Below are 140,609 nucleotides of genomic sequence, written 5' to 3' on the forward strand. Positions count from 1 at the left end.
GCCTTCATCGATTTTGAGTTTCCAGTTTCCAAATCGATGCAAGTGATGGAAGGAATCAATACTTCAATCAGCATTTCTTTGCCGGCACGATTTAGTGAGCCTCCCTATGTACAAATTTGATAAGAAACATGCTGCACTTTCATTAATCTACTATGGCTGCATCTAGGATCTGTTTGTTTTCTAGTTTAAAAAATATTTTTGGAAAGGATTGAATTTTTTTACTTTTAATTAATAATTTTTTAGTATTTTTATATTATTTTAATGTACTACTATTAAAAATAATTTTTAAAAATAAAAAATATTAATTTGAGTGCTGGAAAAATATCTGTGAACATGTCTACTGCATCAACTTTCTCAAATGAGAGAGTAGCAAAAGTGTGCTTGGTTTTGGTTTTGTTAAGGTGGCTTTTCAAGATTTTAAAATAGAAGGGCTTAATTTTCAAATGATGTGATTTTACTGTCTTTATCAAAATTTTAAAAAAACTCAATTCAACAACTTTTTCTTCCCATGTCAAAAAGCATCACCAAAAAAATTTGTCTTTATCGTAAACTCGAATCAAATTTTATATATTGTTATAAAATCTGACAAAACTAGACAAGTTAATTTGATAATCTACCAACTTGAAACTTGATTCGGGCTAGATTTTATATCAAATTAGGTTAGGAGTTGACCCAATCAAACCTGATCGACCCAACAAGTCAATCTACAATTCAATTAACTTGGCTAAAACTCAGTTGGATTTTTTAAAAAACTTAAAATGATATTGTAGTGAAATTCATGTCATTTCGGGTAGACCCGACTAACATTTGATCCAAACCTTGAAACTAGAATTATAACTATGCTTTTTTTATACTCTATCCATTCCTCAAGCTCATAAAAAGCATATTGTTGATTCCAAAATTAGAGATTTTATAATGATTTTACTGTTTATCATAAGACTTGAGATCGATCATGATTTTGTAATTACGACTCATAAAGAAGAATAGATCAATAATTAATTATTAGACTAGTGATTGATTGCTACAGCATGGTAACCAAAATTCAAAAGGTGTGTGGTGTATATTAACTAACAAAGAAAGTGATTGTCTAGTGGGGTTGCAATGAACTTTGTTGGGATATTTCATTTGATAATTCTTGAGATCTTTTCATGAACTTGAACAAATTAAGAATTTCACAAATTTAAGGATAATTCTTTAAACTCGAGTTCAGAAAATTAGGTTATTTTTCTCAATTTGGTATATTTTCTATGTAAAAGCTTTAAATTTAAGGATATATTTTATAAAATTAAAAATCGAGGACTAAAATGGATGCCATATCTCCAGACATCAATTAGTTCTGTCCCATCCTCAACTTTTCTCATTTCTAACTCCGAGAATTTTATTTATTTTTAAGTGGGAAGGATTTAAAAGAAAATGAGAGATGGAAGATACCATTTTAGATCAATCAACGACTTTTATGATATTTGGAGAAAAATGGAGCAGAAGGGAAAGAAAGTTTATTTATTTATTTTTTTCTGTAAAAGATCTCGAGGTATATATTCGGATTCATTGGTTCCTAAAATTGTAAAATTATCTCGAATACAATTCCTCGTTTTTTTATTTAGAGAAAGCAATTCATCTTTTTATAATGGAGAGAAAAGTTGCTCTTCTAGTAGGTTAATAAGATGCTGAAGTGCTTCTTTCTATGTAGTGTAAAGGTTGTTTGGTGTTGCAGCTACATTGTTATTTTATTATTTTTTGAATTATTTTATTTTAAATTAATATTTTTGATATTTTTATATTATTTTGATGTATTAATATAAAAAAATTAAATAAATTTAAAAATATTATTTTAATATATTTTCAAATAAAAAAAAAATTTAAAACACAATCTCTACTATACTCCTAAACATGTATTAAAAACGATGCATTTTCAAGGCTTGAAGTAGGAGAGAAGGGGAAATAATATCATCATTTTTATTCTATATAATACAAAAATGAATGAATGACTCATTCTATCAACTATATATAAGAATCGAACAAGGAAAAATATTAAAAATACTCATATATATATATATAGTTAATTAATATATATTATTGTCAAAGAACCAATTCAACTCAAAAGCTTAAGCTATTAGGTGAGATCCCAATATATGATTTATATTATTTTCTAACACATTCCCTCTAGTGAAAACTCTCTGGGCTTGAAACTTGTACAGACTCACATTACCTTGTGTTTAATTTTAATCAAATAAATAGAGATGGTGAAATTCAAACTTGTGACCGCTTGATCATCAAGACTCTAATATCATATCAAATAACTAATTAAATCCAAAAGCCTAAACTATTAAGTAAGATTATATTATTTTCTAATAACTAATTTTCCAAAAGCCAAAAGCCTAAGATTATATATGATTTATATTATTTTCTAACCATTATAATTATATAATTTTACATGTTTCTCGATAAAATAACGAAAAAGCTATAGCTTATTCTTAACCTAACTTATCAAAATACAAAAGCTAATAGCCCACATGATTGAACATGACAAAATCATATCCCAATATGTGAGTGAATTGCTGTATTCCAAAACCCCACGTTCATGAGCTATCATAGGCTTGAAGCATGGTACTTTGCTGCAAGTGAGACAGATTCCATTCTGAAATACTCTTACAGGGCACTAGCGAACATCATTTGTCAAAAAGGGGATGAGGAGACCTCGCATGTAATTGGCTCTCGGCACCATTTATTCACCAAGAATAATCATAAGTGCTCTGTACAAGAGGGAAAAAGACGAGTTAGATCTGATTTTCAACAATGGCAGCCATTCTTTTTTGGAGCAAATCTATATCAAATTCACGTGTTCAAGTTCTCTGTACCTGTAACTATTCCCTCACTTTGCTTTTTTGACTAATTACTCCCACTAACCCAACTACTTTTGTCTCGAATCGATTATTACATGACAGGAGGGTATAATCAAGAAACTTGACTCATCGACAACTAGTTTTGTCTCACTCATCGACAACTAGTTTTGTCTCAACGTGTTCTCTTTTAATGGTCTTGTTATTCTCAAACAAGTTATTAAACCTTAAAATTATATTTTTATGTATTTGTACATGATATTAAAAGTATTTATTAAACTCTGTTTCTTTCGATTCAAAATATAAACTCGGAGTTATAAGAGTATATAATATTAAAGAACAATCTTAATTTTTTTTAATATATTTCTTTAAATAAAATCTTTTTAGGCTTGAAATTTGCACATGCTCATTTTATTTTGTGCTTAATTTTTATCAAATAAATAGGGATGATGAGATTCGAACTCGTGACCGCTTGGTCATCAAGGTTCTGATACCTTGTAAAAGAACCATTTCAATCTAAAAGCTTAAGCTGTTAGGTGAGATCTTAGGATATGATTTATATTATTCTCTAATATGTAGTAGCTTGGATTAGGTTTTTTTTTATTATCGCATAGTTTTACACACTGACTTATTCAAGCTCCGACCCGGTTGATTTCATGAAACTTGAATCAGGTTTGGTGGGATCAATTTTAAAGATTTTTTTTAGTGGTTATATTATTTTGGGATTGACTCGATGATTCACGGGTTGATTCATCAATTCAATAACCCGAGCCCCGAACAAGTTCATGGTTTTAAACAAGTTATTGTTCACATAATGATTATTTCTTGCTAAAATGAAACGCTAAATAGCATAGAAACTCATTATGAGAAACAAAATCAGTGACCATCTGGAACAATATTCAGCAACAATATAGCTCGATGCTTCATAATTGGCTTGCCAAAACTAATCTCATATACAGAAGTATCAATAATTCTTCTCGTGTTGGAGAATTAATATGCATATATATACCCATTAATATTCATTAATGTATATATATTATTGAGTTCCTATGCTCTATTATATATATATATAGCTCATTTAATTAATGTATAAAGATATAAAAGACAAAACAGTAGAAACATAAAGTTATTTGTCTTTGTTGTTTTGAAAAATAAAAATTTAATTTAAAATTTATCTAGAAGTAGATTTATCTTTATACGTTCGTTTCGTCTCTTTACACTTAAAACATCTAATTAGAGAAGGGTTTTTTTTTTTTTCCCCATCACCGAGAAGTAGGAATGTTAATCTAAGCTTTAAAAACTAATAATTTGTTAAACAAAGGCACGAATTTTTTCACTAAAGCAACTTTGAAGAGAGTTTATATACTATGAATGCAATGCCTAATATAAAGCAAACCAATTAAATGCCATTTTTAGTTCAAAATCTAATATTTCATTAAGTTTTCATGCTATTTTATGCTTAGTTTGAAAACCTTAGCCAAGAGTTAACTCGTGATAAAACTTAGATCCCAGATTAAGAGGGTTAACAAGAACATTAACTTCAAATTATTTTTTTTAAAAAATAAAAATCACTATGTTTTGACCAAGTTTTCAAAAAAAAAACCAATATGTTGATGGCCGGGTTAGGCCTGGGTTGAGCAAATCAACCTAGGTTTTTGACCGGATTAACTATATTTTTTTTATTTTTTTTTTAACTTAAATCATTTCAGATTTTCTGATAAGTCGGGTTCGGTTAACCCAACATGCCAATGTAGGCTATAAAATCCCTTGATTGATTGGGTTCCAGATTCACCTACCATGCCAATCTGGAATATAAAATAATAATTCGATGATGAAGACCCAAATTTTACATGCATCTATAATATTTTTCTTTTCATTTTCTACCGTTGTTTAATTTACTCGTATCAGTTTCCTCCATGCTGTGAAAACAAAAAATTATCGGTCCACGAATTCTGTGGCCTTTGAATTTGAAGACGAGAAATTGAAGAGTAAAAAGTGGGTTTTCTTTTTGAAAAACAAATAAATAAATTCAATAAAGCTGTCCCTTGCATACTGATGAATGATGACACTAACAGCTGCATGCATAATTTCATAATTACATGATGCCCAGGCAAGAAAAGTCCCATCGCCATTGTTAAGTTTTTCAAAGTCTCAAACTTCGAAGTGTGTGGACTTCATGCAGAGGGCAAGGCCCCAGCTAGCTAGCATGCATGCTTTTCATTGTTCTGCTCTCATCATGCTTTTCATCCCTTGCCAAAGACAGGCATGCATGTTTTTCATTGTATACTCACTCTATTTCACATTGACCCCTCTGCAGTACTTTAATTTACTGTTACAAAGTTTCTGTTTAATTTTTTATTTTTTTGTCTTTTTAGAATCTAATGTACACAACTACTTTGTCTTAGTGTCTTAAAAGTATTTTAAAAAAGATTTGAATTTTTTTATTTTATTTTAAATTAAATTTTTTTAGTATTTTTATGTTTTTTTAATGTGTTGATGTCAAAAATATATTTCCAAGCGAAAAACACTTTGAAAAACAACTGTTATTATAATATCAAACGAGCTCTTATAAAACCCGACTAGTTTTGGTAGGTCAACTCAAGGCTTGGCCCGAGCCTTTCAAATAATTTTTTTCACCAAAATAACATCATTTTAAGTTTTTTAAAGAATGAAACTATATTATTTCAAGGTTTTTTTTTTTAAAAAAAAGCATTGTTGATGATGATGAATTCACCCTATTTATGCATCTTACAATTGAATTCAATACTAATTATTCCATTTAAAGACTAATCCAAATTAATCTAAAATAGCATCATTTTAAGATTTTTTTTGGAAAGAGTTAAACATTATTTCATTTTATTTTTTTAAAATAAATCAAATCTTGACCGATCAACTTAATTTTCATATAATGTTATTTAAAACTCGACTCGAATCTAACCTGTTGATATGGATAACCTTATAAAATGCAATCCCATAAGAGAAAGGTTAGGAAGCAAATAGTGGGATTGATAATTAAATGCTAACTCTTTAATGAGATTGGATTTAGTGGCACTATTTAGTCATGCAATTGAATATATTTTATTGGTTAACTACAAACCTAATTGAAGAACCCTAGTCTCCAATGTAGGCATAGAGTGAAAGAAACATCCAAAATTCTTCCTTCTATTGCCTCTCCATTGACTCCATAGTTTCCATTGATCCCATCAAAATCACCCCAATTATCCCATTTCCAAAACTGTAGCAATCTATCATGTAGGCCTCACTTTTTGTCCCAAGAAAATCCAAAATCTTTCAAAGTTAATTATAACTTAGTCCCTGTAATTTATTAGTTTTATTAGTCTTCGAGATTTTAAAAACTATGTCTTCAACCCTCATGTGTTTTTTTTACTGTCTAGAGATTTAAGGAGCTAATTATGGTGGAACACAAATCTAAAACTATTTTAGGAGTGTTTTAAATTGTGATAATGGTTGTTTTTTAAAGTGTTTTTTTTCTCGGAAATGCATTAAAATAATATTTTTTAAAAATTATTTTTGATATCAATACATCAAAATAATCTGAAAACACCAAAAATATTAATTTGAAGCAAATAAAAAAAATTAATTTTTTTAAAAATACTTTTAAAACATAAAAACAAGCACACCCTAATTATTTTAGGTTTGGATCATGTTAGGATTTTGAGCGGAAAGCACCGGACCCATGACCCTAATTTTTCAAACGAAGTTAGGTCGGGGTCATGTTTGCCACCTTCGCTATGGACTATTTAACTATTTGTAATAATATAAGGACTGTTTCATTTGATTTGATAAACTTTAGGGACTGATCTTATAGTTTACTCCATCTTCCCCCTTCAAAACCCAAATCTCTCAAAGACTCAAACCTCAACACTTTCCCATTTTCCCTCTCTTTCTCTCTCTAAAATAACAAAGGGCAAGACATGTTTTTCTACCTTTCCGTTCTCTTTCTCTCTCTACTCTTCACATCCCACTCACTGAACCAGGACGGCCTGTTTCTCCAGCGAGTCAAACTCGGTCTCTCCGACCCAGCTCATTCCCTCTCTTCTTGGAACGACAGGGACGACACTCCCTGCAACTGGTATGGTATCACATGCGACAACTCGACTCACCGAGTCAGTTCAGTGGACCTTTCCAGCTCGGAGCTCATGGGACCCTTCCCTTACTTCCTTTGCCGCCTCCCCTTTTTGACGTCGATCAATCTGTTGAACAATTCCATCAACTCATCTCTCACCGATGACATTGCCACCTGTCAGAATCTCGAGAGCCTTGACCTGAGTGACAATCTCTTGGTGGGCTCCATTCCCGCGTCACTGTCCGAGTTGAGAAACCTCAAGCTACTCAATTTGGAGTCGAACAACTTTTCCGGTGTTATTCCGGCGAAGTTCGGTCTGTTCCAGAAACTGGAGTGGATTTCACTTGCTGGGAACCTGCTCACTGGGTCCATACCGAGTGAGCTTGGTAACATTTCCACTCTCCAGCATCTTCTAGTGGGTTATAACCCTTTTGCACCGAGTAGGATACCGAGTCAGTTCGGTAACTTGAGTAACCTGGTGGAGCTCTGGCTAGCTAATTGTAACCTTGTGGGTCCGATTCCTGAGAGTTTAAGCAAGCTAACTCGGTTGACCAATCTTGATTTCTCACTGAATCGACTAACTGGGTCGATACCGAGCTGGCTTACTGGATTGAAGAGCATTGAGCAAATTGAGCTCTATAACAACTCCTTATCAGGTGGATTGCCTCTGGGATTTTCGAATTTGACCATGCTGAGAAGATTTGATGCCTCAACGAACCAGTTAACTGGGACAATCCCTACTCAGTTGACTCAGTTGGAGCTCGAGTCCCTGAACTTGTTTGAGAACAGACTTGTAGGGACTCTGCCAGAGAGCATAGCAAACTCACCAAATTTGTATGAACTCAAATTGTTCAATAATGAACTTACCGGTGAGTTACCAAGTCAGCTCGGGCTTAACTCACCATTGAAGTGGTTAGATGTTTCGTACAATAAATTCTCCGGTAACATTCCGGGGAATTTGTGTGCAAAAGGTGAGTTGGAGGACTTGATTTTGATTTACAATTCGTTTTCCGGTAAAATCCCGGAGAGTCTGGGAAAATGTGATAGTTTAGGCCGGGTTCGGTTAAGGAATAATGGGTTTACAGGCGCTGTGCCTGAGGAATTCTGGGGGCTGCCGCAAGTTTACTTGTTTGAACTTGAAGAGAATTCATTCTCCGGGAAAGTCTCTAATAGGATTGCCTCTGCTTATAATCTATCTGTGTTGAAGATTTCGAAAAATAAGTTCTCGGGTAATTTACCAATGGAGATTGGTTTTCTAGGCAAGTTGATTGACTTTTCGGCGAGTGATAACATGTTTACAGGTCCAATTCCGGAGAGTATGGTTAATTTGAGTACCCTGAGTATGCTTGTGCTTGGTGACAATGAATTGTCTGGTGGGCTTCCGGGTGGGATTCAGGGTTGGAAGAGCTTGAATGAGCTTAATTTGGCGAATAACAAGCTTTCTGGCCCGATCCCGGATGAGATTGGGAGCTTGCAAGTGCTTAATTATCTTGATCTGTCCGGAAATTACTTTTCGGGGAAGATTCCGGTACAATTGGAGGATTTGAATCTCAATCTGTTGAACTTGTCGAACAATATGCTTTCGGGGGCGCTCCCTCCACTTTATGCTAAAGAGATGTATAGGAGTAGCTTTGTGGGAAATCCAGGTTTGTGTGGTGATTTGAAGGATCTTTGTCTGCAGGAGGGTGATTCGAAGAAGCAGAGTTACTTGTGGATTCTTCGGTCGACTTTTATACTTGCTGTGGTAGTGTTTGTTGTTGGTGTTGTTTGGTTCTACTTCAAGTACCAGGATTTCAAGAAAGAAAAGGAGGTTGTTACTATATCGAAGTGGAGATCGTTCCATAAGATTGGTTTTAGTGAATTTGAGATCCTTGATTTTCTTAGAGAAGATAATGTGATTGGAAGTGGAGCTTCTGGGAAAGTCTACAAGGCAGTGCTTAGCAATGGCGAGACCGTGGCAGTGAAGAAGCTAGGTGGAGAGAGCAAGAAAGACAATACAAATGGCAGCTCTGAAAAAGACGAATTCGAAGCAGAAGTTGAGACTTTGGGGAGGATTAGGCACAAAAACATTGTCAGATTGTGGTGTTGTTGCAATACCGGAGATTGCAAGCTTCTGGTATACGAATATATGCCAAATGGGAGCTTGGGGGACTTGTTGCATGGCAGCAAGGGAGGCTCGTTGGATTGGCCTACAAGGTACAGGATAGCTTTGGATGCAGCTGAGGGCTTGTCTTATTTGCATCATGATTGTGTTCCTCCGATTGTTCATCGGGATGTAAAATCGAACAACATATTGTTAGATGCAGAATTTGGTGCCAGGGTTGCCGACTTTGGAGTTGCCAAAGTTGTTCAAGGAGTCAACAAAGGAATGGAATCAATGTCTGTTATTGCAGGCTCCTGCGGCTATATTGCACCAGGTATTTCACTTGTGTCCAACTGAATTGTTAATATGAAGTGATTTGATCAAATTAAGCTTAGTTTTCGCCTGCTTTAGCTAATCGTTTAGGCTCCAAGTCATTACTGTAATTGAATATGTCTGAACTTGATTCGATGCAGAATATGCATATACTCTCAGAGTGAACGAGAAGAGCGACATCTATAGTTTCGGGGTGGTCATATTAGAGTTGGTGACAGGCAGACTCCCCGTAGATCCAGAGTTCGGAGAGAAAGACTTGGTGAAATGGGTTTGCACCACCTTAGACCAGAATGGGATGGATCATGTAATCGACCCCGAGCTCGATTCACGTTACAAGGATGAGATTTCCAAGGTTCTCGATATCGGTCTCCGATGCACAAGCTCATTTCCCATCAGCCGCCCCTCAATGCGAAGGGTGGTGAAAATGTTGCAGGAAGCTGGCATGGGAGAGAAGCCTACAGCCGACAAGAATGATGAGAAGCCAACTCCTTATTACCATGAAGAAGTCTCTGATCAGGGAAGTTTAGTTCAAGAATTTTGAGTTCAGACTTGACTGAAGTAGTAGCTAGAGAGCACCTCTACTGAATCTCCATCCATGGCCTCATGGTGTTTGATTTCTAGGGGCAGAGGGAAAGTGATTGACGTAACTATATGAGGTAGATTCCACATGCCCTAGTTGAAAAGTATAGCTATGTTAAGACCACAGATTAAGATGTCAGAAAGATTGTACCTGTCTAGTACTATTTTAGTTGGTGCTATCCTCTTTGGTTAGGTAATTGTAACATGTAGGGCATGTTTGTGAAAATGTGATAAATGAAGTTTTTTTTTAAAAAATAGATTAAAATAATAGATATTATAACATCAAAACAATTTTAAAATATTAAAAAAAATTAATTTAAAATAAAAAATTATTTTCACGAAAAGCAAGACAAATCTTAATACCTAACACCCCCCATGAAAATCAGCCTTGTCAAATTTGAAACATCTTTTCATTAGTAACAGCTGTTCTGCAATTGTACAGATTCGAGGAGATTCAATCTTTTTGTCTCCCATTGGATCTTCCTTCCCTCTATTTGTTACTTGCTACTTCGGATTGGATTTGTCCATGTCGAGACTGGAATCAAACTTCGAATTTTTTTTTTAATTTATCTAAAATAACTTGAAATAATATTATTTTGAAATAAATTCAGTTGAGTTGATCGACTCGTAACCCAGAACAGATTTGATAACTAAAGATAAAAGAGGATGCAAAAGACTGAGAAAAAGAGGATGCAAGTTGAATTACGTTCTCAGTCTTGCTAGGCAGGCCAATTCTCGAGCTTCTCTGATACCATATCATTTATTTGCTAGCTAGCTAGCTAGGTAAACCCAGAAGGCTGCCGATTGACATAACTGAAATATTCCAAGCAGCAAGAGACAACTTTGGTAGTTTAATGGAGATAGCTGAGTGAAGGTGCTTGTCATGGCCGTTCCTCATTTAAGAGAAATGGGCCTCTTCTCCATTAAAGCAAAGCATTGTAGGTGGGGGGTGGTGAAAGACCGACGACTGTGCTTCTCGGGAAAATGACAACACTGATTCCTCAAGTTCTTTTTTCAACAGGTATTAAATGATGGACCGTGTTTGCACTGCAATGATGCCTTTCTATTATAAATTTATTAATCTTGTAACTTTAAAACGATTTAATTTTAAATTAAATTGGATTAAATAATTTTAATTTTTAATTGATTTTTTTTAATATTTTTTTTGATGCAGCATAGTTTAGAGTCTATTTGATATTGTATTAGTATTTGCTTTTTAAAGCCCTTTTTTTTAGAAATATATTGAAATAATTTTTTTTAATTTATTTTTGATATCAGCATATAACAATGATATAAAAACATAAAAAAATTAATTTTAAATATATTTTTTTAAAAAAAACTTTCTAACTACAAAAACAAATGGCCCCTAGTCTTCTTTTTCTATACCCATCATTATATATACTAGCTTTGATACCCGCGTGATGCCGCGAGTTATTTTTTTTACATAAAAAATATTAAAAAAAATAAAAATTTAAAAATCTTGGGTTTTTCTGCAAAGTTATACCCAAGAATCTTGGGTTTGGCTGCAATGCCTGACCTAAGAGTAATATTTATAATATTAATAATAAAATTAAACTTGCATGACCCAAGTTTAAGTGAGTCTGGCTGTAACACCGGACCCAAGAATACTAGATGTGGGTCTGGCTATAAGGTCGTGTCATAAAAGTGTGATAATTAAATAGATTAATTAAAAAAACAAAGAAAAAAAATCAACAGGAAGGAAAAAACTAATGAAGAAAAAGAAAAAAAAAACATTGAATTAATTGGGTCAACTTTTTAAACCAGGTTATCCCGTAAAACCTGAGATTTGCGTCATGAAAGTTTGATAACTAAATAGAAAAAGAAATGACGGGTTTACCTAGAATTAACCGGGTTAACCCATCAAACCAAGTTAACCCGTCAAGCCCAGGATACGTGTCATGAAAGTATGAAAGTCTGATAATTAAATAGAAAGAAAATTAACTTTAACAAACTAAACTAAATGAAAAAAACTAACTCGTGAAATCAGGTTAACCCATCAAACTCGAGATTCGTATCATGAAAATATGATAACTAAAAAAAAAAATTTAACATTAACAAACTAAATCAAACAAAAAAAAATTCATTAAAAAAAATAAAAAGAAAAAACAAAAGAAAAAAACAGTTATATAATATAATACAATATAATAATAATAATAATTATAATTATAATGAAAAAACATGGGGAAAATTTAAAAAAATGAAAAAAAAAAGTGGGGAAAGCTAAAGCTAAAGCTAAATTCTCAACCAACTCAATATTGAAAAAATAAATTTAACAAAGATAATTTTAAAGAAAAAACATGTGGGGAAAACACTGTAGCCAAATAAAAACAATGTAAGGGAAACACTGTAGTAATTCATAGTATTTTTTTTTTAAAAAAAAAAGCTACAAAGCTAATCTCTCAACCATCTCAATATATAAAAAAAACCGACAAAGGCTATCTAAAAAAAAAGAAGTCAATTTTGGGTAAAAGAAATGAAAAACAAATGTACAAAAAAGGAAACAAAAGCGAAAAAAAAACACGTGGGGAAAGCCACAGTGTTTTAAAGAAAAAGACAAAAAAACTAAATTTTCAACCAGCTCGATAGTAAAAAAATAAAATCAACAAAAATAATTCTGAAAAAAACAAAACAAAAAAAAAAGAAAATATGTAAAAAATGACAATTTTGGAAAACAAAATAAAAAAAAACATATGGGGAAAGCTAAAGCTAGATTATCAGCCAGCTCAATATTGAAAAAATAAATTTGATAAAGATAATTTTTTAAAAAAATATATGGGGAAACACTGCAGCAAAACAAAAACTATGTAGGGGAAACACTGTAGCAATCCATATTATTTTTTTAAAAAAAAACTATAAAGCTAAATTCTCAACCAACTTAATATAAAAAAAATAAAATCTACGAAGACCATTTTGAAAAAAAAAGAATAAAGAAATCATAAAAAAAAAAACAATGTATGAGAATATTATATCAATCCACAATGTTTTAAAGAAAAAAACTACATAGTTAAATTTTCAACCAGCTCAATATTTAAAAAAATTAGCAAAGATAATTTTGAAACAAAAAAAATTAAAAAAAAAAGAAACAAAAAAAAGAAGAAGAAATCAATTTTGGGTAAAAAAAAAAGCAAAAAAAAACATGTAAAAAAAAACAAAAGCAAAAAAAAAAAAAACCCTACTACAGTGAATATCTCACGCGTTTTAGAGTTCTTTAACTTGCTTTGATACCCGCGCGATGCCGCGGGTCATTTTTTTTTGCATAAAAAATATTAAAAAAATAAAAATTTAAAAATCTTGGGTTTTTCTGCAAAGTTATACCCAAGAATCTTGGGTTTGGCTGCAACGCCTGACTTAAGAGTAATATTTATAATATTAATAATAAAATTAAACTTGCATGACCCAAGTTTAAGTGAGTCTGGCTGTAACACCGGACCCAAGAATACTGGATGTGGGTCTGGCTATAAGGTCGTGTCATAAAAGTGTGATAATTAAATAGATTAATTAAAAAAAACAAAGAAAAAAATCAACAAGAAGGAAAAAATTAATGAAGAAAAAGAAAAAAAAAACATTGAATTAATTGGGTCAACTTTTTAAACCAGGTTATCCCATAAAACCTGAGATTTGCGTCATGAAAGTTTGATAATTAAATACAAAAAAAAAATGACGGGTTTACCTAGAATTAACCGGGTTAACCTATCAAACCAAGTTAACCCGTCAAGCCCAGGATACGTGTCATGAAAGTATGAAAGTCTGATAATTAAATAGAAAAAAAATTAACTTTAACAAACTAAACTAAATGAAAAAAACTAACTCGTCAAATCAGGTTAACCCATCAAATCCGAGATTCGTATCATGAAAATCTAATAACTAAATAAAAAAAAAATTAACATTAACAAACTAAATCAAACAAAAAAAATTCATTAAAAAAATAAAAAGAAAAAAACAGTTATATAATATAATACAATATAATAATAATTATAATTATAATTATAATGAAAAAACGTGGGGAAAATTTAAAAAAATGAAAAAAAAAAGTTGGTAAAGCTAAAGCTAAAGCTAAATTCTCAACCAACTAAATATTGAAAAAATAAATTTAACAAAGATAATTTAAAAAAAAAACATGTGGGGGGAACACTGTAGCCAAACAAAAACCATGTAAGGGAAACAGTAGTGTAATCCATAGTATTTTTGTTTTTTTTTAAAAGCTACAAAGCTAATATCTCAACCAGCTCAATATATAAAAAAAACCGACAAAGACTGTTTAAAAAAAAAAGAAGTCAATTTTGGGTAAAAGAAATGAAAAAAAAATGTACAAAAAAGGAAACAAAAGCGAAAAAAAAAACACGTAGGGAAAGCTACAATGTTTTAAAGAAAAAGACAAAAAAACTAAAATTTCAACCAGCTCAATAGTAAAAAAATAAAATAAAAAAATAATTCTAAAAAAAACAAAACAAAAAAAAGAAAATATGTAAAAAATGACAATTTTGATAAAAAAGAAAAATAAAAAAAATAAAAAAAACATATGGGGAAAGCTAAAGCTAGATTATTAGCCAACTCAATATTGAAAAAATAAATTCGATAAAGATAATTTTTTTAAAAAATATATGGGGAAACACTGCAGCAAAACAAAAACTATGTAGGGGAAACACTGTAGCAATCCATATTGTTTTTTTTTTTAAAACTACAAAACTAAATTCTCAACCAACTTAATATAAAAAAAATAAAATCTACAAAACCATTTTGAAAAAAATAAAAATAAAAAAATCATAAAAAAAAGAAAACAATGTATGAGAATATTATAACAATCCACAATGTTTTAAAGAAAAAAATTACATAGTTAAATTTTCAACCAGCTCAATATTTAAAAAAATTAGCAAAGATAATTTTGAAACAAAATAATTTAAAAAAAAAAGAAAAAAAAAGAAGAAGAAATCAATTTTGGGTAAAAAAAAAAAGCAAAAAAAAAAAACATGTAAAAAAAAAAACAAAAACAAAAGAAAAAAAAACATAATTTTTTTAAAAAATATATGGGGAAACACTGCAGCAAAACAAAAACTATGTAGGGGAAACACTGTAGCAATCCATATTGTTTTTTTTTTAAAACTACAAAGCTAAATTCTCAACCAACTTAATATAAAAAAAAATCTACAAAGACCATTTTGAAAAAAAATAAAAATAAAGAAATCATAAAAAAAAGAAAACAATGTATGAGAATATTATAGCAATTCACAATGTTTTAAAGAAAAAAATTACATAGTTAAATTTTTAACCAGCTCAATATTTAAAAAAATTAACAAAGATAATTTTAAAACAAAAAAATTTAAAAAAAAAGAAAAAAAAAGAAGAAGAAATCAATTTGGGTAAAAAAAAAACAAAAAAAAAACATGTAAAAAAAAATAACAAAAACAAAAGAAAAAAAACCCTGCTACAGTGAATATCCCACAAGTTTTAAAGTTCTTTAATATATATATATATATATATATATATATATATATATATATATATATATATATATATATATTGCTTTTATAGTTTTCAAAAACTTTTAGGATGGTCCCTATTTTTAAATAATTAACAAAAACTAACATTAGGTTCCTTAAAAGCGCACAAGTAATTTGTTTTTGTAGGCATCTCTAGCCCATTTTAGCCCAGCTCTTTTTGTTCATAAGCCCATGTCAATTGTGAAAATCCCAATTTTCTTTAAAGTTTCCAGTAACTTCTTCATTAAATCTTGTTTGACAAGACATATACTGTATTTTTATGAAAAAAAAAATTTATTTTAAATTTATTTTTTTTATTTTTAAATTATTTTGATGTGTTAATATTAAAAATAAATTTTAAAAATATTATTTTAATAACCACACCTATATTACCAAAAACTAGCTAGGTACAAGCTAAATATGATGACTACTGGAAGATTATATAGTCGTTAACTTCAGGACCCGTATGATTAGTTGAGATACATACAAGTTGATCCAAATACCCCGTTAATAAAAAAAAAACCTAGCCAAGTACACAACTACTATACCAAACACGCCTGTACAGAAGGAAAAAAAAAACACATGCTTGACTCTTTTATCTTTCTTTTATTCTTTATTCCAGGCGAACTTAAAAAATGACCATGACGTAGAACACTGACATAATCCAGGATCGTTTGTACGGACAACATTTGATTTTACTAATTAAGCTACCTAACTACAACAATTATATATGATAATTATGGGATGACATGTTTATAAGCACAACCTTAACCAAATGTAGCATATATATGTTCTTTTTAGTGAGAAGTTTCATTAATCCATACACTTACCACTTTTCTCAACAATTTAGTTTTCAAATCCTACTAGTTACCCCCCTTTCTTTCATCATATCTCAAATAGAACACCGCATTCCTAAAAAATTTAATTTTTTTTGTTAAAATTTAATATGGTTTGTACGTTTTGGATCGTTTTGATGTGCTGATGTCAAAAATAATTTTAAAAAAATAAAAAATATCATTGGCATGCATTTCGGCACAAAAAGTTATTTGAAAAGCAACCGCTACCACACTGCCAAACACCCTCTTAATTTGGTTTCTTATTTTTCAAATTAATTATATAATTTTTTTTTATACAAATTAAGAATAAAAAAATTAAATGTTCGTTTACTATATCAAGATATATAAAATGAAAATAATTATCTCTTTATATTTTCTATTTTGAAAATAAAAAAATTCACTCAAAAATTATTCCAGAGACATTTATATATACTATGTATTTGACTCTGTCTCTTCAATCAAACATGTTTATGCTTTTATTATATCTATTTGTTTTTTTGTTATGAAACATTAATTAAATGCAACCCAACAAATGCAACCCAAGAAACTGAAAGATTCATAATTATTTTTTTAATTTCTCATCAGTAATTAACTTATGACTTGAATATTGATTTATCAAGATTCAAACCTTAATCTAAGTGAAATTCCATGGTTAGACTAACCCCTTCAAATTAAATAAATAAAGCATCAACTCAAAGTAATTAATTAATTTAGCAAAAGAACTCACAAAGAGTGGGGCAGATGATACCTTGATACTTGGACTAGGAATATTCAAAGAAGAAAATATTGATGTATATATTTGTACTTAATTATGCACATCTCTTTCACTTTATGTTGTAAGCTGGCAATAGACAACACAAGAATGGTCTTTATGCTTTGATTTTCTTTTCTCACAAGAAGGTAGATATTGGCTTTTAACCGAAATGAATATTGCTTGAGCTAGAGAATACATCAAGTATCGTAAAGGGCACCCCAAATTCTTACAGCCTCGTGATGCACGTTTTGTTCTTCAAAATCTAGGGGAAATTCATTAATTGAAGGTCGGATCTGTAGGTAGAATTTCCCTTTTCTTTTTAATGGAATTTGATGAAAGACACTGTAGCAATAATTTAAAAGGAAATTAAGTAAGTTCACGGTTTTTGATGGGTTTTTCCCGAGTTGATTGGATCGCAGATTAACCTGAGTTTTTAAACGGATTACATCAATTAAATTTTTGTTTATTTTTATTGAAATTTAGTCTAATCTAAATCCCGGGTTATTTAATCCGTCGAATAATCAAGTAAGGTTATAAAAAAAATATAATAAAAGACAATAAAGGCTAACTATTTGTGTGGGAAGCAGACAATTCCGATGGTGTAAGAAATTTGTGTTGTCATTTTTTATTTATTAAATTGCTCTCTTTTTTTACAGGAATGTTATAATACAAGGACATATAATTCAGCTCAATAAATCTTTTGGCTTTAATTTATTTTTCTTGGAACAAGGGGCTGTACCAAGTATGGAGCACTGTGCATGTGTCATGCATGTAGGCAAGGGGCAAAAAAACTAAGGAATTTAGCTGAGAAAGAGGTTGTCAATTTACTGTGATAGATAGGTTCCTTGCTTTACATGAGAAGTCTACGTGAAGAAATGGAATTATATATTTGGTTGGACATTGGCTCTCTTAATATTTATTAATTATTATTCCATTTTATCCTGTGATATTAAACCTAACTCCTCTTGAATAATCGGGTTGAATTGATATTTAATTAACTTGATATATCAAGTATCAAAACTTAATTTGATATTTTTAAAAATAATATTGTTTTGATTTTTTTTAAATATTGATTTAGATTAATTTTTATAATTTGAATCATAGTTAGATAAATTTTGAGTTAGGTTTTATAATTATTATTTTATTAGTTTCTTTCTTATTTATGTTTTTCAATATTAAGGAGTTTATACATTAGCTTTGTTCACACTCTAGGTTGACATTGGAGCTGAAATATCTCTCTCTATGAGGTGGTGAAATAGCTCTCACGCATCAGATTGCCCCATCTCCACTCAACCCTAACTAGCCATGATTAATATTTTATTTCTTTTTTTTTTAATTTTTTTAATCTTTAAAACTTATTTCAAGCAGAAAAACATGCCTTTAGACGGAGTAAAAAGGACCCTAAAACTACATTTATTGTCCTACAAGTTTTCATAAGCATCCCATTTACATAAGCACACCACCAAACTTAAGATCCAAGCAACCCTAAAATTTTCCTTTCTTTGCAACATACTACTACTACTGCATTTTTGGAAATTACACCATATTTTGATTTTTTAGGTATACCTTTCTCTCTCTCTCTCTCTCTCTCCCACTCTCTCGAGAAAGGACAAAGAGGTGGTAGGGGGGAGGGGAGAGGAGAGGAGAGGAGAGTGTGCATGTTGTCTCATGCAAAAGTGGAGGAGAATTTAATTCCTTCCCTACCCTAAAGATCAAGAGCTATCTATGTCTTGAAGAAAGACAATACATGCTTTAGAAGGAGACAAATTGCTTTTCCTTCTTTTCTTTTAAGCCCTTCGTGTCTCTCTTCCACACACACACACGCATCATACATAGTCTTTGTCTATTTTGGAGTAGCAGTTGTCGAGGGAGAGAGCAAGAAAGAAAGGTGTGCAATATATGGGCATAAGAGGAAACCAAAGGAAATGACTTGGTGCAATGACTGCAACGATGTGCAAACAATTGAAAGAAGCTCACCTCCACCTTGTAATGCAAGTGTTATTGCTCAAAGACACAAAGAATGCTTGATTCGAAGTTGCCCTTCATGTGGGCACCAAATCAAATGCCAAGACCAGGTTTTTAATTTGTTTTTAAATAATTTCTTTACATGTAGTTTTGTACGTATAATACTTGGTTGGTGATGTATATACTCTTTGCAGGCAAGAATCCATGACTTGCCAGGGCTACCGGCCGGAGTGAAGTTTGATCCGACTGATCAAGAGCTGCTTGAGCATTTGGAGGGGAAGGTGAAGTCTGATACCCGCAAGGTCCACCCTCTAATTGATGAGTTCATCCCTACAATCGATGGAGAGAATGGGATTTGCTATACACACCCAGAAAAGTTACCAGGTGAACATTCCTTCAGGAATACAACATTTTTTAGCTAGCTCGATCGTTCATGATGAGATCCAACTTGATTGACATGCTATCTTGAGTGCTTGCATGCAACATGAGAGATAAGGTCAATTATCATTAGCTAGGTCCTCTGTTGTTTCAGAGCCTATCCCGTCAGGCAAGCTAGAGGAGGAAAATCATGATATAAATTTAACTACACAACAATACTCCATTACTGAAAATTCTTGAATCATAGTAGAGTAGTTAACCTGTTCTTCTCTTTTGAGGCACCCACCAAAACTAAACGTTAGTGCTGTATAGATTTATTTTCCATGAGATCGTAGAAGAAACCCACCACCTAACCCTTGTACGTATATTTGTTAGCATTTGGTATTAGACATGAAGAAACCTCCCAACCAACCCTAGAAATACAAGCTATATATATATAATTCCTAGAAGGATATTAGCTTCCCAATAATGGAACGTCATAGCTTGATTAGGTGCAACCAAGTACATTTTCCTCACGCATGCATGTTAATTATATTGATGATATTGGTCTTTTGTCACCATGCAGGGGTGAGCAAAGATGGGCTAATTCGCCACTTCTTCCATCGGCCATCAAAAGCATACACGACTGGAACAAGAAAGAGAAGAAAGGTGCACACGGACACAGAAGGTGGTGAGACGAGATGGCACAAAACAGGCAAGACTAGACCGGTTCTTGTTGGTGGAAAAGTGAAAGGGTACAAGAAGATACTAGTGCTTTATACCAACTATGGGAAGCAAAGGAAGCCAGAGAAAACAAATTGGGTGATGCATCAATACCATCTTGGAAACAATGAAGAAGAGAAAGATGGAGAGCTTGTGGTTTCTAAAGTTTTCTACCAAACACAACCTAGACAATGTGGTTCTCTCATCAAGGATTCTGTTTCTGTTCCTTCAAAATTAAAGGTACAAAGTAGTGGGCATGAGGGCTCTAACCTTAAGAATAGTACCACTCTTGTTGAGTACTATCACCCTTCTTCTTTTATATCCTTTGACCAAAGTGGACAGAATAGATCAACAAACCCTAACCCTCCTCAACAGCTACTCTCCCATTTTGCAGTTCATGACGGATCTTCTTTTATCCCCTGAAAAATAAAGCAATGGGAGTCTCTATGGCTGCATGATATGGTGGCCTATGTAGCAAAATATATAGAGCTTCCAAGTTCCAATCTTTGAGCATTGGTGAAATAAATTAATATATATATATATATATATATATATATATATATATATATATATATATATATATATATATATATATGAACTTAGGAGAGGCCAAAAGCCAGAATAGATTGAGAAGAATAAATATCTTTGGCAAAGAACTAGGAGCCAGATTCTTGAGGGTTAGAGAATTGAAGAATATTTCGGCAATATTAATTCCTTTCTTCTTCTTTTTCACTTTCTTTATTAATTCATGCTTTGTACAGTGTGACAAAGATGTAAATTTCACATGGGTTCTAACCCTTTTTCTACGAGAGAATGTTAACTTTGGACCTGTACAAAGATGATGATTCTTAAACTATAAATATTCTGACAGGATTTGTTTCGTACTTTGTTCTGTAAAACCTCTATAATGATTACTCCTCATCTAAGAATGTAGCTCTCTTTCTCTCCCATGTTGCCTCGTGAAGTATTTGTTTATTATGCCTTCACAAATTTTGAGCAAACTGTAAAATCTGGAGCTAGTCTGATCATGTTAACACATTGAACACAGCTAGCTCAATTTTAATGCAGAACTCATGGTCCCTTTCGTTTTTTGATATTTACAAACAGTGAGGTATTCATGGATCCTTTTGATATAACATGGGATTCGCGATCACATGGTCCTTTGATTGACAAGAATTAATCCATCTTTTTTTGGGAAAAAGCTTCATGTTTGATGGGCCATAGAAATCATTTTACACAAACCATCCGAGGTGACTTGAATCCAGAGCCTCCCCAGATTTCGAAGTCCTTACCAGTTACCACTAATGTGTGAGCATTTTGATGTAGAATAAAAAAATCATGTTACTGTTTTCCATTTCCATGGCCATAGCATCCTTAAGCAAGCTAGTCTCGTGCATCAAAGCCTGGCCTAGTCTTATGCATAACATGTCACCATCGTTTTTTAGCAAAGAGAGTTATGGAAAATTTGACCTAATCGATCTCTGTAGCAATCAAGTGGCCTAAGTTGATAAAATTGATGAACTTGCCTGGCTCTCGAAGGGATCGAAGTTCCAATTTCATTGCACTAGCAATGGGAGCTTTAGGTAAGAAAAGCCCACAACTGTGTGATTACAGTATTAACAGACAACATGTCAAAGGACTTCACTGGTCCAACTTCAAGCGAAATTAATAAGTCCTTCTAACTTCCTCTATACAGATAAGAACCATTCTTTTAGTCAAAACCCAAAAAAAATGTTACTTCTTCAGGACAAGTCTTTTGTATAGAGCATAGACATCTTTCTTCTTGGAGCTCTTCAGCTCAAGCAAATCTCCACCAAAACCAAGTTCAGTGAGCTCCTGCTGCATCTTCAGAACGGTTAACCTAACATAGGACCTTGAACCAGCCTTTCGATCTTCACTGTCTTCATTAGCCTTGACATCAGAATTCTCAACTTCTGTTGTCGTGCATTTTTGCAGGGCCATTTTTGGTTTTTTTGATTCCCTTGCTATTTCTTCATCAATATCCATATCCTGGACAGAATCCTGACCCGCACTCAGAACTTTCAGCCTTGAACGTTTCCCCCAAGCAATGGTTTTCATCTCAGAACCCAATGCAGTTTCGTTTGAATGGTCAGGAGATAACTCCACCTGTGGTGAAACTAGTTTTCTCTGCTGCAGTTCCGCATGTAAAGAAGGCCCATTTGCCATTATATTTTCCCCTAGCACTGAGCTTAATCTTTGTTCGCATTTCATTTTCAATGCCTCTAACTCTTGATCTCTCTCTTTAACCATAGCTTCTAGTAAAGCGACCCTAGATATAGCATTGACTTCTGATATACGCAACCTGTCAACTTCACTGGTAAGATCCACCTTTTGTCTCTCTAAGTCTTCAATCTGCTTTTGTGCAGTTTCCATCTGGGCAAGTCTTTCTATTGCAATCTGAGAAGCATCCCACTTAGAATTTTGAGCAGCCAGTACATCTGATTGTGCTGTTTCAACAAACTTATTTGCCACCTTAACTTCCTCTGCTGTGACTTTACACCTTTCATTAGCTTCCTCAAACCTTTTTGACTCAGTGAGGTACTTTTGCTCCATTTGGGTTCTGTCCTGTACCAGTATCTGAGCTTGCATCTCCAATGCATGAGCAACAGTTTTGACAGACTCGTACTTATCACTCAAGTTCTTGAGTTGAAGCTTCAGAGCTGATAATTCCAACTCATATTTGTCCATCTTTTCTTGAGCACCCTGCATATGCAAATGAAGCATCCAAAATACATGTGAAAAGATTAAAAACAAATATACTGTTTTCTCCAAGCTTCTTGAATTTGAAGGCTACTATATGATAGCGATCAGCAAATGATTAAGGTTTTAGAGCAGACCTTCAAGTCCAAATTCAAAGTGGTTATTTTCTGCTCAGCCTCCTCAAGCTTTGCTATCTTGACCTTAATTTCATTGTCCTGCTGTTTTAAAACTCAAGGAAAGTTGTAAAGGTTTGTAAATAATGTATCAGCAAAATAAGCAAAAGCATTGTTGGAAAAGTAATCCCTATAAAAACTTTCAAATATCCAAAATATCATCTTGTCTTTTCAGTCTTTTCAGTTGAATTCAAGTTTTACAGTTACAATCCTCTAAATTCTAAGGCTAAGCCCAAGTATTATCCTATCTTTAGGACAAGTGTCTGTCGTTCTCTGGCTTCTTCTCTCTTTCATCTTCTGTAGTTTTACAGGACATTAGTTGTGTGTATTTAAGAGCAGATGGTCTATGTTATGTAGTGTAAAAATTACAATATAGCTCGCATGCAATGCAAATTCATAAACAGCTGCTAAATATGAAATAAAAGCTAGCAGATACACACAGATAGACTACTATTTCTACAACCAATATGGCTGGAGGGCCATTCTTTTCTTTATCAGCTTAAGAGGATGCTGTATTCCCAAACCAATCAAGATGTGGATGCAGCGTTTCCTCTTGTCTATATGGATAGATTTAATATGGATATACTTGTATATATCGTACTAATACAAAAACATATATATTTGTGAGTGGAGAGAGGGAGAGCATCACCTTTTCTGCCAAGCTATCGCATGACTCAGCACTCAGAGCTTCTTCTCTGCAGTTTACATCCTCAATTGGATATTCCAGCAGTACATTTTCCTTCTCTATGTTAGCCTTGAATTCATTAACTGCAATAACATACTTCTCTTTCCATTCATCGGCCTTTTTCCATGCTAACTGAGTTTGTCCATGAGAAGCAGCAAGTCTTGCTTCTGCTTCATGAGCCCCCGACATGGTTCCCACCTTAACCTGGTCTTTAACTGCCTTCTTATTCCATGTCTCTTCATATTTTCTCCTCCATTCCAAGGATTCCTGCTTTGCAGAATCCAGCATTTCAAGTGAACTAGAATACCTCTCCTCCAATGAGCTGCATTTCCTCTCCAGATCAGTTATACGGCTCTTGTAACATTCAGAGACCTTATTCAAGTCATTTATAGCATCTTCATAACTCTTTCGATATTCTGTTTTGAATTTCTCACTTGCTTCCAACTTCTTATGAAGCATTTGCATCTTATCTTCCATTGAGCTGCATTTCAAGATAAGGACATTTTTGTCTGATGAAGCTTCATCAATCAACTTCTTAGCATGATGGAGAATAGGACCCTGCAAACTGAATAACAACTCCAGACATAAGCTGGGACACATGAAAATGTTCTGCAAGAGGTTTCATAGTTTAGAAAAAAGGTTGGCATATGCCAGAGCCTTTGGATAACTAGATAGCTTATAAATATGGAAGACAAAATCCTCGAGGCTAAAGATTAGCAGCTAGATTAATTACATCAACTTATATAGTGAAGGAATGGGTGCAAATTGCATTTCAAATAGAGAGTTCACCATGTCCCAAACATCTCATGCAAGGGTGATGATATTCGACCATCCTTTTTTATCCCTTCCTTTAGAGGATTATGGAAACCATTATTTGTTGAGCCTGGATAAGACCTCAGGTCACAACACTACATTCAATTCACAGGGGTATTTGGCAAGGTAATCATCCCGTACAGGGAATTTTACTCACAAGAGTAAATGGGCAAGATTATAAGCATTGGTGTAGTACTTGCTGAAAAGTGAAAATCAACATAAACAAACCTCTGTTGTAAGAAGGATGACAACTTCTGCCATTTTGCTGGACCATGAACTGATGCTTCATACTCAGATAGAAGACTATCAAGAACCTAAGCAATATAATCACTCTGGTTATTATTCATATATATAATTCATATAAATCTACTCACTGCCACCTATAACGTATTTAGATTAAGAATTTGCATAGTCAAAACAAACAACTTCACAAACAGCAAATAAGGGGAACTCATAGATTGATAAAAGAAATGCGTTGCAGCGCTTTTGAAGTACAAAGAATCATTATTCCCTTATTATGCAATTACCAGTAATTGAAGGAATCTTGTACTGCACAAATGAAAACACTGGTTCCAGAAAAAAGGATTTCTTTCTGCCTATCTTCCTTTGTTTATTTTCTATAGTTTGTCAGGAAGGTGAAAAGCACCTGAATCATGTATCTAACCCCTGTCTGTCAGTTTAAATTGGAAATTTTTGTCATGGGCAAAGCACACGAAATACTTAAAACTTACACTAACCATGATAACACAAAACACAGAAGAAACCCTTAAGATATTTCCAATGCCTTGGGGACTTGTAGAAATTGAAGAACTTTAGTTAAGTGAACAGAATGCAGGAATTATATGAGAACTTCAAAATAAATAAATAAATAAATGCAGAAGACTGCACATACTATGACAACTCTTTCAATTTGTGCATCATCAACTTGACAAGCTGCTTTCAGCTTCCGTTCCATGTTTTGTATAGCATTTAAACATTGTATATCTGCCTCTATAAATGCATTTCTTTTATAATCCTGCATCAATAGCACCACAATCAGATTTCATCTGGCTTGTAACCACAAGGATAGGCAGTGCCATAACAATAGCAAACTAAGATTCTGCACTTTTAGTGGAGCAGCTATGCATTTGAAAGTAAGTTATTTTTATCCCATTGAGCCATTTAGAGTACAAACTAGAGAGCAGCATCATAAACTTCCCATCCTCAAAGAAGACCGGAGGCATATAGATCTGACATGAGGGTTATCAACAAGGTATACCTGGCTGACTGCTCTTGTTAAACAAAAGGCATAAGGCAATATTATTTCCCCTGGATGGATCCTTCTGTAAGTAAAGATGTTTGAGAAAAATTAACTATTTTGGATTCTATTATTAGCTTTTCGATCCTAGTACAGCAAAATTTTTATTAAACATTTTGTTTAGGTTTTTCTTTTTTATGCCTAGTTTGCATGTCCTTTTCTCATTTGAATTTAGTGACATTGAAAACATTCTCTTGGTTCTTGTGCGATTAGGCTTTTAGAAGTCTGGAAAACCTTTGTAACTACAATAGGATGGGGACCATTGCTTGGTCCAGTGGTAAAAGTTTTGGATCTGGATAAGGTCGCAAGGAGGCATGAGAGAGTTCTATGCATTTCTCATTGATTTTTAAGGAAGTTCAATACACACCTCAAATGCCTTTTTACAGAAATTCTGAAGAAGCACTTCATATTTTTGTCTAGCAGAACCAACTCCGACAGCACTAGCATTATACACAGAAATTGACTTCTGAACTGCTTCATCATGCACTTCTTGTAGGGAAACCTAAAGTTAATGAATTAAAAAGAAATCATAACAACAATAAATGAGCGATAATAAAATCAAATTTTTTTTCCTTACTTCATCAGCAGGCTTTGTGCGATCAAAAGCAGACATATAAACTTCAATGGCTGTATCGAATGCCTTTTGGCATTCTGATTCTTCTACATTCTGAAAAGGAAATTAAAATATTAAAAAGCAAGGACTATAGCTTTTGATTAAAGGAGTGCCAATGTGCACAAAAGGACAGGTGTAGTTACTGAAATAAACTTGGAGAAAATGTTGAACTGAGTTTTGTTTTTTAACTATAACCACTACGGCATTGTTTTTAGAGTTAATCCAATTTTCCATCAACCTAAAACAATATAATAACATCTGCTCCAAGAAGACCTTTCTTCCAATTTTCAAGCTATTCACTCATCAAGTGTATATTGAGTTGAGCTGGTCCTTCCATTTCGTGGAAAAAATTAGTTAGTAGAATCTTAACCTAGGTATATGTTTTAAAAGTCAAGTTAGCATAGAACTGATAAACCATGTTTAGAAAAATACCATCCTTGATAGTTGCAAAATGACACTTTGTTAAGTATTCCGCATCTGGTATAAAGTCATCTAGTATACTAGATGGTTTAAACTAGATAGAGAGACAAAGCTGTCCTTGTGTCTTATTGACTAGGCCCCACTTGTTCTTGCCTACAATTTTTAAATTTAAACCCTTCCAAACAATTTTTACTCAAGGCAAAAATCACCACGTCTCCTTCCACCACATGACAGACAAATAAGCTGAATTTTTAATCATCTGGTTCACACCATTTGGTATACCGGACGATCAACTCTGCATATTTTGAGTTTGCCTTCCATTTTGCTCTCAACAGCTAGTTTTATCCTTCCACCATAAAAAGGCAACTCTTACACCTTTAAATGATGACGCAGTCCTAACCTTTCTATAATTTGAATCCACTTTGAGCTAATTCTCTTACACCTTTCATTGATTGAATTTTCACATTTCCTTAAGAATTGGATCATCCTTAACTAAAGACTTGGGCTTTTAACTTAAACATTCTCTTGAGCGTTTGTGAGTTTGAGAACTTGTTTTTCTTGAGTGAAAATTTTGTTAAAATGTAAGTGGCACTTAAAACCATTGGGGATTTGGTTGACAGATTTCGGAAGAGCTAGAGAATGAGAGGTTTAAATCTTTAGCCTTGTAAAAATATTTGGTATTGTAAAAGGGGGTGTCACCCTTGAAGGAGGCTAATTGAGTGATAGTAAAAGCACCAGCTTACTACTTGAGGAGTGGAGGCAGTTAGTGCCAAAATACTATAAATATTCGAGTAACCTCTCTTGCTCTACTCTTTTCATAATTACTTGTTACTTCTGTTGTGATTGAATATTTGGTTGAAATAAGCTAGTTTGTTTTTTGTTGTGATTAATCCAAAAAGATATGAAAACTAGCTTTAGTTTAGAACACCTAATTTATCCCCTCACCCCACAAAATATATAGAAATAGAATCTAAACCAGTCACTAACCTGCCACGAGGAAGATATTGTAGGAACAGCCCCTCTGTTAAGAGCATCCAGAAAGGATTTTGTAATACCAGCAAGAATAGGTCCTGTCATAACAGTGCCTCCAACTTGCTTAGGCTTAGTTCTTTCAAAAACAAATTTTGCCAACATATTGAGCCCCGATAGAAATTCTGGCCTAAACTTGTCCAGCTAGACATGAAACATGTTAAGGTATCAGATGATAAAAAAGGATAGGCTCATCAAGTTCTTAATCTTCACACAGGAATATAAAAATAGATCAAAAAGTTACACTAACCAAAACTCGATCAAGATGTTGCAGGTCAGCTTCATTGTTCAAAGGGCTGACAAGAGTAAAGCACTCTCGATTTGGAAAAAGAGCTCGAATAGACTCGCGAATCTGGAATTATTACCCATACAAATCAGCAAATCTGTGGGCATAAAAAACCAATCCAATTGCTCAAATGAAATGAAAAAACATCAAAGATGAACATCCTAGAGCTAATTAATTCCACAAAGTATGCTTGGTTTCTTTACCATATTGGATTTAGCTTCAAATGAACAAACAGTTTGGATTTAAAAGGAAAAAGGTATGGAAAATGTATTGGTTCAGCATAAGGGTACAAATAATTTTGAAAAAAAAAGATCCACGAGACCAATTCTGCAGCATAAATCATTAGGACTTGTAATTATCATTAGCAACTTTTCAGGTTCAATATACTTAATGAGATTGTTGCAACAGAAAACAAATGGATTTGCTATAATCAGTGTTTGTCAAGGTGAAACAAAGAGAGGGATTCCAAAAGGTGGTGCACAATTGAGGCATGCCTTTTTCCAGCCAAAAAGAGAGCAGGTCCGTGTCATAAGTTGTGTCCAGTGCCCAAGTTCCCAAAGGTATTAGCACATCATCCATTAATGTTTCTTTGCAACAAACTAATTAATTCTACCTGGCAACTTATTTTTATATTATACGTAATACTTTGTTCCAAGTGTTTGAGCAAGCAGTGACAACAACTCATTACAATTTGCTATTGTATCCAAGTTCCCAGATTGTTGCTTTTTAAAGAGTTCTAGTCATCTCAAACTACAGTAAGATCAAGCCATGCAAATACCTTGTTTCTAGCAGCTACATCCTTTCCACTACCCAGCACTGGTCTCAAGGCCAGCTCTAGGTAGTTGCAGGGTGTTATTTTTGTATTATCCTCTTTCAAATCCAAGTAGAAGTCCTGAAAGTAGCATTTCAAAAGGCTGGTTAAATTAAACGTAATGCAAAAAATAATGTTTTTAGGCTTCCAAGGTAAGGGAAACTTATGGTCGATGAATTCAAAATATATAATTCAGGATCATTCATGGAACTATTCACAAGAAATGCATAAAATTTAAATATGATGTCTAAAAGATCACCCTCAAAAGCCAAACAAAGACAGGGGAGAAGTGCCCAAGATCAGGGACAGTGTCTTTTTCTCCAGAAGCTTTGACATGAATATGCTTGGTCATTTCAGAGACCAGAGAGAGACAATCGAGTGCAGCTTCATCTATAACCCCCATCTGAAAATAATAATAAAATGATGGACCAAAATAAGCAGGATATCTACAGTTGGGAATAGATGGCACAGAAAACATGCAAAAGGTTAACCACACACTAGCAGTAGTTACTGCAAACCAAGTTAACAAGGCCTTCGGTTCAAATATCCTAACCTGGTTGTAAACAAACAAACTTGATAAGAGGATGGCCAAGGAGAATATCTGGGCGCTGTACGTCCCCTGTCAAAAGGAAGCGATTGGAAAAAAAATAACATTACTATAACAATCACCAAAAATATTTGGTTGAGAAGTGGGGGTGGGATAGTGATACAGATAACATATTATTAACCAGCTTATTTGCCAATACTAAGACAACCACAACTGGCTGATGATGTACGCAATGCATCACTTCATTTGCATACAATCCACATCAACCAAGTGAGATGAAAATTATGATTGATGCATCTGCCGAAACATAAAATTACAAGCCAAAGAGAAACTTAACTGTTTGATCATAAGCATCAATCCCTTCACAGTCCAGCAGTACAAGACTGTATTCAGTTCCATCCAATGCAGCTCTCTTCAAAGGTTCACTCCATATCCAAATCCCTTTAGTGCAAGGTCGATGGGTTGACCCAACTTGAAATCCAGTGCTCGTACCAAGAAGCTACAGCAAGTTCCCGCAAGTTACACATTTGAGAATTACGTTCAGTTCACATTCTTCACAGATGATATTCAATATAACAGAAATGCCTTCACCAAAACTCCAAAAAAAATCCAAACATCTGTTTCATTTATTGCAATATAATACAAGGAACCATAAAGGAAAACACTGAAATGGCTTTTACACCAAAAAGAAAAAAAAATCAATTGCAAGCATCCATCTTTCCTTTCCCTAACATAGTAGTACTTCATCCCCACCACCCAAGAAATGCCTAAAATCATGATCACCTCCTACAAGTACATGATCATCACCACCAAACAAGCCCAAAACTCTCCTAACCCCAAAAATCTACAAAAAAACAGAACATCAAGTGTTATACTAGCAATACTCAAGAACCCCACAAGTCTTACATTATCCCATACACAACATGAAAAAACCCCAAAACAAAAAACATAAAAAAAACAAACTTTACAAAAACCGAGTAGCCAAAAGTAGTACTTTTGATGAATTTCTTAGTCATTTTTCCTTTTGGACTAGAACAACAGATGACCATGAAAGTTTCCATTTTGGGTTTAATTTACCTGGTTCAAAAGGAAGCTTTTACCCTGCCTTGCACGCCCACAAACAGAAACAACACCAATGGGTCCTTTAATTTGCATAAGAGCATCAACGGCATCTGGGTGCACTTTAAACTTGCCACTTTCATCATAGTAAATGAACTTTATTGGTCTTCCTGCATTGCTTGGCTCTGCATTGTTGGTGTTGTTGCTATCCTTTTCTGGGAAAGAGACCGGGTTTGTCATCTTTTGCATCATTCTCTTGCAGTGTTTTTTGTTCTACAAATGTTGTTGTGGGTTTTTCAGCAGTGGGTTTCGGTCATTGATGGTGGTTTGTTTATTTGGTGGGTTTTAAAGAGAGTGAGAGCTTTAAAATATAGAGAGATGCTGACAGGCCCATCTGCTTCTACTAGTTTTCTTAATTTGCAAGAAAGGTTTTTCTGAAAAATATTTTTTTTACATTTTTTATATTTATTGCCTTTTCTAACTTGAGAACATATTTCTTGAACCCGTCAAGGTTCTCAACTTGGTTATGACAAAGTTAATATCCTAATTATTTTAATTATAAACTCGGTTCATATTAAATTTCTAGATCAAATCATCATATTATATTATATCGTGTTTGTTCATCGTGTTTAAGAAGATTGATCAAAAACAGAGAAATTTTACACTAATATTTGAGTTAGTCACACACTCTACCTATGAGATGAAAGTCGTTGTAATGATTCAAGTATCTCCATGAAAACTAGTGTTTGGTTGTCGCGGGATGTTGAACATGATGCTCAAAGAGAATAGGCATAGTCATGCGCTTCCTCATGCAACACATACACCAATAAGTATTTATTTTCAATTAATATTTTATGTTTATTAAAAAACTAAAATACTCATGTTCCAACCTGATTATAACAAAAAAAAAACATAATAAAAATACAAAAAAAATTAGACAAAAATTATAGAAAATTTGGCTTCTAAGATATTTATGTCATTTTACTATGTTTTTAAAAAGGAAAATCAAAACAACCCTAGATCTCAGTTCAATATTTATTGTTTTCATGAATAAATTGGTCATTTTACTGTACAATTTTTTTTTCAAAGACTGTAGTATTACCCTTAATAGCCATGCCAATTGTTTTTGTAGAGATAAGCAAAATCATCATTTTATTGTTTTAATTCACAGTACCAATAACTCTAGAGCTAGAATAGATTTGCTACAAGAATTCATTAACTACTTTCAGTTTCTTTTAATTTGCAAGAAAGGTTTTTTTGAATTTTTTTTTTCATTTCTATATTTATTGCTTGTTACAACTTGAGAATATATTTGTTAGATCTATAATTTTAAAACTCGACCCGTGACAAGACCTAGATTATAGGTCATTTATGATATTTTTTTAAAAAAATTAAAACGATACCATTATGACATAAAACTTCAAAAAAAAATTGGGTTAATAACCAGGTTTTAATCGAGTCAGACCCGGGTTACCAAGTCAAACTAGATTTTTGACCAGGCCAATCAAGTTTTTTCTTTTATTTTTTCTTCAATTCAGATCAGTCCAAGTTTCACATCGACCTACTAGGTTAGTTCAATTTTTAAAACAATGGTTAGATCCTGCCCAAGGCATGAATTTATCAAGGTTTTGGATTATTAGATCACTTATTAACCTATCAAGTGAGTGGATTGGTTTAACACATTAATTACCTTAATAAATTTATTTTTCTATCCTTTGAAACTATGGGCGTTGGAATTAAATTAACATCATGTTTGAAAACTCATCCATTTAGATGAGTTCGGGTTAATATATCCCTGCTAGAAAGATGACTGCATCAATACCTAAAAAGCAAAATTTTTCCTTCTTGGGAAGAAGCTATCTTTTGCAACATGACTATAGTAGTCGAAGTACCAGGGCATGGTTTTAACCCTATAAAAAAAGCTAGAAGTAAATGAAGAGATAGTCTTAACGTCTCAAGTTTAGACTCCAATTTGTAATGGAGCTGTACCATTGACTACTTCACAAAATCTCCTATGTTTTGCTAAGTGAAATTGGATGTGTCGGCCCTATCACTTGCTCAAAGAAGAAGCTATGCCATGGACCATTGAAGAGATCAATTTCTAGAGATTGTAAAGAGCATGAATTCATATCATACATGATGACCAGCTAGAGGATTTAGCATGCATGAACTCGTTCAATGCAGAATTATTCAAGAAGAAACTTTGATAGATTAATACTAGTGAGGCTATCATAGATCAGTCAAGAGATCAATCTGTTTTTCTAGCAGCTACAGTTCGTATTGATCTGTTGAACAAAGTATAGACAAGAACCTTCTACCAATTAGAGACCACCATTCCCCACAATAGCAGGAGCAGCTATATATTGGGCTAATTTTGGCCCATCAATTTTGACGCTAAGATCAAAATGCCAATCCGTACTTGCTGCACCCTATAAAAGGGCACTCGAAGATTATCCTTTCTATCCACGTCTTGAGTTCTAAATTTCTAATCTTCAGAAACACCGAAAGACATGAATTCCCATTTACACCACCAGTCACAAAGCCAAGGCAACCGACCTCTCAAACCCAGAAAGAAAAGGCTTGCTAGAGACCAGCTTAACCTCCTGGAAACAAGTTTCAATGCTAACCAGAAGCTCAAAGCAGAGCACAAGACTGAGCTTGCCCGCCAACTAGGCGTGCCACCAAAACAAGTTGCAATATGGTATCAAAATAGAAGAGCCAGGCACAAAAATGATGCCATAGAGCATGACTACATGAACATCCAGCTAGAGCTAGGTAATGTATTGGCAGAAAACATCAGGCTCGAGAAACAAGTCAGCATGCTTAAATTTGAGCTGAACAAGGTTCAACAAATGATACTTTTTGGACCAACCTCATCTGCTGCAACTCTCCCTTCAGTGTCAGGATCTAGTGATGAGCAGGCAAACTCAAGTTCTCCTGGAAACATGATCTGTAATTGGGGAGACGCTGGAAATGATGACATGTTTCCTGTAGAAGAGCTATATACTTGTTTGATAGGCTCTGACACTCAGTTATGGCCTCTTAACTGAACCAGCGAATCCTCAATCATGAAACAAGTGATGACAGCAGAATGTAGAACTTCTGAAGTTTTTCCAACAACATTAGGTTGTTTGTATTTTATGGTCAAGTCAAGAAATTTTATTCAATGTTCAATCTTAAAGCAAGTAGAATATCAGTAAGAAAATATAAAATTTGATATTGTTCCACTAGCAGTTACAGTTCAACTCCAACCATGCACTTTTTACTCCATTTCCTAACCAGAGAGCAAACAGAGCTGAGACTTGTGCAGAAATAACCTGGCTGTTCAGATGAGAGCAAGTAGAAATATTTTAATTTTACAAAATTAAGAATGCAAGCTTAAGATTTCACAACACATCACAGATTACAACTCAAGACGAAATCTTCAAGCTTAAATGAAAGTTCAAGTAGAAATACCTGCTCTCTTCAGCTAATTGTAAAAATATACCTACTTCTGTCATTATCAGTTGTGGGGCTAGTTTCCTTCATGATAAAATTTGGGTATATGCATGCACTTCACACTCTGATGACCCATTTCTAGTTCTTGAAATTTGAAAAACTTGGCCAGCTGGTGGTACCCATGATGCTTGGTTGTCCCTGAGTCAAATAGGGTCCCACTTAATTTAGTTTCTTCCTTCAGCACTTGTATACAGACATGACAAAGTCCAATCAGTTTGACATAAGCTGTGCAAAACTTCTCAACTTGCTTCACACTGCGGCAAGTTGTTCTGCTATTTGTGTAAGAAATTAAGTTGCATTGCCAATAAAAAAGCAAATTTGACTACCAATAAGAAGCTAGATTCAGCTCAAACATAATGTAATCTGACCCAAATACGGCTAATCTAACTCAAACTTCAGAAAGGTGTAGAAGACCACAAAAGCATTGCGCAGAGATAATAGAAAAAATTACTGAAATTCTTAAATTTAAAGGTATAGTTAGAGGTAGGCCTACTTCTGAGGAAGAAACAGATTACATATGACAAACAATCATTTATGACTCCTATTTCATGCTATTACAAAAAAGATAACCATAGACCAGAGGCATGAACCCTGAACTAAAAACAAAAACACGTCCCAATTCCCAGACCAGAAGGGAACTAGACAAGACTAGTTGAAACCATCGGGTGAACCACCAAAGCCAGTTATCCTACTCTATTGCTAAATAATTGATATATGCAGGAATCACAAATTAATTTGCATGATCATCAATAAGCGACAGAAAGAAAATATTGTAACAGCTTTTGGCATTACTTGTAGACACACAATTCTCCTGTTACTTTAGAAGCACAAGATTTCAAGATACAGGATGTTGTTCAGGAAAAGGATCATAACATACCAAAGCAAGAACCCTGAACAGAAAACAGCACATATCCTGATTTTCCGACAAGAAGGGAACTTGAAAAGATTGATTGATATCACCTGGATGAATGCTATATTATCCTACCGTAGCAGTAAATAATAAAATATAAGCGTGAATCAAAATAACATACCAAAGGATCATAACATACCAAAGGCAAGAACCCTGAACAGAAAACAGCACATATCCTGATTTTCCGACAAGAAGGGAACTTGAAAAGACTGGTTGATATCACCTGGATGAATGCTATATTATCCTACCGTAGCAGTAAATAATAAAATATAAGCGTGAATCAAAATAATTAGCAATGACCATCCATAAAGACTGTCAACAAAATAATATAATTTGGTCCACAGCGGTTGGCGTTGCTTGTGAGAACACAATTCTCCAGTTAGATTAGAAGTTCAAGCAAGAGATAGCTCAAGTAGCACATCATTCACCAATTTGAATGATTTGATATTAATAATAGTCAGATATGTCTGATAACTTTTCATACAAAGAAAAAAAAAACTCTATAATGAATGATTCTAACATTTGCAATGATGAACACAGATCGTCCATGTGTGTTGTATTCACAACATTCACAATATTTTCTTATATTAATCAGAGTGTGGGGAACAATAAGTCATCTTGCAATTAATGCTCCTAGTTTTTTATAGTTTCTCAAGTTTCTTGAAAAATTAAATTTGTTTTAATTATGCTTCAGAATTCTAACTTTGGAAACCAAGTACCGATTTGCTACAATCTAATCAACTCAGAACACATATCATACAAGAACAATGAATATCCTGCACAGTAATGAAAGAACTAAGCTCTTAATAATTGAGATAGCTTTTTCAGGGTGATCCTGATGCTAATTGTGAACTGCAAATTCACATAACGGGCATGCTTGCATCTGCACTAATAATATTGTTGAAAAGACCCATTAAGAGTTTTATCCCAGCTAGGGAATTAAAAACTTATTCTTTCCAACTCAGATCAAGCTTATACTATAGAAGCACCAAGCTTTTATTCACAATTTGAGAGTTGGTTAAATCACAAAAGCAACATGCTTTAACATGCAAATTGTCTGCTATAAACACAACTTCTTATACCTCCATAATCCAACAATCCAAACACAAAACAACTACGGCCTCAATAAAAAATACAGAAACTTTCAATTCAAGAAAACAAAGTTTACATATTACATTCTGTTACGAGAGGAAGGTAGTAAGGAGGCTCGGCAATCAAGGAAGAAGAGATCAATAACAGCCTGTGACAATTAAGAAGAAAATATGCTGAATTAGCTAAAGAGGCAGTGTTAGTTAGTAATTGTCATAACTGTAAATAAGAAAAGAGCATGTGATGAAAGTTAGTTAGTTGCAGTGTTTAGTTGCTTAGAGTTGTTGATTGTTAGTTAGATAGTCAGTTGAGATACTAGAGTTCATTGTATATAAATCATTGTGTCAAGAACTTGTGAGGCAGGTAATGAAGGAATAAGAATTCTGCAGTTGCAATGCTTCTCTCTCTCTTTTAGTTATCTCCTTTCTTCTTCTTCTTCTTCTTCTAATTCTCTCTTCAATTCTTAAGTTCTTTAGCTTTGTTAGGGGAGAGCTTTGTTAGCCTTATAACAACCTTAACACATTCCTACTTTAAAGTGTCAAGCCAGCAAAAAATCAAACCTGAAAATTGATTTTATACGGAACAGAAAATAAAGGAAAATAAAAACCAATCCTTTTCCATCATAAAGGAGGGTTAAAGAAGTCAAAATACAATTAAGCAATAAACTTCTAAGAGAACCAAACATTATACATGTTCCAAGAACATTAAATCAGTCCAAAAATAGTTACAAAGCAGGAATAAATTGTACTGGTCCTCGGTACTAAACTAAAGCAAACCTCTGGGAAAAAACTCTATATGGATGCCTGTTCTTGACTTCTATTTTCTCTGGGGAAAAAAGAATGTTACAGTTTAACACCGACCTGTAGATGTGATGCCTATAAAGGACCAAAAATGCCCCTTGACATCAGAAATTGACTAAATACAGAGCTCCACTATGAATAAGAGGGATAACGACGAGCGATTGTAAAGCCTTTAAACTTGTAGCAACTAATCTTTTGAAAGGTCTGCCACCAATCAACAAGTCCCAGACCAGACCATGGGAAAAACATGAAAGAGGAAGAGAGAGGTTGTTAGACTCATTATTTTTTCTCTTTAAACTTACATCACCTAATTTGCATTATTAATTATGCTGCTTAGGCACTGAATTTTAAATTTCCTTGCTAGGCAGCCAAACACCAGAGAGAGATGATGGAACAATTACTAATATGACTTAAGATGGAGCAACTGATCCTCAGACTTTCTAAACTAAGGGTAAACAATATGTAGCTGTGCTTAGAGATCAAACATATTTTATGAAGCATAGTCCACTTTGACACTTCCCAAATCTCAGAAAGTGAAAATAAAACTTCGGTGCAATAATCTACCCTAAACACTAGACTCAAATCTAGGAGTAGTCACTCCTCAACCATTCTGGCCTAGCTGTTGATTAAGAGTGATCCACCTCCACTAGAAAGTTCTAAATTCATCTCCCTTGAGAACTGAACTATAGTGTGCTAACATCCAATACAGTGATGCTATAATACACACCCTCACTTCTCTCCGAGCAATTATGTTATCATTCATATGCCCTCCAACATTACACATCCAAAATTGCACACAAGTATCGAAACATTTAGTTCAAGATACAAACTTTACAAAGTAGCTATATAGTTTCAAACCTTATCAAGCATGAACTAGAATGCAAGAAAGTAACCGCCAAAACCCCCACTCTCTCCACTTGCCATTACTAAGACCTTTCCCAATTTCAGCATATAAAGAAATCAAACTCAAAACATACACACAAAATGTACTTAAGAGAGCTTATACTTCAAGCATCATCAACCATCAAAATTAAACTCAAAGAAAATAAAATGCAATACGATAACACCCAAATACTCATTTTCTTCGATCACCATTACTCACATTAAGAACCCAATTCATAGCAATACATTACAATCACAAAAACACCAAAACATAACCACGACTGAAAAGAAAGGAAAAAACCTCATAAATTCTTCTTCTTTTTCCTGAATATAAACACATCAGTCTCCTCATAACAATACTCAGGATGCAAATCCTCTTTCGGAACTTTCTCAATCACAAAAGCCTCTCCACAAATCTCCCAAAACAACTTATCCGCCTCCGGTGATCTCAGTTGATACCCCAACAAAACAACCCCATCATCTTTCACCAACATTTCCATGGCCTTCACCAATGCCCCCACACTCTCTTCAATATAGACAACATCCGCCGCGATTACATAATCAAAGGGGGGATTAACCCCATTAATTTGATCCTCATTACTCCAATAAAGAATCGCTGTCTTCAACATCTTGCCAAGAACTTGTTTGTTTCGCTTTAAGTTGTGTTTCAAAGCAGGCATCACAGGGTGGATGTCAGTAAGGACAATGTCAGTGAGTCCAAGAAGGTAAAGGGCCATGCCAGTGACGCCACAGCCGGTGCCTAGCTCGATGGCACGGCGGTTGTGGAAGTCGAGGAGGGTGGAGTAACGGTTTGGGGTGGTGGTGGGGTTCGTGGACAGTGGGGTCCACCGGTCGAGAAATTTGGAGAGGACTAAAGAACCTGACCAAACTGAAGTTCCCACATGGAAGGAACTGTTGTCTTCTTGGAGAGACAGAGTTTTGTCTTTGATCTTGAGGTCTATTCCAGGCGAGCCTGTGAATTTCATGTTTCTGTTTTGTGCTTTTGCTGTTTCTTGATTTCTTCAAAAAAAAAGTTTAAGGTTTCAGAGGAGGAGGAGTTGAAGTGGAGGTAGGGTTCAAGGTGGTTGTTTTTTTGGGAAACATCAAGTTTAGTCCCTAATGTATATATTTATTTTTAACTGAACCTCAAATCTAAAACTTGTTGTCAATTTGGTTCCAAACGTTTTTTTATCAAAACTAAACTGAGGCTTAGTTTATAATCCTTTTCGTTTGGTACAAAAAAACTGAAAATGTTACCAAATACTGAAAAAAGGACCCAATTGAAAAATGTGGCAAACTATTGGAATCTAATTGATAAACTTTATAGGCTATGGATGCAATTTAGAATGAGCATATATATTAAGGATTAAATTGAGGTTTTCCATTGTGTTTTTCGCTGCGCTTGAGTGCTGACGACGATGGAATATCATTATGGGCTTTGAGTTGACAGGGCAGTTGGTCTGGGCTGTGCAAACTGCAAACTGCTACAAACATATTTCATCGTTGCATAGGTATTAAGTTGAATTTTATTTTTGTGTTTTAAAAATGTTTTTTAAAAAATTAAATTTTATTTTTATTTTTTATTAATATATTTTTAATGTTTTTAAATTATTTTGACGTGCTGATATAAAAAAAAATTAAAAATAAAAAAAATATTATTTTGATATTTTTTTCTGAGTGAAAAGTACTTTGAAAAACAACCGCTATCATATTCCTAAACAAGCTTTATTTGCCTGCGTCCAACATATTAATCCGATTAAAAAGAATTAACTTAGTTAAATTTAAATTTAATTGACACAACGGTTAACCCACGACCTTTAAGACCTGGTAAAACTTTTTTGAGACTTGATTTAACCTTTTTAAAATTTATTTTCTTATTAGAAGAACTTTCTTTAAAGAAAATTCTTAAACAAAAATTTATTTTCAATTGATCTAGTCAATCAGGATTCACTCACTGAATCTAAGACTCGGACCTTAAATTGAATCATGAGTGGGTCGAGTTTTATAATTATAATCTAAATTTTAAGTTGAAATGTAATTGGTGTGCTATTATAAAAATTATATTATAAAAATTAGGTTAGTTCATCTAATCAGGTTTAAGTTAAAAAAAAATAAAAAGAGAAAAATACTTGGGTGACCCGTGACCCAGTAGTGTCAGTCAAAACCTGACTCTCAACTCTTTAACTTTTTTATAAAAATATTTTTTAGTTAATATACTATTGTTTTAATTTTTTTTTTTAAAAAAAAACTTGAGGGTGAAGGGAAGTCCTTCCATGTATGCAAGTGCCAAATTAGAATTTTTGGAGTGGCTAGGTTATATCATCATAAAATTTACAGTGACAAACTTGAAAATTAAATAAATTAAAAGGGTGTTTGGCCTCGTGTTTTAATTAGAGTTTTGAAAATTTTTGATTTTTTTAAATTTTAAAAATAATTATTTTAATATATTTTTGAATGAAAAACACATTAAAAAGTAACTACTATCACTATATCAAACATCCCTATAAGAAAGTCGAAACCAATAATTATAAGATATTATTATATTCTCACAATGCATACTATTGTAAAAAAAGTTAAAAATTAAGATTTAAGGAACTTGAAATCAAGGTACGAAAAATATAATATTATTATTAAGACGTACATTTGTTTAATTTTTTTAATTAAATTAATATATTTCTATAATACTAAAATTTGAATCTCACTAGAGCTTTTAAGTTAAAAGGAACTTTTAACATAAAATCAAAACATAATCAACAATATAAAATGGGTTAAATTAAGTATAATAACAAATTAAAGTTAAAACTGTTCACGATTCATCCATAAGAAGAAAAAATTTTATGAGAGAGATGGGGGCAGAATTATTGTGTCTAGAGTACATGAAGAATATTATTTTCTCCATAAAAAAATGCATTTTCTTGCTACATAATAAGCCAGAAATCAAACCCTATCCAACATGGTCCACAGCTATTTTGCCTGCCCTGAAAACTCCATTATGTTGTTTTTGGCACTAGCTCTAGCTAGCACAAAAGGCTAACATGAACACCCACATCAAATAATAATATTCCACATCTATATATAGATGGCAATATTTCACTTTACTTTGACATTTTTGAACTATATATTATTTTGAATCACAAATATATACCTAGCTAGCTAGCTGTTTGCTACATTATTATCAAAAGCTAAAATTTGGAGGTGAGAAAATGCGGTGTGGATGTAAATTTGCGGTAAGCATTGGATTACTTGTAGTCCATAAAAAGCAAAACAAAGCAATGATCATTCTATCATATCAACTAATAAAGTTAGTTAAATCAAAAGAGGGAGGAGGGGTAAGAACATTTTCTTTTTCTCTTTAACTTTTTTTTTTCCTTTTCTTTTCATCTTCTTTTATACCATTATAAGCTGTTGTACCACAATTAAGGAAGCTAAACAAATGAAAAATAGCTTATTTGACATGGTGGTATGCGGTTTGATTGTGGTTGTTTTTTTAATGTATTTTAAAATGTTTTTTTTATTTTTTAAAATTTATTTTTGATATTAGAACATCAAAATGATATAAAAACACAAAAAAATAATTTAAAGTAATTTTTTTTTAAAATATTTTTGAAACACAAAAACATATTTTAAGAGTAGATTATCTTGAATATTCATAGTATTTGAATAAGAATTTTGATATAAAATGAAATACATGTTGATGGATTTATGTACCAGAAGTCACTAATCAATAAGATCTACAATTCAATTTCTATTAATTTTCTTGATTCATTTTTTTTTAAATCTAAATTTGATTAATTAAAAATATAATTATAAAACCTGAATTTTATTTAGTTGGTCGCCCAGTGACTTTCCAACTTAGAGCCTAGCACGAGTTATGTTTTATTTCGAATTATTTTTTTTAAATGATATTATTTTAAGTTTTTTTTTAGAAAAAATTAAAACAATATTATTTTATTAAAAAAATCCTAAACCCATATTATATTTGGGTAAAATAAAATTAGATTAACCTGTCTATTTACCGGTTAAGCTAGTTTATATCCTAAATAAACCGGATCTAATTAACTAGGGGGGGGGGGGACAAAAAGAGATTTATCTCTATCATGGTGGGACATTATAAGAACTCATGAAATGTGCTTCCCCTCTAATTTCTGCTTGAAAAATATAAGATAATCTCTTGTTATACTATATAATACAGTTATGCATAGTACTTAATTAATTTGCTGATAGAAAAGCTACATTAATTTATTTAGACAATAAGCTAATATTTATATAAAACCCTACTTTTACGAGAAATTATGAAGCCTTTTGCCATTGGAAATACCCTCACAACAGTGCGAAACAAGGCAATAATGGAGCTCAAAAGGTGTATAGTACTCTTGCTTTGCTCCCACTACTATAGCCCTCCCTTTCTTTTTTCCCAAAAAAATAAAGGCCATCATGTTAAAGGGATCAGCTTTTAGGGTTCAACAGAATATGCATGGATCTCCTTCCTTCAACAACTACTCTTCAATAGTTTTCTAAGCATAACCTTTTAGCCCTCCATCAAGCACTCATGAATGCCACCTTTTCCTTCCTGCAAAGTTTCCCATTACTAAAATCTCAAATACTTCTCTTTTCTGATCCATTTTATTGTCAAATTTACTTCCCATTAAGAAACTGATGTCATCCCATATATGAAGTTTAAATCCAGCCATTGATAGATGATGGGTGGCATATGGCTTGTACACCAACACCAAGAAAGTCTCTAGTTTGCCCTCCTGCAGGACTATCTTGATCACTTTGAAATATTTTCTGCCTTTTAGGGTACATTTGAAGCTGATTCAAAGAGGAGATCTGATCACTTCCCGAGTTCTCCACGTCGCTTGCTGGATTAGTGCTTACAGGGCTTGAACCATATAGTCCACAGAACTTGTTCCCATCTTGAACTTTTTTAGCATTGCTCTTTAGCGCAAAACTTCCAAGGAATGATGGATCAGTTGAAGTTGCACCGATCTGAGCAGCTTTTTGCAGCAAAGCAGTGGCTGACATGTTGGCCGAAGTTGTTTGATGGGACTGCTGTTGTTGGGTGCTATACAATGAAGGAACACTTGCTAGCTGACTTGCAGCAGCTGCTTCCTTAACGTTGGTTAAAGGAAGTACTAAAGTGCTTGTCAGCTCCTCGTGAGCATTATTTGAAGAGATCTTATTTCCAAAAACTGGCCAATTGAACTGATAATGATCAGATGGTGGAGCATGTGAGCATGAAACAGCAAGAAGGTCACCAAACATAGCTCCTGAACTATTCGCAGAGCGAAGTTGATGAATCTCTTGAATGTTATTGCCCATTAATGCTTCACTCACTTGGGGTACTCCTTGGTTCATCCACAAGGAAACTCCTCCCTGTCTTGTTTGGTGATCATTGCTTGAAATTGGCTTGAAAATTGAAGAGAAATGTTGTGCCATGTTAGGCCCTAATGGATTCCCCATCAGATGATAATTGATGCTCCCAGCAGTCAAGTTGTTTATGCTAGATACTGCATTTACTCTTGCTGTTTCCTCTGCTAAGGCATCACAGAAGGCCCTGTGAGTGATGAAGCTATCTCTCCTGCTCAAGAAAAGATTTTGAGCATAAAGTTAATTAATATGATGAAACCATAACAAATCTCTTAGTATTACATATATAGCTAGTCATAGCATTAGTAATAAAGGGCTAATTAATTAGGACATCAAATTAATTGATATGGTCTTTCCACCTCTCTCTTCGTCTTCACCATATATATCTCCATGCTCTCTTTATTTTTCATTTCTGAGAGATAGAAAGTGAAGGGGGCCGGTGCACAGCCAAAGATAACACAACCACAAAAAATCATTTTCATGCTCCACATAGTTTCTATTTCGACACGGGTAGTGTTGTTGACAAGAGAAAAAGCGATGCTCTATCACCACTTGAATCACTTTCATGCTTTATTAACTAGTCCTCGTTAGTCATTTTATTCTTGAAACCCTTGCTTACTACTACAAATCTATAGTATTTGAGTACCACCATCACTATAAATTCAAATAAAAATCCTTGCAAAAAATTATACCTTGAAAATAGAGTCCCACAGTCACATTTGTACTCCCTAGTGCCACAAGTCTTTGAGTGCGCTTTCCAATCTGATTGCACAGCGTATCTTTTTGAACATTTTTCACACTTCCACTTCTTCTCTCCATGCTTCCTACAAAAGTGCTTCTTTATACCTGTTAAGTCTCCAAGAGCCCTAGAAGGATGATGATGGACACAGGTCTTTTCAGGGCAGACATAAACACGTTTTTTTACTTCTTTGTTAGTCCTTTGCTTGAGCTTCCATGGAAGGTTGTGTCCTCTCCTATGGAGTTGTAGGTTTTGATCTCTCTGAAACCCTTTACCGCATATTTCACACAAGAATCTGTTGGTGGCCATGAGAGTTTTTGGTGATAAAGCTATGACTTCTGCTTCAGGATCTGCATAGAAGAATCAATATTCTCATTTGAATATTAAGGCAATAAAGCTTGATAGACATGAATAACTTTGAATATACTGACGATCATATATGATCATAAAGACAGAAAGGGAAAGGCGGACAGAAAGAATAATAACAACATAAACACGAACAAAAACTCAAAAAGAAGAAAAATAAATAAACAAGCTGGCCTCTAGCTTGCCTGGAGTTCCTGGGAGGTTTCTCTTCTTCTTTAGAGCAGGAGGATTGGATCCACCAACAGGGTTTTCAACAAAACCATTGTTACTACTTGTTATTGCTTCTTCTGTTGCCATGATCTTCTCTAACATATCACTCGAGTTTACTCAACGTAGCTAGTTATACAAAGCAAAAGGGTCAACAAAGAGAGCTATTACAATTGTGGTTAAGGGAAAAACCAAGAGAAAAGGTTTTGTCTTGTGGTGTCTCAACCCTAACAATATAAGAAGATATATGCAAGACTTCTTCTCTCTCTCCCCCACTCTCCCCTTCTCTTTCTATCTCTACTATGCTGCAGACATTTGAATTAGCACTTGCTTTTCAGCTAAGGCTCGGATAGAATAATTAATTAAAAAAATGTTCTTGGGAGGTGGTGAAAAAGTTAAAGTTGAGATAGAGGAAGGGAGAGAGGATATTGCTTGAAAGAGTGAATGGCAAAAACACACAAAGGTGCATGATGACACATATGATGAGCATGGGGGAATGCTAATCTCCCATGCCTTTTCAATTAGGAATGATTATCACATAATTTGCTTGCTTTTTGTTTCTCTTATTTTTCTAATCTTTCTCTTTAAATATTGTGCATTGGATGATAAATTAATGGGAGTTAATTAATTATTTCCTAGAACCCAACAAACATTTTATGAAAGCCTAGGTTATCCTATATAGCCAAGATATGCTCAAAAGCAAGTAGATTGGACTGTTTTCTTTGGTTTTTAGCTACTACATAGCCATAATGGAAGGCTCAATTAACCATGCAAACCCATATCAAACATCAACCTACATTATGAGGTCAAGAATGCCCCATTTGTGCAATATGATCCCCATAGACATTTAAACTTTAGGATAACCCTCTTTAAGGCCATTTCCAAGTAATAATGCATATGTCTAACTCATTGCAATGTGTGCACTATTCATGACAATTACAGCATATAATTAAAGACTAATTAGGAGCACCGCCGCCCCTCAAAGTAAGAAGTAAGAGCTTATTTTGCATTGGAATTATTGTGATACTAATTATTTTTAAAATATTTTTTAATATAGCATACTAAAATAATATAAAAATATAAAAAATTTAAACTAAAAAAAAAATAAATTTTTTTAAAAAAGATATTTTTCAAACACAAAAACAAGAAGGTTGTGAATCTGAATCCTTGTCCAACATAAGAAATTCTCACTATGATTTGAAACAACTAATACCTGGTGATCATACAAAAGCAATGCTATGGACTATATATGTTTGTTTTTTTCAAAAAGATGAATTAACATGACCTCTAGCGCTAGACTTGAGAGTGACTAGCACACCCAACCAGTCACATTCTCTTCTTTATGCATCCTCATTTTCAACAAAAGTAAAATCTTTTTCAGTTCCTGGCTACTAGTCAAAATTCCCGTTTTCTTTCAAAACAAGTTATATTCACCTCGACACACACATTTCGAGTATAAGAAAACAAAGTTATCAAATTTCATCCAGTTCATTATCCTGTTGAAGATTGAAGTCATGGATGATGCAGTCGATTCAATCAATTAAAATAATATTATTTTAATAATAAATAAAAAAAATATGATCTTTTTAAAAAATAAAAAAGATCAAATTAAGTTTTTACCTGGTCAAATATGTTGAATTCTTTAAAACTTCATCTGGAATAAAAGTTGGATCGGCCGAGTTTTAGGTCGACTTGCAAAGTTAGGCTGGATTTTATAACCACGCAAAACAATATTTATTTCATGTAATTATTTAAAAGCCCAAATCTTGGTTGGTAATATTTTGTTTGTGTTACAAAAACGACTGGCATGCATGTGCCCAACTATGAAGGGAGGTAAAATCCAAAGGAAACGATGAAAGGAACACATAAAAGGGAAAAATCGTCCTGAAGGCAGTAAGAGTCATGACCAGTAGCATTTGGCAATATCTCCCTCAGCTCAAAATTGACTAGATTTGTTACCCACTTGACCATTTTTTGTTTTTAATTTTGATTAATGTAGCGGGTGCTTGTTAGCTAGGGAATTAATGATTTACATATGAATATTTATAAATTGAAAAATAAAATATTATTTAAATAAATTGATTAGTGTAGAAGTTAGGTTGGTAGTCTGATCTTGAATGGTAGATGCATGATCAGCTTTACACTTTTATGCTTCAAAGCCTTTTACGTTTGCTTTTCTTTTGTGGATTGTAAAGATGCTTGCTTCATGTGTTAAAAGCAATGGCCATGGATCATGATCAAGGAGCATGAATAGTCAAAGAAAACTTTTCTGGTTAATTTCTTTTTTATTTTCATTTTATTGGTGGTAGTATTAATTTTAAGACTAGTTTTCGTATATTATACTAGAGTCCAATACTAATAAAGAGGTCTGTGCGACATCCTAACCATATAAAAAATATATCATTTTCTCGTACAAATACTGAGTTGAAAAGATATATTTTCGACTCAATATTTTTATTATTTATACTAAACTTAGCATATTAAATCTAATATAAAAAATATATCATTTTCTCCTTCTTCGTGTTTTTTTTTTTTCCTTTTCTTTTCTTGATTTTATACATTGAATCTAAGTTCTTCATTGATCAATCTAAGTAAAATATATATGGGATTTAAAAAAAAAATGTTACAAATTTAAAAATGATGACTTTAAAGGTCAAAAAAATCGAGAATCTTGAATTTTATGTACATTTTGTGTTGTTGTTGCATGAGTTAAATTGATATAAACTTTGAACACCATTTAATTAGTTGCAAGGCGTACGGAGCACACATGTAGATATATAGTAAAAATTGCTTCAGATCTACACGAAATCAATAGAAAATTTCAGGATGGAATATATTAGAGATGCCCTAATGGTGATCTGGCTCTCTCTCTCTCTCTCTTAATCTTAATCTTAATTAATTAATTATGCTATGATAATAATAGTTTAATTAATCAAAGTATAGCTAGGGAAGAGGTTAATTAAACGACAGCCAGCTGACAAAGGCAGTGAATTTTTAGAATTGTGAGCTAGCTAGCGGTCGTCTCCTTGTGGGCTGACTTCTCCTGCAAACCCTTAATCATACTCTAATCATGTTCTTGCTTTCTGACTTTGTTTAGTATATAATCTTTGGAATTTAGCTGTTGAACTGTGGCGGCCTCAGAATATTCTCTCCCTCTCCAACACTCCCAAAGGCTTCAACTTTCAAGGTCTCGTGAGAGAGATTCTTAATTATACAAACCCCACATCGATCCCTCTACAAGCTTAGTTTTACTACTAAAAATAATGCAGCTGTAGTGTTGAAAAGAGAAGCTTTCTAGGTTATAAACCATAGGCAATGTTTCAAAATAGAAGGGCTCAGGGAAAAAGCATAATGCTGTCACCAAGGGTACGTTTTCTTTCGTTTGTTTGTCTCTTATAGTTTGAAATTTAGCTACGATATATACACAAGTTATTTTACACACATTTTTTAAGCCCCACATAGTATATCATCGAGTCTCGTGAATTTAGTCGGATTTATTTTAGTTAACTTGATTTTTTTATTAAAAAAAAATTAACAAGTTTTAACCGAGTTTTTTTTTAAGATGACTAGAGTGTGAGTTAACCTAAATTTTTAATTAAATTATTTTTTTATTTTTTTTATTGAAACCTAATCCAACCTGGGTTCCATATTGCGGGTTGAGTTTTAATACAATGAATTTACATATGATTTTTTATTTTGCATTTCAAGGATTCCTCTCTGCCCCAAGTTTTTCTAACAACAAAACGAGTATTTGTTCCTAGTTAGAAAATTCCAACTCAAGGGAAAGGGGATTCTCCCCAAAACCTATATGGATCATGTGATTAATTTGAATCATTCCTATTTCAATGCGGCAATATTGATGTAGATGTACTCAAAAGAAAATAAATTTATTTAAGCATAAAATAAATTTATTTCTGACACAATTTTAATATTAATTTTTATATTTTTAAAATATAAAATATACAAAAATATGTCATTTTTATTCTTATTATCTTGTCTTTTTAATAGCAAAACAGTAACTAAACTCTAATTAAAATTATCTTAACTCTTGTTTAACTTTTGAACAAAATATATCCAAAAGAAAGAGCTGATATGGATCTAGGAATCCTATTCAGAAATCCACATGCTTTGGTTTATAAAAAGTTGGAGAATATATGCACTTTTTTCAAACCCAACCCAATTATCTTTCTTTATTTTTTTTCCCCTTTTCCTTTTCTTTTTTTATTTTTCCTTACTTGTGAAAGACATGTAACAATAGCAGAAGCCTAGCTCATTACATTCAATACTGCCGAACTTTATAAATATAAAATTTTAGATAATATTTAGTTATTGTTTCGAGATAAAGAAAACATGGATAATAAAAACTAAAACATATTTAGTTGAAGAGACAAAAACAGAAATATAAAATAAATTTATTTTTATGACAATTTTAAAATGAATTTTTATATTTTAAAAATAAAAAAATACATGGAAATATGTTCTATTTATCTTAATTGTCTCAATTTTTTATATCACAAAACGGTAATCAAACGCTTAATGACATAAATATTCTTTTAATTTTTTTTAAAATTTATTTGGTGCATGATATATAGTGTTAGAACCTCTCTACCTAGTTTTGTTCCAATTTTATATTTCTTAGATCAATTTCTTCTAAAATTATGCAAGTACATGATGATATATATGTCCCATGAAATTCAATCACAGAAAACCTCCAAGTTTTTATGTAAATTCTCTATCCACATGGAGTTGGAGTTGTGTTATTAAACTTGGCATGATGGGTAACTCTTCAACTTGGTTCGGTTTGGGTTAAAAAAATCAATTCAGAGTTGATCTGATTATCTCAGTTAACCTATGATGATTTAGTCAAAACTTAGTTTTTATTTAAAAAATTAAAATAATATTATTTTGATTTAAAAAAAATTAAAATGATATTTTTTTTTGTTTTTTTTTAAATTAAAACAATATTATTTTAATTAATTCGAGTTAATTTATCCATCCTATAAGCATATTTATAGAACGAACTAGGTTTAATAATTTTGACTGGGAGTCCTTGCTTGGCCTTTCTCCAGTCCTCCATTTCTACCCAATTAATTTTGGTCTCTTCAGAATGTGATTAGCTGGGTGAGAATTTGAGCAATCTCAACATTAAACTTCTTTTCATGAATCATGAACGCAATTGGCTAATTAAATGCCTTAATTAGATGTCTATAAAAAGGTAGCAAGACACAGTCATTCCACCTGGAGGGCTAGTTGTTTAGCAAAAAGAAAAGGCAGCACAGTTTCGTCTTCTAATGTTTTTAGTGACCAGACAGAGAATATAAGATATCGGAAGAAGGAGACCAAGAGCTCCTCGTAAATTCATTCAACCTTCACATACGAGGAGGTGATGCTCACCAGAAGGGACTAAATAAAGCACCTTGCTGGCCAATTTTTGACCTGGCAGAGGATAATTATGGATTGATGTATTCTTGTTTTGCTTATTTATATATATTGACCAAGCCATTAACATTTCCCTTTGCTTGCTAGGGCAACGATCTCGAAAAGAAATTGAACGAGACCACCACTACAAGCTCAATCAACCAAATGATAATGTACTCTTTAATCCAATACCATAATATATATAAGAAGATTAAAGATTCTCTTTTTAGGGTTGGAAAGCAAAGTTAAAGCACCCCACTTTCTTTCTCTATTTATACAATGGATGGTCCCTCTCTTTTCTTACAAAGAAAACCAGGAAACCTATTCATGTTTCACCTTTTGTGCTTTTTTTTTTAATTGAGATATTTTCAAATCGATTTTCATATATTAATGCTTAATGCATCCAATGTTATAAAACTTGAGCTGTCTTACGGGTAGGATTTGTAAAAATATGGGTATTAATTTGTCAAAGAATTTTTTCTCAACCTAATAGTTTAAGTTGTTAGGTGAGATCTCAAGATATGATTTATATTATTTTCTAATACACCCCTCAAGTAAAAGCTCTTTGGGCTTGAAACTCACACAAGCCAACACTACTTTGTGTTTAATTTTTATCAAATAAATGAGGATGGTGAGATTCGAACTCGTGACCGCTTGGTCATCAAGAGCTCTGATACCATGTCGAAGGACTATCTCAACTCAATAGTTTAAGCTTTTAGGTGAGGTTTTAAGATATAATTTATATTATTCTCTAATAGAATTGCCCTGAATATTGATCTAATCAAGGTTCGGTTTAATTTTATTAATTTTTTTTTTCAATACAATATCTTTTTAATTTTTTTTAAATACTAAAACGATGTTATTTAGAACTGACACATGTTAATTTAGATTAACTCGTCAAACTCTTGACTAGTTCATGCCCGAATCAGATTTAATATCTTATTTTCTCATTTTGGTTTTCAAGTAAATCATAGATTCATACTTGTTAGTGCATGGAGATGTATTCACCACAATCTCTTCTAGGATTTGAACCCTAGATGATAGGTTTTGAGAAACAAGTCCACTTACTAGATAGCTAAGTCGTCTTCAAATATTTTAATCATACAACTTTTTATTTGTATGTGAGTGTCCATATAATGCCTAAATTAACAAGTACTCCATATAATGCCCAAACATGCATGTAATTAAGTATTCATATGGAAAAACAGATCTAGAATTATGAATTCAGGAGAAACAAGGTCACCATCAGATTTATGACAAGCACTAAACTCCCACTGAGAAAAAGAACTAGCTCTGAATGCAATGTGATAGCAATTTGGTTGGTGAGTATATATCCATCGTTAATCATTGATATATAATTGACAAATAGATATTACACAGAGAGAAAGAAAGAAAAGACAAGAACTTGTTCAAACCCATCTCCTCTAAAGGAATTCAAACATGGATGTTTCAAAAGAAACGCATGCAGCAGGGCCATGTATCTTCCACTCGGTTTGTCACAAGAATGTTATTCAAAGGAGAAAAGCAAGCAATGATGAGATAAAATTTGATCGAAAAGTGATCTTTGTTATCTTCAATAGTGCCCAAATTGATGGTGCATGGTCTCCATTGATCAACACCTCTCTTCTGGATTTCTCCTGTTTCATATGAAAATCAGTGTTTTCTTCCTGAAAAACGACTACGTACATGGATTCATAATATAGCTAGAGATTAATTCTTGAATAATTAAGGGTTAGAGTGAACGTAATTAAATCAAAAGAAAAAATAAATCCATGCCATGTTTATTTGTAGTTCAATCGTGAGATCACAAGAGGGATTTTTCTTAGAAGCCTGTCAAATTTTGAACCAAAATAGAGGTAGCCCTCCTCCTTTAATTAAAGGATGGATCCATAATAGTCTTTTTTTCCTTAGTGGATCAAGGTACAAGGATTCTGATGAATAAAGTTGGATATATATATATAAAATAAATTGATTTTTGCTATAAGATGCATGCTTTTGGAACTTAATCATGATTTTTTCCCCCAAGTTCGAAAGTATTTTGAGGGTCTCAGGCAATCTTTTGGCTATATTAAGACTGAGAAAAAAAATTATTAAATCCTTTAGATCTTCTCACAGAAAATAAATTTAATTAATTAATTAATATGCAGTAACCAGTTCGTCCAAGTTTCCTCAGGAATTCAATATTGGCTGCCTTATAAACCAAGAAATGGCAAAAAGCTAACTAAGAATAATATTTGCATGCCTTTGCCAATTGCCATGCACAGCCTGTTGTGTTGTCCACCATCATTTCTATGGATTCCCACTACCATTTTCTTTTCCTGTCTCTGTACGATTGCTTTGAATACGAAGTTTATTTCTCCCTTTTAAGCTCTTCTTTCACTTTCAGGCACTGATATATATTAAACCAAGACTCACAATTCAGCTTGCTGACTTGCTAGTTTGTGATCGAGTTTTAAATTTAATTTGATAAGATTTAATTTGATCAATCTAATCAACCTATAACTTAATTAAAACTGGTTTAATTTATTAAAAAAAATCAAAATAAGGTTGTTTTAATCTTGAAAATGATATTGTTTTATATTAATTCAGGTTAACTCGAGTTAATCTATAATCTAGATATTTGACTGGATCATGGTCAACACCAGATGTAATAACTTTGCTTCCAAAAACTCATTGCTCATGTCTAGAAGTGAAATCAACAAAATCTACCAAAAATTAAACTTGAGCAAATTTTAGGAGTTAATTAATTTTAATATTCCTAATGGCCCATTTTAATAACATATTGTTTTATGATATCAATGTTACTTCTAGTTACAAATACACCATCCAAAATATAAATATAAATACGTAAAAAATTATAATAATTAAAATAGTCATGTGAAAGTATTGACTAAAATATACTCTAATCATTAAAATAAAACACACAATAAAAAAAACAATAAAAAAACTAGAAGGCAGAGTCTTGGAAACACTTCTTTCTTCTATATTTTAAATATTTTAGACATGTAATAATATGTTACTGCTTGCTGAAATATGAAAGAATTAAAATATTATATCAAACAATATAAATAAATAAATAGATGGTATGAATCAAATTGAATCCTATTAATTTAATGAAGAAATGGAACTATAAAACTTCTTCTACAATCATCATTGGGATATTGGTCACCAAGCAAAATATTTTTGTAAAAATTTAAAATTTAAAATTTAAAATTTAAAATTTATTTTTTATATATTTTTAAATCATTTTAATGTATTGATATTAAAAATAATTTTTTTAAAAAATAATTTAATATATTTTTTAATAAAAAAGTTTAAAAAATAATCATATTGTGTATTTGAAGGGCAGGGGTTATGAGTCTCAATATTTTTGGACCAATGGGCCTTTTTTTAGCTTCAATTTTATGTGAGCCCTAGCCCCTAATCCTTTGTGCCTTATTATGTATCATGGGCTTAGGCCTCGATTGTGGATGACATGTCGGTTACACAAAGACTTTCAGGAAAGGGAGTTTCTAGTTTCTACTTTCCGGTCGCTAGAGTCAATAGAAGAAGCAAAATCTCCAAAATCTTGTCACGGAGTAGTGAAAATGGACACAAAAGCATTAGCAAAATCAAAGAGAGCACACACATTACAGCACAACAAGGGCAAAAAACCACACCCAAATCAAAACCCCAGCAAAACCCCATCAACTGGAAACAATCAAAAACCCCAAAAATCTAAGCTTCCATCCAACTGGGATCGGTATGAAGATGACGAGGAAGATGAATTTGGAGTGAATCTTGAAAACCCATCTGGAGATAACAGTAAAAAACCAAGCTTTAAGGATTATGGTGATGGTCTTGCTTTGCCAAAGAGTAAAGGTGCTGACTTTAAATACCTCCTTGATGAAGCTAAATCAAAACCTCACCAAGTTGACGACTTTCCTTTTCTCGAGGGCTTCTTGGCTGGTATGTTTTAATTTTTCATTTTCTTTTATGGTTTGCCGGCATTTTGCTTTTATTTATGTATGATTTGGTGGATTGTGGTTGTCATGTTGTGATGAATTTAAAATTTTTTTCTTTTTTTCATTGAATGTGTGCCTAAGCTTTTGAAAGTTAAGAACTTGAATGAAGAGGAGGAGTGTTCATAAATTTGTAGTTGATATTGTGTTTTGAATTGATTTGCAATGAAATGCGGATGGATTTTTGTATGTAATCGAAGTTTAAGTTTTTAATGTTTTGGTTGATCAGTTTCAAAAATTATAGGTTCTTTCTTGATCAGTAACTGGACAAAGTTTCAAAGTTGTGTGTGGTGGGGATTTCACTGGTTAATTGGCGTTGTGATTTGCTTTGGTTTGGTTGTGATTTGTGTGTACTTTGAAAGATGTTTTCAGTGGGACATCTAAAGTCTCATCTCTTGTTTATTTGTTGCGAGCATATCCCATTTCGATTTGTTTCCATGGCATGTAGTTTGCGCTTTGCAAGAACTCTGTAAAGTTCAGAAATTATTTATACCCTTGTCAGAATTGTTTCCAGTTCCTGACATAGCTAGCATTTTCTTTGTGCGCAATCCAGTTGTTACTCGTTGTCTACCGTTATTGACTAATAAATCTGACATTAGTGTTGACATTGTTACTGATCCTTCTGGTGACTAATTTAGACAGCTGGCTTTTGTGTAGAAGAAATGGCTGTGTGAATCCAGGCACTCTGTTTTTTATATTGTTTTCATTTTGAACGTTGGTAAATTATTGACTAGAAATGCTTGGTGACAGAGGAATCTATGCATGGAGTAGGTCCCTTGCTTGCAGTCAGGGGAGAAAGCATTCTATCATGGATTGGGGATGATAATTTTGTTGTGGAAGATGAAACAACTTCAAGTCATGAGGTAATTGATCTATTCATTATATATTGGGATAATTACAAAAACCCTCCTATAGTTTGATCTAAATTTCACTTTCCCTTTATACTTTTATAAATTACATTTTACATCCTGGATCAAACAAAATGCATTGTTGAGGATGTAAACTATTATTGAACATATAAACTACATGATGGAAAGTGTATTTATAAAAGTATGGAGGGAAAGTGAAATTCAGATCAAACTATTGGAGGGTTTTTGTAATTATCCCTTAAATATTATCTCTTGTTAAGGAATATAGGAATTCAATCGCAAGTGCGTCAACTTATCTAATAATTTGGTATTTGAAGTGAGCAGCTTGTTGATATGCTGGAAATTGTTGAAAGTGATTCAGAATCCTCTCTTTTTTTTCTTTTCTTTTTTTCATTTTCTGCCCAGAATGTACCCATACCCTAGTTCATGCCAGCAAAACTATAGAGTACCATTTGTTAGAGAATAATATAAATCATATCCTAGGATCTCACCTAACAGCTTAAGCTATTGGGTTGAGATGGTTCCTTGACATGGTATCAGAGCCTTGATGACCAAGCGGTCACGAGTTCGAATCTCACCATCCCCATTTATTTGATAAAAATTAAGCACAAGGTAAAGTGGGCCTGTGCAAGTTTCAAGCCTAAAGGGCTTTCACTTGAGGGGGTGTGTTAGAGAATAATATAAATCATATCTTGGGACCTCACCTAATAACTTAAGCTATTGGGTTGAGATGGTTCCTTGACACCATTAAGCTATGTGCTAACTTTGAGATTGTCTTTTGTGGTGACAAAAGTAACTTAGCTTGAGTTGGGTTCCCCTGAGCAAACCAATCCAACCTTTTTTTCCCTTTTGATCATCTTAAATTTTCAATAATAGATGTTCGTGGAGTTAATTCTCTTGTAAAATTTAGAATTCACTTTCTGCCATTGAGTTGGGCTAAAAGTTACTGATCTGGTTCATGAAATAATTTGTGTGGTAGTACAAGGGTAGGGATGTTATGTTGGGGAACTTCATGTAGGGCTCTCATTGTTTTGTTTTCTTCAATTTCTTTTCGTTTACATGCAAGTCAGACAAATTATTTTTGGCTGCCTAAGCTGTTTTGGAACTTGACAGAGAAGGAAAGCCAGCTTATCTTGATCCTGGTTCCTTTTTATTTATTTTTTTTTATTTTTTTTGAGAATTTGATCCTGGTTCTTGTTTGCTTCTATGCTAATGCCTTATTCCTGTCACTATCTTATGGGAATGTTACTTGCCTTTGGTTTTCCTTCATATTGGATGTCTTAGCTTATCATATGCTCGCTCTCTCTCAGTTTTCTTTATCCATTTTTTTTATTAGGCGTCATTTCTCTCCCTGAATTTGCATGCTCTTGCGGAACAACTAGCTAAAGTGGACGTATCAGAGAGGCTCTTCATTGAAGCAGATCTATTACCAACAGAATTGGTATGATTTACATTCTCATTTGACCTTTGAATGGATGTGGCTTATCACTACTTTTGGCATCAAGAAAAGTTTGCCCAGTTATGCAAGGCGTTACAGAGCTGGGGGTATTTCAGTAACATTATATTGTTTCAAGGAAAATGTTTTTTTTTCAGAGTTGTACTTTATAAACATGTGCAAAATATTCGGTGATTCTAAAAGATATCTAGAAGATTATCTTAGTGATTGCTTGCTAGTAATATTTAGATCATGAACTGGCTGCTTAAAAATATTCTTCAGTCAGATGTGTCCTCGTTTTACAAGGCACTTCTGCAAATGGTTGATCACTCTTGGTTCATGTTTTGATTACATTATTTTCAATAGCTCCTCTCTGCACAGTAATTGGTGGGGGCATTTCTTGTTTCCAAAGTTGTCACTGCATGTTGCATAGTAACAAAATAAGGTTAGGATGAAAATTGCATTTCTATTTTCTAGAATTCAATTTCTTATGTTGCGTGTAACATGGTTTATTTGACAATCTGGCCAGGGATCAAATACAAGCAGCAGCCAGGAATTTGACCAAATGCAAACAACAGGATCAGAGGCAAGCAGCAATCATGGACCTAACAGAAAACAAACAACTCATGATAAAGAAACCAAGACAATCTCTGGAGAATTGACTTTTGAAGATTTTTCTGAGAAGAATAAGGCTGTTAATCAAGATGCCGAGATTTTTGTATCAGGGTTGACCATAGGCAACTCAGACCCAATTTCATTTATTCAGGGATTAGATGTTAAGGATAATTTGAATTTAAATCAGCATGGTAAATCCAATCAAAGAACAGCTATGGAATCCCCAGCACAGTTCTATGCGAGTTCTGTTGCCCCTAACAGCAGGCTGCCCACGTTCGAAGCAGCAGCTGCTGAGTCTGAATTGGATATGCTTCTTGACTCACTTAGCGAGGCCAAGCTACTTGATTCTTCTGGATTTGGGTCAGGTACTTTACCTGTTTCAGAGAAAGAGGCTGCTGTACCTCTGCCACAACTTACAAGAAATGCCCCTGGTTCAGCAAAAACCACTCCCACTGCTGCCACCCTGGACAACGTGCTTGATGATTTACTTGAGGAAACATCTAATTTACAAGAGGCTGCTGCACCATTGCCACTACTTGCAAGAAATGCCCACGGTTCTTTGAAAACCACTTCTACTGCTGCCACTCTAGATGACGTGCTTGATGATTTATTTGAGGAAACATCTAGCTTGTCAAACCAAAACAATTTGCATCAGCCTTCAGAAAAGAAGGCTGATCACGTAATTCAATCTTCTTCGTCTCAGTCTGTCAACAAGTCAAAAGTTTTGGATGATTTTGACTCATGGTTAGATACAATTTAGCGCTTGTAATTTACCAAAACCTCACCCATGTATCCATATTTGTTGTGTTTAATGCCATATACAGGGATGCATGCTTTCAAACTGCTATATGGGTTGTGTTTTACTTTTTTTAAGTGAGAATATTTAGGCATTTGCTTATTTTACATATGCTGCCAGGGTTTTTAACAACTCTGCCCTGCATCTTCTCTTGCACCTCAGATGATCAATGGCGTATTTCTCACCTTACCATGAACATGTTGGGTGGCCTGTCATGTAAGAGACGTGAGATATAAATAAGTTTGTTCCATGTGATGTAAAGAAGCATCTCTTTTTCCTTAACCCCCAGTAGAAAACTGTCGCATATGGTACCTAAAACCAGCTGTGCACTTAAATCGGCAAAAGTCAACAAGGGCATAACAGGTCTTCCAGCATTTGCCTCCATTACATCATGGAAGACTAGAAATTGACAGGGCAGAGGTCAGGCTGGCATCCCGCAGAGAGAGAGGCACAACTTGATCCTCCAATCTGCTTATTGGTTCCCCCGAATCATTGGAAGGAGGAGAAAACATCAAAAAAAAAAAAATTCCACTTTGTATTTCCTTCTTTCTATAACAAATTACAATCTCAACTCTTAAACAGCCGAAAAAAGAAAAAGGGGGAAAGGGAAATCAATTAGTTAGCTAGCTAGACAAGAACAGAACTGCAAAAATCAAAGCCATAAGGCTCCAGCTTCTTTCAAAATAGGAACCAATTCTCCTGAAATATGAGTAGCCATAAGTGTATCCAATCCACCAAACAACTTTCCACCGATGACAAGAGCAGGAAACTGAACTTTCTTCTTATTATTCCCCTTTCCACCAATATCATTACCAATCATTTCCAGTTCTTCTAAAACACTAATCTCATCAGCCTCATCAATCTCATAAACAGCTGGATTCACACCAAGCCCTAAAAGCAAACGTTTCGCAACATGGCTCATGCAGCATCCACGTCTAGCAAACACTATGATTGCATTCTCTTGTACCATCTCGCTTATATTTCTTGACCCTTTGAGCACTTCTTGAGCTGCAACCACTCCCCCATTGCTATGGTGGCTAATAAGTTGTGAAGGGCTTATGAGAGGCTTGTTGTTGGTGTATAAGGGTAGCCATGACTTGTAAGGTATTGCCTGCTGCATGGTTTACAATATAGAGAGACAAAGAGAGAAGGAGAATTTGTGTATGTTGAGCTATGGTGCCTAGAAATGAAGAGAAGAGAAGGGTATATAAAAGAATTGAGAGGAGGCGAAGACTTGATAGGCTTTGAAAGAGTCGTGCGTCAACGCAGTTAGGCTTCTTCTGTTTTATTTTTTTTTTCTTTTTTTTTTTCTGGTGTGACACTGTATGGGCGTTGTGGCTGACGTTTAGCTTATGTCATTCTTTCCTATTTGCATCTTTGATTTTATTAAGTGTGGCTACGTATAATTGAGGATGACCCCTTCTTTTTTGTCAATATTATCAAACCCCCCATCTGGTAGATTAATTAATCTTATCCATCCAGATCTAGGATAAATATTAAATTAAACAGTAATAAAAATTAAATTATAATCTTAATTAACCTGTCTAACTCCTCCTTCAAATGATTTTAAAAGCATATTCATCTTATCTGTCTAATATTTTGAGTTTTAGAAATCGTGTTCGAGTTTATAAAGTCAGGAAAGAAAGCAATTCTGAATCTTTTGGATTGTGTTTTGATGCATGGAAATTATATCTTGATGATTAAAATGGAAACAAGAGATCATTGAGAATGATATCTCTCTGGAAAAAGAAATATTATGAGTGTACATGTTCTTGATAATCCAGATTGTCAACGGATTTGAAGAAGAAAACACAAATTGGGAAGCTAGCTTGTTGAGAATGGGGATGATTTCGGCAAGATATCTATGACGTTTGCCTAGAATTATAAGAGAAGATCATGTGTGCTTACGCACGTTGTTGCAAGCCATGGAAGATTTTCTTACAACATGGTGTGTCGGTTTACATGTTGCATGAGATAATCTTTTGTTGTTTTTTTAGTTTGTCTTTGGCTTCAATGGAGAGAATTTCTCCAAATTTAGGCTACATCTCATTGTCTCACTCTTAAAACCATTAATATAAAATCTAGATAGACTCGAATGGTTGATTAATCAAAAATATAAAAACAAATTAAGAAAAAAATTAAACTAAGTGACCAATCAAAACCTCAAATTGACTAACAAACGGATGAGAATTCAATAAAAAATTTATTGGTTTTTTTAAAAAAAATTAGTTTCGATATGAATTAATCATTCCAGCATGTGAACAGAATTTTAACCCTATTTGGAAATGTGCCCTTAAAATTAAAAAAAAATTACTAAATTTTTTTATATGTTTTTATATCGTTTAGATATGATGATCTGAAAAATAATTTTTAAAAAATAAAAAAATATTATTTTAATATATTTTTAAGCAAAAAATACTTTAAACCATAATCACTATTATAATATCAAACTGGCCCAATTATCCCAGATGGGGTTAATAATTGTGATTAATAATCTATCAATTTATTAAATTACACCTATTTATAGGTTATAAGGCATGGATTTTAATTTGTTTTAATAAAAAAAAACCCATAAAAGAAAGCACCGCTGGCGGACGGTGCGCAAGAGCTGACGAAAGCCACGCAGCAAACGTTAGCCTCACGGTTACATCATCAAGAATCCGTGTGACGCCAGCACCTGGGCCCTCCACGTGGATCAGACTGCACTAAATGGTGACGTGTCTTTGTCTCCCTCGCATCAAGTACACCGGCCCTTCCCGCGGCTATGACGCGTGGTAACGTCAAAAATAAATGCCCCACGTGTTTGAAGGTTATCGTCAGTGCATGATTGGGTGCTTCGCGGCTCCTCGGTTCTCTCATGGGGTCCACATGTCGGTTCTTTAAATTTTTGCCAAAGATATATAATTCCTTATGTTTTAAATGGTTGAGATTATGATAATTATTATAATAGTATTTTTAAATTTTATTATTTTTATTAATATATCAAAATGATACAAAATTATAAAAAAATTAATTTAAAGTAAAAAAATAATTAATCTTTAAAAATATTTTTTAAATATAAAAACAAACATATTCTAAGATTGGTTTATTTACTAAATAATATCATGGATAAAATTATATTTAGAATGAAAAAACATTATTTTTTAAAAATATTTTATTTTAGCAACTAAATTTTTTAAAACGAAAATCTCTTAATTAGAATATAACAATAATATCCCGTTTTTCTTCTCTTATCACATTAGTTTTATCTCTATAATCTTTATCTTACACTTGTCGAAGGGGTAAAAAGATATATATTATAAATTATGCACATACAAAGCAAGCATTTTCTTAAAAAATTCAAGAAAATATCATATCAAATTTATTTTAATAATATTAATTAAATTAAAAATTATTTGATCGAGTCGATCTAATTAATCCCATATTAATTTATTTTAAAATTCAACTAAAATCATATCTTAAATTGATAGATTATCAAGTTAACCTGCTAGATCTGATTTAATAAAACAACCCGTAAATTTATTCTATATACATAATCATCATCTTCATCATCAAGGAAAAAAAACCATGATCGGTAGATAGAAAGTCAATTAATAACTTAATTTTTCATCTAGAAATAAGTGATTTGCACATGTAGAATTTTAAATGCAAAGCAAAAAATAGTTGTCGAAAGGCATCGTTAGCAACCAAAATTGATTAACATTGCCCACTTAGCCAAGTTTTATGAGGTCCTTAAACAAGTTGCTAAAACCTCAATAATCAAGAAATAATAGTTGTCAACACGCAAGCATTTGGAAAATTCCAACCACCTTGCATCAGTTTCTTGCATCATCTAATCCTAAGTTTATTATAAATTAATCTTGATTATTAAATATAGAACAAGCTATCATGGCATGGATAGTGACGAGGCTAGAAAAAATCATCTCGACAAAAATTAGGAGCCCTATTCATGACTTGATAAACTTGGATCTGAAAGATTTGGTGGGTCTAGAGACACCTCCAAAAATAAATATTTTAATACTTTAATTAGTATATTATTTGTACAGAGATTTAAGTTTTGAAGGAGCGTAGCGTGAAGATAAAAGGTTTGAAATCTACATAGCAGGTCTCGAGTTCGAGTTAGGGCGTGCATCTCGTGTAAGAGCCTGAGACAGTCGGAGTTTTACTCGCTCACCTGGACTCACAAAGTGCGCTTTCCGAGGGTGGGGTTTCCTTGAATCCAAAAAAAAAAAAAGATTACGAGATTTAAATGTTACTTAAATCTTGTTATCTTGTTTAAGTCTTGTAGTGAACTTGTGTTCAATCTTATGTTGTTTAGAGAAATGAGCTCAGGTCTCATTTATGCTCATAAAGAGATTTATTTATATAGACTTTTTTAAAATAAATATATTGAGAAATATCAAGTTTTAATATATTTTATATAAATATTTCATAAATATTTAATTTATAAGATATTTAATATAAATCTTTTTAGGAGCATAAATGAATATTTATAGAGATATTTATGAAAATGTGTATATTATATAAAACATTTTATAGGCCTGGGTCCAAAAATTAATATTAATATGTAGTTTTTCATGTATAATTAAATGATATTATTATATTTTTTATGAATGCATTGTTAAAAATATTAATAATTTATTTAAAATTAAATTAAAAAGATACTTAATTTAAATATAGGAAAACTGGTTTAAAAATATTATAATACAATGATATCCTTGCCATGCATAGAGGCAGGACTTGACCCAGATCAAGGGTTTTGGGCGGCATCAAATCATCATTAGAAAATAAATAAATAAATAAATAAAAATCCTAAGTAACAACATTTGCTGGCTCAAAGCTATTTGCACTAACACAGGTTTAATATTTTGTTCTTCAGTGCGGCAAGATTTATATATAAAAATCTTGCACTACATACAGGGAATATAAAGTCATATGATAAAGATGTTTTGAACAACAAAAATAAATGTTATATCCTCTTATACATATCTCACATAATTAATAATTTTATATTTAATTAGCGTTTAATTACTATTTCGAGATAGAAAAAACAAAGGTAAAAGAATAAACATATTTGTTTTTATACTCGATTTTATATCTCTAATGAAGTATGTTCTGTCTTTTTTTGTATCTGTCTTTTCTGTCCTGCAACATTAACAGACAAAATCTTTCTATGTTTATTCTAGATAAAAGAATAAACATACTTATTTTTATAATCGTTTTTGTATCTCTAATAAAATATGTTCTGTTTTTTTTGTGCTTGTCTTTTTTGTCCTGAAACATTACCAAATATATCCTTATTATTTTTATTTTTTTAATTAATACAAACTATTTGAGGCACTAGACTTTTAATCCAAAACTTTAATTATAAGTAGTCAACTATGCATAAGAATCTCATCATATTATAAATTGAAGAAAAGTTCCACTAGTTTTTTAGGACATTGTATTCATGATTTCACACTAGCTTCATCTCCCTTCTCCATTTTCACATTGAGGATATCTTGAATTAGTTTTCGCATATCAATAATGAATCACTAATTTTTACTTAATTAAATCTTGAATCTTAAAGAAATGATTGACATACAAATAATTAAATCTTATTATTTATTATTTTCTTAAAGTCAACCTTATTTATTTAATCATCAAAATCTTGAAATAAATCATTTTAAACTGACCTTTGATTAGAGTCAATTTAAAAATTCGAGTAGCGGACTAAACCAGATTAGGCTCGAAATTAGGACAAAAAAAAAACATTTTGGTCTTAAAATTTTAAACATTTTTAATTAGACCATTCAAATAAAGGATCATTTGATAGAAAATACATATTTTGTACGCTTAAAACTTATATATCATATTATTTCATTATTATTTTCAAATGGACTTTAAGAGTTTCCATATGGACACCGCTCCCAAGAGATTCCCTAGGAACTGCATATCTCCATCAACAGAAGCTTTCTCAAGCCAAAATGGAACCCCATGTTTCAAAACATCCATCAAAAGAGAGTTAGAGATTTGTTTCACTAATTTGTTCATGAGATATTTCCCAATGGACAACAATGAGAAAGAAACAAAACCAAGAGGGGTTGCAGGTGTAGTTGGCATGAGTTCAACAAGAGTCTCTATTTATTCCTAGGGTTCTCCAACTCCATCTTCTGAAGGTTGAGTAGCAAATCACTGGAATCGAGGAAAACTTTGTTGGCTGAATTTGAGATTGTATGTGCAATTTCTCTTGCAGCTTCAATCTTCCTTAGAGTGATAAATGCAGGATTGTTGGCAATGGCTTGACCAATGAGCTGAGCACTGGTGGCCTCTCCCTGTCAACCATTCAAGGAAAAATTATTACAAAGAGAAGGATGGGGTACGGAATTCCAAACGTAGAGTGCAAGGAACGGAGAGAGTCCTCATTCTAATGAGGATGTTAGCATTTCTTTTGTCTCACCTCGGCTCTGATAACAGCACTCTTCTTATCTTGTTCAGCTTTTTCCACAATAAATTTAGCTCTCTCAGCATCTTGAGCAGCCACCTGTTTAGCTTCGATTGCAGCAGTAAATTCTTTCCCAAAAGTCAGGCTTGTAATGGACACATCATCCAGTGCAATGTGAAAATTGGATGCTCTTGCTGTCAAAACCTTCCTTATTTCTCGACTAACAGCCTATAAAAAAAACCAAATTAGTCAACGCAGGATGATGCACGAACAGCTAAGCACACAAGAAAGAATGGACAATATAATCCTGAAGACAATGCAAAAGTAATGGAGAAACTAGAGAAAATCCGATCAATATCTTCCACATTTCTCTACTAACAGCCTAAAAAAGAAAACTCAAATTAGTCAACGCAGGATGATGCATGAACAGCTACACACACAAGGGAGAAAGGACGATATAATCCTGAAGACAAAGCAAAAGTAATGGAGAAACTATAGAACAACCGATCAATATCTTCCATATTTCTCTACTAACAGCCTATAAAAGAAAGTTCAAATTAGTCAACGCAGGATGATGCATGAACAGCTACACACACAAGAAAGAAATGACGATATAATCCTGAAGACAATGCAAAAGTAATGGAGAAACTAGAGAACATCCGATCAATACCTTCCATATTTCTCTACTAACAGCCATCATAAAACCACTATCACATTGATGCCCAATGGAAGACTAAGGAACAATATTAATCATCCTAACAGAATATAGAGTGCCAGAGAGTCAACAGAGAATGATGCATGAACAGCAACTCATACACAAGAAAGTGGAGCAAATCTAATCCTGAAAATGATGTAGCATAATAATAAATGCAAAGCAATTAAAAACCTGAGAATACTAAGGAACAATATTAATCATCCTAGCATAATATAGAGTGCCAGAGAGTCAACAGAGAATGATGCATGAACAACAACTCATACACAAGAAAGTGGAGCAAATCTAATCCTGAAAATTATGTAGCATCATAATAAATGCAAAGCTATTGAAAACCTGAGAATAATTTGTTTTCTTCCATGAACTGCCTAAACTAAACTAAGGCAAACAATAATATGTTTTCAAAACGATGCTTTGTCAACTGGATACACACAATACTAAAGGAACGATATAATCATAACCAATATGAAAGGTCATTTCAAAATTTCAACAAAATTAAAAAAAGCATAGAGAATCTAAAGCCAAGTTAAACAAAGCACTAGCTCTTGCTGATCATGGGATTGGAACTGGGAGCTTTCAATTTGCACCAGAAATCTGAATTATTAGTTATTATTACCTCTCTCTGAGTAATAAGCTGGCTGGCATTATACTGAGCAACCACAGATTTCAATGTTTCATGAATGATAGAAGGCAAGACTCTGTCATTATAATTTTCACCAAGGGTTCGATAAATTTCAGGGAGCTGGTCTGCCACAGGACGAGTCAGAACTCGAAGCCCAATCTTCACCTGTTAACAAATTTAAAACCCAATTTAGAGAGACGAATTGTAAGGATTTTACTAATGCATATAGATAGAAAACTTAAGTTCCATATATTCACAGGTGAAAAGGCAACTACCATCTATACGCAACTCTTATATTCATGGCTCTAGCATCCATCATAATCATGTTAACCCTAGAGCAATACCCAGAATTGATTACAAAAAAACAAAAAAGGCAGTAGGTTCTAAGAAGTGTGCATGAGGCACAAGTCAAAACCTTGTGGCTATAAAAACTGAGGAAAGGGTGCCTTCGCCTACAAGAACTTCAATGACAGACAGATGGAAACATAAAAGAAAGGAGATATTTGAACTAAGGGAATGAACAAATGAACAAATGAGTGAGACCTGCAGAATCTTTCCAGGGAAATGGAACCCAGATAAGGATGGAAAGTCGTTAATACTTTCAAGATTTTGCAGTTACAGAATCTATATGCATCAATAGGGAAAGAAAAAACAAGAATGACATTACTATCATTTTGACTTCTTTAAGCAATAAGTGACCAATAGGGAAAGAAAAAAACAAGAATGACAGGCCTTGCTATAAAAAAAAGGAACATCAAAATAATTATAGAAGTATAGAAATGGAAGAAGTATTGTCTATCAGATTTCTGGCAATTTCCTACGACAAAAAATTAAAGAAATATGAAAGGTAGAAGAAATCTACCATTTGGAGATCGCGACTTCCTGAAGTACTCTCTACCAGATGGGGTCGTGCACGAACATCATATATGATGGGACGCTCAAACCATGGAATCATAAAGTGTGTCCCCTCAGGATAAACCTTCACATTGAACAATAAATATTAGAGCACATACTAAAATGCAGACATTAAAAAGATTTCTTAGTATCAGGATTACAAATTAAATTATGGCAAGGGGGGAATATGATACAGCATAAGTTTAGCACACATTAATAGATTAATTACAAATGTGAATCAAAACCCCAGTTCCGAACAGGTCAAAGCCTCTCCCCCAAACTCAAACAAAAACTAATCACCACACCATGAGAAGCAGGAAGCATTCCAGAAAGCCTAAGAAAATTGTAACTTGTGAAAAAGGAGATAATGTTAGAGTTTAGACAGCCATGCTGCTTCCTAGAGGCTTTAAGTTCATCTGACAATCAAATCACCAATCAAATCAATTTTTAACTTTTTATGTAAAAGGTATATTGAAAGATGGATATTTCCAAATTCAAAAGACATAATCAGAAAAGATTGCATGAATTCACCATATGACCTCAATGACACAACATTGTTAAAGAAAATAGATAGCAAATAACACAAAGTACTGTTTTTAGTTCTTTCAGAGAGCACTGGTAAAGTGCAGCTTATTTAAAACAGACCAAGAATCAGTTAAATTATCCATCAACACCAACAACAAAATACAGGCAGTGTAGATAACATAGGCCCAATCAATCAGCACGACGTTTGATAAAACCAAACGAGAAAACCAATTCATATTTGACAAATATTTCTCACAAAAGTAAACAGCTAATCATGACACAAAAGAAAGTAACAACCTTCTCTTTGATACCAGCTATGCGGTTGAACATTATAGCTCGATGTCCACCATCAACATTGTAAAGACTGTTAGTAGCTCCATACAAACCAAGCCCACCAAGAACTCCTATCTTAATCAGAGTCCCAATGGCACCACCACCTGGCACCTTGGGTACTCTCACATTGTTGAAATTCATATTCCCAAATTCTGACAACACAAAATCATTCATTCACATTAAGAAGGTCAACAATCAACATCCAAAGCAAACCAAGAGCATGAACTAAAGGCAAACTACGATGTTAACATAAATAGCATCAAAGGGATTGTTCACTTCCCATTTTCACATTTCCTGCTCTACAAAACAAATCCAGAAAAACCCATCAAGGAAACTCAACCTAGAACACAAGAAGTTTATAACTTTTCTTTCTGGGCACACAATTTTGAAGAAAGTCAGAACTTTATAAAGCAACTGAGCTTAATAAAAGCAGACAAACAAACCCTTTTGAAAAAGGAGAGAACTTGTTAAGTTACTCACTAAAATGAAGCAAAAGGATCAAATTTTAAGCTTTTAGATCTCTTTTTACTTGATTTTAGTTCAAAATGGAAAGAGCCCAGTTGAAATATGATGCCCCAAACATTAATAAACATAAGATAGCATATTTCAAATTAAAATGAGAGAAGCAAAGCAAGAAGGGAGACCAAAATGATAAGCACACCTTAGGTAGGGTCTTCTAGCGAGAGAGGGGTTTAGGGTTTATAGCGTCGAGAAGAAGGGAGAGAAAGGGAGAAGGGGTTTAGGGCTTTTACCGAAAGAGAGTAAGGAAGCAAGGGCTCGTTTGAGCAGAAGGTCAAGAAAATGGGCCAAGCATACTATGTAAAACCAAGCCCTATGAATATATGATGTTTGATGTCTCAGTAATTGAGAAAAAAAAAATCTTCCCATTTTTCTGATTTAAAATTATAGTTTTTTTTTAAATATTATATATAAAAAATTTATTTAAAATTATAATAGATAGTATTTTTAAAGTATTTTTTACTTGAAAATATATTAAAATAATATATTTTATATTTTTTTAAATTTAGTTTTGATATTAGTATTTTAAAATAATTAAAAAATATAAAAAATAATTTAAAATTAAAAAAATACATTCCAAAAAAAGAAGAAGCAAACTTTAATACACGGATGTGACCCAAGAAGAGCCAAGTCAGCAACAGTTAATAACCAACAAGATTTCGTTATCCACTTTCAGACATTGCAGGCTCCTCCTCACTCATTTTTCTCAAGGAAACCAAAAAAAATGGCTTCTTCTTCTTCTTCTCCTTCATCTCTTCTGCTCCCACTTGGTAATTCATCAATCTCCTCTTCGCTTTCTCCACTACTTCGTTTCTGCAATCATGTTCATTTTTCATATTTATTATGGCAGGTTCATCTTCTGGCAAAACTACTCTACTTACCAAAAGACATGGCATTGTCAATGTCTTTGACAAAGTCCAAGGTTTGATGAACATTAGTGTGCAATGCTCAAACTTGGAACCAAGAAGTAGAGGTTCAAGAGCAAGAGAGAAGAAGGTGGATACAAGTTTGATTAAGAGAAGGGATTGTGTAATTGGGCTGGTATTTGGGGTTTCAACTCTTTGTAATATAGGCTCATTTGATAATGTTGCCAAAGGAGCTGGATTGCCACCAGAAGATAAGCCAAGATTGTGTGATGAAACCTGTGAGAAAGAGCTAGAAAATGTATGGTGAGATTACATGGACCCCTTTTGTTAAAATTGATCATTTTCAAATTGTGGGTTGCATTAATCCTGTTTGTTAATGAAGGTGCCAATGGTGACTACAGAGTCTGGGTTGCAGTTCAAGGACATTAAAGTTGGTCAAGGCCCTAGTCCTCCAGTTGGTTTTCAGGTGTGTAGACTTGTTCTCACTCCTCTGGCACATCTGAATTAGCTAGCCAGCAATTTGAGAAAGAAATGGCATACAAGCCATTGTCAGTCTCTTGCTCTCTAGTGTTCCATCTTCTTCAGCTTCTAGTGTTTCTATGGGGTTCTTGCTGACCCTTTATAGACCTCCAGATAAATTAATTGAGACTTCGGATATCATGTATGCTATGGTGTCTAAGGGCTCTAATGACCATTTCTGGCTTCTAAGATTCACCAATCTATACTGAGGATCAGTCCATATTTGTAGCATTATTTTTTTTGTTCGACGGTGAGGAGTATTCTTGCTACAGTTTGCATGCCAATTAAGATTAAATTTTCTCCTCGGATGTTCTCGTGCATTCAAAAAAAGTTAAATAAATTCTTTTGAACATTGATCCCAAGATTCGAACCTAGAAACTCAAGAAAAGGAACATGCTTCATTAACTACTAGGTGAATCCCTTGGATAATGTTTAGTTATTGTCTTGGAATCGAAAAGAATGAGATAGTCGGGGCATGTCCTCTTGTCTTTTATGTTTTGAAAGGACAAAAATTCACTCAAAAACAGTTTCATATATAAATTTATTTTTATGTCTCGGTTTTTATTCCTTCAACCAAACACATTTATATCCCTTTTGTATTTGTGTTTTCTATCTTGGAACACTATGGCATTAGTTACAAGAATTGGCCACATCTAGTGGGTGACTAGTTTGACTGAGATTCCTTGGCCTGCCATGATTACATTGAGAAATTCGTTTGTTCTTTCATTTGTCCACCCCATCTAATGACAGTATCATCATGCTCACAGGTTGCTGCTAATTATGTTGCCATGGTTCCATCTGGGCAAATATTTGACAGGTAATTTATTTTTATGTTTTCTAATGGTTAATTAGGGATACCAATGATAAACATTTGGATGAAAAAAGAAACGAGGATCTATTGCTGTTACATTGCGCAACGCAAGGTGTGCATTCATTTATCACATATGGAAAGAAAGAAAGTAACAATAGAATGCATATTGCTGATGCTGCTACTGAAAGTTCAATCCTGAAGTCCAATATTCAAGCTGTGCAACAAAGATTGTGCAAATCCAAGTTCTTGAAGGAAGCTGTAATGAAGCCTGGGCGCTCTTAGGAATCTGTCAATTGTGGGGATTGATTGTAGCTAGATTGTGTCGCTAATTGTTTGATTCTTTGCTTGAGATTTGTACAGCTCTCTGTTTTGTAAGCAGGGTATCTCCTGCTAAGTTAATTTTTCCTGATAGAAATTATTCATTCAAAAAAAGAAACTTTTGGATGAAGGGGACAGAGGAGAGTTGGTAGCTGTGGCCAGTTTTCAGCCTAAAAGATTGGCTGTTTTGGTGTTCATTCTTGCACTTGTTAGCAAGGGCAACTTGCTCAACTTCTAAAATTGTTCCTCTCACATTTTGCAGTTCATTGGAGAAAGCGCAGATCTATATCTTTCGTGTTGGCTCCGGTCTGGTAAGCTCCATAGATGGTAATCCATGTTAAGCTTGGGCAGTGCCACTGATCATGAAAGTGGGTTTGCTGTTTTTAGCTTCAAGTGTGCTAACAACTGCAAATTCTGATTTTGTTCTATAACGCACCTATGAATATCAGTTAACCTTTTAGATAGGTTTCGATGCATGCTATCTGAGAGTAGATAGATAGTGCCAAATGTTCCTTACCTTGTTGAATGATCTCTAAATTTCATTGCATGGTAAGCAGCATTGCATAATGTCATATAGACTATAGCCACACTCTGGTGACTGGAATATGAGTCAGGAATGCTCTGTCATTGACTTTTTCAATTTGAATGACTAGAATAGGTGATCAAGGGACTTGATGAAGGGATCCTAAGCATGAAAGTTGGAGGGAAGCGCCGGCTCTACATTCCCGGACCGGTAATTTATTCACATCTTACTCATTTTCCAACCAGAAGAAAAAATTGTAGATAACTGCAGAATGGATATCCCATCAAGCATCAGGTGCATTGGCCTAGGTTAGTTGGATTCTATGTCAAACAGATGATGCATCAGCAGACTTTTTCGAGGTTTAAAGAGCTAGTAGCGAATCCCAAAACTTAATGCCATGGCTTCATACATATCGATCCATTTACCTGTAATTTATTCACTTCTTACTCATTTTCCAACCAGAAGGAAAAAAGCGGTAGATAACTGCAGAATGTATATCCCATCAGCTGCATTGGCCTAGGTTAGTTGGATCCTATGCATACCGATGATGCATCATCAGACTTAAAATCCAACCCTTCTCTGCTATGCACTTTCTTGAGGTTTAAAGAGCTAGGAGAAAATTCCAAAACTTAATGCCATGGATTTATACATATTGATCCATGGACTGCCATCGCAAGATGAGATGGTCTGGTCTGCTGCTGGCAGCATCTTTCAATGTGTTTTCTTGACACCCAAACAAGAAAGTGTATTTGCAATTAAGCTTCTAACAATGTTGTTTTCATGGCTTGTTCTTGTTTCTAGCTGGCATTCCCAAAAGGACTCACTTCAGCTCCAGGAAGGCCAAGGGTGGCACCAAATAGTCCTGTAGTTTTCGATGTCAGTTTGGAATACATACCAGGCCTTGAAGTGGAGGAAGAATGAGACTACCAAAATCTTCATCTCCCATCAATCCTTTCAGTCTTGCCTCTCTCCCATTTCATAATTTCTCCAAAGAGGTTTAAAATTTGAGTTCTTGCATTGTATGCCTTCCATCACTCCGTTTTTTTTTTCTGATATTGTACAATTGAGTGTCCATTTCTTGATGTAAGTTTTGAGTAAACATCTTTCCAGTCACTGCCTCAACTTGTTTCCTTCAAGAATAGTCTATAATATCAAGAAAATTCAGTAACCTTCATTAATTCAGTAAATCCTAAGAGAGTTACTCTGCATAATATTTTTTTTTTTTATGTAAACAAAAATAATACAATAAACAAAAACAATACAATAAACAAAAACAATACAAGAAAGACGACAATTATAAATAAATATAGAGTTCTATTGAAACAAGTCTCGACCATAAAGAATCTTGATTCGAATTTTTATTATTAAATATTTTTTTTATTCAAAACTAAATATTAAACTCTTCCGAAGAAAAAAAAGTCACAAACAAAAACATGAAAAATAATAATAATTATTATAAATTAAATAGAAAATAAATTCTAAATTAACCTAAAAATATAACAAATTCCGAATAGAACTAATTTGAGGGCCTTAACAATCTCTTATGACTTCAAAAACCTAAATCTTGCGGAGAACAAAGCCTCTAAAATACATGTATGTTAAGTCTCACCATTTTCGAAGCCAAAATTAGAATACAATGCCTACCCTAGAAGGCTATGATTTTGGTGTGATTGTTGAAGGTCAGTTGAAAATGTTAGGTAATGTTAAGCCCTAAAATAAATCTTGTTTTGGTGAGAGTTGAAGAAACGATTTAATTAATGAGTAGCTAGTGACGGTTTCTAATCTCAATTGGGAAATGCTTTTCTTGGGATGGAGGTTGGTGTAAGATGAAAGATGGCTTTCCTAAATTCAAGAATATGGTTGGCCAAGGCTAAAAAAGATGCCTTTCTTTTGATAAATTAAATTTTATGATTTATAATGATTTATTTTATATAAGGTTATTTTAATTTTATAATTTGTATCACGAGTTTTATTTTATTATATTTTGAATAAATTTTTCAATTTCATCTTTCAATATATAATGTGTTTATTGAGAATTGAGATTCATATTTTATTTTTATTTACTTTCTATTAGATTATTCTAGTATCATGATCTATGTTGTGTATTTGGTAAGTTAACTCGGGTTGACTTGAGTTACTTTTTTGTTCTTTTTTTTATTAATTTTTTTTCAATTTCATTCTTCAATATTGGATTGATTGATAATTGAGATTCATAGTTTGTTTTGATTTTTTTATATGAAGTTATCATAGTCTCATGATTCGGGTCATAAATTTGACAAGTTAATTTAGAATGATCCGGATCAATACAATATGTTGTCATCTCAATTTTTTTTTTAAATATCGTCTTGAATTTTTGTAAGTTAAACTATGTTTTTACCAATCATCTAGGTTGCCTTTAGACCCGTTAAGTTATTTAGGTCACATCGAGTCTACTCCCACACAATTTAATTTTTTTTATTAGAAAAATGTTAGCTACACCTAAGTTTTATTTCTATGTTAAAAAAAATTGATTCGATACGCAGTATAGCACAATACAACAATATAATATATCACTATTATAAAACTAACCCGGTCTATGATCTTATTGAAGGCTCGAGTCACGAGTTGGGTGGGTCAACCTATATTAATCCAAACCAGTATTGTTTTAAGATTTTTTTAAAGTTAAAATGATATTGTTTTGAATATTTTTTTTTTAAATTCAATCCAAATCTTACTTGGCTTTTGACTAAGTCGATTAAGTTGTGGGTTGACCTGTTGAATTAATCGGGTTTAACCAAGTTAATTTCTACTCAATTCAATATAAAACTCAACCCAAAATAGGTTTTGAGCCGGTGAATATACCAAATTAGTTTAATAACACAGTAAATATAACTTCTTCACTGGGCAATGTTTTGCTTTTCAAGTAAAAAAAAAAGGCAATAATGTTCTAGCATGCAGACAATATCAATTTGCTTATTGATTCATTAAAAAATAAATAAATCAAATTGCGTATTGATATATCACAAAATAAATGTCGTTAAAAATGCATCTCCAATTTTGCAAGTCCAATTACAGTTCTAATTAGGTATTATTAATTAAGGATTAATTGATGAAATCGAAAGAATTAAGCTATTAAGAATGTATCTACCTCCACGTGCGCTTCTGAATTTGGAAGCCAAAATGTCATTTAATTAGGTGGAATTAAGGGTGATCGTCAAAACCTAATTAAATCCTAAAAAACCACCTCATGCCCTTTTAAACCACACAAATTCTTAACAAGCTCACCAACCTTAATTTCCTCTATTTGCCCTAAATAGAATTGTAAATTAATCGAGTCAATCTAATAGTTAACTTATCGATTCAAAACTTATTTTAAATTAAGTTTTATATATTTTAAATTAAATTTTTTTATTTAAACTATATTATTTTAATAAAAATAAAAAGTAATTGAATTGACTCGTAGATTTACGAGTTAATTTTATTAATTTATTACCCAAGTTTTGAATTGGGTTAGAAAATGAGCTAAATCTTATAACGATACTTATGATAAAATCTCAGTATTAACCAGCCAGAGATTTCCCTTGAAACACCACCAGATTCAGAGAATGCCATGGCTAGTCAATAAGACCACAATTGTTTTTCTTGCAAGTCAATATATCACCATATTTAAATCTATATTTATATATAACTTGTACGAAGAGAACATAAAATTAACCAATATCTCTTTGCTCAAATATTACTTAATTATATTTTATAGTTTAAGGGGAAAGGAGAAAAAGAATGCTAGGTGGGCTATAAGTAGAAAGTTGTGGCTGCTTGGAAACTTGCGAAGATGATGAAAGGATCCCTTCAACCTCCCTCTCTCTCACAAACACAGAAAACAGATTAAGTTATGCCCACAGGTGATGACTTAGAACTGTTTGTTAGCCCAGAAGTTGCATCAACCTCTTGTAAAAGTCGGTCCAAACCTTCCCATCTCTCTAACGAATGATCAAGACATCTCTCTCAATATCCCCATCGATCGTTATATATTTTCTTTCCATACTTGTCTACTTTGCCACCAAATTATTGTTTGATCACCATCTCTTATTGCTTTCTTTTGTATCTCTTTGTCCCTAGCTTTAGAAAACTTTGCTCATATGTACTTGTGAAAATAGAATAACAAGAAAGGAGTTAGCTAGGGTTTTCTAAGTGTAGATGGTGTAAAGAACCCTAGCTTTGAGCATATATAGCTAGGGTTTTTTTGCCCTTTTTTTTTTCCAACTGTATGTTTTCTTGTTGTATATTAAGGTAGAAGATCTTCATCGGATGAGTACCAGAGGCCATTGGAGGCCGGCTGAAGATGAGAAGCTTCGCAAGTTGGTGGATCAGTATGGTCCTCACAATTGGAACTCCATAGCCGAAAAGCTTCAAGGAAAATCAGGTGAAAATTTAAATTTTATATTAATCCATGATTTTCCTATTAATGTAATTTATTAGCACTCTTGTTAGGGATGATTGAACCGGTCATGGTTGGTTTTTTATTTAAAAAGAATTTAGACTTGCAAAAACTGGAATATACCTATATATATATGTATGATTGTGACTAGTAACTAACCCAAAAATTGTAAATCAAATCAGGGAAGAGTTGTAGGTTAAGATGGTTTAATCAGTTGGATCCAAGAATCAACAGAAGCCCTTTTACAGAAGAGGAAGAAGAGAGGCTCCTTGCTTGTCAGCAGATTCATGGCAATAAATGGGCTGTTATTGCAAAGCAATTTCCTGGTCGTACTGATAATGCTGTGAAGAACCATTGGCATATAATCATGGCAAGAAAATGCAGAGAAAGATCAAGGATTCATGCAAAAAGAGCAGCTTCTCAAGCGTTGTTAGTCAATGAGCAGACACATTCTTTCTCAAATCAAGACGTGATGAGGATCGTGAATTGTGAGCCAAGGAACCTTGCCCCATCATTTTTCCACAAATTCTGTGAAAGTTATTGCGATTGTTATCATCGTCCCTTCTGTCTCAACTATCCGACGTCTTTTTGCAATGAAAATACCAGCCATCATGAAGGTAACCGAAGAAGATCACCATCAAACATGAAATTTTATACTCTTAGCTAGGTAGAGAATGAAAAAAACTTTGTGCAGGTACTAGCTTTAGTTTATGAAAAAGTATTTTACAGGCCAAGTTCAAACGCATCAAAACTATCTGATTGGTTGGTGTAATGAATCCCATGAATCCATGCAACGTTATTGTTTTCATATATAAGTGCATGGATTTTTGTAATGTATGGCCCGTTTGATCCATATGGACTAGATCATACAGCAATTTTCAAGTTTCATGATGAAATATAGACGTTTTTCTATATCTTAATTTCTCGTGATTATGTACTTAGTTTTTTTTAATCGATTTCTTAATGCATGTATAATTTGTGTAAATATATATTGCAGGTAAACCTCTAGAGTTCTATGATTTTCTCCAAGTAAAGACTGATTCTAGCAAAAGCGAAGCCCTCGACAATGCTAGAAGAGATGATGTTGAGGTAGATCAGGAAGCCAGGGAATTACATCAGAGAAAGGCTAATTTTCCTTTCATTGATTTTTTGTCTGCTGGAAACTCTAATTAGCGGGTTCCCTTCACTTCATAAATAGTACAAATGTAAGCAGTTATTTACAATCACACTTAATTATTACTACTCAAATGCATTGGCAATTAGGCATATATATGTTGAAGAACACAGCATGTGGTAGCTAGGCATATATACTTCAAATCACAGCCATGAGTGTAGATCGTCTTATATCAAAGAAACAGCCATGGCTTATATAGTTTTCCATGCAGGATAACTAAAGAAATAGCCATGGAAGGACTCCATTAATTTCTGTACACGATCAGAACATCAACCATGGATGTTCTTCACACATCGATTAACTCTTTGCATGCGCAAATTGAATAATTTCACAATGATATTCATCCTTCGCATATTCTTTTCGATTCTCCATAGCCTTTTGAGTTCATATGGGAAAAGGAGGCGAGGTTAATTGGAATAATTAGACTAGTGACTCTAAATGATGTAATCAAGCACTCCAGAAAATAATTTAACTTCTATTAGTTAACCACCTACAAAGATTCAATGGTGTAATCAAATTAAGATAGATATTTACATTTTGACTTGATTTGTGATTAAACGAGGCATGACATTGACAGGACTTGCAACCACCAAATACATTTGTCTTTGCTTTAGTTGTTCATGCATCAACAAGAGCACAAAAACAAATGTTTTCTTGTCATTCGATCAAATATATACATGTTTTTTTCCCTGTATATGTTGACATTAACTACCTCACTTACGTCAATCTAGCTAGAGGTGTATAACTTCTTGAAGGTGCTTTTAGAGCAACACAACTTTGAATTGTGTAGGTGTTTCATCATACCACGTCTTAGATTGCAACTAACGATATTGTTTACGACTCACCTGAAATACCTAGACAGGGAGAGAAAATTCGTGGTTTGAATTTGGGGAGAAAATTGAGAAGGACATCTATCTAGAAAACCGTGAATGAGAAGAATATCAATAAGCCATTTGATTCGCACAACATTTGATGGAATTAGTTTAATTTGTCCATAGTAATTTGTCCAACTCTCAATGATGTTTTTGATAGCAAAATTTTTGTTCTCGTGTTACACAAGGTGTAAATTCAAAACATCCTTTGTTGACTGAAACCGATACTAAAAAAAAACTTGAGATAATGTTGTTTGGACTTTCTTAAAAAGAAAGAAAGGAATTTAAGCAATGTTTATTTGAACATAAAAGAAAAATGTTTGTGCTGTGAGAACTTTCTGACAATGTTATTAAACTTGTCCCAACAGTTTAATCTTGAGATCTTATATATAACCTGATTTCTTGTCTAGCATGAACTTCAAAAAAAATTATATGGGAGTTAACTCGGTATAATTCAATTAACTTGTTGGGTCTAAAAACAACTTGGAAGATCGATAAGATTGTGATTTGGATTTTTAAAAAAATCAACTTGATATTTGTTTTAATATTAAGATGGTGATATATTGGATTGACATGTGTCAACACATGTTAACTTGGTAAATTCACGATCCATGTCAAAAAAATGACCACAATGAGCTAACTTAGTAGGGTAATGCATCCCTTTCTTTTTCTTTCCCTTCTTCTCTTCTCGGTTAGGCTTTTATCAGGCTTGGATGAGATGAAATTGAGGATTGAATTGAAGAGATAATAGAGAATTAGAAACTGAATTGAACGAAAAAGACAAAGAGTGTTTGACACGTGTGAGGAGGGCCACCATATTGAGGAGGCATGTGTGGTCTCCTTTGAGCTCCTATGGAGGCCTTCCTTGGTGTTGTTATAATCATCTCGATGGAGGCACCCTTTTACGATGATGCATGTTGGCGGTGGCGCTCCGACATCACTCTAGTGACTCATTCTTCTTTTCTTTCTTTTCCTGTCTTCTCCCCTTGATCATTCACATGCTTGCTTTCTTCTCTTTTTTTGATTCAATTAAGTGTGTATTTGGTAATGTGGTGTAAAATATTTTTTTTTATAAAAATACTTTTCAATTAAAAATATATTAAAATAATGTTTTTTTTATTTTTTTTACATTAACACATTAAAATTATCAAAAAAACATTAATCCGGTGCTTTCTCAAGTAGAAAACAATTTTAAAAACACATTAAAAAATGAGACCCTAATAATAATCTTACTTTACAGAAAAATTATTAAGCTATGAGCCTCACCAACCTATAACTTTCAATTGATCCTAAACTCACCTAAACATGTTTGACAAAGTTTTTTTTTTTAAAAAAGATATTCATAGAATACAATATGGTTGTTGTTGACGTTTCAACATAGAATGATCAAATAATTAATTACTTGTATATATATATTCTATGTTTTAACAAACTCACTTCCTGCTTAATTTCTTCACAGCACACGCATCCCATAATCAGAGCTGAACTAATAAGTCTTCATTAGCAGAGACTTTTTGTCTCCAGTTTCCTCTTCATCGATGCTAAACCAGATATTGTATGTTGTGTATCAAATCCTATTAAATTTATACATTAATTTACTCAATATTGCAATGCTTGATTTTGGCCTGCCAGAGGGATTCTTGTTTTTGTTCTCTTCGTCCTTGTTGCTTGAATTATTTGTATATTTCTTTTGTGTTACAATATTTCTGCTGCCATTCCTTCATGGGAAGCGCCATTGAAGAGCTTGAAGAGTTCTTTATTGTCTCATGTACTGCCATTCACAGCATCATAGGAAAATTATCCATGATCATAATTAGCAGCTATTTCTGAAGCACTCTCAGACCTTATTTTTCGAATTAGGTACCAAAAATTACGTCCCTCTAAATAAATGTGCATTTAGAATTTCTTTTTAAGAGTTAGGATATATACCGGACTAGTTTTTATGTACAAGATTAAAGGAATGTGTGATAATATAGTAGCAGTCGTTATTTAAAGTATTTTTAATATCAGCATAACAAAATAATATGAAAATATCAAAATATATTAATTATTTGAAGTAAAAAAAATTAAAAAAATTAATTTTTTTTAAAAATATTTTTAATACCTGTTTTTATGTCTTAAGTACTTGTTTGATATTATGATAGCTTTTCTATCTTAATACCTTCCATTAATTATTAACTTTGGTATACAAGAGTTGGGTGTTTAGCCTAAATATTGGTGACACGTTCTCTTCCCTACATCAGGGATTCAAAACATATGAGAATTAATAAAAAAATATTTATAAATATTAATAAAATATTAAAGGGTTGAAGCCACATCTACAAATTATTATTTATTAGAATAATTTTTTTTATTAGTTTTTTTTTAATTTTATTCTTTAATATTATGTTGTTTTATGAATTATCATTTCAATTTGGTTATATACTAATCTCAATATTTTAACCTTTTTTTTATTGAATTAAACCTTCAATACTAGATCTATTGAAGCAGATTTTCATATATTTTTTTATTGTTTTCTATAAATTTATTTTGATCTCATGACCAAAATCATGAGTTTAATAAGTTAATTCGGGTTGACTTAAGTTATTTTTTTATGCTTTCTAATTGAATTTTTTTTTTATTTCATCTTTGGATATTGGATTTTTTGGAAATCAGATTTTTTTTTAATTTTCTTTCTACAGGGATGACCCAGACATAAGTTTAACAGGTTAACTTGGGTTAATTCTATTTATTTTCTGGTCATTTTTTAATTGAATATTTTTTTTAATTGGGCTTCATATTTTTTAATTTGTTTTATGTATGGTTATCTCAATCTCATGACTCGAGTTGCTGGTTTGACATGTTAACTTAGGTTGAATCGGTTTATTTCTTGGGTCCTTTTTAATTAATTTTTTTTTTCAATTTCACCCTCCAAAATCTCAATCTTATTCCTTTTCATTTATTTTTTTAATTTTATTCTTTAATATTAAGTTGTTTGGGAATTGAACTTCATAGTGTTTTTCAATTTACTTTCTATGGAGTTATCCCGCTCTCATGAATTTAGTTTTTTTCTCAATTAAACTTTTGACAATGGATTTGTTGGAAATGAAACTTTATAATCTTTTTATTTGCTTTTATGAAGTTATCATATCTCATGATCTAGGTCGCAAGTTTAACAGGTTAGCCCAAGTTGACTTAGGTTGTTGTTTTTGTCTTTTCTTATTATTTTTTTTTGATTTCATCCTTCAACATTGGTTGGTTGGAAATTGAGTTTCATAATTTTTTTTATTTGCTTTCATGGGTTTATCATGATCTCATGATATAAGTTGTTAATTTGGAACGTTAACCTAGGTTAACCCGAGTAGTCTTTCTTGTCCTTTTTTATTTTCAAATTTGTCCTTCAATATTAGATTGATTAGAAGTTGACATTCATGATTTATTTTGATTTATTTTTTATAGGGTTATCATGGTTTCATAACTAGAATGAAAGATTTGACAAATTAACCTTGGTTGATTCAATATCTCATCGTCTTAATATTTTAAAACAAATGTCATCCAAAAATTACCTTATTAATATTTTAAAAAATTATCGATTAATATACATTATATTTTAAGTTTATAATTATTATTTTTATTAGAAAAGATGTTAGCATGAATATTTTTACTATATTAAAAATAATAATTCAATTAACCCGCAACGCATAACAGATCAATAATGTATCAATCAAAATATAAATGACTTGATTAGAATATAATAAAAAATACTTTATTTATTATTATATACCCCCAACATAGTTTCAAATGAAAAAAACAAATAGTGCTAATAACCATGGCTACGTGCACAAAAAAATCAATTTGGGAATTATATATATATATTTTATTTTTTTAGCCATGCTATAAATAATGTAATGACGGCTTAATCCAAATTTAAAAAGTTTATTATAATTTCTTGATTAAAAAGGTATTTAACCACCAAATAATTCTTTTATTTTTTCAACATTCAAGGCTATTATATTGAGCCAACAACTTTGATACTTGAGTCAGTCTAAATTATCAAAATTTAGAATCAATTAGTCTATTCTCAAAAGAATTAAAATATTTACTCTAGTAATAAGTGTAATTTGAGTCAATTCTCATATATTAATTTTTTTTAATGAGTCTAAAGATAAAAATTTTTATCCAGTTCAATTAGATTGAATTTTTATTTGACTTGACATATAAAAAAAATCTAAACTAATTTTACTCAAATAATATTTTGAGGGTAGTGAAGGGTCCACATGAATTATTATTTTTTAAAATTATTTATTGATGAATATGTAAATTTTACAAGTTAATTTGTATTTTATAATTTATTTATGGTTTTATTAAAAACATATATCATGTGATATTGTGATTCATTGAATGTTTTAATTTTTTAAGATATGATTTTCAATAAATATTTTATATCATATAAAAAATCCTACACAAAACAGAAAAAACAACTTAAATAATTCCAAAAGGATAAATATAAATATAAATCCACGATTTAATTAAAAACAAAAAATCAGTTAAAAAGGACCAAAATTACACAATCGCAAATTAAAAATCTGAAACGGCACCGTGTGCCTCCTCCACTAAAACCCTACCATCCTACAGTAGCAGTAGCTTATTTCCTCCTCCCAAAACCCTAAAACCTAAAAAATCAGCACCATCACTTCACAACTCCAATCATGGCCAAAATCAGCAGCATCCACGAGCAATCACACAAGCCTCACCGCCTACGGCAAGCCGGCCCATCAAAGCAAACAAAGAAGAAGAAACAACAAGGAGGCGGAGAAGAAGAAAAGAAGCGAAACCCTAAGGTCTGTCCTTCTCTCTTTCTTTACTTTTCCCTAAAAGCTGTTTCTTTTATCGTTATTTTGAAAAGTTTTTAGCTAAAGTTGAAATCTTTTTTTTAGGCGTTTGGGTTTAAGTCATCGGTGAAAGCGAAGAAATTGCAGTCAAGAACTGTAGAGAAAGAGCAGAGGAAGCTTCATGTGCCTACTATTGAGAGGAATTATGGTGAACCTCCTCCTTTTGTTGTTGTTGTGCACGGTCCACCTCAGGTATGGGAAGTTAGGGTTTTTAGAAATTGTGGAGAATTGAGAGAAGTTTTGTGACATTGTAATTGTCATGTGATTTTGGTGACTGTAAGGGCTGTAGGGGTTTGTGGAAAAAAAAAGATTTATAATTGTTTGATTTGGAAACTGTTTTTTTGTGATTTTTGGATTTACAAAGTGATGAAAAATTGTCTTTATTATGATTTTACAATTGATTGTTGTTACATTTGGTGGTAGGTTGGGAAGTCTCTGTTGATAAAATGTCTTGTGAAGCATTATACAAAACATAATATCCAAGAGGTTCGAGGACCCATTACTATTGTATCAGGTTTGTCCTTTGTGAGTTCCATTCAGTATTAGTTGTGGTAGTAAAGGTGGGTTCGTTATTGGTGATTTAGTTTGGAGCTTACTGTGGTTTGTGTGAATTTTGTTAGGTAAGAAAAGGCGGGTTCAGTTTGTGGAGTGCCCAAATGACATCAATGGCATGATTGATGCTGCAAAGTTTGCTGATCTGGCTTTGCTTCTGATAGATGGAAGTTATGGTTTTGAAATGGTGAGATATCTAGATCGTGATGTTTGATTCTTTTCATTGTCTTCCCCATTTGATACAATGGATCGCCAAAAGTTTTTGGGGGTGAAATGTTGTTCTTTTAACTGACAATTGGGTTTAATTTAGACATAAAACCTCTTGTTACGTATTTTTGCAAGGCTCTATGAAGTATGTCATGTTCCTGTTCAATCAAGAATGAGAAGTTTGATTTTGTATCCCATTGCAGGAGACTTTTGAATTTCTTAATATTTTGCAAGTTCATGGATTTCCAAAAATTATGGGAGTCCTTACTCATCTTGATCAGTTCAAGGATGTGAAGAAACTTAAAAAAACAAAACAGCGACTCAAGCACCGTTTCTGGACTGAAATATATGATGGGGCAAAGTTGTTCTATTTGTCTGGTCTTATTCATGGCAAGTAAGTATCTCTGAGATGCTCATCGTTTAGGATCATACACTTATAGATATGTGGAAAAACATATTCCCTGTGAATATTTCTTTTGAATTGATTGCATTCATCAACTTTTCCTAATGAACAGGTATGTTAAACGAGAGATTCACAACCTTGCAAGATTTATTTCTGTTATGAAGTTCCATCCATTGTCTTGGCGAACTTCTCATCCCTATGTTTTGGCGGATCGTTTTGAAGATGTTACTCCTCCTGAAAGAGTGCGTGTGGACAATAAATGTGATAGAAATATCACACTTTATGGTTATCTACGTGGTTGTAATTTGAAGAGAGGCACCAAGGTATGTTTTCTCTACCATTTGAGTGTGAATTTTGCCTTCTGAAATTAGCAAGTACTCCAAATTTTATTGGAACTGAAAGTGAAAACCATTTTTTTTTTATCATTTAGGAGTTGTCCTTTCATGCGTTTCTTATGGGTTCAATTATCGGTCACATCTTGAGAAGCAATGTTGTTTGTGATTGACATAATTTTATCCTGTTAGTTCAACTACATTTTTATTATCTTCTTGTTGTAGAAATAGGGAGCTGCCTTTGCCTTGATTTTTTCTCCTTAAGTTTCACATTTGTGTTCTAAAGCACATTTTATGAAACAGGTGCATATTGCTGGTGTTGGAGATTACAATTTGGCTGGTGTTACAGCCTTGGCTGATCCTTGTCCTCTACCATCAGCTGCCAAAAAGAAAGGATTGCGTGACAAGGAAAAATTATTTTATGCACCCATGTCTGGCCTCGGGGATCTGGTATATGACAAGGATGCTGTCTACATAAACATAAATGACCACTTTGTCCAGTATTCAAATGTCGATAATAAAAGTGACAGAATGACACACAAAGGTTTGTATATTGTTGTTGGTTGGAGCTATGTTTGATACTTGGAACTCATGAACACATTTGTCATATTTACTTTGAAACATTTGTATTTGTTTGTATCTTCCACTGCTAAAGGAAAATATTTGCAACTGCCACTGCTAAAAGTATCTAGTTCCTTTCTTACCAGGGAAGGACCAAGATGTAGGCGAGTCTTTGGTGAAGTCACTGCAGAATACAAAATATTCTATTGATGAGAAGTTAGAAAAGAGCTTCATTAGCCTTTTCAGTCGGAATAATATCTCATCTGAAGCTCAGAATGATGCAAAAGACAATCACAGATCTGTCGATCATTCATACAATCTAGAACCTAATGAGTTAGGTGAGGAAAGTGATGCTGAGGATCTTGATGGTTCTGAGTCTACAGACGAAGATGAAGCTGCTCAAAAAGATGCTGTGGTAAATGGAGAAAGTGATGGCTCTGATGAAGAGCATGGTACTGCAGCCAAGCAGAAAGCTGATCCTCAAGATCGCATGAAAGAACAAGTTGAGTTTCATGGTGGAAGGCTAAGGAGAAAAGCAATGTTTGGAAACGACATTGATGATAAGGATCTCAAGGTAATCAATGCTGTTACTAATGTGTCTTTAAAGAACCATTTTCTGACAAGGAAAGGGACCATAAAGAAAGGAAAAGTGATTATAAAGAAAGATTATTTCAAAGCTATATTTAGATGTTTGATTCTTTCTTATACTTCTGCATCTGTCTTTGCGTCTATGCTCTGTCCTTATGTTTGGGAGCCAGCATGAGTATGCTTAGGAAAATAGTATCAAAACTCATGTACTTGTGTGATGCTTCTTTATTGCCTGATAAATTGATCTATAGGTTATAGAGAGGTGCTCTGGTTTTTTTTTCCTCAAAGCCCAAACCTGCTCTTGCACTTGGTTAGAGTGCTTTCTCTATCAAATGCACATTTTTATTTCATTGGGCTTTTGATTGCTGCAGCAAGCTGTGAGGTTGAGCGTAGCTACTCTGAAATTGAGCAATAAATTGGATAGCTTTCAGAAATTGTTCATCTTTTGGTGTACATAGGACATGATGTCCTCAATGTCATCTTGATGATATGTTTAGAATTTCTTGTCACCTAAATATTTCAAGTTGCATTACCAGAATTTACTCTATCTCTGGAATACTAATTCTATTAATCACTTCAGGATTGTGATGAAGGGAGTGAAAGTGATGACGATGTAGGTGATCAATCATTGTCTGATTCAGAGTTTTCAGAGGAAGACAGAGATGGTAACTTCTGCTTACATAACTCGTGTATGTTGCATGATGCATTTACAATTCAAACATGTTTTTGGGAACCATCTGTTTTCATGTATCCCTAAACATGATTCCACAAACTATGGTCCACTTTCTATCAAAATCTATTCAATGTATTTAGGATTGGTAATGGAAATGTGTGTTGGAAGATTAATAATCTGGTATTGTTAGGTTATTCAGTCAGATTTGCTTTCACTTCTGAAGATTTTCTTGAATTTCAAACTTATTTTTTTAACTGGTCTCCAGAAGAGGACATGGGAAATATATCAAAGTGGAAAGAGTCACTGGTGGATAGGACTTTTTCAAAACAGAATAACAATCTCATGCAACGTGTGTATGGGAAATCAGCATCCACTCCCATTAATGAAAAGCAGGATGGCAGTGAGGATGAGGAAAGCGACGATGAATTTTTTAAGCTAAAAGGAGAAGGAAATAAGGTTCGAAACACAATATAGAGAATGTGTTTTTTTAATAAAATTTGTTAATAAGTAAGGTATTCATGTACTTATCAGCCCTTGTTTTTCTTGTTGTCTATTTATTGCAGAAATTGAGAGAAGGATTTGATGTTGAAAATGTTGATGCTGATGAATGCTCGAAATTTACAAACTATTCAGATCTAAAAAACTGGAAAGATGAAGAGATATATGAAAGTATTCGTGATCGTTTTGTCACCGGTGATTGGTCAAAAGCTGCCCAAAGGAATAAGCTCCCCACAGCTAATGATGAAGATGATGAGGATTCTGTTTATGGAGATTTTGAGGATTTGGAAACTGGTGAAAAGCATGGGAACCATCAGAAAGAAGAATCTGGCAATGTTTCAATGCAGAAGGAAGATGAATTAGAAGAGCAGCGGAAGCTGAAAAAGCTTGCTCTCCGTGCAAGATTTGATGCTCAATATCCTTTTCTAGTCAAATTATCTCACTTACACTTGTGTATTTATCATAAATGGTTGACTGTACTCGTTGATGATAATCTCCTTTTACTCCTATTTATATCTCTGCACACTGTTGACGGACAACAAAATGTGTATAATATCATTATAGCTTGTACTGGAATGAATATTCTATATGTTATATTTGCAGTATGATTTGGAAATTGGCTTTTGTTACCTTAACATTTGTTTACATTTCATGGGAATGAATCGCCAGATGAAGAAGTTGATGAGAAACATGGAGCCAAGTTTCACCGAGGTCAAGCCAATGAAAGTGGCTATATTGACAAGGTGAGTTTTGCGGCACGTGCTAAAGTCAATTTTCTTGGTAGCAAAGGGTTGAAGAGGTAATTTATGCTTGCCTTTCATGCCTGATTCTTTCAGTTGAAGGAGGAGATTGAGATCCGCAAACAAAGGAATATAGCTGAACTCAATGATCTTGATGAGGAAACTCGTTTAGAAATAGAGGGTTTCCAAACAGGGACTTACCTAAGATTGGAGCTTCATGATGTTCCTTTCGAGATGGTTGAGCATTTTGACCCCTGCGACCCTATTCTGGTTGGAGGAATTGGACTTGGTGAGGAACATGTTGGATATATGCAGGTTAGAATCTCTGAATCATGTTTTTCGCCTTCCTACACCCTGTTATTTTGTGGGGTTATTTGATTGTTTTCAATAAACTAATTGGTGCTGCTATTTCAGCAGCAATAGATGCATATGCATTTCATACCATGGGAATTGATTTATGGGTTTGGTCACCACCCCAGCAAATGGTTGTATTTTATCTATCAGTTGGGGAATTTAATTAGAATGTGCGAATTTAGAGGCATGAATGTTTTTCTCGAACTCCCAAAGCGAAAAAAGCTTAAGGTAAAGCTGAAGTTAGAGTGAAATTAAAAATTGTTATCTGGCACCAGCTTCATGAACATATACATATATTTAAAATGTTGTTTGCTTTCTCTGCATTAGTAAAAAATGTCAATGTTGCTACTCTTCCTGTAATCACTTTCCAACTTAAACAAGCTCTGAATTATCTGTGTAAATCAGTTATAAAATCAGAATATGGTAAATTTGACATGTTGAACAAACAATAATGGGATCTAAATAATTTGATTGTTCATTTTCGAAATAGCCAGTGAAAGTGTACTTTCAGACTGATTTTCCAATTTGGTAAAAAATAGTGGTTCATGAAATGTTTTTATTTCTTATTTCCAGGCCAGGTTAAAACGACATAGGTGGCATCGGAAGGTCCTGAAGACTAAAGACCCTGTAATTTTTTCTATTGGTTGGAGGCGTTACCAAACTACCCCAGTTTATGCCATTGAAGATCGCAATGGAAGGCATCGCATGCTCAAGTACACTCCAGAGCACATGCATTGTCTTGCCACATTCTGGGGCCCACTTGCACCTCCTAACACTGGAGTGGTTGCTGTTCAGAATTTAGCAAACAATCAGGTAATCATTCTTGATTTTCTTCACAAGTTTTCTGATCAAGAAAGGAATCTGATACTTGTCAACCGAACAGCTTTTGTTTTGTAGTAAGGGACAGCTTTACTGTTGATAAATTTTAAGAAATTAATCTGTCTTTGAAGTTTCAAAGAATATTGGTTGCTGGATGCTTTTCACCAATGTGAGAATGAGAGCGCTTGCATTGTTTTGCCATTGGATGCTGGTAGAATAATGTTTGGTTAGAGAAACACTATTAGATATATTTGATTGGCAGTGATTATGTGCTGAAATGGTATCTATATGACCAAATTTATGTTTAAACATTCTAGTTAAAAAGCAACTTCAACTTTATATTGAGATGGGAATGACTATGTCACCTTTGATGTTATGAATGAATTGATTTAATAGTCAAAAAACAAGGGTGATTTGGTGGAGGGATAAGGCCACGCACCTAGCAGTCAAAATAGCAGCTCATGAATCTCTGAGCTGATCAAAATGCTATTGGAAAATGTCTTAATTTCCTCGTTTTATAGCTCGACATGTAGGAATGAATGTGACATTCAAGATTCATAAATAAAATATTTTAATCTGGCAAAGCCATAATGTTTTTGGTCCATGTTCAAGGCATTGAACTTTGTTTAGCAATATGGTTTAATGAGCATCTTTTCAAGCTGAGAGAATTGTTACACATGCATGCTGGTAAGGGACAATTGTTTTTACCATGGCAAAATGGAACCCTGTTCCTCTGGCTGCTTTAGGGGGTTGTTCCCCCCTTGTTCTTTCCCTTTCCCTTTGCTTTTGTTTTTTTATTTTTTTCCTGTCCTAACTACTTTTCTCTTGATTTTAGGCATCATTCCGAATCACAGCAACTGCAGTTGTGCTTGAGTTCAACCATGCAGCAAAGATGGTGAAGAAAGTCAAGCTGGTTGGTCATCCATGTAAAATTTTCAAGAAGACTGCACTTATTATGAATATGTTCACTTCAGATCTTGAAGTAGCTAGGTTTGAAGGTGCTGCTGTTCGAACTGTCAGTGGGATCCGAGGGCAGGTGAAAAAGGTAGGGCTGCTAGTGAAGAAGCTTATATTCATTTACTGTTATATTGTTTCATGTCCCTAATTGTATCTTTCATCTTATACTATTCAAAAGCCTGTCTGAAGCTATCTCTAACTGTTTTTAAACTGACCAGGCTGCAAAAGATGAGATTGGCAACCAACCCACAAAGAAGGGAGGGGCACCAAGAGAAGGGATTGCCCGGTGCACCTTTGAGGACAGAATTTTGATGAGTGACATTGTTTTCCTGCGGGCATGGACTCAAGTTGAAGCTCCATGCTTTTATAACCCGCTGACTACTGCCTTGCAACCTCGTAATAAGACCTGGCAAGGGATGAAAACTGTGGCTGAATTGAGGAGGGAACACAATCTTCCCATTCCTGTCAATAAGGATTCACTCTACAGGGTAATCTATGATGGTGGATGTAGTCTGGGCCCCTAGTTGCTCCCCCCACCACCTTTCTTTCCTCCTGAAAATGCTGGAAATGGGATTTGTATTTTAATATTGTTAATAAACAATGTTTTATGTGTTTTAACAGCCAATTGAAAGGACGCCAAAGAAGTTCAACCCATTGGTAATTCCCAAGTCATTACAAGCAACTCTTCCATTTGAATCCAAACCCAAGGACATACCCAAGGGACGGGCCACACTTGAAAGGAGAAGAGCTGTTGTTATGGAGCCTGATGAACGTAAAGTTCATGCTCTTGTTCAACAACTTCGATTGATTACAAATGATAAGGTATGCACTTGAACAAGATCCTGAATTTCATAATGACTTGAATAAATGATGTTCAAATCTTTGAAAATGAATATTGTGGAGTTCAATTGAAAGATTGTTTCTTAAGCGGTCAAAGTTACTGTTGCAATTGGCCAGGTTTTTTTTTTAAAATGTTTCCTTGGACTTACTGGCCTGGCCTTAGAGTGAAGAGAATTATCTTTTCTTTCTAGACCTGCACTGATTACTTATATGTGGTGTTGCTTTAGAGTTTGAACTTGGTTGTCAGAAATGAGCATGAATCCCACAATAATTGCATTTATCATTATACTTGGAAATTGAAGAAGGGCAAGGTTATGAAGAAATACATACATACAAATTGCTAAGCCTCACCTGCAAACTAGTTCAGGCCTTCCATGGTTATGTTTCCTACCAAAATGAATGGAGAAATGGATTTATGTTCCCGCACTGTAACTAGTTTGCATCATTCTAGCTCTAGCTTGCATGTTTATGTGCATTTTGTCCTATCTGTTCTCATTGCTGAGTGATTTTTAGTGTGGAAGTGCTAAATTCTCCAAAAAAATGTGGCATTACAGATGAGGAAGCGAAAGCTTAAGAAAGACCAGGAAAGAAACAAACTTGAAGCAGAGAAAGCCAAGGATGAGGAACTGTCTAGAAAGCGCAAGAGGGAAGAAAGAAGGGAAAGGTACCGGGTGCAAGAAAAATTGAAGAAGAAAGCTAGGAGAAATTCAGATGCCTGAGGTTCTTGAACAACGTTGTTTCAATTTCCATGGTCTTTCCATCCCCTGGGCACTGAAAATCAGGTGCACAGATTAGATCTCAGAGTGAGCAACTGAGTTCACTGCTGCAAGCTCTCAATGTACCTTATCTAGTGATTGTTCAAGCCCCATCAACCTGAATCAATTTTTTCTGACCTATAAAGTACTTCCAGCATTGGTAGCAAAAGGCACCAGCAGCTTTGTCCTGGCGAATGCTGCAACAAGTTGCTGTTATGTGCGTTTTGAGTGTTGTATTGATGGTATTTGATATTTATGTGGGATTTGAATACATGAGGAAGGTTGAAACAATTTTGTTGTAATTAGATACCTTTTGCATACAAAATTAATTAAATTGTTGACAAAGAAAGACATTCCAGTTGTGGTCCATCTCTAATACTTGCTCAATTATATAGATTGGTTCATATATATATATATATATATATATATATATATATATATATTCATTATCAATTTGGCTAGGGTAATTATAAAAAGAAATTCACTCATTCGAGTTGATTTGGATTGGTATTCATCATCATCGAATTAAATTATCATTCCTAAATTAAAGTATAAATTGGCTTATTTACCACTTTTTATTTTTTTGAAAAATAATTGCTTTGTATTAATATTTTAAATACTTGATCCAAGTTCAGAAAATAAAAACTAAATTTTAATCGATATTTATCAACAACAGAAATTAACCAAATTTTATTCTTTATTCTTTATTATTTTTATTTTTATGTTTTTCTTTCTCAAAAGATGAAAAAAAAAGTATTTTTGACTGACTAACAAAATGCGTTCAAAGGCAGTCAAAATTTTACTATTTCTTAAAAAAAAAAAATACTAGTTTAATACATTATAAATTAATCTTTTGGAAAATGAATTATATAGTCCATATAGTTTCATAATTAATTAATTTGTCCATATATTTTTAAATATATTTGTAAATTGATCGTTTTTACCCATTTTATGTTATTTTAATTTAATTTATTTTTATTAAGAACCAAAAAAATAAAAAAAGGAAAAAGATAATATGGAAATATTAATATTAAAATAATATTATTTTTTGGAAAACAAATTATTATATTAAACATGGTTACAATAGTAAAGGGATGAATCAATCACTTTTAAGACTAAAGGGATTATATAATTTATGTCACAAAACTAGAGGGACTAATTTATAACTTACTCTACGACCAACCGCCTCTGTTGCCTATAAAGCCAAGCCATCGCCCGCCAAATTAGACCACTAATAGCTTTCAGTTTACAAAGAACTCTAAGCACTCTCTCTATCTCCGCTTGGTAATCTTTTCTTCTTGTCTAAGGTTTGCTTTTCTTGCTTTTCTCTAGGGTTTTCTTGTTATTGTTAGGTTTGCTTTTCTTTTCTCTGTTTGCTTATTATTATTGCTGTTGATTTCTTGCAAAGTAAGTAATAAACATGGCTACAACACTAATAACAAGGAAAGATCATCATCGCCCTAGGGCAGTGCCTAATCTGCACAATCCAGTTCTTGATTCTGAAAAGAGATCAAGAACAAGTTACATGGCACAGCAGCAACAAGGTGGAGACTATTATCATCGTAATCAACTAGGGCTTCAAGCCAAGAAACCGAGGGTTGATCGTTTTAATAATAATGAGGCTGTCAATTTCGGTCCAAAGATTCAATCTTTTCCGCAGTTTGAGGGCAAGAAGGTGGAGATTAATTATGGGGTTTCTGGTTTCGATGCTAGGGTTCAAGCCCGTGAGCCAGAGTTGAGTAATAATGGGGTTTTGACACCAAATTTCCGGCCTTTGCCACAACTTCAAGATCAGAAAGCAGAGGGGAATAATGGGTTTTTTATGCCAAGTTTGCAAGCTTGGAAGCCTGAGGGTAATAATTTTGTGGTTTCAAGGCCGTATCCTCCACTTTCGCAGCCATTTCAAGGCAAGAAGCTAGGGTTTTATAATGGGTTTTCAGTGCCAAATTATCAAGTTTCTCGACATTTTCAAGACAGTAGTTTGAAGGTTGATAATGCGGTTTTCAATCCAAATCATGCTATGCAGCAGGATCAAGAGAAGAAGTCAGAGGTTAACAAGGGGGGTTTTATGCCGAACCTTAATTTGTTTAGTTCAAAGTCACTAGGAGGCCCTTTGTATTCAATGCCAAATCCTGCCATTGTAAAGCCCATGTTGAATCAAAATGTAACTAACATGTGTTTGCTGAATTCACAATCACATAGTTCTCTTGCGTCTTCTGGTTTGTTAACAAGCTCTTCTTTTGTGCTTTCTAATTCTTTGAATGATGTTAAAAATATGTATATTAATTCAGCTCCACTGCATTCTGGTTTCTTAACAAATTCTGTGTTGTGTAATAATGCAGTTAATAAAAATGGGGGTTTCACTCCAAATCCCCCAGTTATGCAGCTTAATTTGGTGAATCTGAGCGCTACAAACATGCCTTTGAATTCACAGGCTCAAGTAGCCTCTTGCTATTCTGATTTGCTAACCACTTTGGTTGGCAATGGAGTAGTTTCTTTGGCTAAACATGAAGTCCAAAGTAATAATGCAAATAGTTGCAAATTCAATTGTGCACCAAAGTTGCTGGAAACCAGCAACCAACTTGTGGCTAATGGATGTCCTGGTTTGAGAAATTCACTCATGAGTTCCTTGATTAAAAAGGAAGATGATTTTAGGGGTGGTGTTGTATTTGATGCAAACCAACTTAAGGTGAGGCATGAATCTGTGATTAGATCCTTGTATGCTGATATGCCAAGACAATGCTCCACATGTGGAATCAGATTCAAGTTCCAAGAAGATCATAGCAAGCATATGGATTGGCATGTGATTAAAAAACGGACAATCAAGATATCTAAGCAGAGAAGCATTTCTCGTATGTGGTTGGATGGTGTAGATATGTGGCTGGCTGCTAGGGCAGATGTTGCTGCAGTTCCTGGATTTGCAAAAGCTGATGCTCCTGTAGAGAAGGAAAAAGAAGAAGATTGGATGAGTTCCACTGATGAAAACAAAGTATGTGCCTTGTGTCGAGAACCATTTGAAGAATTCTACAGCCACGAGGCTGATGACTGGATATTCAGAGGAGCTGTCTACCTGAACGCGGAAAAGAAATCAGCAGCTGAAAGCATGGATAGGAGTCGATTAGGTCCTGCTGTGCATGCCAAGTGCAGGCCAGCGTCCAAGTAGTAATGCTAGTAGTCAAATTTGGGTTATGCAATTTGTAAACTCCATTCTATCTTGATGTATTAACCATATGCTAGTAAAGGTCAAGCAAATATTGTACATGTTACTCTCTTCACTGGAATAAACATGCACAAATGTTCTGTTAATATATCGTTGTAATGACAAATTCTCTTCATAAAATTCATCAACTTTTGTGTCAAATTTTATCCTTGCATCAGTGTTATATTTCTTCTAAATTTATATTTTTACATTTCAACAATGGCAATTCAATGTCAAGGCAGGTTAAATTACTGTTATATTCAGCACATTGACATCAGTAAGCAGTACAAACTACAAACACACCCAAAATTACTGGAATTATTAAGCACATAAACTGTAAAAGAAGTATTGAATGAACGTATCAATGTGCATATATTAGATTGTCTTATTTCAACTTGCGATTTGAAGAGTAATGGTTTTAAGGACAAAACAGGAGTAAAAAGTTGGCTAAACACTTAAACTACATTCTATTAAAAACGAAAAACGAGGTGAGCTTCAAATACGGGAGACTCATCTAGGTCATAAGGAAAAGCATCTCAATAAATGGCAGTAGCTCAAAAAATCTTCATTCGTGCAAATGGATTTCCATAGTTGCCTTCAAGTATCAACACATCTTCAAATGGACATCTTCAAATAGACCTGTTCCTCCAATCCTGAATAACATGTAAAATACCGGCTAGCTGCTCCAGTTGACCTAGATTCTCAGCCTTGAATAAAGAATCCTTGGCTGCACAATCCTTTGAAGATCTGTTCTAGAAAGCTGCGTGAAATCAATGTCGACCAAACCTTTTTCCAGATTAGGCCAGATTGAAGAAGGGGAAGCTCTCTCATGCTTATCAAATCACCATGAGTTCTGTTTGCTTCAACTAAAAAATCGCTAGCTATAGTGTAGAACAAGTTTACATGAAAGGATATCAGTGAAGGAGCATATAGGATCACAGATAACTCAAAATGGTGATGAAGAAAAATCAAGTACAACGTGAAGTCCAGCGAAGATGATGACAACAGCATCTGAAATCATTTTATTTCATCTTTTTTTTTTTTCCCCGTTTCCCCTGAACTAGTAAAGCAGGGCTCAACATCTATTTTAACATCTATCTCACAAGCAAATTTGATCATGGCACAATCTTGTGTCTGCGGCGAGGAATTTCTCGTCTAACATACATTTTCTTGCTCTCATCCAGTGGCCAGCTGGGCCCATCAGGCAAGCTCACAGACTTCCAGCCACCACCACCACGCCTCCCTTTTTCCCCCAGTTTCTCCACTGTGAACTTCCAACCCTCAGAAGGACGCCGCTGCTATACTTGTGGAATTTCACCTGTCCTGCCATCTGCACAAAGGAAAACCATATATCATCTGGATAATCTGCATGGATTTAATGAAACTTTTAGTTGCTTTCCAACACAAAATTGAATAACATGCTTGCAATTTGATGAGCAGGCATAGGCATACGGAAAGGAATAAATCCAATGGATTGCCTATGCCAATCCTTAAAGCTAACACCAATGCTGATGCCATTTGCATCCGTGATTAGTTTGGATGAGTCAAAATAGCACTGCATTAAGGAAAATAGATTCATCCTATCCCTAAAGATTCCTTGGTTGCTCTTCTACCATGCTGCAGGAATCTCTCACTCTCTCTCATATAAGTGGACAAACCGCTCTCCCTGATATTTGCTTTGTCAACAAGACCAAACTATCCAAAGTTTCTGAAAATCCTTAGTCTCGAAGATTAGACAGCAGTTAAAAAAGATAAATGATGAAATCAACAGGGATACGAGTCCATAAACTTCCCAAGTGATAGCTATCCTTTTACCAATGCCATATTGCTTTTCAGTTACCACCTTCTCTAGTCAGCGTGACTTTCATTTCCAATTTCATACCCAGAGGCCAGAGTACATCAGACCTTGCTCTCACCCCAATCTACACGCGCGCGCACATGCATGCATAACAGACATTTGTTGTGCAGTTCTACTGTTTTTTTTTCCTGATTAAACGCAAGAAGCACATGGGATATACTTTCATTTTGTTGAAGTTCATTTTCTGAACATATTCTTGATAAAGCATCTCATCCTCCTTGGATATCTCATAGTGGACTCCATCTAGATCTTTGATGGTACCACAACAGGCCTCTGACATCACTTTGAAATCAGGCTTACAGGGAAGCTATATGAAAGTCTCGGTCATGAGAATTGAAAAATCTGCAAAAGAATAGTTAGACTTCTATGAGCCATAAAAGTCTATTGCTTTAGCAGACATGGTTTGTTTGATACGTGACATGCTTCCATACATTCAGTCCAAATCACATATCTGTAACTTGATCACTGCCTGTGGGTGTATAATGTCAACTATACTACGAATGAGAATGGTTACTTATATACAAAGCAAACACAGTTTATAAGAAAGGAAAGTAATGACATAAAAGAAAGAACTCTGATAGTTTTATTGCAAACAAAGACTTACAGGAAATAAGAAACAAGTAGCCTCACCACTCCAGGGAATCACTCCCATATTGGAATCACACCAATTACAAAGAGGTTTTCATTACAGCATAACCTACTGGAACTACTAATTTTCAATATATAGTTTTACGATTAACAGTTACTAAATAACTAGAATTTTAACTGCTAATGCTAATAACTGACATATAAGAACAATATCAGTTATTACTGCCACTTGGATGATAATCCAATAAGATTGACATCAATTATTGGATACCAACTGCCCTCTCTTTCCAACACAAGTGACTGGAACTTTAGCTTGCACAGAGTACTTCACTCCACTGGAATTTGACTCAGCAAAATCCTTAGCTTTATCACCCCTGTTCCCATTGTTAGACTCAATCGATTCTCTCTGTTTAGTTCTGCTTTGTGTGCTGCTGTTTTGATCACCAGAATGTGCATCAGAGTATCCTTGGACAAACATAAAATAAATCCATGCAAAGTATAGAGACACCATGTTCTATCCACAGAAGTAGGCACCATGATCAATCACGAGTACACTAGTTTGTTTCCATATGAAGCCCATGCTCACATGCTGCATGTATAGCCAGTAACATAATATAACTTTCTGTGGATGTAATCATGGACAGTCAAATATACATGCACATGCACAAGCACAGTATAGGGACACTATGTACATTCTACCATAAGTAGGCATCCATGATCACCACAACTCAAAAAACCTCACATAGTCCCTCACCATCATTAACCAGTAACACCTGAAAAGAGAGGCACTAGCTGTGAGGGACAAGTTTTCTCTCAGGATGCTATCACCAGCAGAAAGAAGGAAAGCAGTGCATTTCTTTACTCAAAATGAGGGAAGTTGATCAAAATCCCTCTTGGTGCAGCATAAACTGATGTTATTCTGTTAATCTTTCTTACATTAACGACGCTCAAATGAAGGTGAACAAGGATAAAAGATCATTGCATATCCAAGCAACAATCCTCTATACACAAGGTAGAATTTTTAAAGCTAAAGACAGCAAGGCAATAACTATAATTCCTTTCTGCAGAACAAGACAACTGGGACTGATTCAAGTCTTTAATCATCAGATACTCATCGACCAAAAACATTTGTGCTCACTAGAAAGATCCAGTTTTAATTCAAGTGTACTCTTATATTTACTCCTGACCAAGTAAGACATGTGAGATATACAAAACATATCCAGACTAGCAAATTGAAGCAAGACCTGCTAGGTTGGATCATATAGTTTTGATGGAAGAAAGAGTTAACATGGAACGCATGAAATCATAAAAAAAATCAATAATAATTTGTGACTATTTCTTTGGTTGGTTTTTTGTAAAGGAGTGATGCCTAGAGATCTATAGTCTAGTTCTTTGTTATGGGCAAATTCTAGCTCGGGTTCAAGACAGTGAAACTTTTATTACAGGTTGAAATAATCATGTGCCCCATAAAGTGACTAAACACAAAAACAGAGATAATTAATATACACAAGTCCATCATCATCTCACACTTTCAATAATTTGCCAAAACATGGAAATAGATCAGACATTCGAAATAGACGGGTATATTCTCAACAATCTATATCTTACTCTGCGAAGTTATCAAGCAAGAGTTCGGTAGAAACATCCAAAGGATGACCAAGCTTCTTCTCCTCTTTCTCCTCAATCTCTTTCAACCAAAGAATTGCATGCACCCTTTGCCTCATAATACTGTAATCCTTAGCAAGAGTCTCAACAGTGTAAACTCCAGGAATCTCCTTATGCAACCGATACATCTCTGACTTCTCCGAGTCCTTCAAGTAAGAACCTCCTGCACCAGGCTCCCTTATTTGCTTCATCAACACACTAAGTTCGTCAATCCTCCTATCCCATCCTTTCAAAATGGCCTCACTCCTTTTATTCTCAGCCTCCAATTCATGTATCCTATCTTCAATCTCTTGCAAATCATAGGCCAAAGCATATTAAGACGCATCTATTGTTCTTCCATCTCCATCATCTTTCCCACTATCAGTACTAGAACTAGTAGTCCTTTGACTCACCGATGCCACTCCATCAAAATGATCCTTAGTCAATCCAGTTGACCATGACGAAGCAGAGTCCCAACCCAGATCATCACTCTCCCTACCAGACTCTCCAAAAGTTCCACCAACTGCACTATCCCAATCATCTTCACTGTCACTTCCTCCTGAATTCACTGAGATGAACCTAGACCCAATCACTTGAAAAGTATCAATCCCATTTGTTAATGCAACCCCTTTGGCATTTTCAAAAGTGATGAGAATCATCAAGTAGCACACATGATAATTAGAGGTGTCAATTATCTTTATGAAAAGGTCAAGAGCCACAAAAATTAAAGATGTATTTAATGAGTTAGTTCAAAATATTTAAGTGAAGTCACACATCAAGTTCAATAAATAATTATGCTTTAATCGATATAATCCGCAAAAAAAAAAAAAAAAAAGAGCTGGGAAAGCCTAGTAGCTTGCAAATTAGATAAGAAATCTTGGTAGCTCTCCGATTAGACTAGGAGAAGCGGTATTGAATTTTTTTTTTATGCATAGTTTTAGATTAATAAACATAATTTTTGATCTCATACGATTAAATTTTTATCCAAAAATTCTAAAGGTTTTGTTTGTTAAAGAGTTAAAATTTTATAGCAATCAGAATTCATGAAAGCCTCATGATAAATCCTATAAGCTATTGTATAAAAAATATATTATTTTTCTAGTTGGTTTAGGATTTATTTTACTATTTTATTTAGAAATTTTTTGTTGTTTTTTAGAACATTTTATCTAGTATAAATAAGGTTATTTAACTTGTACTTAGAGTGATTGTTTATTATTCAAAAATAATATTTTGTGTGTGGAGAAATCGCTCATGCTCTTAGTTCATCAAACTTTTTAATTTATTAAAGATTAACTATTTTGTGGTGTTCTTAAAGTATCTCCAATGGCAAAAAAAAATCATTTGTGTGTAAAAAACTATTTCAACAACCCATTTGTATTTTAATATATTTAATATTAATATTTTTTGTTTTTTTTAAAAAAAAAAGTTTAATTGATGAAAGAAAAAATCTTCAAACAATCTATTTTAATGTTTTGTCTACGCATGAATAATTTTTCTTTGATAGAAAAATCATTTTGACTCTTCATTTCCATTGAAGCTGGAAAATCATGGAAGAAAAGCTAAAAAAATAGTTTTTTTCTTTTGGCTCTCCCATTACTACCACAATGGTAAATATAGGGAGATCTTATTTGCGTAATTAGGTGTGTTGCGCAGGTGCTACTGCATAACTAACAAACTTCCCCGACCATTTAAATATACAAAAAGCAACACACATGTTTTATAAACATCCAATTGCCATAAAAAAAAAAAAAAACAATATAATCTAAAAGCTGAAAAATAAATGACATAACTAAAAAAAAAAAAGGTTAAAGATATACTGAAATTCTAATGATGATAATTTTAATATCATCATAAATATCTTGATAAAATAAATTTATAGACATAATAAAAAAAACAACTTTAAAACTTGATATTAGATGTCCGCAGGTAAAAATGCCATCACGGCATGCGCCACTCACCAGCTTGATAATATTTATTAACTAATATTTTAAAACGTATGGGGAAAATATTGTAGTTTTACTCACATGTTTTTTTTTATTTTATTTTTTTTCTTGTTTTTTTATTTTTTTATTTTTGTGTTTTTTTTTCAAAATTATTTTTGTCGATTTTATTTTTTTAATATTTAACTGGTTGAGTATTTAGCTTTATAGTTTTTTTCTTTGAAACATTGTTGATTGCTACAGTGTTTCCCCGCATGATTTTTGTTTTGCTACAGTGTTTTTCAACATGTTTTTTTTTTCTAAAATTATCTTTGTCGAATTTATTTTTTTAATATTGAGATGGTTAAGAATTTAGCTTTGTAGTTTTTTTCTTTAAAACATTGTGGATTGCTACAGTCTTTCCCCACATGGTTTTTATGTTTTTTTTTTATGATTTTTTTCAAAATTATCTTTGTAGATTTTATTTTTTTAATATTGAGATGGTCGAGAATTACAACTGTAGCTTTCCTCACAAAATATTATAGATTATTATAGTGTTTCCCTACATGGTTTTTTTTTTTATGATTTTTGTTTTTTATATGATTTTTTTCAAAATTGTGTTTGTTGCTTTTATTTAGGGGTGAGCAAAAAAGCCAAAAAACCGATTAAACTGAGAAAACCGGGAAAAAAATAACTAAAAAAACCGAACCGTGAAAAAAAACCGATTAAAATTTTGAAAAAACCGACCAGTTCGGTTTCAGTTTTATAAGCCTGAAACCAAACCGAACTGAAAAAAACGAGCCAAACCGGAAAAAAACCGAGCCAAGCCGGTTTGAACTAGTTTTTTCTTAAAATAATCGAACCGAACCGAAACCGGTCGGTTTGAACAAGTTCCGGTTCGGTTTCGGTTTTTTTAAACAAAAACCAGTTCGATTACTTTTTTTATAAGAACTGAATAAAAAATGATCACCTCTATTTTTATTTTTTTAATATTGAGTTGGTTGAGAATTTAGATTTGTATTTTTTTTTTTCTTTAAAACACAGTGGATTGCTACAATCATTTCCCACGTAATTTTTTTTGTTATGATTTTTTTCAAAATTGTTTGTCAATTTTATTTTTTTAATATTAAGCTTGTTGAAAATTTAGCTTTGTAATTTTTTTTCTTGAAAACTTTGTAGCTTGCAATAGTCTTTCTCCATATGATTTTTTTTAATGTTTTTTTTTTCCCATAAACTCACTGCAACACACGGGCATGCCATGTGCGCGGGCATGACATCTAGCATATATTAATTATTGTGATAGTTTAAAAATTATTTTTCGGCTGTGTTAGTCTTAGAAATATTTTTTTTTATGAAAAAACTCTCGTACTCGGAGTCTAGAAGTGATAATTTTCGGTTCGGTTTTTATCAAAAAAAGTAACCAAACCGGTTTTTTTAAATACCAAAACCGGTTCAAACTGACTGGTTTCAGTTTGGTTCAGTTATTTTAGAAATAACCGGTTTTTTAGGTTTGGCTTGGTTTTTTCTGGTTTGGCTCGGTTTTTTTCTAATTTTTTCAGTTAGGTTTGATTTTTTTTTACTGAGATTTAGTTTTTTTAATTTTTGTTTTTTAATTTTTCTAATTAAATCAATTTTTCAGTTTTTTTTCTGACTACCGAGTCTTACATTTCGTGCTTTTAGGAATCTTGTTGCTGCATTTGCACTTGTGCTTAACGTAATAGAATAAAGTCGACAAATTATCCGGTGAATAGTTGTACTACTAAAAAAAGACCCTGAAAATACAAATAAATAAAAACTCCATCTTTAGCATCCATTGAATTCCATTTCACCACCTAAAATCAATTACTCACATCTAAATATTACATTAATTTATATTTTAAGCTAAACCCAGATACAAAAACAAAGAGAACATTGAAAATCAAATAAAAAAAAAATCCAATCTTTAGCATCCATGGACTTCCACTTCATTACTTGAAAAAAATCAATCGATTGCATCTAAGACATAAGACAAAAAATAAAAATTAATAAATTAGCTAATCCCAGATACAACAACGAAGACAACATGAACATATGCAATAAAAAGAACAATCTTTACATTCATAGAAGTCCACTTTCACTGCTTATAATCAATAAATAAGCACTCAAATGAACATAAATATACAGGAATCCATACATTAAGCCAAACCCAGATATAGAAACAGAGAGAGATAGAGAGAGATTCATTACCTTGACTTCAGTTTGGCTAGAGAGAGAAGATAGAAAGGAGTGAGCTTTTGAGAGAGGAGATGATCAAAACCCATAATCCCAGGTTCAAAACGCACCGCTTAGATAGTTGAACAAAGATTGGACAAACCTCAATAAAGTCCTCTAACTATATAGATAGTCTAGATTGAGATCCAAAATAAGTTTCGTTTCTTAGTTGGGTCCCCCAAGCCTTAAAAATTCTCAATTTAGTATTTGCATTCATATTCCTTTGTGACTACATCCATTTTTTTGACCTTTTTGTTTTACTAAGATATGACTTGATCACGTGTCCAAAATATTTAATCAACTTATAAGTCATTATGTTGATTCATAGTTTTTTTTCTTGTATTTAAGTAAGATAAAAAAATATTTTTATTTTCGATCCATTAGATTAGCCTAATTTACTTATTTCTGCTTGGATTTAATTAAATTTCTTATTTATTTTAAGTATTATAATTTTTAGGTTCTTAAATCAGCTCATCAGACTGGATTGGATTTAATAACCATGTTTTGTGTATAAAAGTTAATGTTTTTTCATTAAATTTGTGAAGTTTTTGAAAAAAAAAAACTTTTGGAAACTCAATTGAGATAAAAAAAAAAAAATTCGTGTAGGCACTCAATCAAGAAAACGTCCATAGTTAGAAGACTTGTTTAGGGTTCGCCCTTAAAAAATTGGATCCGGGTAAAAAAAACGGGAAGGGCTCAGTTGACCCGGAAATAACAAAGACAAATCGGGTCGGGTTGAGTGTCTTAAAAAAGGTAAGTTTTTTAGCCTACGCTTTATCCACCACCAACAACAACCACAGTTACAATCACAGAGTCAGAGAGAGTTTTCTACTTGAGTTACCTGAAAAAAAAAAAATAATAATAAAATAAAATAAAGGGTCTGATTTAGGGTTTCTCATCAAGAAAGCTCTCTCCTTTCTTAGACCAAATCGATCCATTTCTAAAAAGGATTTGATATTTATGTGTTTTTTCTTGTGGGGCGGCTTGAATCACTAGAATTTGTTACATGGGTTCGTCATTTTCAGGTGGGTCGCTTTTATTTTCTGTTTATTTCCTTAAAGTTGTGAACTTGATGTGTTTGGTTTCTGAGAAAATAGAAGTCGGGGTCTTAGATTTTGCTTTCTTGTGGTTTATAGGACTGTTTTTAGCTTGATTTAGTGTGTGGTTGTTTTTCAATTTTTTTTTGGGTTAAGAAATGTTTGATTCTTCTCTTTGGTAGCTGAGAAAATTGAAATAAAAAAGTACAGGAGTTAAGATGTTGACCCTTGAGTTCTATTTTTTTTTTTAATAAGCTTGATGGGTTTTTCTTATTTTTTTAGGATAAGAACTTGTGGGTTGTTAAGCCTTTTTTCATTTTAGCTAATATTTTTTTTAAAAGTAATTTAGACCATAGAAGTGGAAATTTTAGCTTTGATCTTGCATTTGTTTCAGCAAAGGCTGGCTTAGCTGAGGTGGTGAAACTGTCTAGCTGAATCAAAAAGACATTTTCATTTTTTGGCAACTAAAATCTGATGGTATTGTTTAGCTGAAGTAACGAGATGATTTTGCTCACACGTGTTGAATAATTGAAAATATAGTATGTACTAGGACCAGTAGTGTAGTGAAATACATTATGTACTGGAACCAATCGTGTAGATTAAGTTTGATTCCATGTATAATAAACCTAATAGTTAGATTGTGAAGTTAAATGCTCTGTAGATATAATAAGTTTGTGGTTGAAGCCAAAGATCATTACTTTGGTATTGAACTAAGCAAATAAGGGATTCTTTTAATTGCACAATTTAGGAGCTTTATGCTTCGTTAGTAAGCTAATAATTGTCATAATTTAGTATGGTTGGAGTAGGTTTGTATGTTTCTGAATTTTTTTAGTCTCAAGCTACTCAGCATATGGAAAAAACATGCATCCAGCTTGGTTGCTCCTTAATATGCTGTGGTATGTGTGGAGTGTGTCCTAAGCTAGTCTTAATTGTTCGGCTTTATTTTTTAATTTATGCTGTTCAATCTTGTACTTTGTACAGGTATTCTTGCTTGCTGCATCATCGTGAACAAGTTTAGGGTTATGATTTAGTGCTGTAGGGTTTTCCTTTTCCAAAATTCAATGGTGCCGGAAGGCTAGTGAAATATGGAGGGTTTCCAGACTATCAGTTGTCTAAAGGGTAAGCCATTATAAGTAGATGAATTCTTCAAATTTTCTTTCTATAGAGAAAGATGAGTGTGTTGATGCTGATAGCTGTCTGATGACTGGTTGCAGGTTCACTAGGCCATCAGTTCTTGTTATTTATTGTTTGGTTATCCAGTTTCCAAGTAGCTGTGGCACTGCAGACCCTGCTTGAGCCTAATCATGTTTCGTCTACATCTGAGCTGGGCACTCCACCTATTTCTGGACTTTTTGGACCCATTGAAATATCACCTTCTGTCTTCCCACGCTACCCTTATCCTGGTGAGAATTTAGCTCCTATGTACCCAACTTTCCCCACCACATATGAGCCAAATTTAACCGGGAAATGCCCTGTAAATTTCACTGCTATGTCAAATGTCATAGACAGAACCGCATCTGATTGCTCTCAACCCTTGGCAGCTCTTGTAGGAAATGTAATATGCTGTCCACAGCTTGGTAGTTTGCTCCACATTTTCCAGGGCTATTTCAGTGGCAACTCTGATAAGTTGGTTTTGCAGAATGCAGTGGCTGATGATTGTTTTTCAGATATCATTAGTATACTAGCAAGCAGAGGGGCCAATATCACTATACCTACACTTTGCTCTGTTAAATCGTTAAATCTTACTGGTGGGTTGTGTCCTGTGAAGGATGTTGCTAACTTTGAGAAAATAGTAAATACAAGCAAATTACTGGAAGCCTGCAGTACTGTCGATCCTCTTAAAGAGTGTTGTAGACCAATTTGCCAATCTGCAATCATAGAAGCTGCTCTTGAGATTTCTGGGACACAATTGACAATCAATGATAATAGAGATTTGGTGACCGTGCCTCATCATAATGATCCTCTTAGTGATTGCAAAGGGGTGGTATTTTCATATATCTCTAGGAAGCTATCAGCAGATGCTGCAAATAGTGCATTCCGGATATTATCTGCCTGCAAAGTTAACAAGGGTACAGTAGTAATGATTTTCCTTCTTTATGAACTCTTCCTCAGTTTTTGCTGGACTGAATTTCATAAATGCAATGCCAATGCCACATCAATAATTTCCTGTGCATATATTGCATCTTCTGAGAGGTTCTCCTGTGTTTTAGAACTTTTCATGATGGAATGATGTGATAGTTGAAGAGAGGACAAAAGTGTAGGCAATATGCTATGAGTCTAGATCATTTGTTCAGCAAATGATGCTGCTTTTGAATCTATCTAGATGCATTGTTTTACTTGCACACATTTCTGTGCACATAGCTTTATCATGAATTTGTGGAACTCAAGAAGGATCTGTTATATTTTTTTTTTGTTTATTATTTCGGTTATTTTACTTTTGTTGACTCAATGTTTCATGTGCAGCTTGTCCTTTGAATTTCACACAGCCATTAGAAGTTATTAAAGCATGTCGAAATTTAGCTGCTCCCAATCCCTCCTGCTGTAGCTCATTAAATACATACATTGCTGGGATACAAAATCAAATGTTAATTACAAACAAACAGGCGATAATCTGTGCAACAGTTTTGGGGTCCAAGCTACGACAAGGCGGGGTCATGACAAATGTTTATGAGCTTTGTGACATTGACTTGAAAGATTTTAGCATACAAGGTTTATTTCCTCAGTTTGATACCAGTCTTTTAAAATTTTCCCTCCATTTCATCCTCTATTCCATCTGATATCTATTACTTCTTTTTTTGTGGATTGTGTGTTGGTGGATGCCAAGCAGCATATGGACAACAAGGTTTGCTTCTCTCTCCCTCTCAACAATAGAGCTTATATACTGCAATTACATTTTTAGATTAAAGTAAGATTTCTTGGATGCATACGGATGCCCAGTGCTAAAAGTGTGAATGGGATGTAGGGCATGATTTGTATATTGAATGAAAATCTCCCACCCAAACCTGGCAGTTGGCTTCCTGGAAGTTGTGGGTTTTATTTGTGTATTTAGGATATTTGATGAAAACTTCTGGGTTGTGATCTAACTGAGGCCTGGTGAGATGATGGGTGTCGTGTTTTCCAATTTGCTTGAGAATGGAAATAAGGTTTTGTTCATTTGACAACATAAAAGAAAGTGCTTCTTAGAGTTTGTAATGTAACTGCTCTCTTTTGCAGCCTGGAAAGAAATCAATATTGTTGTTGTTGTTTATAAATTTTTCTTTTCGATTTAATTTTAGGGTGTCTACTTCGAAGCTTGCCTGCCGATGTTATATTAGACAATTCGACAGGGTTCAGCTTTACATGTGACTTGACCGACAACATTGCAGCTCCATGGCCATCATCATCCTCCGTGTCATCCGTGTCTCTTTGTGCCCCAGGTAATGTTAAACTACTCAAGAAAGAACCAAATCTTACCTGTTCTTTATATTTCCGAAAGAGCATGAGCAATTTGATATTTCATCTGGAAAACACACACACACTCACGTGTATACTGCTTGTTCTCAAGTTCTTGTTCTAACAGCTCCTGCCTTAATCTTGCAGAGATGTCCTTGCCTGCCTTGCCTACATCACAGATCAGAAACCCTGGTGTGTACCTTTGCCCCATGCAATTCCTAACCGATCAGCTTAGCCTTGTTCTGCTACTTGTTTGTTTAACAATGTCACAATAAAAACACACACAGAGGCGCGCACATTAGTAGTTGATTGTTTTCACTCTGAGTGAACAAAGGCATTTTTATTAGCATGCTGATTGCTGAATCATATATTAGTTAGCCAGCCATAGTATAAGATCATTCGTCATAAAGATTCAGCTTTGAATGTAATAGTGCTTGTTCTTGAACACAGCAGTTTCTTTTTTCTTTTTGTTCTCCCTTCGTTTCTGACATCTGTATTAATGCTTCGACGCAGGCAATCGTGGTGGTGAGTTGGAGCTGCTGGTACCCATTTTTTCATTTTTTATTTTCAGTGCATTGTTGTACTGAAGAGATTAGTCAAGGGCTTGAACCGGTTTGAAATAGGTGGTGGTGTCTCTGGAAATTTGACCTTGTGTGGGGATTTTTACTTGTATATTTTGATGAGCAGCCTCCTTCATGTATAGCAGCTTTTCATTTTTGTTTTTTTTTTTTTTTCCTTTTATTTTTGTGTCTATTTTTGATGGTTATTGTTGAAAAAGACTTTATTGATATTTTCATGGAAAATTTTCTGTGGGTGTCATCTGTCAGGGAACCAAGCATATTGTGTGATTATTAGACAGCAGGTCATCACTGGCAGCCACTATATTTGTGGCGCGTGTTTCTACGTGCATCCCATGCAAGTAAAACAAGTCACTCATTTTGCTGTTTTGCAAATAGTTGTCAGACTCGACTCTCGAGACGGAGTAAAAAGAAAAGTTTGGGCTGCTAGGTTTTCGGGTATCGGGTATCGGGTTAAATTCTGTAAGCCCAAGTGAAAAGTTATATTGTACACTTTTTCTTTTTTGTTTTGTTTTGTCTTAATCTCTCACTTCTTCAACTTAAGAGACCTCAAGCAATGTTAAAGAAAAAAAACTTAGTAGCCCAAACACACTATTTTTAGGAATAACTAGTTGTTTGATTAAATGACTATTATAAATTTTTTGATATTATTATTTAACTCGGTAAAATAGTTTAAATTTTAAAAATTTTGATTTTTTGTTTAGCTCGGGTTTTAAATTAGATTGTGTAAAAAATTTTTTGATATGATTTTATCAACTAGGTATGTATAGAGAGAAAAAAAAATAGTTCTATCTTAGTTAACTTGTAAAATTTATTACTTGGGTTATAAATTTTAAATTGATTTTTTTTAATTTTATTATATAATAAAAAACATGAAAATTGATTCATTGTTAATCTAATATTAATTAATAAAATTAAATAAAAATTTAATATTAAAAAATGAATCTAAAAGTAAAAATCAAATGGCAACTAAAAAAGTCATTAAAAAAAGTAATGGGTAAGTCATTAATAAAAGAGGTAAAAAATATTAAAAGATAAAATTAAATAAAAATATCACTATAATTGAAAAATAAAAATTAAAAAACTGAAAAAAAAAAAAAAAACTCAAAAAGGCAATAAAAATACATGTAGGGCCTATTACAGCAAACCTCATGTGGGGAGGGTCACTGTCCTAGACCAGTAATTTTTTTTTTTTTTATAAGGTTCGGTCACTTGCCTCTTTTTTTTAAAAAATAATAATTAAATAGACAACTTATAACTTATCTTTTGCAAGAAAATATTACTACATGGTGAAATCTAACCCCGATTTCTAGCCACTCACATACGCGCTAACCAACTAATCTACACCATAAAGTTAATTTAAAAACTCATATCAAACCAATTTATTATTTATATAAATAATTAAACCAACTCCATTCCTTTTAGTTATAGTTATTACACCTGGATTAACCTGACCAATTAAATAGATTTGAGTTATATAGATTGATCTAAGTTAACTCAAGAAAATTAAAAAAAAAATTTGAAATTTTAATATCTCACATAAAAAAATTAAAAAACAATTCATGTAAATATATGCTATATATATTATAAATAATGAGTGTTAAAATAGTGGTTTCAATTTAAAGGATAAAAACAAATTATTAAAACCATAGCTATCAAGATTTATTTAAAGATAATGTTATTTTTTTAAAAAAATAATAGGAGCTAACTCGATCAGGTTTTACCTATGTTTAGGTTTTGTCGGGTTAATTGAATTATAGATTAACTTGTTATGGTACTCAAGTTTGACTGAATCAACCTTTTAAATATGTCAAAAACAACCCTGATTCATAATAATCAGAGTTGACGGGTAATTGGAAACTTGATAACTATGATTAGGTATTCAACTAGACTAAATTAATTATTTTAGGATACTAATTCATGCAAATAAGACTAACTTCATTTTTCTTGTGTAGAAAATGTGCAACTAATAGTAAATCCTTAGGACTAGGACGGCACCATTGGAGAAAATTTTCTATCATGTAGTTTAGAAAGCAGCATTGCATCTCTTATTGCCAAATTCTTGAGTAATTAAAGCTGAAATCTCTTATTGCTACAGTCATCATCTTCTTCTCAAATCCTAGGCACTATATATGCCAGCAATGCCCAAATAAACCAGCTAAAGTCTTAAAGCTGTAAGCCTGATCATGATGATCTACAATTCTACGAAGTACCCTATCCAAGTTCAGTGGGTTCCATGGCTAACCTGGTTTTATTTCCCTTTTGTATTAATAAATTCCCTAATTTCCCTTTAGTTTTCCAATTTCCCGATCACAAACTAATAAAAAAACATGAAAAAATTTCTTAGAAAAATAAAATCATTGGTAATAAAACAAAACAAGTACTAGTAGCTAGGCAGTTGTCTTGATATATATATATATAGTTCCTATTTTATGCAAGTAGGAAATTAAGTATTATAAGAAAATAAAAATCATAGCTGATAAAACAAGAACAGAATATGTACGAGGAACACAACCGATCTTATCCATTTTATTGTCTTCTTCCCCAAACCTCCCACTGCCCTTCAACTACAACATCAAAACAGAAAATAACGACCAGTGATCATGATACACATGACTTTATTACATATTAGCTAGAAGTTGATAGGACGTTGATCACATGATTCTGATCTTCAAAAGCATATCCCCATTGGATATGAGCATCCCACAGAACCGCAACAGTTCATAGGGCTGAACATGCAAAATCCACCTTTATCGATACAATTAGCTTCACCTTGGGCATACATAATGTCTGAAAGTGGTGGAATCTGTAAACTCTGGTTTGACAGATTTGGAAAAACTCTCCTTAGTTTTATTAATGAAGGTGACTCAGTATATATAGTCACACAGCCTATTACAGAAAACAATCAATGTGATTCTCATGCGAATCACATGTTACTACCTCTAAACAGAAAGATAACGGAATAACAGAAATGCAACAGAAAACTGAAATGAAACTAATTGTAAATGCCACTAACTAATTAACAGACTTATTGTAACAATCACTCCCCTGAATTGAAGATACTGTCCAGTTTTTGTCTTCAGTTCACATGTGAGTCTTCACACACGCTCATCATCATACGCAGCCTTTCAAACACAACCCTTGTCAATGGTTTGGTCATGATATCTGCCAATTGCTCTTGAGTATGACAGTGAAGCAAAGTCACTACTCCATCTCGAGTTAAATCACGAAGGAAGTGGAAGCGAACATCAATATGCTTGCTCCTACCATGCATGACAGGATTTTTTGAGAGTTTAATAGTGGAACTATTATCACAATAAATGATTGTAGTTCCATCAGATATGTGATCCAGCTTTTCCAATACCCTTTTTAACCACACAGCCTGACAAGCACAAGACGCCGCTGCAATAAATTCTGCTTCAGTAGTGGAAAGGGTAACGATGGGTTGCTTCTTCGATGACCAAGATACAGCCCCTGAACTTAGCATAAACAAGAATCCCGACGTGCTCTTTCTATCTTCCAAATCTCCTGCATAATCGCTATCAGTATAGGCAAGAAGTTCTTTATGGCCATTTTGTTTATAAAAAATACCATACGAAATAGTCCCTTTGATGTAGCGAAGGACCCTCTTCACGGCTCCAAGGTGTAACTCTGTGGGATGAGCCAAATGCCTACTGAGTAAACTAACCACAAACATAATGTCAGGCCTGATTGATGTTAAATACATCAAACAACCTACCATTTGCATGTAGTGAGTATTATTTACTGCCATGCCCGTCGGGTCTGTAATCAACTTAACACCTGGAACAATAGGATTGTGGACAGCATTGCATTCAGCCATGTTAAAACGTTCCAATACCTCTTGAGCATACTTCTTCTGACAAACAAAAATACCATCAGCTCTTTGCACCACTTCCAAGCCCAGAAAATATCTCATCCTTCCCAAATCTGTCATGTCGAACTCCTTCATCATGGAGAGTTTAAATGAACTGAATAATGCTTCATCATTTCCAGTGAAAATGAGATCATCGACATATAGACATACGAGCAACAATGAAGTGCCCTGAGATTTCTTGATGAACAAGGTGTGTTCATACGGACATTTCTCAAATCCTTCTTTGAGAAAATAAGCTTCAATTCGACTGTACCATGCCCGTGGGGCCTGTTTTAATCCATACAAGGCTCTTCGTAATCGATATACCTTGTGTTTTGCACCCTTCATAACATACCCAGGGGGTTGCTCAACATATACTTCTTCATTTAATTCACCATGAAGAAACGCGGATTTTACATCTAGTTAAAATAGGCTCCACCCCTTCTGCGCAGCTAGAGCAAGAACAATCCGAATGGTATCCATACGAGCCACAAGAGCAAAAACCTCCGTATAATCCACCCCATGTTTTTGCGTGTATCCTTTAGCTACAAGACGAGCCTTGAATTTATCCACTTCTCCGTGTTCATTCAATTTTGTCTTGTATATCTATTTTACCCCAACTACCGTTGCACCATTAGGAAGATCAGTGAGGTCCCACGTTTTGTTTTTCTTAATTGCTTCAATTTCGGAATCCATAGCACTCCTCCATTTGCTAATGCCAATTGCATCTTTAAAGGACAGAGGATCTGCATCAACAAGCAATGCAAGATTGCCTTGATAATCTTCATCCGAAAAACCTTCACCACTGTCAAAATCACGCAGCCAAACTGATGGGTGTCGAGCACGTTTTATGGCAGCACTGGACCCCTCAGCTCCATGGGAATGGTCAATATTCCCATTAATTTCATCAGCTCCTGTATGGATCAAATTTCCATCACCATCAATCTCGGCAGTAGCTGCTGCATGTGTAGAATTACCATTTGAATTTTCCAATTGATCCAATCCTCCAGTTGCATCAGTTCTATCAATCTCAGAATTGCTTGTGTGCTCGGCAATTTCAACATCTTGATCATTATTTGGCAGCTCTTCATCCAAATCTCCCCATTCAATGGATGCTTGAATTGCATCCATATACTCTGCACTCCATGGCCAGCTTTTTTCTTCTTTAAAAACAACATCCCGACTTACAATGATCCTTTGAGTTTCTGGATCATATAGGCGATATGCCTTGGCCCCTTCACTTACTCCCAACAACACACACTTCAAGCTTTTATCATCCAATTTGGTCCTCTTGTTGTCTGGAATATGGGCATACGAGACACACCCAAATACCCTAAAGTGAGCAACTGATGGTTTTGTGCCACTCCATGCCTCCTCTGGTGTCTTATTTCGGACTGCAAATGTGGGGCTCCTGTTAAGAACATGCACTGCCCAATTCACTGCCTCGGGCCAAAAAATTTTGGGGACTTTTCTGCTGTTGAGAAGGCTTCGAACCATGTTCATAATTGTCCGATTTTTTCTCTCTGCCACCCCATTTTGTTGGGGTGTGTAGGCTGCAGTGAGTTGACGTTTAATCCCATGCAGTTCACAAAACTCAGCAAATTCCTTTGATGTGAACTCCCCACCTCTGTCAGTTCGCAGCCCTTTGATGCTGATTCCAGTCTCCTTTTCAACTCTTGTTTTGAAGAGCTTGAATTGCTTAAATGCTTCTGACTTGTCTGTCAAAAAGAACACCCAAAGCTTCCTGCTAAAATCATCAATGACAGTGAATAGATACCTTTTGTGGCTGTTGGAGATGGGAGAAATCGGGCCACACAAGTCTGCATGAAGAAGTTCCAGTGGCTGTGATGCTCTCCATGTTGTTGTTCTTGGAAATGAATTTCGATGGTGCTTTCCCAGTATGCAGTCTTCACATATCATGTTTGAGTATTTCGATTGGGGTAGTCCATGAACCATGCCCTTTTGCAGTAGAGTTTGAAGACCACCAAAGCTTAAATGCCCATATCTACAATGCCAAAGGTACTCCAAATTCTGTGCAGGAGTTATGAAGCAGTGATGATCTGGAAACTGAATCTTTGCAATAACAATGAACATTCTGTTCATGGTCATCTCAGTCTCAATAATGAGTCCTCTGTCAGGGTGGAAAACTTTGCATTTGTTGTTTTTAAACAAGATTGTTAGCCCCTTTTCCTGAAGTTGCCCAATGCTGAGCAAATTGTTCTTTAAATCAGGAATATAGAACACTTCTGAGATCACTTGGGAGCTGTTATTGACTTGGAGATGAATCCTCCCCTTTCCCAACACATCAATACTGGAGTTGTCACCAAGCTTGACTGATCTGTGGAAGTTTTCGTCCAATTCTAGGAAGAAATTCTTGTGCCCGGACATGTGGTTGCTACACCCCGAATCCAAGAACCAAGCTGTTTCATCGTGTGCTTTCTCAATATGAGCCATGAGCAACATTTGCATTGTGTTCTTGGTGATTTTGATCTCATCAAAATCCAGTTTAGCCCCCTCAATGTTGTTCTTCCCTTCATTCAATTCTGTGGAAATTTCGACACCCTCCAGTTTGTGAACCGGTCGACCGCTTGGAAGACAACACTGAACCGGTCGACCGCTTGGTTCTGTCTCATCTGAAATTTCCAGAAATTCCTTCTCATCTGCAATTTCCAGATTTGGTGTGTTGCTGTGCAATTTCGATGCATTTTCACACTCCCATTCATCTGCACAACTCATCTCAACTGCACCATTTCCTTCATCACAACTCATCTCAACTGCACAATTTCCTTCATCTGCACAATTTTCAACAATTTCATAACTCTTCCCATCTGCACATTTTTCTTCAAAACAATGTGCATCTGTGGGCATGTGATCAGTATTTTCCAGTAAAGAGTCAAAAAACTCTATCTCTTTTGCATCATCAACACATGCCATAAGTAACATGAGTTCATTCTCATCCATGAAATGCCTTGATTTCATTATCTCTTCATCTTCAATGCAAGCCATGAGTAACAGTGGTTCATCTGTTTCAGCATAGTAAGCCTGCGATTGTGACTGCGATCCTCTATTTCTGCTCTTTCTTGGGCATTCATATTGGAAATGACCAAGATTGTGGCAATAATAGCATTCCACAACAGACTTGTCAAAGCCTTGCCTTCCACCAAAGCTCTGCCTCCCACTGTTGCGACCTCTTCCTCTCAAGTAGCTGCTGCTACGACCAGTTTTTACTTGATTATAGTCATGAGTGGTTTTCAATGCTTGATCCTCCACAACATGATTGTGCATCCTTTGCTCATGAACTACTAAACTACTTTGTAACTCATCAATGGACATTGTGTACAAATCCTTGGACTCCTCAATCGAGCACACAACGTAATCAAATTTTGAAATCATAGAACGCAGGATTTTTTCAATAACAGTGATTTCTTTCATTTCTTCTCCAAGGAATCGCAGCTTATTAGTAATTGTAAGTGTACGGGAAAAGTAATCAGAGACATTCTCACCATCCTTCATGTGTAGAATCTCAAATTCTTTGCGCAAAGCTTGCAGCTGTGCACGTTTAACCCGTGTGTTACCTTGAAATTTTTTCTTCATAGAATCCCAGATTCCTTTAGACGTTTCTTTGTCCAGTATAGTTTCCAGAATTGAGCGATCAATTGCCTGGAATAGGTAATTTTTAGCTCGCAAATCCTTCAGCCGTTAATCTGCTAAGGTTTTCTGTTGTTCACTCATGAGATTTCCTTCATCTGCTGCTGCAGCAATTCCAGATTCCACTACCTGCCAGTATTCCTTGGATCGAAGGAAGTTCTCCATCAACATGCTCCAATGATCATAATGTCCCACAAATCTAGGGATTGATGGTTGAACAAAATTGCTTTCACTTGCCATTTAAGCACAGGTTATGCAGAGAGAAAATTTGACAAAGAAGCTCTGATACCAAATGTAAACTCTGGTTTGACAGATTTGGAAAAACTCTCCTTAGTTTTATTAATGAAGGTGACTCAGTATATATAGTCACACAGCCTATTACAAAAAACGATCAATGTGATTCTCATGCGAATCACATGTTACTACCTCTAAACAGAAAGATAACGGAATAACAGAAATGCAACAGAAAACTGAAATGAAACTAATTGTAAATGCCACTAACTAATTAACAGACTTATTGTAACAGAATCAGCCTCATGGCTAGGGTGGAATGAGCAAAGGCAACCATAAATGTGAAGGCCACTATCAGCATCATCAAACTACTAACCTTCTTGCTGATAATCTCCATGCACGATTTCTGTATTACTAGCTAGCTAGCTAGCTCTCAATCGAATCACTTCTAGTATTTGTGTGTTGCATGATACCTCGATCTCTTGAAGGGTTCGTTTTATAGTGGTGCAAAGGAGTTGAACGTACGTCAAATCATGTGCCAACACATTTCTTACTTGTGTTTACTCATGGCGTGTCTGTCAATACCACGGTTCATTTGCTCATTAACAAAATCAAACATGCAAGCATCTCTTCTCAGTTACTTACACATAAGCCTTTTGACATGTCTAGCACTTAGTGAGCAACAATAAAATTTACACAGCATCCAATTGATTAAGTTTGTTTTTGAAAATTTCACACACCCAGCTCCTGCTGTAGCTCATTAAATACATACAGGCGATAATCTGGGCAACAGTTCCGAAAAGAAATCAATTATTTAATAATAACAATAATAATTTTTCTTTTCCATTTAATTGTAGCGTGTCTACTTCGAAGCTTGCCTGCCGATGTTATACTGGACAATTCGACGGGGTTCAGCTTTGCATGTGACTTGACCGACAACATTGCAGCTCCATGGCCAGCATCATCTTCCGTGTCATCCTTGGCTCTTTGTGCCCCAGGTAAATGTTCAACTACTCAAGAAAGAACTAAACCTTACCTGTTCTTAATTTATATTTCCGGAAGAGCACGAGCAATTTGATATTTCATCCGGAACACACACACGTATATGCAGCTTGTCCTCAAGTTCTTGTTCTAACAGCTCCTGCCTAAATCTTGTAGAGATGTCCTTGTTTGCCTTGCCGACATCACAGATCAAAAACCCTGATGGGTGCCTTTGTCCCATGCAATTCGTAACCTATCAGCATAACCTTGTTCTGCTGCTTGTTTGCTTAACAATGTCACAATTACAAACACACGCACATTAGTAATTGATTGTTTTCACTGTGAGTGAACAAAGGCATTTGTAATGGCATTCTGATTGCTGGATCATACATTAGTTAGCCAGCCATAGTATAAGATCATTCACCATAAAGACTTAGCTTTAAACTGTTTTTTTTTTTTATTAAATTTTTTTATATATAAAAAATAAGTAACAGTTACTAGCGTGGTTTTTAGCAACAAGAATTGCGAATTTAAAGTTTGAAATGTGCTTAATAAAATTGAAGCTTCTATATATGTACTAATATCATCAAAATGATGTTCCAATGTTTTATTTATAAAAAGAATGGTTTGATGACATTTTTAATATACACAAGTCAAATTGAGTTAATTTTTCTATTATGCGACTTAGTCATAATTAAACAACCTTGTTTTTAAGTTAGTTTTTATAATAGAAGGGATTTACAATATAGGATCCTAATCAAAATTTAAATAAAAACAACACAAACAAAAAAAATACAAAAAAAGGAGGGTTCACCTAGAAATTTGAAAGAAACAAAGAAAAAGAAAAAGAGGCAAGGTGTTTCTAGGCCTGGCAAGAAACCCGGGTCCAGGTGTGCTTGAGCTAAAATTTTTCCCATCTAATAAGAAGTAGACAATACATTTTTTTTTATTAAAAACAATGATGCATCATCTATTAGAGCAAACAACATGTTACTTATAAACCCAAAATTTGGTCATACATATGGTGGTCAAAAAATCAGGGGAGTTGGGACTTTGGCTAAAAAATTAATTTAACGTATTTTCATAAAAAAAAAACCTCAAATAAATACCATACAAACATGCTTAAACCACCAATAAGCTCTAAAACACCATAAACCACAAAAAAAAAAAACTGAGAATCAACCGAAAAAAACCCAATCTACATTTTTGGGTATGTTTAAAGGAAAAAACCACCCACATCAAACTCATGTCGTTGAATAAGACCCGTTGGCACAAAGATTATCCATTTTCATCGTTGGATTATGGAGAATCTATAACTTTTTCTCAGTAGTGCTGTAATCTAACGACCTTTCTCTTTTCTCTCATGCCAGTGACTGAAAATAAAAAAAATAAAATTTAGAATTAAAATGAAACATCCAAAAAACAAAGTGATTGGATAAGATGAAAAAATAAAATAAATGGATCAAAAAGAACTTTGTTGTGCTAATTTTAGATCGGTTAACACATTTTACCACCTTTCACACTTTGGTCCTATATTTTTTTAATTGTGTTTCCCTATAAAAAAAATATAAGAAATTAATAAACATTCGGACAAAAGAAGGATGCAATTGAAAAAAAAAAAGATTGATCAACAAAAAAAATATTCATTTATGTTCCTTTTCCCTTATTCTTTTAGTTTATGTTAATGTAATAGTGCTTCTTCTTAAACACAACAAAACTTATTTTTGTCTTTTCATTATCCCTTCATTTCTGACATATCTGGATAAATGCTTTGACATAGGCAGTCACGGTGGTGAGTTGAAGTTGCTCTTACTTTTATACCCACATATATATAAGATAAGAAACAATATAAATAATGCATGCCACGCATCATCTATTTATTTATCCTTAAGGGACATAGAATTATGGGAATATTACAGTGATCATCATAAAGTTGTTGAAGTCTTTTCGATGAATTTCATACCCATTAACTATCGAAAATTACAGTTTTTGAATTCAAACTCGTTGACTTTAATAAATCTTTTGTATTTCAACAATTATTTAGGGTTATTTCATTAATTTTGTTTTGGAGTACCTTTCCATTTTCAGATTTTACCCGTCATGTAGTCAAGTTTAGAGTTGTTTTGAATCCCCGGTGGAAATCATTGACCCCTTCACTATAAGATAATTTCATTCTAAAAAGAAAATATATAGAACACAAATTTCATGAAAATCCTTACTTCCTGCGAACCACATCACATAATGAAAAGCAAAAACATAAAATTTAACAAGCTAGGATGAGATTAGAGTGTGGCTGCATTAATGAAAATACACTAAATTGATAGTTTCTGCAAGTGCAACAGGACAACCACAGTAACAAAAGGGCCCTCGCTTGTTATCTTTAATCCTCCAACCTTCTTCCCCACCTTCACAGTCCTTCAACTACGACATCAAAATGAAAAGAGAAATTATAGAAGCATGCATGGCACAACTCTGTGCTAGCTGCAAGCATAACTTCCTAGCTAAACGACAACACAGACCTTATTCATGATCACAATACTAGACGATTATTCAGCAACCCAGAGAGAGCTGACATGACTGGTTAGTTTTAGCAATCTGATCCAAAGCAGATCCCTATTGGATATAGGCATCCACAGTTTCCGCAACAATTCTTTGGATTGGGAAAGCACCAGCCTCCACTAGAGATACAACCAAGGTTACTTTCATCTTGCAGCAATATGTTTGAAGTCATGAGCAGTGGAAATTGCCGCATAGCAAGGGCGGACGGGGCAATGGTGGCGACAAAAACCAAGGCAACCATCAGCAGCAGAGTGACCTTCTTGCTGTCCATGATCTCTGTCTTACTCTTGATCTATGGCTACTTCGCTTCTGAAGTTGTTAAAAGCTTGTATGTTGCATGATACCTTGGCTTGAGACTTCAATTTATAATGGTGGGAGATATACAAGCTGTAGCTTTATAATAATTGAATATATATCTGCATATATGCATGGGGTTTCACCTCATCAACAGTAATTAATCTCTACACTAAGAGATAAAATCATTAATTGTTAATATAAAAACATCTGAGTGACGTGTATCCAATCAAAACCCGTGGTTCTTATCAATGTTTCTATATAGTATATATAAAAAAACAAGGCATGATATAATATATATATAAATCGTTTATTTATTTATTGTATATAAAAATAATAGAACAACAAAATCTCAGCAGAAAATCTCACCCTTCATTGGACCTTTCAATTTGATCATGTGTCACCACGTGCCACGATGCAATCTTCCAATTTTTAATAAAATGATTTGTACCTCGTACAGTTCACGACAACATAAGAAATTAATTAATGCAACCTCAAATCAGGTTGTTCGAACATATATATATATATATATATATATATATATATATCAGCCAAATACATTAAATCATTCTTGTTATAAGAATTTCTTCAGAAATCTCAAACTTTAACATTATCCGTATGTTAGTTTTGTATCAACGCTCCCCTTGTATTTATTTATTTATTATATGCTAATTTGTTTACTAATTTGGTATCCATATTGAGTTCATAATTCAAGTAGCATTTTTATTGAATTTAATATATGAAAGATTTAAGATTTGTGATGTTCAGTTTTTTTTTTTAATTTCTCATGTTATTTTGTTTTTTCTTTGAATTCATTAGGATTTGAGGTAGTTTCTTTAATATTTCCTTCATAGAATTTAATATATGAAATTGATGTAAATATATCAATAGGGGTATGGCAGAATCGATCTAGGAAAGCTCAAGGCATGGATTCTACACTAAAATCAAGAAAACGTATGAAGGGATATTGTATAATTTACCTTGAAAGCATAAACATAATCATATTAAACAACTAATTAATAAATATAAACATAATCATCTAATTAGTAACTTATGCGCGCGTCACAATGCCCCGTGCCTCGGCATTTTAACTGCAATAATAAAACATCAAGGAGTACTACAAATTAATATTAAAAATAAACAAAACTCTAAAATTCCAAAATTAACATAATCTAAAACTAAAACAATTAACAGATATATTTATTAAAATTACAATCATAAGAATTTTAAGATCTCCATGCAACCACTCATCTATAAATAACTCAATCTATGTTTACATATTCTTATCAAAGTGGAATGAATTTATTATTCTTATAAAAAATATAAATTTATTCTAGATGTCTTTTTGTTTTTTCAATATTTTTTTGCTCTTAAAAGCAAAAAATAAAAAAATAACTCATTCAACTGGCATAGAAGGACTTATTTATCCTTTTAATTTTGTCAATGGTGAAATGATTGAATTGTCCTTAAAAAACATATAATGGTAGTTTCAAGAGTATTTATGTCTTTTTATTATTTTTTTGTGATTTTAAGGTGGTTTGTTTGGTAATTTTATAAAATGAAATATTATTAAAAAAAGAACTATTAAGGCATCGACGCCCCCACCCTTCAGGCATTGCAATGAAGTTAGAGAATTTGATACTTAAAATAATTGATAATTAATATATAATATAGTAAATTAACATAATTCCATTGAAAATTCTATCCTTAATTGGACCTATCAATTTGTTCACGTGTCACCACATGCCACCACCCACGCATGGCTGGATGCCAACTTCCAATTATTAATAGATAATTAATGACTGTCGTGATAAAACAATTAATGATATGTTTCTTTCAAATTCTATACTCCTTATTCTTCTAATCATACTAAAATTACATTACAAAAATAGTGATTAATCTTTATAAATTCGCAAGTCCAAAATAATTGTTTTTTTTTTTGAAGTATTAAGTTTAAAATGATTTCAATTTAAAAGGCACGTGTTAGAGTTAACACAAAATCCTTCTTGATGTTTAGCTATAGTAAGTTATTGACGCACATGTATAAATGTGAGGTTTCAATTTAAATATTTTTTTAGGGAAGAGTACATTAATTGTAGAAATTATCATATATTAAAGTAATATAAATTATTGGGAATGCAGCACTGATCACAGCAAGTATTCATTTTTTCGAAGGAAGCCAACCTAAATTGTTAAAATCAATGTGTTCGTGGAGCTTCAAACAGGTTTAATAGTTCAAGAAAAATGGTAGAATTCAAGTCACTTGATAGGAAATTGTTAAATATACCATTTCAAGTTTGAATTATGGACCGAACCTAGGTGATTTATACATAACCAGGATGAAACTTAGATGAAACTAAGATGTTAAAGAATTAGCGGATGATAATTAATGAATATAAAAAAAATATAGATATATAAATAATTAAAAAAAACATAATTTTTTTTAATGAAACTACTATTAAATTAAATATAAATGCTACTTTAATTGAATTATGAACTCATCGATACCAAATGAGTAGTTTACGTTAACATACATTAAATTAATTAATTAATTAATTAATTAAATATGAGAGCATTGGAACCAAATTAACTTACATACGACACCAGTAATTATTAACATATGATAATGTTAAAGTTTGAAATTTCTTAAGCAGTTTTTATAACAAAAATAATCTATGCACCAACAACTCATACACACTTAGGCATTAATGTTTTTTTGTTATCCTGACAGTCTTTAATTATTTATTAATTAAACTTTGGAAGTCGGCATTGTGGGATATATTATATATCTCTCTTATCGAGTAATTATTAATTATTTTTAACATAGATTTTCTAACTTTGTCCATGATCTCAAGAAACAGATTCGTTGATGAAATTTAGTTTTTCAGAAAATATTATGGTATTTAAACTATAATTAGTAAATATTTATAATATAAGAGATATCAAAGGAAAAATTATAATTAAATTTATAAATACAAATATAAAACATGCAGCCTCTCAAGACCATGAAAATCTATTAATTAGTTTTATTGAGTTATAAGAATTAATTTATAATTAACTAAAAAATAAATGAATTGTTTTTTAAAGCTGATGTGGATCCACATCCACATCCTCATCCACATCAATAAACAATTGTTCAAGGACGAAAAGATAAAGACAAGGCTTCTAATTATCTCAGACAAGACGAACACCGACAATATTTTAAAAACATAATATATATTGCAACCTAATTGTGGCATTAACTATGATTGTAAGATCAGGCCGAGATTTGGGATCCCAAAACTCAATTTTTAACATGTTTTTAACATCCAAAACATATCATTATTTACAACGTTAAAACACCTTATAATTGTTATAAAATATTTAGAATTAAATTGAATAAAAAAACTCACCATTCGAAAATTAAAAAAATACCAACAGAATATTTTGTTAGTGTTTAAAAAAAAATTTCTTTTACAATTAAAACACCGACATAATTACCTGTGTAACCATGTCATTAGAAAATTTCTCGTCAGGAATTTTTTTTTATTATTGTTTCCATCAGCAACTTATTTTTCATATAGAATACTCACATTAAAAAATCACATTTTACCGCACATATTTTGTCTGGAAGTCCATCAACAACATTAATCATCGGTGGACTGTCCCATTGTTGATTCCATAAAAACAAAATTGATTTTTAATAAACTATTTCATCATCGATTTTGTCAAAAATTCTAAAAATTTATATTACTTTTTGACAAAATTTGAGCACACTTTACAGACAGAATCGTTAGCGTACATGCACCCTAATTCCCAGGGACTATATATATATATATATATATTAAGAGTAATAAAGTGATTCCACTTTGCTCAGAAAATGTAAACATAGATTGAGTTATTTATAGATGAGTGGTTGCATGGAGATCTTAAAATTCTTATGATTGTAATTTTAATAAATAGATCTGATAATTTTTATTTTTAATCTGTACTGTTGATGTTTTATTGGAGTTAAAATGCCGAGGCACGGGGCATTGTGACGCGTGCATATGTTATTAATTAGATAATTATGTTTATGTTATTAATTAGTTGTTTAACATGATTATGTGTATGCTTTTAAGGTAAATTATACAATATCCCTTCATATCTTTTCTTGATTTTAGTGTAGAATCCAAGCCTTAGCTTTCCTAGATCGTTTCTGTCGTACCCACATTGATATATTTACAAAACAGTTTCTTCTTGCATTTAAATCTAACTTCTTAAAGTGAAGAATAAACTCTATAGTTATAGTTACGATCATTTTTGTTTTTATATTTTAAAAATATTTTTTAAAAAATTAAAATTTAATTTTTTTTTCAATCCTTTTCTTCTAATACCCTTACCCTTAATTTATCCCAAAAACATTCTAAAACACTCAATTTCTCTTTTTTTATTTCTTATTTAACTCTTACATGCATTAATTCTCTTAATTTTGAGTGGATTTGGAAAGAATTTTGAAAGAAAAAATTAATTTTCTCCCCCCTTTCTTTGCTGGAAATGCCCCCAACCAGGAGAAGAAAATTGGGCATTTATATTGCCTAATTTTCTAATTTTACCCATTGACCCCGTAGTGAAAACTTATCATCAAATAAAAAAGTGAAGAATTAGATATAAATATAAAAAAACATGAGAAATAAAGAAATAAATTAAAATGATTTATTTGTTTAACAAAAAAAGAAAACAACAAATAACTATATTTTTTTCTCATTAATGATAAAGCCAAATTATCTCAAACTACACCATTAATTATAAGAAGATCATAAATTTCACATTCATAATTTTATTGATAACACATTTTTCATTAGATTCTAATTTATTTATTGGCATGTTCTAAATTAATATTAAATATTTGATAAAGTAGAATATTTATAACTAAATTCTCAATTTTATTAATTTATGAGAAATTTCTATTAGTATAGTACTTATTAATTCAGATTTTTCTTATTTTTATTTTATTTTTATGATAAAGGAGAATAGGAAAAATGGATTTTGTTTTATTTGTATGGTGTCATGTTTCTTTAATATATGGGAATTGTAATTCAAATTCTACCATTCTGTTAATCATATTAAATTAATTTCTTATGTTATCGTGAACTGTACGGAGGTACAAATCATTTTATTAATAATTGGAAGATGGCATCGTGGCACGTGATCAAATTGAAAGGTCCAATGAAGGGTGAGATTTTCTGCTGAGATTTTGTTGTTCTATTATTTTTATATACAATAAATAAATAAACGATTTTTTTATATATATTATCATGTCTTGTTTTTTTTATATACTATATAGAAACATTAATAAGAACCACGGCTTTTGATTGGATACACATCACTCAGATGTTTTTATACTAATAATTAATGATTTTATCTCTCAGTGTAGAGATTAATTACTGTTGATGAGGTGAAAACCCATGCATGCAGATATATATTCAATTATTATAAAGCTACAGCTTCTATATCTCCCACCATTATAAATTGAAGTCTCAAGCCAAGGTATCATGCAACATACAAGCTTTTAACAACTTCAGAAGAGAAGTAGCCATAGATCAAGAGTAAGACAGAGATCATGGACAGCAAGAAGGTCACTCTGCTGCTGATGGTTGCCTTGGTCTTTGTCGCCACCATTGCCCCGTCCTCCCTTGCTATGCGGCAATTTCCACTGCTCATGACTTCAAACATATTGCTACAAGATGAAAGTAACCTTGGTGCTTGTCTCCCTAGTGGAGGCTTTTGCTTTTTCCAACCAAAGAATTGCTGCGGAAACTGTGGATGCCTATATCCAATAGGGATCTGCTTTGGATCGGATTGCTAAAACTAACCAGTCATGTCAGCTTTCTCTGGCTTGCTGAATAATCGTCTAATATTGTGATGAATAAGATCTGTGTTGTCGTTTAGCTAGGAAGTTATGCTTGCAGCTAGCACAGAGTTGTGCCATGCATGCTTCTATAATTTCTCTTTTCATTTTGATGTCGTAGTTGAAGGGCTGTGAAGGTGGGGAAGAAGGTTGGAGGAATAAAGATAACAAGGGAGGGCCCTCTTGTTACTGTGGTTGTCCTGTTGCACTTTCAGAAACTATCAATTTAGTGTATTTTCATTAATGCAACTCATCCTAGCTTGTTAAATTTTATGTTTGTGCTTTTCATAATGTGATGTGGTTCGCAGGAAGTAAGGATTTTCATGAAATTTGTGTTCTATATATTTTCTTTTTACAATGAAAATATCTTAGTGAAGGGGTCGACCATTTCCATTGGGGATTCAAAACAACTCTAAACTTGACTACACGGGGGTAAGTTGATGAGTTTGAATTCGAAACCTATCATTTTCGATAATTAATGGGTATGAAATTCATCAAAAAGACTTCGACTTTATATGATGATCACTGTAATATTCTTATAATTTTATGTCCCTTAGAAATTATATTGAGGATAAATAAATAGATGATGCGTGGCATGCATTATTTGTATTGTTTTTCTTATATTATATTATATTATATGTGGGTATATATAAGAGTATCTCAATAGTACTCTCCTGAGTTATTTTTTCATCTTTAATTCATCTATTGCTTTATTAAAGGAGTCACATGTAAGCTAACAACATTTACGTGCAATATTATTAAATTGAAGTTGTGCAAAGCTTCAGTAGGTTCATTTATCTTCAAATGAAAGATTGATATGAATTGAGAAAAATTAGGCTCAATATCAACTACAAATCAAGCTAGAAATAAATGGATGATTTTTGTAACAGCTCAGCCCAACATGTCATATATTATCCGTTTTTGGTCTTATTGCCCTCACGGTTTTGTTTCTGGTGACGCGAGCCCACATCTGAGCCTGACGTCCTAAAATGTGTATGACAAGTTGGCAACCAGTATTCTTAATAAGATCAGCTACCAAACTTTCACCCGTCGATGTGGGATATTATAATTTTCACGAAAAGATTTAGAAATTTTACCAAATCAACGTACAAGAAAGAATCATAGTGTGTGCTCCCTCATTTTACCTATAAATAGAGGGAGTCGTAAGAGAAGTAGACACACAATAGAAATAAATGGATGATTTTTGTAACAACTCAGCCCAACATGTCATATATTGTCTGTTTTGGGTCTTACCGTCCTCATGGTTTTGTTTCTGGTGACGCGAACTCACATCTGAGCCTGACGTCCCAAAACGTGTATGACAAGTTGGCAACCAGCATTCTTAATAAGACCAGCTACCAAATCATTACCCGTCGATGTGAGATATTACAATTTTCATGAAGAGATTTAGAAATTTTATCAAATCAACGTACAAGAAAGAATTATAGTGTGTGCTCCCCCATTTTACCTATAAATAGAGGGAGTCGTAAGAGAAGTAGACACACAATAAAAAACATGAAGTGATAAGGAAAAGTGAGGTGAAAGTTATAGTTATAGAGGGTTTGTGAGTTGAGTTGAGAGAGTCCTCTTTAATTGGTATAATTTTTTGTTTTTTTAAGGAGTAAAAATAATACAAGTCACAATTTAAAAAAAAAATGAGTTAAAAATGTTAACTTTTAATTAAAGCAAAAAAAATTACTTAATTCTAAAATAAAATTTTGATTTAAATCAAAATTTATTTCCAATAAGAGATATTTATGAAAATTTCTTTTAATAAGAGATATTTTAAAAAACATTCTAATAAAAAAATATTTATGACAATTTCTTCTAAGAAAATTTTTTTAAAACTAAATGCAAATAAAAAAATCATTTAAAATATAAGCATATAGCACAAACGGCATTTTCTCATTACCAGGTATCATGGGTGGTGCCTGGCGACAGCTCTACAATTTTCCCACGATACCCACTGATTATGGGCCCGGTCTCCATTTGGAAGCCCACATATCTATCTATTAGCCCAAGCTTTATTGTAGGGTACTTGGGCTTCATGTATTACCTGTTAAATACAATGGGCCCTGACTAGCCTACTTCCCTGGCCCACGTAATTGTTTTTTCACATTTGTTTTTTTCTATATATATAAAACAACTCTCTCGCCGAGCTTCCTTGTGCTAAAACCTCAAAATCAAAACCCCTAATTTCTAATGAATGGAAGCCAAATTAGGGCTTTGCCGAACAGATGGGGAAGCTATAATTACACATGAAAAACACAAAGAGAAGATTCTTAAGCTCAAAAGAAGGTCAGTTTGCTTCCAATTCAGCTTCAAAGATCAAAACTTTTTCAACTTTTCAAGCTACTAACCAAACTGGGTCTTTTGAAATGCAGGTGGTTATTAGGACTGCCTTTTTCAAAATCTGAAGACAAAAATTTTCATAAATATGTGTAAGTCAGTTTCTTTTTTCCTTTTTAACATAAATTTGGTTGCTTTTTATTATTTTTTATTATGATAATTATAGTCATAATTTGTGTTTTTTTTTTGTAGTGTTTCTAGGTTCGTGCCTGAATCTTTGCAAAGGGATGATGATGTAAGTTGAATTACAAGTGGGTTTTTGTTTTTGTTGGAAAATATTTAGTGTTGAAGTCAGGGGATTATATCAATAATGAGTAATTAGAAGTGGGTTTTTAGTTTCATTGAGGAATACTTAGTGTTTGAGTCAGGTTTTATGTTAATAATGATAATTTGCAAGTGGGTTTTTAATTTTATTGAGAAATAGTTAGTGTATAAGTCAGGGTGATCATATGAACAATGAGTAATTGGAAGTGGGCTTTTAGTTTTATTGGGAAATAGTTAGTGTTTAAGTCAGGGTGATATGTACTTTATACACTTTATTTTTGTTGTATTTGTGTGGAATTTCATAGAGTTTTGTAGAATTTTTTCATGGTCTCCATGTGAATAGAAAGGAGGCATGAAGGGGAAATATGAATTTCTTATTGTTCTGTCCGTGTTAATTAATTGGAAAAGAATTTGGACTTTAAGATGGTTTTAAAAGGTAATGATTTTATCTTAGTTGTAGATGAGATTTATATTTTCTGCGAACCCTTGAGCATGAATATGTGTTTCTCTCTAGCTTGTGTGGCTTGCCATACATCCTGAAGTTTTGACTTTCATATTTTGCATGTTTTGTTCACCAGATATTCTATGAGAAAGTAAAAGAGTATGTTGAAGAAGCTTTTGGCGCATGTAATGCTAAAAGAGAGGCTCATATTGCTCCAGACTCTAAACTTTTATTTGACAGAACCAAGATGAGAAGAATGCTATTATCACGCTTGGATGCTCTGAATAATAAAGGGCTTCACCTTATTGCTATGTTACTTACAGGAGGTGCAGTCAATTTTGAAACCACTCGTAAAAAAATGAAAGAGGTGATTAAACAATCAAGATTTCTTAGGGATCCAAATTGCGATCATGACCAAACAGAAATTTTGATGCTGCTGTATCAACTAATCAATAGCCCTCAAAATTTTAGAGAGAATTGTTTGGCATTGGTGAATTCCACATTTCAATCTCATCATTCTGCAGCTATTCAAGTACTGGATGGACTAGAGGACTTGCCAACTGAAGCCCTGCTTGCTATGCGCAGAAAACTTAGTGGTGTCCCAGCAAGCATTCCCCGTTTACTGAAGAAGAAATACAATCGCTGTCGAGATAGTGTGATTCATTACATAAGGAAGACTAGCCAGAAAATGCTTTCAGAAATTGGTGGAGGGGATGAGCTGCAGGAACCACTAGCCAAAGCACTTGGGATTGCAGGTTTATCTGTAAAGCTAACATCAGGCTCTCTAAATTCCTCTTCGAACGACTTCTGTCAATTCTCTCCAGAAATAAAAGTCTTACAGAATGAGATATTGAAGGCTCTCTGGTTACTAGGAATGAAGAAGCTTAAATTACCGGAGGTGCAAACCTTGCAGCTTCTGCTGGACCCAAAGGCTGATGTACCAAAAGGAAGTCTGCGAACAGCGATGAATAAATTGTTAACAGAATATCTTTTCGAGTGCAGTGAGTTTAGTACCGTTCCTAAACCTTTAACAGAAGCTCTTGCTATTATCAACAGGAGTTCTTGCAAAACCCGGAGTGGATGCTACCCGAAGGAGCAAATTGAAGAAGAGGTGGAATGCATTTTAGGTTTAAGTTCTGAGATAAAGCAGGTGGTTTGGGATGTTTTTCCTCATCATGAATTTGACGAGGATTTTGCTGATGCTTATGTGGAAGAGTCGGAAGAAAGTGATGGTGGAGATGATGATTTTGTCTCTGATCATCACAATATTGGTGAATGTAAATCATATTCAATTGATTGGAATTACCAAGAAGAGAGTTGTGGGGAGCATATACCAATGGACTCCTCTCCACCTATCTCAAACCCTGACACAAGTCGTGGTCCTACTCTGTTCCATGAAACAAGAAATCATAATGTAGATGTCAGTAAGTTGAGCATAGCAACATTTGGGACATCTAGTGTAAATGAAGATGACTTGTCCGTGCACCATTCTCCAAATGGAAATTCAAAAGTCCATTCTTCAATTAGAAATGAACCTGAAAAGGGTGCTGCAATTGATCCAGGAAACTCTCAGGATGTATCACCACCTTCTACCTTCTGCTTGAAAGGGAAAAACATAAGTGGTAACCTATACCTTGGCATCCAAGAGATCTGTGACGAGACGAGTATGGTTGCTTACAATCTCATTGGTTACTTAATGGAGGGGCTGGCACGGAAAGAGGGCTTGGATTTAGATTGGGGAGATATTTCTTATCTCAGAGGTGATAAGTCAAGCAAAGAAAATCAAGGTAGTGAACTTGTTTTTTCTTTCCATTTCTTTTTCTTTTTTTCAAATATGCATGCCCTACTAGCTACAGAAATTATCCCAGAGAGAATATAAAGATGGTGCTATTATGGTTGTCACTCTGGTTAAATTTTACCCTGTATTGGAAGTGAACCGACAGAAATGTTCGAAGTCTTAGAAAACACATGGTATCTTTAATATTAAGAGTTAAAATCAATCCTCTTCTGACAAGCGAAGTTTGTGAGTCAAACCTTTGCTCGTCTCGGTTAATCATGCTTTGAGAGACTAAAATATTGCTGCTTCAAGTATCAATATTTTTTTCATGTGTCAATGATTTGACAACTTACCTCGACTTGTTTTTTGTAGTTTTTTATGTTGTATTTTTGATGCAATCTGCATACTAAGTAAAGCAAATGCCACTGGGGTACCCGTTAAATATCATTAACCATATCACCTTTGTTTTTCCTTCCTTTCTTTTGTCTGCTTTCATTGCACAAAATTCTAGAGGATAGAATCTGCTATGGAATATTTTTCCAATATTTGTCTAATTCATCATTTTAGTGATCTGGTTTACTTATTTTGCATTTTTTTTTAGAAACAAATAGTTACTAGGTAAACCTACTAAGGAATTGATTGTGGAAGTATTGTCCAACTGGTATTTACTCTATGAACCTATATTGCCTATGCTAGGAATGCAATTAATGAGGTCTTCCATTTGTATTTGCAGAAGAAAGAAAGAAATCTTCTGAGAATAATGAGGCTGGTTCAGATATTGCTCAAGTTGTTGAAGAGTTACTACCTTCCCTCCCGAAGAGGTAAGTAGCTTCTTCTCTAAATTTTACTGAATAATAGAATTTTATTCTCCTTTTCTTATCACTTGATGCATAATACTGGTGTGTCCAGTCCACATTTTGATGCAATACTATAAGTTATATAATGAAACTGAGCGTTTTTTCGTTACCGGGCTTAAATAATGTTAATAATTGCAACATTAGGAAAAGATAGAATTATGTAAAATGAACTATAATGTATCTAGATCTTTTTTGTCGATAGCATTGATATTTGGGATCTTGTGACTGCAGTGAGAGCACAAGGTTAAAGGAGTTGATGGCCACATAGCAGAACTCTTCAAGACTTTCATGGAACATTTCAGAGCATTCCAACAACAAAAGAAAAAAATATAAGCAGCTTGGTTTGTCATTCAAGCTTGCAATTTTAAGATTTTCTCCATTCTTCCCAATCTTCAGCAATGAGTTGTGAACTGCCAAGGACAGCCATTTTGGACGGCAACAAAGATGGGTAACACCCTCATCAATTATGACTGGTCATTATACAGAGTTGCGACAGGATTTTAATCGCCTGTTCTAACAGCCATGTTTTGTGATCAAGGTTAGCTAGATGAATCATACCCGTGCCCCCATCCAAGAAGGATTTTGGACAAGCTTACTCGAAGACAGCAACTTCATAGTCAATTTTGACCAGAGTTCAGTGAAGCTGTTACAATTAAAATCACACGATGTAATAACCATTTGCTGTTCGTTGATCTGGAACAGCTAAAATTTTGCCTCAACATGAATACCAATGCAGTCAAGTTATGAGAAAGAACTAGCACGTTTGTTTTGCATCTTCCCATTTTCCTTGCATTTTGATTTTCTAACCCCTGTGGAAGCTGGAAATATTTATATATGATAAAAGACTGCCAATATTGAAAACTCCAGTTTCTTGCATTGTTGATTTGTGCTGGTTTTTGGTGCCCTTTCTTATTCCCCATCAAGCGTAGATAAACCTTTCAACTCAAGTTCACAAATTTGATGAAGAACCTTCACAGTTAAATCCAACATCCAAACCAAGTTTTCAGCACACCAATAATTGTTCTCGCTATTAAATTTAGATCAAATACAATTTGATTTTGCTAAGGTTACAAAGATTACATTTCATTCCACACTGAAAGTTCCATGTGCAAACCATGTCGCTGAGGATTACACCAGAGATGTCTTTTCTATCAATAAAGAATATCAGATTCACTCCATAAGAGATGTTATTTCCTCATTTGCCAGCATCATTCTCCCAAACATTGTCCCAAGAACCACTTGGAGCAGCCTTTGGTCCTTCAATGTAGCGAGAGTTCGCATTTGTACCTTCAGGTCCTGGAAGAGGAAGTCCATTGGGACCTTGTGGGTTGACCATTCTGGGCTTTGTTCTGATCCCCAGCAGCCTCAATACAAATCTAGCCAACTCTCCATACAACATGCCTGAGCGATCGAAAAGCTGACAAAAGAACAACAATTAACTAAGGATTTGGACAGCAAAAGACAGATGTTCCTTGCGCTGCAGTTCAAAGAATTTTGAATTTTGAAAGATGGCCGTCTAGAAACTTCAACTCAGAGAAAGTGATATACTATGAAACACAATAAAAGCCCTCCAGCCATTAACACTGCACTTAAATATGAAATGGGAATTAAATACATGCACTCTCACAAACAGTGGAAGAAATTGCTTCCGAGTGTAATGCATACCATGAAGTGATCGTGATCACACTCAATTACAGAACTTACCACTAAGGTTAACACCTTTGCAGTAGGTAGCTTAAGTGAAAGAGAACTAGTTAATACTATCATGTTGGATGGCATAGGTTTGTTCATGCTCAATGGCATATCAGAAACAGAAAGAAGCTAAAGTGTAGAGAGCTAGAAAATGTTAAGCAAACATTTGATTGGAAATCACTTATCCAGTAAATAACAAAGTGCAAGGAAAAAGATAGGGAGAACACCTGAAGAAGCGCAGTCATGAACATGTGAAAAGCCTGTGTATTCTGGTCTATGAGAATTGATAAGCGGCCAAAAAAGTTAACCACTCCTTGCAACTGCCATCATTGAGAAAATGGTGAATGTCCAGAGAAGAATAAAATCTATTTAACTAACTAGAAATGTTGGTGAACTAATTAATAACATTGTAGCAATTTGCAACCATGAAAAAAGAGTTCAAGAGTAAGCAGTAGACAATCTTAGTACAAGCAGCAAAACAATTTTATTGCCTCATACAAAGCTGCAAGTTTTTTTTATCGATGCAACCAAGTAAAACACAGATAAAAATCCATTAGACTATTGATAATCTAATTTGAAGAAGTCTCAGGTCTTAACCAACTACGAGTTTGATATACCTTTAGCTGGGCCAAGTCTATTAATAAAATATATCTACACCTCCAACCATTTCTCGAAACAGGATATATAACTAGTCAAAAGAAAACCATGTCTTACCACTCGAAGAAATGAAATCCAGAACCCCGGTGGAGATGGAGGTTCACCAAATGGATTATTAGGGTCTTGAACTCCATAAGGACCACCCATGCCCATTCCATAACCACCCATTGCGCCTCCAAAACCACTATTGTACATTCCACCACCACCATTCATCCCAGAACCATAAAGCCCACCATAACCGCCTCGATACATGCTGTTTCCATACATCCCTCCACCATATAATCCTCCAACCCCACCGTATGATCCTCCAACCCCACCATATGATCCCCCAACCCCACCATATGATGAGCCATAGGTCCCTGAACCATATCCGGAATTATAGTTCAGAGTGGAATTATAACCTGAGTCAGGTTAAGAGAAAAAAAGAAGTTAAAAGAGATTCAACCATCAGACCGTAGAGTAAAACTTTATATTGCTAACCATTACCCACCTCCATAGTTGTTTGTGCTATAACTCTGCTCCCAAGGTCTTGCAGGAAGAGGCCTACCAACAGCATTTGTGTTATTTGTGGTATTACCTGAACTTTGAACAATTTCTCCAGGTCTTGCAGTTCCTGAAGCTTCAACAACATCACTTGTGCTGCCAGCTGATGGTGGTTTAAAAGGTGTAGCACCAGAAGAACCACCAGATTGCTCCCATGGTTTTGGAGGAGGATTGTTAGCTGCAATATCCAACCACGTGATTATCTCACAGAAAAAAATCTTACAAAGTAAAGCAAAGGAAAATTAAAATACACCTAAAAGAGTTAGCAAGGCCAAAAGATTGCATGTAGAGAAGATAAATGACATGATTTTTACAGAGCTAATAAAAAGCATCTTAGCAGTTAAGTTCAGCTCAAGGAAAATACATGTTCAGCATAATCAACATTTCACAAAATGAATCACAGCAAGTTGAGACATTCAAAAAAGATGCAAAAAGAGAAGGCAGTGATCAAAGTCAATGCAAGAGAGAAAAAGAAAGAATAAACTTTTACACAAATAGCTAAAAATCATGTTTCCTAAGCATCTTCCAAAAACAACTCGAGCATAGCTTAGAATCAGAACAAGTCTCCACATGATTACAGAACCTTTTGGATTTCACAACTTCAACTCATAGTCCTAACAAAAAATCTGAAGAAATTCTATTCCATCATCAAAGACAAAATCCCATAAAAAAAGTTCACAATTTTCTAACCTAAAAAGACCTTCAAACTATTATTGTAATAGTCACCAACACCAAACCCAATATTCCTTTATCAAATAAAAAATACCCCATTTCTTCTTTTCTTTTCTTTCACATTTTTCTCACCTACCAAACACAACGCAACTTCACAAACCCATAGTTACAATCAAAAACCCATAAAGATCCCATCTTTAAAACCAAACAAAACCTCCCATCATCTCTTGATTACTAATATCCCAAACCCATAAATCAATCCTCTTTCATTTCAACTACAAAGATCATTTCAAAATAAAAAGGGTAAGCACATAAAGCTTAAATCATAATTTGAGAGAATCAGAAAGGTGGGTTTTTGTTGTTTTTCAAGACAAACCTGATGGCTGAGGATTAGATGCCATGTGAGTTGAAGAGACAAGGCATCAGTTATTGGTAAGACCAAGGCACCAGCTACTGCAAAAGCAATACCAGGAAAAGAGTTGTCTTTATTTTATTTTTGTTTTTATTTCCTTTTTTTTTAATTTTTATTTCCTTTTTAAAAAAAATTTATTTCGTGATTGTTATTATTATACTCTCTTGCCTCTCCGTTACAAGGATCCAGTTGTGCTGATTGTAGCTTTTATGTTGCTGACATGGTCTTTTCCTTTCCTATTGCCAACAGACTTGTGGAAATCATATAGTTATAAAACTCAACTCATTCCATAATCAATCTCAAAATTCATTGCCTGGTTCAAAGCCTAGTCCATGGATTAACCTAGTTAATCCAAATCAACATTTCAAGATTTTTGTTTGAAAAGTAAGAAACGTTGTGGTTTTGAAAACTCTTTTAAAAAAGTCGAATACGATCTAGCTAGGTATTGACTAAATTATGAAATAATTTTTTAGGTTAATATATTTTAATTAGGTTAATATAAAATCTAGCCCGTGTTAAATCTTAAATCAATAAATTATCGAATTAACCTACCAAATCAAGCTAAATTTAATAACATTAGTCAAGATATATGAGGATAATAATTAAACTCGAATATGATAATGTTTATTTGAATAAATGAGTTTTTTTATAGTTATTATTTTGAATTGAAAATTACATAGTGTTATTACATTTATGAACTTAATATATGTATATGTATTTGTGTATTAAGATGAATATTACCTAATTATTGCCATTCTGGTCTCTACTCTCCTTAATGGTGACAATTATCCTATCTGGAAGAGGGCAATGAAAATGGCCTTGAATGCCAAAAACAAATTGGTTTTTGTTAACGGTAATCTCTCCAAGCCAACATCTTATATTGCAGATATTCAACTGTGGGAACGTTGCAGTGACATGGTCTTATCATGGATTCTCAATTCCATTGATAAATCCATTGTTAGCAGTTTAATCTATCATGCTTACCCCCGTGATGTCTGGCTCGATCTTGAGGATCGGTTCTCTCAAAGCAACAATCCACGGATCTTCAAACTGAAATGTGACATTGTTACTCTCACTCAAGGCTCCATGACAATCTCTGCATACTTTACAACACTTAAAAGTCATTGGGATGAGCTAGCCATGCTCACTCCCACACCACAATGCACTTGTGGCATCTTAACAGAATTAAATCACATGCAAGATACTGAACGTGTTTTTCAGTTTTTAATGGGGTTGCATGACTCATATGCTTCGATTCGTAGCCAAGTTTTGGCTATGGATCCATTACCTCCTGTTAACAATGTATATTCAACCTTGCATCAAGAAGAGAAACAACATCTTCTTCATATTCCCAGTTTTCCAACTGAGTCTGCTGCTATGATGGCTCCTCGTCATCTTTCTCATCGTTTTGACAGTAAAGGGCGAAGACGTGGTCGTCCAAAATGTGACTATTGTGACCGTGATGGTCACTGGAGAACACACTGTTATAAGCTCAATGGATATCCCAGCAACAGACCTCAACCTCGTGGAACACTTGATAGACTATCTGGTTCGTCAAAGGCAGCAAATAATGTCATTAGTTCTTCCACTCCAGCTGGTTCCTCAAAAACTGAAAATATTGTTACTGGTTCTTCAACCTCTACTGAGATAGCTATCCCTGGCCTCACAAGTGATCAATACAATCAGCTCTTGGAATTTTTATCACCCGTGAACACCAACTCTGCCAACTTTGCTGGTAACCCTGTCTCCTGTCACTCTGTTTCTTTTTCTAACCGAGAATGGATTATTGATTCAGGAGCCTCAGATCATATGACTTCTAGTTTTTCACCCCTTGATAACACTCAACTTCTTAATCAACCATGTCCTATTTCACTTCCAAATGGTGACATCGTCTCTATCACTCATACTGGCACATTGCGTATTTCTCCAGCAATTTCTCTTCCTAATGTTTTATACGTACCATCATTTAAATTCAATCTATTGTCCATCAGCAAAATCACTAGCACTCTCAACTGTGTTGCTATTTTTTTTTCTGACTTTTGTGTTTTTCAGGACCTATCAACGAGGAAGCTGATTGGAACGGGTGAAGTACGAGATGGACTTTACCACTACAAACCTTTCTATGCCTCTGTTTTTCATTCTCAATGCATTTCTGACTCTACTCTTTGGCATCAACGACTCGGTCACCCTTCTACTTCAAGTATTCCAGCAACTTTAAATTTTCCAAAATTACATTTGCCTTGTGATGTTTGTGCTAGAGCAAAACACACTCGTTTACCTTTCCTTTTGAATACAAATTAGAGCACCTTTTGTTTTAATCGGATTTATTGTGATGTATGGGATGGTTATCCTACAGCTTCATATTCAGGTGCCCACTATTTTTTAACCATTGTGGATGATTACTCACGCACTACATGGGTTTATCTCATGCGTATGAAATCAGAAACTTTTACTTGCCTTGCCAATTTTTGTGCAATGGTTAAAAATCAATTTAATCGCACCATTAAGCATGTGCGCACCGATAATGGACAAGAGTTTTTATCTAATAACATCCAAAAAAAATTTCACGACCATGGCATTCTTCACAAGCGCACATGTGTGGATACACCTCAACAAAATGGCATTGCTAAACGTAAACATTGCCACCTTTTTAATGTGGCTCGTTGTTTACGTTTTCAAGCCAATCTTCCCATTTCTTTTTGGGGTGAATGCATTCTCACAGCCCCTTATTTAATTAACCACACTCCTTCACCTCACCTTAATCATAAGTCACCATATGAACTCCTTTTTCAAAAACAACCATCATATTCACATTTACGAGTGTTTGGGTGTTTATGCTATGCTCAAACCACTCGTAAAAATTGCGATAAAGTTTCTCCTCGTGCTTTACGATGTGTTTTCTTAGGCTACCCTATCCATCATAAGGCTTATCGTGTCTACGATCTTGAATATAAAAAATTTTTCATTTCTCGTGATGTTACATTTGAAGAAAATATTTTCCCTTATCATCTCATGACCCCAGATCCCACACCTTCCCCGGTTCTTCCCCTTCCTATCCCTGAAATTCCATCCAACATTGTTTCTGCACAGCCTACTACCTCCCCTCCCTTTCCCTCCTCACACGAACCGTCATCCACATCGTCCACTCCACCCCTTCCCACACGACCAAAATGAGTTGTCACTCGTCCCACTTACTTAGCTAACTATATTTTCCCTTCTTTACCAAGGTCCTCCACTGCTTCACATGTTTCACGCTCTTCCTCAGGTATGATTCACTGTCTCTTCTCTTTTTTGTCTTATAAACGTTTCACTCCTAAACATCTCGCCTTCCTCTCTGCACTCTCCCATCACCCTGATCCCACCTCCTATTCTGAAGCTGCCCATCACCCTTACTGGCGTGATGCCATGGCAGCTGAAATACAAGCTTTAGAAGCAAACCATACTTGGACCCTTCAACCCCTTCCATCTGGCAAAACTCCAATTGGCTGTAAGTGGGTGTTCAAAACAAAATTTCAGGCTGATGGTTCCATAGAGAGACACAAAGCTCGTTTAGTGGCCAAGGGATATGCTCAGGTAGAAGGTTTGGATTATCATGACACTTTTGCTCCTGTTGCTAAACTCGTTACTGTTAGATGTGTTCTTGCAGTGGCTGAAGCTCGTTATTGGCATCTTTTTCAGTTGGACGTCCACAATGCATCCCTTCATGGCAACCTTGATGAAGATGTTTTTATGACTCCTCCACCAGGCTATTCCAAACAGACGGATGCCCGTGTTTGTCATCTTCAGAAATCACTTTATGGCCTCAAGCAAGCCTCTCGCAATTGGTTCTCTAAATTATCATCTGTTTTACTTACTGCAGGTTTCGCCCAGTCACAGGCGGATCACTCTGTCTTCACTCACCATCAGGGACAGTCTTTCACTCTCATACTTATTTATGTTGATGACATTCTCTTAGCAGGAAATGATCTCTCTGACATCAATAACTTCAAAGCCATGCTTGCTCAACGCTTTAAGCTTAAGGACCTAGGCCAACTCAAATATTTCCTTGGCCTTGAAATTGCTCGCTCTCCCACTGGCATCTTCCTCACTCAACGTAAATATGCCTTTGACATACTTGCTGATAGTGGTCACCTTGGTGCACGTCCCTCTTCTTTTCCAATGGAACAACATCTCAAGCTCAATAATACTGATGGTGATCTACTCCATGATCCCAGTTCTTTACGCCGCCTTGTTGGCCGTTTGATATATCTCACGATCTCTTGTCCTGACATTGTGTTCCCTGTCAACCTTTTAAGTCAGTTCATGCATCAACCCCGACAATCACATTATAATGCTGATGTCCGTGTTCTCCGTTACCTCAAAGCTTCTCCAGGCCAAGGCTTATATTTCCCTTCTATTAACACTCTTCAAGTGTCAGCTTATTCAGATTCGGACTGGGCTAGTTGCCCGCTCACTCGTCGTTCAACCATCGGTTTTTTTATTCAGCTTGGCACCAGTCCTATTTCTTGGCGCACTAAGAAGAAACATACGGTCTCTCGTTCATTTGCTGAAGCCGAATATCGCGCTCTTGCTTCCACCACTTGTGAACTTACATGGCTCAAAACATTTTTACATGATCTTGGTGTCCACCACTCCCAGCCTATGTTTTTACATTGTGACAACCAAGCAGCTCTTCACATTGCTCAGAATCCTGTCTTTCACGAACGTACCAAACACATAGAAATTGATTGTCATGTTGTTCGTGAAAAGCTCAAAGTCGGCCTTATCTCCACCCAGCACGTCCCTAGTCACAGTCAGCTGGCAGATATCTTCATAAAAGCTTTAGGCCGTGAAGCTTTCTAGGCATTATCAAGCAAGTTGGGCATTACGGATCTCCATGCTCCAACTTGAGAGGGAGTATTAGCAGCATATATTCACCTTCCATCTATAGATTATTGTATAGTTATTAGCATATATATTTCGGCTTGATCTTTGGAATCATTAGCAGATATTCAACAATTGTTAGCTGAGATATAGGATTGTGTTTTCCTTCCTCATGTAATATATACTACTGTAACTGCAGAATGAAATATACAGAGCAGAACAATTCTCTTCTTCTTACAACTAGAGTGCTTGAAATCAAGACATGGCATCAAGATGTATCATCGTTTTGGAGAAAGTGATTAGTTGATATAAAGTTTTTGAAGAGCAATTTGCAATCCATGAAAAAAAATATAGATTAATTTTTCTTAAAAGATGTTTTTAATTTAAATGAAACAAGATTGTTTTATAAGTTATAATCATGTTATTTTCTTGCAACAAAGCAATTTGAAGGTAAGAAACAAGACAAGAAAAGACTTACAATTATTATTTGTTGTAATAAGGATGTTATGAGAAAATTTCTTTATGGTTCATTGCCAAGTATGCTAAACCATGATTTTTCAAGAATGTGAACCTAAATAGTATGATTTGCGAGTATTATGCCAACAAACAAGCATGAATTATTGTGATTTTATTCCAAGAATATGTTTAACAACATGGTAGAAAAATGGATGGAAGAAAAATCCTCTTACTTGTTGAAAATTATCTTTCTCATCCAAAAACTAGTAAAGATTTAAAAAATATTGAATTGTTTTTCTTGCCACACAATATAATATCAAATAATTAGCATCTATGATACAGGGATTACACAAGCTTCCAAAATGTATTATCATTGTTGATTTTATCAAAATATTTTAAAAGGTTATGAAATTGAAATCTCAAATTCAAGAAAGATAAATGTTTTAGATGTAATCTCAGCTTGGATAACAATTATTCAAGCAAGTATAATTATAAATTGTTTTCAACATGGTAAAATTAGGTCTATAAATAATGTGGCTTCAGAGAATTTGAATCAATAGTCAGATAATGGAGGCATTCAACAATTATATGTTCTAATAAAATAGTTGAAGTATACTGATACAATAAATATTGAATATCTTTTGAGTTACATGTAAAAAGACAGGATAATTCTAGAGTTTTTTAAGTAACAAATAAATTATTGAGAACAACATAAAAAATAACATAAAAAAATAAAGTTGAAGACGATAATTCTGTCTCATGCCAAGAAGCATTGAAAGCAATAGTTGCATTGCATAAATTTGTATTGCAATACAAAAACACTATATAATAGTTCCATAGTGAACTAAGAAAAGTTAGATGAGGTTAAATGAAACTTAACTTTTAGAAAAAACAAGTAATATTAGAGTTATATTTTACAAAGCTTTTTGATTTAGTCATGTGTGTGTATAATTTTGATTTATAAAGAGATTATTAATTTATATTTTAAGTGAGATTTACGTGTCTCTTTTTATATATTATCTTATAAGTTGGTGAATTATTATTAATTTACCATAGCGGTCTAAGTCGAGACCAATAAAAATTATTATTTAATCAAGACTAGTAACTTATCATTATTATAATGTAACCAATCGTTTATAATATCTAGGAGAAGCATTTGAAAAGTTTATTTCCAGTAGAAAATCACTTAATTTAATAATTTTTAAATAATTAAAAAAAAGAACTATTTTCTTTTGTTTTTGAACCGGAAAAGGGCAAACAAATAAAAAGTAAAAAAGGTTTTGCTGCTCCTTATTGTTTATATATAACTCTGATAAGAGCCGGTTTATCATAATAACGAATTTAAGAAGAATTCGGTTGGAATAACTTTATCAAATTATACCAGGATGAGCTAAAGAACCTAATTAAACTAAAAAAATTAAACTGTAAAAAAAATCGATTAAACCAATTAGAATATTTAAAAAACCTGACCGGTTTGATTT

At 33.6% G+C, this 140,609-nt stretch overlaps 16 protein-coding genes, 1 long non-coding RNA gene and 1 pseudogene across 51 annotated transcripts; 10 read left to right on the forward strand and 8 right to left on the reverse strand.

The window, feature by feature from the left end:
* The first annotated feature begins 6,704 nt into the window (after nt 1-6,704).
* Nucleotides 6,705-10,213, forward strand: LOC18106810 (receptor-like protein kinase HSL1). The gene is made up of 2 exons (XM_024589434.2): nt 6,705-9,344; nt 9,484-10,213. Exons 1-2 carry the CDS (start codon nt 6,776-6,778, stop codon nt 9,882-9,884), a joined length of 2,970 nt encoding a protein of 989 aa, XP_024445202.2. The 5' UTR covers nt 6,705-6,775; the 3' UTR covers nt 9,885-10,213.
* An 8,269-nt stretch (nt 10,214-18,482) lies between these two features.
* Nucleotides 18,483-20,939, forward strand: LOC18106811 (NAC domain-containing protein 73). Its single transcript, XM_052448382.1, has 3 exons — nt 18,483-19,085; nt 19,170-19,359; nt 19,919-20,939. The coding sequence occupies exons 1-3, from the start codon at nt 18,936-18,938 to the stop codon at nt 20,476-20,478; spliced, it is 900 nt and encodes a 299-aa protein (XP_052304342.1). The 5' UTR covers nt 18,483-18,935; the 3' UTR covers nt 20,479-20,939.
* Nucleotides 20,940-21,594: 655 nt separating this feature from the next.
* On the reverse strand, nt 21,595-30,842 carry LOC18106812 (uncharacterized). Of its 3 annotated transcripts, none has more exons than XM_024588935.2 (14): nt 30,528-30,842; nt 29,788-29,949; nt 29,457-29,522; nt 29,163-29,306; nt 28,871-28,984; nt 28,057-28,158; nt 27,765-27,950; nt 26,322-26,411; nt 26,112-26,246; nt 25,340-25,462; nt 24,676-24,761; nt 23,599-24,199; nt 22,914-22,991; nt 21,595-22,779 (listed from the first exon to the last, which is right to left on the reverse strand). In XM_024588935.2, the coding sequence occupies exons 1-14, from the start codon at nt 30,759-30,761 to the stop codon at nt 21,790-21,792; spliced, it is 3,111 nt and encodes a 1,036-aa protein (XP_024444703.2). In that variant the 5' UTR covers nt 30,762-30,842; the 3' UTR covers nt 21,595-21,789. The 3 variants fall into 3 exon arrangements, with proteins under 3 accessions (XP_024444703.2, XP_024444702.2, XP_024444704.2); XM_024588934.2 differs by having other exon boundaries at nt 22,914-22,994; XM_024588936.2 differs by lacking the exons at nt 26,112-26,246; nt 26,322-26,411 and having other exon boundaries at nt 22,914-22,994.
* Nucleotides 30,843-32,695: 1,853 nt separating this feature from the next.
* Nucleotides 32,696-38,748, reverse strand: LOC18106814 (uncharacterized). Of its 23 annotated transcripts, none has more exons than XR_008057812.1 (6): nt 37,990-38,748; nt 36,093-36,157; nt 35,057-35,140; nt 34,885-34,967; nt 34,001-34,145; nt 32,696-33,830 (listed from the first exon to the last, which is right to left on the reverse strand). XR_008057812.1 is itself a non-coding variant. In XM_024589472.2 (2 exons), exon 1 carries the CDS (start codon nt 38,672-38,674, stop codon nt 37,991-37,993), a length of 684 nt encoding a protein of 227 aa, XP_024445240.1. In that variant the 5' UTR covers nt 38,675-38,748; the 3' UTR covers nt 32,696-34,145; nt 37,990. The 23 variants fall into 23 exon arrangements, 4 of the variants coding, with proteins under 4 accessions (XP_024445240.1, XP_024445242.1, XP_024445243.1 ...); XR_002978813.2 differs by having other exon boundaries at nt 33,997-34,145; XR_002978810.2 differs by having other exon boundaries at nt 33,966-34,145.
* Nucleotides 33,020-33,742, forward strand: LOC18106813 (homeobox-leucine zipper protein ATHB-52). The gene has a single exon (XM_006372701.3). It carries the CDS (start codon nt 33,020-33,022, stop codon nt 33,557-33,559), a length of 540 nt encoding a protein of 179 aa, XP_006372763.2. The 3' UTR covers nt 33,560-33,742.
* A 3,082-nt stretch (nt 38,749-41,830) lies between the features above and the next one.
* LOC18106815 (zinc finger protein NUTCRACKER) lies at nt 41,831-44,821 on the reverse strand. Its single transcript, XM_006372703.3, has 3 exons — nt 44,349-44,821; nt 43,751-44,147; nt 41,831-43,269 (listed from the first exon to the last, which is right to left on the reverse strand). The coding sequence occupies exons 1-3, from the start codon at nt 44,473-44,475 to the stop codon at nt 42,366-42,368; spliced, it is 1,428 nt and encodes a 475-aa protein (XP_006372765.1). The 5' UTR covers nt 44,476-44,821; the 3' UTR covers nt 41,831-42,365.
* Nucleotides 44,822-53,307: 8,486 nt separating this feature from the next.
* LOC18106816 (protein ECERIFERUM 16) lies at nt 53,308-57,555 on the forward strand. 2 transcript variants are annotated; one of them, XM_006372704.3, is made up of 4 exons: nt 53,309-53,736; nt 54,540-54,652; nt 55,995-56,099; nt 56,623-57,555. In XM_006372704.3, exons 1-4 carry the CDS (start codon nt 53,376-53,378, stop codon nt 57,466-57,468), a joined length of 1,425 nt encoding a protein of 474 aa, XP_006372766.1. In that variant the 5' UTR covers nt 53,309-53,375; the 3' UTR covers nt 57,469-57,555. The 2 variants fall into 2 exon arrangements, with proteins under 2 accessions (XP_024444860.1, XP_006372766.1); XM_024589092.2 differs by lacking the exon at nt 55,995-56,099 and having other exon boundaries at nt 53,308-53,736.
* Nucleotides 57,556-58,018: 463 nt separating this feature from the next.
* LOC18106817 (glutaredoxin-C9) lies at nt 58,019-58,716 on the reverse strand. Its single transcript, XM_006372705.3, has one exon. The coding sequence runs from the start codon at nt 58,622-58,624 to the stop codon at nt 58,157-58,159; it is 468 nt and encodes a 155-aa protein (XP_006372767.1). The 5' UTR covers nt 58,625-58,716; the 3' UTR covers nt 58,019-58,156.
* A 4,613-nt stretch (nt 58,717-63,329) lies between these two features.
* On the reverse strand, nt 63,330-67,830 carry LOC18106818 (prohibitin-1, mitochondrial). Of its 2 annotated transcripts, XM_006372706.3 has the most exons (6): nt 67,676-67,830; nt 66,979-67,166; nt 66,125-66,241; nt 65,257-65,427; nt 63,944-64,156; nt 63,330-63,818 (listed from the first exon to the last, which is right to left on the reverse strand). In XM_006372706.3, exons 2-6 carry the CDS (start codon nt 67,153-67,155, stop codon nt 63,624-63,626), a joined length of 873 nt encoding a protein of 290 aa, XP_006372768.1. In that variant the 5' UTR covers nt 67,156-67,166; nt 67,676-67,830; the 3' UTR covers nt 63,330-63,623. The 2 variants fall into 2 exon arrangements, with proteins under 2 accessions (XP_006372768.1, XP_024444079.1); XM_024588311.2 differs by lacking the exon at nt 66,979-67,166 and having other exon boundaries at nt 67,676-67,817.
* Nucleotides 67,831-68,164: 334 nt separating this feature from the next.
* Nucleotides 68,165-71,748, forward strand: LOC18106819 (peptidyl-prolyl cis-trans isomerase FKBP16-3, chloroplastic). The gene is made up of 7 exons (XM_006372707.3): nt 68,165-68,303; nt 68,384-68,697; nt 68,782-68,865; nt 69,686-69,735; nt 70,310-70,358; nt 70,706-70,780; nt 71,372-71,748. Exons 1-7 carry the CDS (start codon nt 68,258-68,260, stop codon nt 71,489-71,491), a joined length of 738 nt encoding a protein of 245 aa, XP_006372769.2. The 5' UTR covers nt 68,165-68,257; the 3' UTR covers nt 71,492-71,748.
* Nucleotides 71,749-74,304: 2,556 nt separating this feature from the next.
* Nucleotides 74,305-76,253, forward strand: LOC18106820 (transcription factor MYB54). Its single transcript, XM_006372708.3, has 4 exons — nt 74,305-74,451; nt 74,840-74,972; nt 75,170-75,604; nt 75,985-76,253. Exons 2-4 carry the CDS (start codon nt 74,858-74,860, stop codon nt 76,158-76,160), a joined length of 726 nt encoding a protein of 241 aa, XP_006372770.1. The 5' UTR covers nt 74,305-74,451; nt 74,840-74,857; the 3' UTR covers nt 76,161-76,253.
* Nucleotides 76,254-81,641: 5,388 nt separating this feature from the next.
* On the forward strand, nt 81,642-90,536 carry LOC18106821 (uncharacterized). Its single transcript, XM_024589089.2, has 18 exons — nt 81,642-81,853; nt 81,950-82,096; nt 82,328-82,418; nt 82,525-82,643; nt 82,867-83,057; nt 83,179-83,389; nt 83,702-83,942; nt 84,106-84,533; nt 85,128-85,212; nt 85,486-85,676; nt 85,784-86,133; nt 86,365-86,461; nt 86,555-86,773; nt 87,386-87,625; nt 88,467-88,676; nt 88,807-89,076; nt 89,210-89,410; nt 89,983-90,536. The coding sequence occupies exons 1-18, from the start codon at nt 81,722-81,724 to the stop codon at nt 90,145-90,147; spliced, it is 3,588 nt and encodes a 1,195-aa protein (XP_024444857.1). The 5' UTR covers nt 81,642-81,721; the 3' UTR covers nt 90,148-90,536.
* Nucleotides 90,537-91,408: 872 nt separating this feature from the next.
* Nucleotides 91,409-93,544, forward strand: LOC18106822 (polyadenylation and cleavage factor homolog 1). 5 transcript variants are annotated; one of them, XM_024588566.2, is made up of 2 exons: nt 91,409-91,490; nt 91,592-93,544. In XM_024588566.2, exon 2 carries the CDS (start codon nt 91,604-91,606, stop codon nt 93,344-93,346), a length of 1,743 nt encoding a protein of 580 aa, XP_024444334.2. In that variant the 5' UTR covers nt 91,409-91,490; nt 91,592-91,603; the 3' UTR covers nt 93,347-93,544. The 5 variants fall into 5 exon arrangements, with proteins under 5 accessions (XP_024444334.2, XP_024444335.2, XP_006372772.3 ...); XM_024588567.2 differs by having other exon boundaries at nt 91,596-93,544; XM_006372710.3 differs by having other exon boundaries at nt 91,415-92,402; nt 92,526-93,544.
* A 2,256-nt stretch (nt 93,545-95,800) lies between these two features.
* On the reverse strand, nt 95,801-98,227 carry LOC18106823 (protein GAMETE CELL DEFECTIVE 1, mitochondrial-like; annotated as a pseudogene).
* A 2,943-nt stretch (nt 98,228-101,170) lies between these two features.
* On the reverse strand, nt 101,171-101,723 carry LOC112324633 (uncharacterized). The gene is made up of 2 exons (XR_002978597.2): nt 101,618-101,723; nt 101,171-101,386 (listed from the first exon to the last, which is right to left on the reverse strand). It is a non-coding gene; the product is annotated as an uncharacterized LOC112324633 (long non-coding RNA).
* A 688-nt stretch (nt 101,724-102,411) lies between these two features.
* On the forward strand, nt 102,412-106,929 carry LOC112324808 (uncharacterized GPI-anchored protein At1g61900). Its single transcript, XM_024589478.2, has 8 exons — nt 102,412-102,666; nt 103,660-103,797; nt 103,893-104,747; nt 105,142-105,387; nt 105,506-105,520; nt 105,954-106,094; nt 106,258-106,302; nt 106,624-106,929. The coding sequence occupies exons 2-8, from the start codon at nt 103,764-103,766 to the stop codon at nt 106,695-106,697; spliced, it is 1,410 nt and encodes a 469-aa protein (XP_024445246.1). The 5' UTR covers nt 102,412-102,666; nt 103,660-103,763; the 3' UTR covers nt 106,698-106,929.
* Nucleotides 106,930-126,289: 19,360 nt separating this feature from the next.
* LOC18106827 (uncharacterized) lies at nt 126,290-130,606 on the forward strand. Of its 5 annotated transcripts, none has more exons than XR_002978753.1 (7): nt 126,290-126,442; nt 126,529-126,585; nt 126,686-126,728; nt 127,336-128,986; nt 129,710-129,797; nt 130,065-130,281; nt 130,372-130,606. XR_002978753.1 is itself a non-coding variant. In XM_006372715.2 (6 exons), the coding sequence occupies exons 1-6, from the start codon at nt 126,351-126,353 to the stop codon at nt 130,099-130,101; spliced, it is 1,968 nt and encodes a 655-aa protein (XP_006372777.2). In that variant the 5' UTR covers nt 126,290-126,350; the 3' UTR covers nt 130,102-130,606. The 5 variants fall into 5 exon arrangements, 3 of the variants coding, with proteins under 3 accessions (XP_006372777.2, XP_024444804.1, XP_052304309.1); XR_002978754.1 differs by having other exon boundaries at nt 130,377-130,606; XM_006372715.2 differs by having other exon boundaries at nt 130,065-130,606.
* Nucleotides 130,607-130,833: 227 nt separating this feature from the next.
* LOC112324742 (peroxisomal membrane protein 13) lies at nt 130,834-133,940 on the reverse strand. Its single transcript, XM_024589037.2, has 5 exons — nt 133,774-133,940; nt 132,673-132,903; nt 132,240-132,583; nt 131,753-131,845; nt 130,834-131,250 (listed from the first exon to the last, which is right to left on the reverse strand). Exons 1-5 carry the CDS (start codon nt 133,796-133,798, stop codon nt 131,029-131,031), a joined length of 915 nt encoding a protein of 304 aa, XP_024444805.1. The 5' UTR covers nt 133,799-133,940; the 3' UTR covers nt 130,834-131,028.
* Between the last annotated feature and the right edge of the window lie 6,669 nt (nt 133,941-140,609).

The sequence above is a fragment of the Populus trichocarpa genome, chromosome 17 (assembly GCF_000002775.5).
Source record: "Populus trichocarpa isolate Nisqually-1 chromosome 17, P.trichocarpa_v4.1, whole genome shotgun sequence".
NCBI lineage: Eukaryota > Viridiplantae > Streptophyta > Magnoliopsida > Malpighiales > Salicaceae > Populus > Populus trichocarpa.

Excerpts from the sequence above, each read along its gene's own strand:
- LOC18106810 (XM_024589434.2), top strand. The coding sequence starts at position 6,776 with ATGTTTTTCTACCTTTCCGTTCTCTTTCTCTCTCTACTCTTCACATCC. Across the intron at positions 9,345-9,483 it reads CTGCGGCTATATTGCACCAG|AATATGCATATACTCTCAGA; the intron begins GTATTTCACTTG and ends GATTCGATGCAG.
- LOC18106811 (XM_052448382.1), top strand. The coding sequence starts at position 18,936 with ATGACTTGGTGCAATGACTGCAACGATGTGCAAACAATTGAAAGAAGC. Across the intron at positions 19,086-19,169 it reads AAATCAAATGCCAAGACCAG|GCAAGAATCCATGACTTGCC; the intron begins GTTTTTAATTTG and ends TACTCTTTGCAG. Across the intron at positions 19,360-19,918 it reads ACACCCAGAAAAGTTACCAG|GGGTGAGCAAAGATGGGCTA; the intron begins GTGAACATTCCT and ends GTCACCATGCAG.
- LOC18106812 (XM_024588934.2), bottom strand. The coding sequence starts at position 30,761 with ATGATGCAAAAGATGACAAACCCGGTCTCTTTCCCAGAAAAGGATAGC. Across the intron at positions 26,247-26,321 it reads GCACAAAGCCTGCTGATGAA|GTTTCCCTACAAGAAGTGCA; the intron begins GTAAGGAAAAAA and ends CATTAACTTTAG. Across the intron at positions 22,780-22,913 it reads CTTTGAATTTGGACTTGAAG|GGTGCTCAAGAAAAGATGGA; the intron begins GTCTGCTCTAAA and ends TTGCATATGCAG.
- LOC18106813 (XM_006372701.3), top strand. The coding sequence starts at position 33,020 with ATGAATTCCCATTTACACCACCAGTCACAAAGCCAAGGCAACCGACCT.
- LOC18106814 (XM_024589472.2), bottom strand. The coding sequence starts at position 38,674 with ATGAAATTCACAGGCTCGCCTGGAATAGACCTCAAGATCAAAGACAAA.
- LOC18106815 (XM_006372703.3), bottom strand. The coding sequence starts at position 44,475 with ATGTTAGAGAAGATCATGGCAACAGAAGAAGCAATAACAAGTAGTAAC. Across the intron at positions 44,148-44,348 it reads AAACCTCCCAGGAACTCCAG|ATCCTGAAGCAGAAGTCATA; the intron begins GCAAGCTAGAGG and ends TCTTCTATGCAG. Across the intron at positions 43,270-43,750 it reads TGTGGGACTCTATTTTCAAG|GAGAGATAGCTTCATCACTC; the intron begins GTATAATTTTTT and ends TTTCTTGAGCAG.
- LOC18106816 (XM_006372704.3), top strand. The coding sequence starts at position 53,376 with ATGGACACAAAAGCATTAGCAAAATCAAAGAGAGCACACACATTACAG. Across the intron at positions 53,737-54,539 it reads TCTCGAGGGCTTCTTGGCTG|AGGAATCTATGCATGGAGTA; the intron begins GTATGTTTTAAT and ends GCTTGGTGACAG. Across the intron at positions 54,653-55,994 it reads AAACAACTTCAAGTCATGAG|GCGTCATTTCTCTCCCTGAA; the intron begins GTAATTGATCTA and ends TTTTTTTATTAG.
- LOC18106817 (XM_006372705.3), bottom strand. The coding sequence starts at position 58,624 with ATGCAGCAGGCAATACCTTACAAGTCATGGCTACCCTTATACACCAAC.
- LOC18106818 (XM_006372706.3), bottom strand. The coding sequence starts at position 67,155 with ATGAATTTCAACAATGTGAGAGTACCCAAGGTGCCAGGTGGTGGTGCC. Across the intron at positions 66,242-66,978 it reads TAGCTGGTATCAAAGAGAAG|GTTTATCCTGAGGGGACACA; the intron begins GTTGTTACTTTC and ends TTCAATGTGAAG. Across the intron at positions 63,819-63,943 it reads GTGCTGTTATCAGAGCCGAG|GGAGAGGCCACCAGTGCTCA; the intron begins GTGAGACAAAAG and ends AATGGTTGACAG.
- LOC18106819 (XM_006372707.3), top strand. The coding sequence starts at position 68,258 with ATGGCTTCTTCTTCTTCTTCTCCTTCATCTCTTCTGCTCCCACTTG. Across the intron at positions 68,698-68,781 it reads GTGAGAAAGAGCTAGAAAAT|GTGCCAATGGTGACTACAGA; the intron begins GTATGGTGAGAT and ends TTGTTAATGAAG. Across the intron at positions 69,736-70,309 it reads TCTGGGCAAATATTTGACAG|TTCATTGGAGAAAGCGCAGA; the intron begins GTAATTTATTTT and ends CACATTTTGCAG.
- LOC18106820 (XM_006372708.3), top strand. The coding sequence starts at position 74,858 with ATGAGTACCAGAGGCCATTGGAGGCCGGCTGAAGATGAGAAGCTTCGC. Across the intron at positions 74,973-75,169 it reads AAAGCTTCAAGGAAAATCAG|GGAAGAGTTGTAGGTTAAGA; the intron begins GTGAAAATTTAA and ends AAATCAAATCAG. Across the intron at positions 75,605-75,984 it reads AAATACCAGCCATCATGAAG|GTAAACCTCTAGAGTTCTAT; the intron begins GTAACCGAAGAA and ends TATATATTGCAG.
- LOC18106821 (XM_024589089.2), top strand. The coding sequence starts at position 81,722 with ATGGCCAAAATCAGCAGCATCCACGAGCAATCACACAAGCCTCACCGC. Across the intron at positions 84,534-85,127 it reads TTGATGATAAGGATCTCAAG|GATTGTGATGAAGGGAGTGA; the intron begins GTAATCAATGCT and ends TAATCACTTCAG. Across the intron at positions 87,626-88,466 it reads AGAATTTAGCAAACAATCAG|GCATCATTCCGAATCACAGC; the intron begins GTAATCATTCTT and ends TCTTGATTTTAG.
- LOC18106822 (XM_024588566.2), top strand. The coding sequence starts at position 91,604 with ATGGCTACAACACTAATAACAAGGAAAGATCATCATCGCCCTAGGGCA.
- LOC112324808 (XM_024589478.2), top strand. The coding sequence starts at position 103,764 with ATGGAGGGTTTCCAGACTATCAGTTGTCTAAAGG. Across the intron at positions 104,748-105,141 it reads TGCCTGCAAAGTTAACAAGG|CTTGTCCTTTGAATTTCACA; the intron begins GTACAGTAGTAA and ends TTTCATGTGCAG. Across the intron at positions 106,095-106,257 it reads CGTGTCTCTTTGTGCCCCAG|AGATGTCCTTGCCTGCCTTG; the intron begins GTAATGTTAAAC and ends TTAATCTTGCAG.
- LOC18106827 (XM_006372715.2), top strand. The coding sequence starts at position 126,351 with ATGGAAGCCAAATTAGGGCTTTGCCGAACAGATGGGGAAGCTATAATT. Across the intron at positions 126,729-127,335 it reads CTTTGCAAAGGGATGATGAT|ATATTCTATGAGAAAGTAAA; the intron begins GTAAGTTGAATT and ends TTTGTTCACCAG. Across the intron at positions 129,798-130,064 it reads CTACCTTCCCTCCCGAAGAG|TGAGAGCACAAGGTTAAAGG; the intron begins GTAAGTAGCTTC and ends TTGTGACTGCAG.
- LOC112324742 (XM_024589037.2), bottom strand. The coding sequence starts at position 133,798 with ATGGCATCTAATCCTCAGCCATCAG. Across the intron at positions 132,904-133,773 it reads ATCTAATCCTCAGCCATCAG|CTAACAATCCTCCTCCAAAA; the intron begins GTTTGTCTTGAA and ends TGGATATTGCAG. Across the intron at positions 131,846-132,239 it reads GGATTTCATTTCTTCGAGTG|TTGCAAGGAGTGGTTAACTT; the intron begins GTAAGACATGGT and ends CAATGATGGCAG.